This window comes from Helicoverpa armigera, chromosome 1 (genome assembly GCF_030705265.1).
Source record: "Helicoverpa armigera isolate CAAS_96S chromosome 1, ASM3070526v1, whole genome shotgun sequence".
In the NCBI taxonomy this organism is placed as follows: Eukaryota; Metazoa; Arthropoda; class Insecta; order Lepidoptera; family Noctuidae; genus Helicoverpa; species Helicoverpa armigera.
The window spans coordinates 16,070,928-16,215,106 of record NC_087120.1 but is presented as its reverse complement, the minus strand read 5'-3'; the positions used below and the strand labels follow the sequence as shown (position 1 = coordinate 16,215,106).

The window sequence follows — 144,179 nt, the reverse complement described above, 5'->3', positions numbered from 1 at the left end:
GACTGAGGAAGCTTGCCGCCAGTTCCTGTATGTACCAGCAGTCCTTGACGGTCACCAGGATCTGGTTGTGAACGTATTTCAAAGCGTTAGCTGATACTGTGCCACTGCCGGCATTACGATCAATAAGACGCGCTACTGTCTCCCTTGCTTTTATAAGGACGTCATAGATTTGGGAAATGTTGGTGCCTCGAAAAACCTTAAAATTTAAAGCAAAAGAAAATAATATTTCTGTAGTACGCAGGGTGGCCTGCAGACGCCTCAGCAAAATTTTAGTGAAAGGTCTAGATGTGTAAAAGCCAGTCCAATACGCGGGGCTTCCATTAGCGATATCAGCATAATTTAAAAAGTCTCCTTTAAGACTATGAAAGTTTTTATACTTTTCTTTTACACTATCAAAATAGTCTTTCACTGTTCCGAATTCTATTGTGGCTTTATAAATATCTTTATTGGCTGTAATAAAATCAGCAATTTTCTGATAATTATTGTACTGAAAATCGAATTCTGATTGCGTTTCGTAATGATATGCTCCTCCTAGGGGTGCTATTATATTATTGTGTGGTGAAATTGTTCCTGTTTTAGAATATTGTTCTAGAAGGAGCTCTGCTTTCTCTTTTACATTGTACGCACTTATGTCAAGGTTTTTGTGGTTTGTAGCAAAATTATATTCTGAGACACAGAGAGCGGAGTTTGGTCCGCACGCTTTAAACCCAGCGGAGTTGAACTGTAGATAGTGAGCTAAGACTGCATGCTTCGGGTACCGCTCACTTCCCATCCTGCCTAACTCATCATTCAGACTCGAAGGAAAAGTTTTATCATCATCCCAATTTTGAAGCCAAACAAAGTCACTGTATTGATACTCCGCTAGATATTGTTCCCATGCGTAATGAACATTTGTGAAGACCATTTGGTTGATGTTCGACGAGGCGAGGAGGTATACCATGGTTGGACTGTGGGTCACACTGTTGGTGAGCCAGCCTACCTTTGGGGTATAATTTAAATGTTGCTTCAGCCATTGATGCCCTGAAAATTAATGAGCTGTTGTAGTTACGACTTTTGTTTACTATGTTAGTAGTGATGTGTTTGTGTTGTCTTTGTTAGTAAATCAAAGACAATCACCTTCAATCATTTGATGAACAAGTCCGAATACATGAGACGTCGCTTCGTCAGGTTCGACCCACCCTCCCGTTGTTATTTCAAGTCTTCCTTGTCTCAGTAATTTTCTAAACGCCTGTATAAAATAAATTAATGTTATCAACGTTTTTGACAGTATCTTAGACTTGGAAGTTATATGTTTTTCTTACCGCTCGATTCCTGTGTGTAGTGGTTCTCCACCAGTAACTTAAGTGAGAAACTTCGTTCCAGCTAAATGTTAAGTTACTGTAGAATTGCAGTTTCTTCACAATGTTCGACAGGATCTTACTTACGCTGTCTTTATGATATTGTTCAAATGTTCGCCTCCAAATTGTATCAATATGCGTGCGAGGTACTAGTATGACCTGAAAGATAGTATGTGTTATTGACGCTTATTTTAGCTTCACTTGTAACTAACTATGTAAAGAAAGCGTGGAGCGTTTTGTCCAAAAAGAGTTAAGATTACATAAACGCTCCAAGCTTTCTTTCATCAAACTAAATGTTCGCATTATTTTGCATTTTTAGTGCGAGCTAAAAGCGTGTTTTTTAATCTATAATTTTTCCATAACATTATGGTATCGAATTGGGAAAGTATTCACGAAATAGTCGAGCCAAAAATTAATACTGGCCTTATATAAGTAAGGTCTACATATCAACATGTAACGCAGATCCGGAAAAAAGTTTGTTTAGAATTATTTACCGAATCGATTTATTATTTTAAATGATGTTTTAAATATATACGTACTTTATTCCCAAAAAAAAAAAATAAGGAAATATTGTCAAATTAAACCTGTACGGTCAAAAAAAAAAAATGGACCGTAAGTCAAAGTAATAAAACATAAAATCGATAATTGCTTGTGCAACTGTATATGTTGATAACATTTATAAAAGAGATTTAAGCTGCATCCATGTCAAGTTGATTGATTAAAAGCACTTGCGCTGATGGCTAACAAGGCAAACCTATAAATGAGCGACAACGCCGGTCGCATCGTCCACAAACGAATTAAGTTCTTACTAATTTTATAACTAACAATGCATGTGAAATAAAAAAATCTGTATATGAATTACAACATTATATTCTAATTGGGTTTTTCAGGGTGTGCGTTAATTACTTTACATGTTGAATCAATCGCAGTTCGACAGTGCTTTTATGACAAAAAGAGTTCTATAAATACCTTGAGAGGGGGCCATTTAGAATTCCTCATCAGTGATTCGTAGCGACTGTCAAAAATGTGATTCCAAAAATGTCTCCTGGGTATCCAGAACGGCTGCAATTTGAATATAATTTGGCTTTAATGAATTGTAGAACAATGTTTACCTCACAGGTCTGTTAATCTTACCTCTATGTTTAAAGTAGAGAATTTCTCCTGTGCATCAATGTCGGTATATGTCGTCCTAATAATGGAACAAGTGTAGGGGTCTGTTGTCAAATTATAGCTGAACATTGTACTGTCCATAGGCAGACCTTCAATAAGGAAGTCAGCCTTTTCATTATCAGGATCAATTTCAATGATACTGTGTATCATTTCTCTTCGAACGACTGTATCTTCTACTGGTTCTTTAGCTTTTGTTTTTGGTATTAAAATACCTTTTACTTGTAAATCTTCTTTATCTTTAGTTGTTTCGCGGAAATCAGGGATGAGAACAGTGCTCTCTTTACTGGTTGTCTTTTGTTCCACGCTTTGTATATCATGTTCCTCAATTGGCGGGAAGAACCTGGACGGATTTGGTATCTGATAGTAGTTCTTAATAGACAACTTTAAGTTGTTCACGCTGCTCACGTTACGAGCTTCTGGTTTTCTCAGCTCACGTGTTTCTTTAGGTGGTTGAGCAGTAACGTTAGTTTCTGTCAAAGTATTTCTGGTCAGTCTAAGTTCATTTGGCATGTTGTCTGGCTTCGTTATCTTCATTTTCGAGTACGAAGCTTTGCCCTTATTTGTCTCTAAGGACGTCAGGATGGTTGATATCTTAGGCCTCTGCATATTGTGGAATACAGTCTTCATTTGTGCGATACCCGGGAACAGTAATGCTTGGTTGACATGCCCGAAGTGTGGATAACTCATATTCCTCCAAATAGTTTCTGGCCCAGAATTCTCACTGAACGGTCTTTGCACCATTTTCGATTGGTTACGAACGATTTTTCGCAGCGCTGGAAGTTGCAACCTTGGTTAATTTTAATATTATAATTAAAAATATTTTGTTAGTGCACTTTCATAAATAAACACTTTATTAGTTAAACTAGTGTAAGTTTGTCTTACTTTTCTCATAGCACGTGATTTTGGCGGTGAGAAGTAAAATGATCGCGAGTACGCACGACACTCGGACGACACTGGCCATTGCCTCGCCAGTGGACGACTGAAGCGCTCTACATCATCACGCTTGTTTGAAAAATATTCATTCAGCGATAGTTTACCTACAGTCTCATGTCACATTATACTTGTTTGCAAACATTTTTGGTTTCTACACTCACCGTTATATGTTTTGAAAAAGGTCGCAGTTCAACAGTAGGTAATTGTCAATGTTTTTGATAAATATATAAGCAATGCTTGACATACATTTTAATACCACGACTTTGTATTACGGATGGATATACTCAGTTACATCCGGTGGGACTGGAAGCCGATCCCTTAGTTGGAAAAAGGCTAGGCAGATGATAGATGTTTATAAGGAAGGTATGTATATAAGGATGATGATGTCCTCCTAGCCGATTATCGGCTACGGCGGCTGTTCTCATGTAAGGAGATTAGCCAACTACGCAGGACATATTATAGTGCACGAGCATTTGCGCAAACACAGGTGCACTCACTATTCCTTAACTCTCATAGCCCGATGGGACGGTAATCCGACACGACCGGAGAGAGATCAGGCGCAGGACCGACATTTACGTGCTCTCCGATGCACGGGTGTATCAATCACCAGCTTCCAGGCTCCGGGCTGCTTTGTGAAAGTCTTCTAAAACCCACAAAGCGATTTCGGCCCGACTCGGGAATCGAACCCGAGACCTCGTGCTCAGCAGCCGCACTTGCGACAGCTAGACCAACGAGGCAGTATATAAGGAAGCAACTTTCCAACGATAGTTTTGGGAATTGATGAAGTATTCATCATTCATGGTCTTAAATATCTTTATTTTGTAAACACTGAAACAGATAAGCGTTAAATGGAAAATTGTAGGTATGTGAATGGCTGGCAGTGCTATTTCCGACGATAATTCTATCGATAGGAGGATGAGAGGGTCTCTAAATAGAGTTACAAATTTAGGAATTGGCAGGCGATTCTAAATATATAAAATCAATAATATCTAAAACTGCTTAGACCTTTAAATTCCTAGGTCTAGACCAATTAATGTTAGCCTGGGAAATGTAGCAACTACATATTAAAACACATATTTTTTTGAAACAAACGAATCTATTGGTGTGTAAATTGTTTGTTTGTTTGTTTTTCCATAACCGTAACTATACTATTAAACGACAATAGGTATTTTAAGGTATACAGAAAAAACCATAAGATATTGTCGAATTTAAAACTGGCTTTATCTATCTAAAGTTTTTTCGTAAACTCAGTAGCAGGAACCAAAATGAAAGTACCTAGGTACCCAATTATTATGAAACTATTTTTGCGTATTCATCATCTTCCGAGCTTTTTCCCAACTGTGTTGGGGTCGGCTACCATTATTTTGACCGGTATTTTGGCGTATTGTCTTCGCAAAATAAATATACCGCACACGCATGCGCAGTAGAGAACAATGAAGTTAGAAACTAAAAAGCTAGCAACCCTTCAAAATGGGAGGTGTTTTATCGATTGGCCGCGACCCCTAAGCTAGGGGTGAAACGCCGGCTTCGCACAAACGTGACTGCCAAATATAAACACGATTCTATTATTATCTATGAAGTGATTTAAAGAAATGGTAAGTTATAAGTTTAAATGTGTCTTTTAAGATTATTTCTTATGGTTTTGTTAGTGATATATCAGCCTAATCAGTCTACAATAAGTAATCTAAACTGGGAATTGTTGATATGTTTGTATGAATTCAATATGAGCTCGTTACTTATTTTTGCAATGAATCGCAAAACATTATAAAAGAAGGTTCAATTCAAAGAAGGATTTAGTTGCACTTTTTAATACAATATCTGAAAATATGATATGAAAACATTGGTTTAAATCGTGTATTCAGTGTGTGTAGGAGTAATTGTGTTAACTAGGTGGGTTACGGGAAATTTGATTACGGGACAGCCTTTGACAATCTTTTGAAGAGCCATCGTTTACAAGCCAGTAAATTCTAGGTCACTATCTCCCTGGAATATCGGAAATCTATTACTGTGGACGGAGATAGATAATTAAATGGATGAGATAAAGTATTCTGAGAACTAAACGTTTGATTTGAGGGAAAATGTTGACTATTTATTTATTTATTTATTGGGAATCTTATTTAGGTTTCAATATTTTAAAGTACCTAAACATCTATGTAAGTAGTACTGTTGACGTCAGGATTTCCTTCAGGAACTAATCTGTTATTGTTGTTTAGTGATTTAAGAAGTTGTAATTAGTAACGCATCATCGTTTTTGAAATTATATTTGTAAATCCATTGTCTTTACTATCTAATGTACACAGATAGATCATCACACCTACTACCTATGTGACTTCATTATTATTAGCCTACTTTACCATTGCTAGGCAGACTTCCCTAGCTAGCTTGCTTCCTCACTTTCCGATCCTTTAATATAATCATTATTTTTTAATTCGTCGACGTTTATTATCGTAAGGATAAATGTACTTAGGTAGGTATATAATTAATGTATTGTACGATATGGTCGAAAACCGATCGAACCTACTTAAAGTTTACATTTGCTTGGTTCCTAGGATCCCAATGTGATGACCACGTCGGGACTCCTAGAGTGGGAGTTCTCCTTGCCATCCGACCAGATCATCTCCCACGGCTGGTACCACGGCGCCCTCAGCAGGACTGCTGCCGAGAGCCTACTCCAACAGGACCGCGAGTTCCTCGTCAGGGACTCTTCATCACAACCAGACAACTACGTCCTCAGCTGTCGCTCAAACGGACAACATTTGCATTTCGTTATACAACGGGTAAGTCAGTTACCACGCACTGTTTACCTTTCATTTATTTCACTGCCAAAATATTATGATGATTTGTGTGAACTGCTTTCTAGATTGTCGTACACCCTGACACTGTGTACGAACGACACCAATACCAGTTTGAAGATGAAGCTTATGATACGGTCGCTGATCTCATCACCTCTTATGTGGGCTCTGGGAAGCCGATATCAGCGGCGTCGGGAGCCAGGATACAGTATCCAGCCAATCGGGTGACCCCACTCACCAATTACATTCAGAGTGACGACATAAGCTCCGTCGTTTCACCCGTAGGAGATGGGTCGTACTGTAACCCATACAGTTTGTACAGTCATTTTGCAGCAAAACCAGGAATGCAGCTCAGAGTGCCTTTTAAGAAACAAAGATCTCACTCGCTTACCCCTATCGATATGGGTCAACATGTCACTCACGGGAAGAGCGCCAGCGCAGACGGCGTCATCCAGAGTCAAACCAGCATGCATGGCAAAAACTTCTGCAGTGACCCTAACTCTGGGTCTAACACCTGGGATGCCAACCTCCCCACTAGTCCTCCAGCAAAGCCAGCCAGGTACGATGGGCCCAAAGCTGATGAAAGGCGACTAGAACTCCAGCGCCTCTACCAAGTTTCAGGGTCAGATTCGGGCAATGGGTCCGGAGATTCTACTCAGAGTTCAGCTCATAGTGATCCGAATAAATCTAGAATGGAATCAGACTACAATCTGGTGACACCCACCATAAAGCAGCAATTTGACTACGAGCAAACTGAAGCAAGGTTACTACAGTCAGAGAATTTGGATTACGTGGTGGATTCCAGAATAAATCTAGAGAACTTCCAATCGCAAATTATACCCACTGGTCTAACAAAACCTCTGGAATCCGAAACATTGCATACAATTAAGCTGTTACTGCGCACATCGGGGCCCAGGATTTTAGCGAACCACATGACGAAAGTTGAATTGTTTTTCTTCTTTGACGATGCTATACAAATCGAGGGTCTGGACAAGACAGCATCGGGGTTGGAGCTATTATTTCTTCCACAAGGTCGACCACTCCGTTTAGATGTTATAGAAAGGTAAGGGAAACTGATGAGAATGAATCTTCACATACCTATAGAGGGTAGTATTATAGGTGATTTATGTTTTCAGGATCGAAACCTTCCGCTTGCTGATAGCAGTGACGATATTGACTTGCCAAACAGACAGGCAGCGAGCTGACACCATTAACGACTGGATCCTGCTGGCTGTTGAAACGAAGACCGCTTTGGGGAACCTGTACGGGTTCTCAGCTATCATGTTTGGACTTTGTATGCCTCAGGTAGTTATCAATTGAATGATAAAAAATATACCTACCGGCTGAATTGAGAACCTGCTCCTTTTTGGGAAGTCGGTTAAAAATATAATGTACCTTTATGAGGCTGCTGAAATGTATGCTTGTGTATGTATGTATTCAACTGATTGCCGAGTATTGTCATGCATTTCACGCGAATTTTTCACGCAATTTGTTTTTGTTTTGTCAATTCGGCAGATGAGTCTTTCCTTTGTTTTTAAATAACATTATTGTATAATTACTTTCTCAGGTGGAATGCTTAGAGAATGCGTGGAACATTTTAAGGCGGGTGTACACAGACAATGCGTTTATGTTTGAGGCGAAATTGAGGCCTTGCTTTAAGAGTATGAATGAAGGCACGAACCCACTGCCGCCGAACACCACCACGCCTTACATCCTCCCGCCAGTCCTGTGCTTCCATTTATTTGGTGAGTTTCTACTAAAGAGGTAGTTTACAGTGATGATAATAGGTACCTACTCTATTCATCATCATCTCCCGAGCCTTTTTCAGAACTATGTTGGGGTCGGCTTCCAGTAATAGGTACCTACTTTATTAATAACATCATCCTGTTTGGAGCCATTTCATAATATAATAGCAATTGACATACTTCTCTAATCAGGCTTTTGTTTCCCAGATGGCGAGGGTGGAGGATTAATGCAACCAGACGACACATTCCCCGCCAGCCTCATGAACAGCCTGGAGTTCGACTTCAACGCGACTGCAGCCCACCTCGACGCGGCTAGGCACTTCCCTAACCAACTAGACATGTTCAAACGCAACGCCAGAACAGTAGTACAAGAGATGTCTTCCTTAGGTCCAATGCTTGACCCCACACTCCTCGAGCTGTTCAGAACAGAGTTCCATATAAACTTTTTGTGGGGAGAGAGGGGGGCATTGACAACGCCAAACCAGAGATTCGCTCGACTTACCGATATTTTGACAGCTATGGCGACTAAATTAGCCAGTCAGCCGCCCGATGACGATGTTTAAGTAAATAGAAACGTTACCATATCACTGAAGTAGGTTATCTACGATACCATTCCCTATATTCTATCTATCCTTTGTTTCACTTACCGAAGATATGAATTTTATATTACATACTAGCTTGCGCCCGCGTATAGTTCGGTTGGTTATATCGCGTTTCCAAGAGAATTCTTCAAAAGTCCGGGATAAAAACTATCCTATGTTCTTTCTCAAGGTCAACTCTATCTCTGTACCAAATTTTATTAAATTCAGTTCAGTGGTTTAGACGTGAAAGCGTAACAGGCAGACAGAGTTACTTTCGCATTTATAATATTAGTAGGGATATGGGTAATGTTAAAATCCTATCTTTGGTAACCAAATCATTAGATAGATAAATTATTGGGAACGGTTTTTAATCAAAACGCCAATTTTGTAATAAGTATTGTTTGTTTATCGTGATGGTTTTGTTGTAGACATAACGCAGCGATGATAAATATTAGTACTAAGTATTACATATTGCGAATTCCATATAGTTGTGTACTAAGAACGTGAGATAATTTTACTGGCTTGTTGAATTTTTTGCAGGGAGATAGGTATACCTAGTTATCGGCACGGATATTGAGCCCTGACCTTCACCTGCGCAGAAGCGATTTATTGGTTTATTGCCTTATGTGTACAGTGCGCAAAGCGATCCCCACTCTTCCGCTGAGAGCTCAATATCCGTGCCGGTAACTTTATTTGATTCCCTGCCAACCCTTATGAATTTTATCTAGTAAACCAACAACCATTAGTTATTCATTTAGATCTAATGTATTTATTTATAGAATAGTTAATACGATAATGCCATATTACACTCTAATTAACTGTACTGCCATGTTTGTTATACATTTGTAAAACGTGATCATTATACCAATCTGAACATTAACTTATTTTTTTATTTCGCCCTATTTTCGCATAACTTTAAACCTCGGCGTTCAATGGTCCGTATGTTTAGAGCCTCATGAGGCTCACATTTCAAGTAATCCAACAGAAAACTGCAGTTCAAATGCAATTTGAATGCAGTTGACACGACTGAAAACCAGACATGCAGTCCGGTTACAGTTCAATTGCAGTCGGCGTGCAATCGTGTGAACTACTCATTCACGGTTGGGCTATTTATATTGGTAAAAACCGTTCAGTAGTTTTTGAGTTTGGCTCAAATAGGCAGACACGGCAGAGATCCTCTCTTATAAGCACTGTAGTGAATATATACGTACTGAATCTTTACGTAAGGATCCAAAGTTAAAGGGCTGAATCGAACTTAGTGGTACATAATTAGAAAAATTAATAAAACGACACTTGATTACGTAAACTATGTTTTATTTCAATCATTTTAATGATGAAAACATACAAAAATCAACTTAAACTAGGTAAAAAACCTATCTCGTACAAAAGTGAAGTTTTTTTTGATAAATTTAAATACCTTTAAACCATTGGTTACCCAGTACAAAAGCAATTTACATCTGCTAGAAACCAAATGTAAAACGGATAAGAAAAAAGGAAAATAAGAAAGTAAGAAACTAAAGTATTTTACATAAATAGCCAAAGCTAATTCCTGGAGTAGTAAACTTATGTCTTACACATTATGCTTCTACGTATTATTATTATAAGTTAAATATTAATTCGGTGACAGTAAAACTATTTATGTAAAAGTTCAAATATATAGTCATGTGGCAGATCGGTTATTACGAAGACGGATTTCATAAGTCATTGTAAACGATTATATTTCACCAGTTACACGATCTTTGCCAAAATTACTTACGATTATATGTAATGCATAAATAACGCTTGATAGCGGGCTTAGCACTAATCCAAGTTCGGCAACTTGCAAAATACATAGGAAGATCCACTTAATCCAAGTCAGAGACATTACCTTAATAATAGAACACCTAATACATGGCGGTGATAACTAGCATTGAAAAAGTCGTATAATCATTAGTTTCCATTAAATGACACCAGAGTAAAGTATATCGGAGCGAATCCATGATGCTTGCAATAAAACGGAACAAGAATCACCCAATACTACCAGGCCAGGTCAGTTTCAAACAAATGCACAACTCATCAAAAAAACATAAAATAAAAACAACAGTAAAGAAAAATCTGTAAATAAACTTTAAATCCTCAGTAAAAAAAAGCGACTTCGATTTTGAATTTTCCATAAAAGTAAAGAAAAAATAAAACAAAATATACATTTTTTTTGGAACGATCGAGAACAAAATACATAACCATTATGTTTTATGTTGACTACAGTAAAGGTTTATATTAAATTCATGGTATATTATATTAAGTCGTTAATATAGTCGACAGTCTGATGCTCAAAACTTGAGGGATTTGGCGAAAAGGGCCACAGTCGCTTGAGTCTTATCGCCGTTGAAGCGCCGAAGCTCCACAATAGCCTGAAATCAGAAAGGTTCTATTCAGTCACTGTAATTTACATTTTTATTTATTTATTAGGGTAATTACATATTTCGGGTTTCCTACAGCTTCTCTATGTAAAGCATAGGCTATACTATCTAATATAATGCCGAGAAAGCATTTTGTGACTATTTTTTATACTATATATGGTATATTATTTTTATTTAATACGTTTATGTACACACACAGAATACAGAGAAGAAGAAAAATAGAACAGACAGTACAAAGGCACAGCTTATTTCAATAGAAATCTCTTCCAGCTGGCCCGATTATCTATGGTTGGCTCCGAAACAACTGATTGGATTTTGAATATTAAACTCCCGGTCCTGGCTGCGATTTAACATTATGGGCAGTCGTTATGGGTTAGTCAGAAGTCAGTAAGTCTGACACCAGCCTTATCAAGGAGTACTACTGGGTTGCCCGGGTAACTGGGTTGAGGAAGTCAGATAGGCAGTAGCTCCTTGTAAAGCACTGGTACTTGGCTGCATCTGGTTAGACTGAGAGCCGACCCCAACATGGTTGGGAAAAGGGCTTGGAAATGAAGATGATGATGTAGATAAATGGTGCTACTCACTATAAAGTGTATTGGCCAGTTAACTTGTTTTGTTTGTTTAATTTATCAAGATAAAAACAATTAAATAAGTATTAACGTACCTGTTCCCTGGTGAAGCCCAGGGACATTATTTCCTCCACCTCCGGCTCACCGAAGTTGTCATTCGGCATGATAGTCTGGCTAGGATCTCCCAGAACTGAAAACCGAAAACATGTACATTAAGCTTTTTGCACAAAAAACTATAATTATAGGTAAATAAAATTGGGAAAAATATAAACTCACCAACAAAAACTTAAACATTCATCATTTTGACCAACTTTCAGTAAAGGGATTTGATTGATATAGGTATACATTTTATATATGATTGAATACATATATGAAATGTAACGTGATTTTTTGGCAACAGCGGCTTTCAGGGAATATGAGTAATTGCTGAACACAGACTTTGATAAACATTCATCTATATTGTAATGTTTATTGTGTAAAGGGACTTTTCTTCTGCACCACTTCTTCCCAGCAAAAACATATAGGAAGCAGTGAATGATGATCGTTTTAGGGTCTATCTTTTGTACATTTTATTTGTTTATTTAACTTTATTTTATTTAATGCCACAAGCATTCTCTCAGTCAACCCTTAACATTGAAAAACCGTTTATTCCAACTTGGCTGCAAAACAGTACTTTTTAAATGTCAGGAATTTACAAAAGACAGTCCCCAAAAGTTCAAAACTTCTTGTGTGTTTTTACTGGGAAGAAGAAGTGGCGCAAGAAACTCCCCAGAGAATATGATAGGTGCACTTTTGATGTTCAAAAAGTGCGGTTTTTGCACAAGTATGTAAATAAATCATTTAATAATCAACTTACCCATTCGATTGATCTGCACTTGTCCGCTAGTAGTGGGTCGAAGACCCAGGAGTCCGCCAGCCTCTGTGTAACGTACATTATGTTATTACATGTAGTATTTAATATTTATATAATCAAATTCAATACACACACAATACGTGAAAATAAAATAGGTCAGGCCCATGTTCACTAATAACATAAACATTACTGAAACTACTCTGTACTGTATGGAATTTTGTCGTTCAAGAAAACTATTGTTTTAAGAAAAACGTACGTTTATGTTATCAGTGAAATTAGGACTAAATATTACATTAATACAATGAAGACATGTTTCTGTATACTTAATTTACGCCTACCGTTTACTATGAATATACTCGACCGTATGCTAACATACACAATGATTCAATTATGATTTAAGAAATACAGTTACTAGGTAATATAACAACTTGTTACAGAAAGGGCTTCTGACATTTTCCTTGGAGTATGAGTAATTTTGACGTACATGAACATTCATAGAAGCCGCGGGTTATTTAATTTCTATTATTCCACGAACATTCATAGAAGTTAAAACAAAGGTGTTCAATTCGCATAGTGCATTTAAATTATTTATAAGCTACACAACAAAGAAAAAGTTAAGAAATTAACACATTCACCGTAAGGCCCGAATATTTAGTAACGTTTCAAAAATTAATCAATACAATGTCACAAACCCATTCTATCGTGCATATTTACTCGAAAAAGTGCAGTCAATGAAATCAAGAAAAATACTTAAAAATCAAGCAAACATACCGAAACAACTTGACACGTCCGTAGTACTAAAAAATCTTCAGAAAATATGAGTTTTTAATACAAATCAGTTGGATAAAGTCCCCTTTTCATAGTTTCTCAACGTTCGTTCCCATTCACTGACCCGACTTTCCCGACAAAAATGCGCGCGTATAACAACCTACCGCATGCAATCAACAACAGAAACAAACCACATTAGTTTTACGATTTTTATTGTTTTTAGAAAATAAAACGTTACTATTTTTTACGGTGCAAAAAAAGACATCGGCACAATTTGATTTGGTACGTTTTATTTGTTTTTTGGTCGCCCACCTTGTTTGGACTTCTCCATGGCTTCCTTGACCTGCCTTTCCTCGTGGTCTCGCATGGACTGGTTGACGATCTCGTCCTCGGAGTAGCCCGAGAGCCGGGCGCACTCGGGCAACTCGGACTCGGGCAGGAATGGGGTCTCGGTACCGGTCGTGCCGATACGGAGCACGTTGCGTTTTAAGTCAATGTTGCACTGTGTACAATGAGTCAAGTTAAGATTTGTGTTCTATTTAACACTAAGAAAGACTACGTTGGTCGTGACACATATAATAAAACATTTAAATATGTTACAAAATTCTGAAACAGTCTCACCGATTAGATGCTTAGAATTGTCGGGTAGTAAATATGAATAAAAAATTTCTTACTTACTTGGAATTATTCATTTGGAAAAATAGTTAACATCCTTCAAAAACCTGTAGGTATACTAGCTGTTCCCAGAGATTTTTGTGTCCTTTCTGTGGCTCAAAAAGTCTGTGTAATTTTATCTTAAACCTATTCAGTAGTTTAGCGTGAAAACCAGACAAACATACAGAATTACTAAGTAAAGATTAATTTATGTTCAAAATACACAATAATAACAATTCTAAAGACTTTGCAACACACACAGTTAAATATTAAATGGAGTCAGGCATTACTTTGTGAAAATCCGTGACATTAATATGACAAATCCAAGCCTTGATATATCAATAACTCAGACACCAATCTATTACGGGTAGTCAAGCCCGAAAGAAAGAAGCCAGTAAGTCTGACACCAGAACCAGTCTAACCATAGGTTCTGGGTTGCCCTGGTATCTGGGTTGAGGAGGTCAGATAGGCAGTCGCTCCTTCTAAAACACTGGTACTCAGCCACAACCGGTAAGACTGGAAGCCGACCCCAACATAGTTGTGAAAAGGCTCGAGATAAGGACATTTAAAGAGTTTGTAATTACCTGATGTCGTTTGAGCATGTCCAAACCGAGGAGCATATCCATCGGCTGTTCCTCGAGCACGGAGAACGATGTGGTGAGGAAGTCCTTCTCGATCCTCATCTGCACCATGTGGATACGCCCGATGATCCTCTGCACACCGACCCCTTTGGCTATACCTGCCCATCTGATGAAGAAGGGAAATCAGACATCAGAGATATGTCATATTTTTGTTTAATTTTTAGCGCGAAGCATCAGCTCGTCGTAGGCAGATAAAATTCCTTTTTATTTAACTCCAAAACGACATTTAGGGAAGTAAGTAGACAATCCACTTATAAACGCACATTTTCTTAAATATTTAATACTTAAAATACACACTTAAAATCTATATGTAATATGCAAATAAGTAAATCGAATTTACATGAACTTAAATAGATGGATTTTTTTATACCATTTACACACACACACTTCAAAACCACGCGAGCGACACCACAGCAAAAACGTAGTATTGTAAACGATAACGCATGCATAAATTGACCTGCCTTACAATTAACTGCAATAAAAACGTCAGACACACTCGTTGAGCACAGAAACTTATACTATGCGTACCACACGCTATCACAGATCCGAATACTGCGAATATATTAAGGGGGAAAACTTAGCTACTTTACCGCCAGTTGCAGAAAGATCCTTTAAAATTAAAGCTGCTTTAAATGTATTGGTAATTTTTCGTGCTTTTTATATTGAAGACAAAGAAAGAACTGACGGTATGTTTATAGTAATATAATAAACAGGAAAAAAAAATTGTTTGCTTCTTTGTACCCTCCTAAAGGCTCAGATACTAAACCGATTAGAAAGATTATTTCAGCGCAGAAAAGCTTCACACTTCCGAGTAAGGTGTACACTATATTTATAATGTCCTTCTGGCAGTCTTTCGACGGCTGTTCTCGAAGATCAGCCATTTTCCAACTGCTGGCAAATACTCATAGACTATTTTCTACCTGGGCACTCTTCTTGTCGTCTAAAAACATACCTACCTGATGTTGACTTTAATCGGCATAGGACATATATTATAGTGTAGTTTACGCCCAGACATGGATGTTATTTCAATTCATTTGTATATAGTTTAGAGGTTTTTTAATATATTTTCCGTCCATCAAATTAAACATAGATTGTCAATCCAGATGTATGCACATAAACAGGACTCACACTATTATTATTAAATCTATTGACTCTTATATTCTGCGGGCCCGGCAATCCGAAAAGAGCAGCGATCATTCTCACATTTACGTACTCTCCACTCTATTTGTTGCTTTGCGGAAGTTTCCTAAAATCCTACAAAGATTTCGGCCTGAATTGGGAATCGAACCCGAGGCCCACACTTAACCAACAGACTGCTATAGAAACAATGAACTTCAAAAGTTATTTTTTGTCTAAAATAAACACTCCATCTTTTCTCTGTATAAGTTGTCTCAAGTGTTATGTTTTCGACTTTATTTGGAACAATCTGAAAGCACTTGTTTACTGTGGGGCTAAATAAAAATACTCTATAAAATTTTCCTGTAGGAAGCATGGAAAAAAATACAAATTAATAACAACAACATAATAATCCTCTAAACAAACATGTTTTTCACAAGAAACAGATTTCTCGTGAAACTGAATACGGCGTCTCTAAATAGATTCTCAACAATACCTGTGTTGAAATCATAAGGGTGGCTTAATAAGTCCGTATAAGTGAACAGTAAGGCTGAAGCTACATTGCCTGCGAGAAATATCGTGTAATATACCCCGCACATAGAATATTACTAGCGATCATATATTTTACTTTCAAGTTAAACTGGATTATATCCAAAGAGCTGAAGCCTGTACACTATAAACTGGTGCCCGAGACTCAGGCTAGTTTGGGGCCACTGGGTACTGGAAAATGAACGATTTTGATATTTTTATCTTTTGAGCTTTAATTTCTTTACGTATTACGATCAATTACTGCAATCGGCTTCATTATATTATTCATTCATCTACATATTAGCGAAATGGAAGCGAAAATACGGCAGATTTTTGTCTATTACGTAGCCATAGCATGGTCATCGCTCCAATCGCTTCGCAAATCTCTAACTACTGTAGCCTCAGCCTTATATTGAGTAGTAAACAAAAGAACACCGGTGGGTGTTAAAACTGATATTAACGATGCTCCTACAAAAGTATTAATAAGCCAATATACGTAGGATTAAAGTCATAACAACATTGGAGTTCAATGCACGGACAAATTCTTTGTAATACGTTATGATGTGAAATTTCACCTTGAGAGATGACTGCCATCAAATAAATATAAGCTTTTTACTACATTAAATCGTAGCAAAAATTATAAAGCCGAAAATCATTCACAGTATCTATAAATTTTTCCATGGGGGACGTAGAAACAAGTCTATTTTTATCATGGTAGGTATATGTATCAATTCTTTCCCCCTGTTACGAAGCAGGGGAAAATTCGGGGAAAGTAAATGTTTCTAATTATATTTTTATGGGTTTTCTTTTTAATTGAATTCTTTTATATCAATACAAACCCACAAAATTATTCCCGACCCCATCAGGCTATTTCGAAATATTGTAATATCGATCACAAAATCATTTGGATACACAATTTTGAGATAACGGTGTAACAAACTGTTGCTTGTTTGTAGAATCTACAAATATAATACTATTGCTGAATAAAACATTTCAAATGTATTGAAATTCTAATTTCGTTGGTAACTCCACGCTAGGCCACAAGTTATACGTTCAAATATCTTTAACGATTTGTCTTTGAGCAGAGCCACTTTCGGGCTCTGCCCAAAGACAAATCAAAAAGTTTTTATTTCAAATGGATCATATTAGGTTATTGCTATAAGAAATCAGCCAGTAGTTACACGGTTCTAAAAACGTTAACCAAATGGAGATCATTATGAAGAATATATGGATACTCTTTCATGGATACTCTTTTCAATAATAATATTGTTCCCCTCTGTCTACTTCGCTTTCAAGGTAACTTTTTTATGTGATACGGGGGAAATAAGCAACTGGATCCTCACGGTCTTGATGGAAAGTGATTATTGTCTCTATTCGACACGTGCAACAAAGGTGTGCAAGGGCGTGGCCGGGCGGCATCGATATTTTGGAATACATGGGAAATTTACCGACGGGAGTTGGATATGTAATGGGAAAGCAAGGGGTTTTAAGAGGGGATAGATTGGGTGTCCGGTGCCCTCAATCACCTAACAAAATAATGAAACAACACCACTTCACGTCAGTGGTATGTAAGGCGTGGTTCCCCGCTCGAATTCAGTTTAACTTGAAATAAACGTGTATCTATTCCATTAAAGACATTAATACTACAATAAAACTGTGTAAATTAGACAATTTGACGATCTGTCATTCGATCAAATACACGAAAAGATAAAGTTTGCAGTGGCATCATAAATCGTGGTACATCGTTAAAGTGAAGCGAGCTTGCACTCGCCTGATTGAATATATTGCTTTGACATTTGATTTATTACAATGCCATCAATCAGTCTGCTATCGAATAATGATGTTTCAATTGAAAAACACGCAGAGCTCAAATGTTACATTAACTAAGCAAGAAAATTCATCAAATTCACACATTTTACAGACATCTATCAATACTTATCATTTACTGTTCATCAAATCAAACATTTCTTTCTACGCAATTAGTAACAATGCAATGCAATTATGATTTTCGCCTTGCTAGACACACGATCGCTATGAAATGATACTACAATAATAAGTATGATTTTAACGCTCAATCCTTCTCCGTGTGAGAGGAGGCCTGTGCCCAGCAGTGGGACGATAAAAGAGTATTATTTTAGATTACATACCTAGTATCCACCAGTCGCATAATGTTGCATCGCTCGGCGCAGGCTGCTGACATGATCGTGGTCTGAGCGCCGGAATCGATGAATGCCTTTACTGGGAATCTGGAACAATGTTACAGTGCTTGTAAATGATTATCACTGGGACACAATGGGAATGGGGAGTTTGTATCACCACTTCAACTTCTAATAACACTGGTACTGAGAAGTTTGTTCTTTCTAGCAGTAAAACAGTGGTGAAGGGTGATGCCCACTTTAAATAAAAGTTTTTGATACCCATTAATGGGAAAATAGAACTTTGGCGTCAAAGTGTCCTTCTAAGAACTAAAATTGTAAGGAAAATAATGTTTTAATAGTTATTGAAATGATCAGACATAAACGTAATTGATTAATACTTAATCAAAAAGGTGAACAAACTATCTCATGCAAATCAATGAATTTAAAAACAGCAGAATTAGCCTGATGTTTATTTGATATTGAAATGTAAATTCTAATTAACATTTAAAATGAAGGGGCCTGTCATAAAATTGTTTTATTCAGCTACTCGGTAGAAACGTGGACACTGAAAATGGTCAATAGACACTTTTATGTTGCCTTCATAATTTGATGTTAGAAGATGCTGTTATTTAAACAAATATACAGTAATTGCCAACACACATAAAATTTTTCATGTAAACCGCCAATTGGCTGTTGACGATTAGCTGTTAGCCTGTAAAACATCTTAGTTGCTGATGATGATGTGGTAAGCTAAGAAAATGATGACAGCAGCCCTATAAAACAGTCAAACATCAGAGCAACTGGAGCACCACAATAAAAAATGAAGACTTCACCAGTCACACTTGGGAATGAAGAACACGACATGAGGAGTGGGGAAGAAGTTGTTTAAAATAGCACTTACCCATTAACATGACAGTTGATGTACAGCATGACCACCGTGCCGAACGTTTCCGGGTTGTACTCCATGGCCGCCTCCATGTTAGCCTCGATGTTTTTCTGACGGATCTCCTCAGCAATCATTCGCTGCGCTTCTGTATCAAATGGATCTGAATTCATCATCCTGAAATAAGTCTAGCTTTAAGTAAAAGTCCCTATGAAACACCTATCTCAATCAATCCAATCTGAAATTTTTCACCTTATACGCTGTTGCTGGCGTTCCGTTCTAGCTAAGATTTGTTCACGAAGCACAGAAGCAAATGTATCTATGAAAAAGATTTACATTTACAATATTTATTTTTGTTAGGTTAATTTTGTTATTAATAATTACCGGCTGTTAGTTGCGTAGTTTTAACAAATTGCTTTGTTTTACTAAGATCTATTACCAGTTATTATTAATAATTTCTGCATACCCTTTGTTAAACCAATTGGGTGAATTTAGACTAATAGTTGTAGTTTGTGTCATTTTGTGGTCAGAGGTTAAGCCTGTTATGAGCTACATTGTTATCTATTTAGTCAGTTCCCTTCAGAAGATAATACTACATACTCGGACAGATAGAAAGGATAGAATAATTAAGTCCATATGCTAGAACTCCACTCAAGCATTACTAAAAAGACTTAACATAGTTTTGACTAATTTGAGAGCAATTGGCTCTTTCAAGTGAAACAAACACCAATGCTTGAATGTTGTTCTGAAATATAGACTTTCTTCTGCCTACACTTATCGCTATAATTAAAGCTATAAATCAATACTACATTTCTTAATTAAAACAGCAAAATAATATGAAAGCAATAAGAAACTAAAGAACTCAACTAAACAGGTATGCATTGGAAATAAGGAGAAGCACCGGTAATTATTAACATTGACAATAACATTAGCATAATCAAAACAACAGTAGTACGGACCTAAGTTGCCGCTGAGGAGCGCATCGGCTAATCTTGGGTTGTTCTGCTTGAGCAGAGCAAGCTGGTCCGGGTTGGCTAAAAACATCTCCCTGATGATGCGAGGGTCCTCCTCCACGGGTGGGTTCCTAGCCGCCATTGAGGTGCTTGCTGCGCCCGGAGGGACTCTGATGCCACTGAAGTCTAAGTTAGCTAACCCTGTAGGCAAAGCTACAAGGGAGATAACGTTTTAATTTATTTTACTAAAAAATTAACTCAACCTCTAAAAGATCAAAAAATATGCAGTCAAATTGGCATTAAATGTCATGATTATTTTTTATATGAAGGTGAAATATTTCTCTTTGTTTTCATACTGGCTGCCAGGTATAAAAAAGTCAAAAATACCCTCTGTCATCAGTGACAATAAGCATGACAATGCAATTTTAAATGCACAGTGAAAATACGTAAAGTGCGTTATCAACACGTACCTTGGCTGGAATCAGTCTGGTTGAGGTTGGAGGCTGTCTGCATCATATGCAGAAGCACGATCACGTCTCCATCGCGGACGCCGTGCTCTTTCAGAGATTTCTTATCTTCCAGAAGCGGCTTGCCGTTGTAATTCAATATAAAATCTTTCGCAGGGAACCCGGACTCAATCTCACAAAACGCTTTAAAATTTTCCAACTCCAAATCTTCCGAAACGTCTAAAACGAAGATTTCGTCGTTTAGGGTTGTAATCGTGACTTTCATTGTGAAATTAGGATGATGCGGCTACAGCGAATGGGCTGCGTTCACTAAGGTAAGTAAATACGTGCTATTTGATTTACACTCCGGGGATGACTGGCCAATTCATTTTAAATCTTGTTTGACCCCCTTGAGTACACTTTTTTGTGTCCACTTACTAACACAAGCACAAATAAACTCTTGGAACTGTTCCCTGCGATAAATAAAATTACAAAGGCATTCACTAAGGTGGACTCAGCTAGGGATGTGTGTTTTGCTGGCTTCCTCTCTACGCTTTGTGTCTTGATAACGGTCTTTTTATTTTAACACCCATGTTTTCAATTTAATGACACAAATTAATTTTTAATTTCAAATAGGTATGTTTCCGATATTTTTGCAGTTTATATAATTGACATATCTTATTTTTTTTCTTATATTTTTTAAATATATCGGTTTTCAAATCTATGACATACTTCTTCATGCTCTGTGTCAAATCGGTTTTGAGTATCTGTGGTAGCGGCCATCACTATTTTAAAAAGATTCATTTTGTACATAGTCGAAGAGAAAACTCGGTGGGGAAACCAGTGGAAACGAGTCCTTTGTTAGTTGCAGCTATATTTTCTTTTTACGTAGGTAGTCGCGAGTGCGGACTGTTGGTTTTGCTGGCTATTTACATTACTAAAAAAACAATGCGTTTGTTTTAGAAGCGGACATATTCGTGATTCTTGATTAAAAGCTAAAAGTGATCTGGATTTAATAAATTTACAATGTGAAATCGACACATGACGTAGAATGGTAAGATTTTTTGTTACACACTTATTTACTTATATTTCTTGTTGATACATTAACTGGATGCTGGTCAATGGAACTGTATTCTTTGTTCGTTTTTACCTTGTCATAGATTTTTTCTACAGCGAAAGCGTGTTGACGAAACTAAGTGAAGTAGTCGATGTCTGAATAGATCATGTTTTTGTTATTGACTAATTTGGGGCCATTTCTTGCCCTTTGGTGGTGGTTCTAATATGATTCTAATTAAGAAATAAAGTGTTCTATGACGGCTGCAGGGAAATAATCATGATCCAACGTTCTAGCCAGCCAATTCCCTCGAGTGTCTGTCTACTTACGAATTTATCATGAATTTGAGCCTTTTGTAAAATATAACCATTTCTTTAATTTCGTAATTCATGCATAAATTAGTAATCGACTTAATGCCTAATTAGAATTACTCATAGGTCTTTGCTTTAAAATATTTAACAAATGTTCTTTGAAATATCTCAAAGAACCTACTCATTTATTCATTTCTTTGGTTTCTGAGAAACTGATTCAGTAAGTATATTTTTAAAGTAAATACTAAGAAAATTCATATCAAAAAATATTTTTGCTATGATTATTCATAGCCAAATATTTATTCAGAATCAAACAAAAAATATTTTATGTACTATACATAAATTTCTAAAGTAGTTTTCAGAAGATATGATTATTTACTCCTTATTCAGGTTGTTTAAAGTAGGCATTAGAGTATTATAAACTTCTATGTATGTGAAACTCATTTCTGAAACACACACTCTAGATGAGGTGCTACATTGGGCCATACTACCACTTAACTGTGGGATATTTTTCCCACTAAACAAAATATCTAAGGGTTCATGCTTGACTATTTCATTTCTATGGAAAGTTTAGACTTTCCACTGCATTATTCAAGTCAGGTGCAGTTTCCAAGTAGATAGAACACCATTACAATATAAAGCATCCAGTAACAACAGTAGCTCCTAAATTTTCCTATCTGAAGACTATCTGACTCTCATTCTCTGGCACTGTTGAACTGGCTACCTCTCTTCTATTTTGCTGTGCCCATCAGGGTCCATAATTGTAACTATCATTTTATATTTTCCACCTAATGTACATTATGGAATGCAATAAACAATATGATATGGCTATCTAGGCTTCATTGTCACAGTGTTAAAACATTCACTGATGGACAAAGGCCACCCTTAAGTTGGGGGTATTTGTCCAAACTCACGGAGCTGGGCATGGGTGTTAGTGAGCATAGTGTGGGATTTTCGCTTTGGAGATGTTCCAGACTTTATTTAATAAGTATAATATAGGGATTATAGTCTAAAAAGCATGAATACATAATACAATAAACCAAAGAATATCAAAGATAAACCACAAAGTTCATAGACAAGGTTTAAATTGCTCAAACTTTGGTAAAAAAGAGGTTTGAAGTTTGTAAGTCAGCTGTGTTCTTAGGTAGCTAACAGGTTCAGTAATTACATACATGACAACACAAAGAAAAAAATATGTTTTGCCATTATCGTTACAAAAACTGTTATTATATTTAGTAATAGTGGTCATAATAATTGCTGACCAGATGAAACACAAATATAACAAGTTATTTGGCTGATACTATGAAATAGGATTTAATTTAACAATAAAGTTTTTTTTAATAATAATGTTTAAAAGGAAAGAGTGATACAAAATGCAGAATAGAAGGAAAATTGCATAAATGTTGCATCAATTATGCATTCCTTGCCATGGTTTACTCATAATTCTTATCTTGCATATGATGTGTCAGACCTTATGGCCCTTATAAACAATAACTAATGTAATTTGTTATATTTGAATCTTAGAAACTAAATACAAAATAAACTGTCTTTTCCTTTTTGTAAGGTTTCTCCTCCATAGTATGTCATTTACAGCCCCTTAGTACTCTCAATACCTTGTAAAATGAAATAGTCTCTCAGAAAATTGTATCTCAAAATATGTATTTTCCGAGAATTCAGGGAACTAGGGAGCTCATACTGCAATTCATTAAAGCAGTATTTTCATTAATTAAACTGTAATAATGTTGTTGAGTATTTCAATTTCCTAACATCATTAAAACACTGTGAGAGTTACTATAAAATAGATATCTCTTAGGTTATAATGAAATAACATTCATTTCCCATAATTGAACCACGGCCAAAGGAGTATGTATCTGTTTTCCTTCAATCTGTTTACAATGCTATTTACTTCACCACCATTTAAAACAAACAGATCTCAAGGTTCCGAATAATTTTGCAACATACATGAATATAGATCCATTGATTGAAACCAGTGGCTCAAAATTATCAGAATTGAGCTTCTCAAGTACGTATACGCGACTTCGTAAACTCGAAAATATTAATGTAGTTCCATACCGATGAAAGAAAACTTCTTGTGGAAACCAGAGTTGATACGAAAGTTATGAATTCGCGTATTCGTCTTGAGCTAGTCTTGTATGCTGCCCACCAAAATGAAATTTATATTTGCTCAAAGATGTCAGTCTTATGATCTGTGCGAGTGTGTGTAAATGCACTTGCACGTTGTCTTTGTATGAATCGGCGACTATAGAGCGTACCTGAGCTTACGTATACAAAGAGAATCAGACGGGTGAGACACACAAGTATAGTTATCCCGTTTTCGTCAGATACAAAAGTTATGCCAATATTTCGTATTTATATTGTAATTTTCTTTTTAGAACTCCATCTTACTCCAGTCAATTAAAAGTATTTAACTATCAGCGAGTTGTAAACATGTCATCAGTGGGACAGTTGGTCCCCCAAGTGACTCGGAGCCCCCCCAACATGACGATCAAGTTCCCCGGCCCCCACGTCGAGGGGTCATTCTGCACATCCATCGATTACAACTATGACCCCATCATCAGCGTGCTCTGCGCTATGTACATCGCATTCGGGATTGTTTACACATTGTTCGGTGAGTTTGTCATGAATGTATTATAAGTTGCAGTCATCTTGCACAATACCGATGGGAAATAACAGGGTGGACGCATTCTGTCGATCCGTACCATACAGCGATAGAAGCCATAGCTTTCAATACCATACAAACTTGTATTGAAATAGCTACTCGGCTTCGGCTCTGCAAATATGCAATTTAAAAGCAAAGTAATTTTTCAATATAAACATTATTCTGATATAAAAATTCTATAGAGAATTTGAAAAAGAGATTGATCAGCTCTCAAAGGTTGTACTAAAGATTTGGCTATTGATTTTAAAGTCTTCAGTTTTCGCGAGATTACTCTGTTATTAAATTCCAATACCGTCTCTTAAAATATAAGTAGTTTGTATATTTGCATAGCCATCAGATAAAATAAACCTGTTTCAGTATGTTGTATGTATGATACAACAAATAGGCGAAATTATTCCGCGAACGGCCCGCGGTTTGTTTGCTATCATATTATAACGAAAACATTTCATCAGAATGATGAATATATTATATTAAATTAATGAGGCCCCAATCGTTTTAGAATTAAGTTTTATTTTGGCTTACAACGTTTTCAGTACAGATTATGCTTACACGCGCTATCTTTGGAACGGAAATGATCTCTTTAAAAAAGTATTTTATTATTTTTGTTTTTAAAATACTGTAAAGTACGGGAGATAAAAAACGATACTAATTAAAACCTCCTCACATTAGTTACGTTCTAAAAACGTTGCAGTACATTGAATGGTGCATGCGTTCGCGCATGTAACTGACATCCCGCTGTTATTTATGAGATCAATCTGTGTTAATGGTTACTCTTTGTTAAATTGAGCATTTTTGTTAATTTGGCTATTGTTATCTAGCACACCCAACAAAAAAATATTTTAATGTTATTTTTTTCGTAGTTTCAAACGATACCCGTTTGAACTTTTAGAGTGGACATAGACTTTTTATTTTTCGACAGTTCTATGAAATGTTTAGGCGCTCATAGTGTTCTAATTATGAGTTAAACTCTATCACTGACCACTGGCAATGGTGAAGAGTTTTAGGGGCAGACTTTCGTGAATTATTGACGTTCAAAAAGTGCCGTTTTACAGCTAAGTTTGAATAAATGATTTTGTGTTTTGAGTTAAAAGATAAAAAATATAATAATTAAAAAGTACGTACAGTTGCATAGTCTATTAAAACTTTTTACACATTTTTAATACTTAGCACGTGTTTCAGGATACCGATGTTTCAAAGCGAGTATGTTTCTGACGGGATTCACGTTCGGATCGGCCATCGTTTATCTAATTTGCCTCCAGGAATACCTGATGCCTCCGTATGGCAATGTGGGTGAGTAATTAGCTTATTAATCAAGGGGATTTAGTTACATTGAAACTGGAGCACAAATTTTCCTGTACCGGGTAATCAATTATTGTTGTTTTGTTCATGAAATATTGATAGCTTTTAGGAGAACTCTAACCGTCTTACCACAAAAACTTTTAAACGTCAGTTTATGCCTTGTCTAAAAAAATGTCAAATTATGACGTTGACATATGGTTCATTTTGCAGCCAAAATTTTATTAGACAAGTGTAAAACAGGGTTTAAAGTTTTTGTAGTAAGGCCACTAGTTTCTAGTACTTAGACATATCGTCAAATTATTTGTGACTTAATAGAGTGCAAAAGTGCCTGTAAAGTGATGGTATTTTGTAATGAAAAATATTTGAATTTAACGAAATGGTGAGGTCGCTATCATTCTTTTTCCCAGAAACTATAATACACTTAGGAACTAAGGAAGTTGCGAAGAGTGCACTCTTAGTGGAACTTTTTTGTCTACGATTTTAAATGATAGCATGTCATTCACCCATTTTTTCATCCTCATGCGTCAATACGAACTAAACAAAGTAACGTGTGGGCTAACAAGCTGACTACCGTTTAAGGTGCAATGCACTAATGCTTTCTATTTTCATAAAATCAATACGCTAAGTAATGAAGAAAATCTATCTATGTCGCTGCCATCAGTTAATGAAGTGTTGTGTGTTTAGGCGTGGCGTTGTGTGCCGGCCTGCTGTTTGGCCTCATCACCATGCTGATACAATACGTCGGCCTCTTCATGACGGGTTTCCATACTGGGGTTCTGCTGGCGATCGCTGGCCTCGCCATCTACGATCATTTCCTGGACTCCCGCCCCGCTACTGTAAGTATTTACATATCTGTCTGTGTGTGTGTGTGTGTGTGTTTCTAGAATATTCTGTGCGTGATCATATCGCAGCCATGCTTATTTGGGTCGCGATCGCAGTGAATGGCAATGACTTGTATGCGATTGATGGATAACATTGTCTTTTATTTTGTTTGTTTGGTTTACAGTTAGGTTTTACATAATTATCTATTTAGGTTCCTAGACTACGAAAAAGTACAATTTCTTTCGTACCGTTTACACTGGGGAAACGCAACATACCACCGGAGCATTTCATTTATAACTTATTCGAATTCGTCATAAAATAAACTAAATTACATTTTAAATGCATATTTTTGAAGAATTTTCAGTATTTGTCGTCCTTACACGTCATGGAACCTATTGATTCAGTGTAAATGATTCATTGTTATCTCGCGTCAGTCGCTTGACACACATTTGATTTCGCAAAACTTCGTTCATCCAAAATAAATATGGCGAGCTGAGTCATACAGGACATTGCTTAAATTATTATAACTAGCAGTTTCCAATGGTTTCACCCGCGGATAAAATGTAGCCCATGTCACCCGGGATTTAAGTAGCTTCCCAACAGTTAAGAATTTTTCAAATTAGTCCAGTATTTTCGATGCCCTTACCTGTACAAACTAACTAACAAATCCTCTTTTGAATATTTTTTAATACGGAGGAACTTCTGCCCGTATCCGGATCAAAAATAATAAGTATAGAGAAACAGTGAAAGGATTTTTAAAAAAAATCGGTTCAGTAGTTTCAGAGCCTCTATAAACAAACATATCCTCTTTATTATATTAAAATATTTATTGATAATCCTTTCACGTGGTTGATTGAGCGCTTTTTATCGTGCGTGCTCGCATTCGATTCCATATTTGTTTGTACTGCAGACAATGGTAACGGGTTGTTTTGTTTCCGAATACGATGTTTGTTTATTAACGCACCTATTATACCGGAAAATACCCAGTATTTGGTAATCGTCCGTTTTATAACATCATATCCGCGTAGCACCAAAAATGCAATGCAAAAATGGTATGGTGGAGTCATCTATTTGCTTTAAAGATATCGAATTACATGTTATGCGGAAATCGTCTTTGCGGTTAGTGTTATGTTAGCGAAGTCAAGTACGATTCACGCTATAATTTCATTTCAAAAGTACTGGGTAAATTATAAAAATATTCTTTAAAAACCTCTGATGCCATCACCCAGTTTGAAAAGAGTCGTAATGCCCTAATATCCTGGCAGACGGACGTATCTGAAAAGAGTGTCGTTAAAAATGTTTGCGAATTTCTTTCAGGTCGCTAAAAGCAATGTCTCGTTCCAGAGCATTTCTTTTTCTGCAGTAATTTACACTTTTAACTTCCTTTGACGTTCCGATGATAAATGGTAGCTACTTCTCCCGGTAGAGTAATTCCACAGGTACGGTCTGACCTGATTTTGTGCAAAAAGTGTCCTATGTCCTAGGTACTGGCTTGTCCCGGAAACGTGAACGGTTCCTACGGGAACGCGGGTGCAACAGCGGGGAAAAGCTAGCGATTAAATTAATAGGATGCGTCGGAGCCGTAGTTGCATCTAACAAATGTGACCTCAATTGCATGCTCCGATGTGTTTCACTCTCAGATGGACGGCACACCGCTACGCTCTTCCACTATTTATTTTATACCAGTTACCTATTTTCTGAATACAAACATGACCGAATTTCTTAAGTACTATTGCTTAAATAAATGCTTTGTACGAAAATAAAGAGTATTACGTGTGCCCGTTCGTTTCGGCCGTTGTTACTTTCCCACAAGAAAGTATGTATGTAAATGATAACCTGTTAGGTTAATTGTTTGTTCTAACAATAGGCCCTGAGAAGAAATGCCAATATTTAACTGAATTTAATAGTCGCTAAAAGAAACTTGCCCTTTTTCGCTCTCAATGTCAAGATGTTTTTATCAATAGCTTTATTAAGTTGGCAACATGATTCTCAGGTTTTCTCTCTTGGCAACCTTTGAGCAAAAAGTCTGAAAGAATTGAACAGTCTTTTTGTAGGGCATCGCACGTGACCGTTATTTTTGGCATAGGGTAACACCAAGGTTTACGTGTTTATGACAATGACCTTTTTCTGTCAGTCAATGAAACTATAAAATAAAACCGGCCAAGTGTGAGCTGGACTCGCGAATAAAGGGTCTCGTACCATTATACTGAAAGACAAGCAAAAAAAATCACGTTGGTTGTATGGGAGCACACAAAAATTTTATCTTACTCAGTATTTTTTGTTATTAAAATTTCAACTGTTTAACTATCACGGTTCAAGAGATACGGCCTGGTAATTGACAGATGAACAGCGAAGTTCGTAAAAGGGCCCTGAGTTACACTTTTGGACACAGAACCCTAAAAAGCACTCTTTTTAAATACATTTAAGGTTTGTTTCGAAACCAGTTTCATTCGTACAGAATAAAGCAATGTGACTTTATTGTGTCTCCAATTCAATAAGACTTCATTTTACATTGTAATGGATTCTCCAATAGTGAATGCATGATTCAATGTACGTATAAATACGTAATTGCTATAGATTAACATTGCTGCTAATTAACTAATTAGCGAAAGTATTGTAATCGGTATTATATACAATCGAATCGTAATTGTTAAAACAATCGATTAGTTCATGTAGATAGGTGTAATGATCGATTTAGATTTAGTAAGTCATTGTAATTTCTTCAAACAAAAGTTAAATATTGAAATAACGATATATTATGTAGCTGCGATTTATATGTCTAATGATACATGCTTATGGTGTAATACTGAAAATACACCAAAAATCCATAGGTTTTGTGATTATATATATTCCACTAACCATTTTCCCGCGGTTTCACCCTCGTCCCTTGGGAACTACTGTTCGTGCAGGAATAAAATATATCCTATGTTACTCGGGAAGGACTGTAGCTTTCTAATGGTGAAATGATTTTTGAAATCGGTCCAGTAGTTTCGGAGTTTATCAATTACAAACTAAAATATATATTTTTCCTTTATAGAGGTAATATTAGTAAAGATTGAATTATTGGAATTTTCATATTGTCGTATCAGATACATCTTTAAAGTATAAAATAAACGTTGTAAAGTAAGATGTCAAGGGCTCATAAAATGCAGTCTTCCTTAAGTAAAATGATATAGCCAGTAATTGAGTTGTGAAGATCGGATAGACGGTCACGGAATGAAATAAAAATCCGTTGCAACGAGGCAAGCAAGGTGACCCCGAGTACATGAGAAACTTAGATAATAATGTTATGTTGTTACAAGATTGAGAAGATAATCTATTTTAATATTATGGAGCTGAAGAGTTTGTTTGTGTCCTTATTGGCTTGAATGCGCTAATCTGACTAACAGTAAGACGAGTTTGAACAAATACTTCAGGCTTTAGACAGACAGACTGCATTTCAACTGCAATCCAACTGCAATTTGCAGATCAAGGGCAGTTTGAATGCAGTTGACACGACTGCAAATCAACTTCAGAACACGATTGCACGCCGACTGCATCCCAACTGCAATCGGACTGCACGTTTGATTTGCAGTTCTATTGCAGTCGTGTCAACTGCATTCAAACTGCACTTGAACTGCAAATTGCAGTTGGATTGCAGTTGAATATCAGTTCATTTGTATAGAGCCTTAGGCGTATACATACAACCCATTTGAGAAGCATGCACTCTTTTGTATGAACACTATACCTGCCCACTTTTGAAAATTGCTCTATCTATAGTGATGGTATCTATATGAAAGCTCTTAATGAGCACTTTATTTTAATATGCACACAGGCACCTTCGAATCCAGCGCGAACATGGTGTTTTCCATCAGTTACTTGTTGCTCGTTGTAAAAGTGAAATAATATAATTATGTTTTAAATCGAACTCCATATTCGCGTTAAATTTGCACTTTACTGCTACAGGATAAAATAAAGTGCTTATTAAGAGCTTTTATATAACGTAGGTTTCATCACTGAGTAATGTTAAAAATTGCTACAAATTGACGCATGGTTCTTTATCGAGGAAAGGACAATGCTCATGAAGTATGGAAAAAAAACCCAGGCCCGGCGCAAACGAAATGTAACTCAAAATATAGGTAAAAATAAGTAATTAAATATTACATAGGGGGCATCATCGAAATCAATATTGGTTTTTTTTGAGCATTGTCCTTTATAAGATACTTTTATCCCGGTACTTGCACGGGACGTGGGTGAAATCGCTGGCAGAAGCTAGGTAGTTAGTCACTACATAGTATAAAACAAAGTCGCTTTTTCTGTGCCTATGTCCCGTTGTCCCTTTGTACGCTTAAATCTTTAAAACTACGCAACCAATTTTCATGCGGTTTTTTTAAAATAGATACTTAGAGTGATTAAAGAGGGAGGGAGGTTTGTATGTTTAAAAACATACATTAAATAGTGGGGAAATGCTGCTATCCCGTGCAAAGTCGGAGCGGGTCGCTATTACATAAAGGGCAAAATAAAAAATATTCCTTTTTACCCGTATTTTAAAAGATTTTCTGCCTACCTGAGATCTAGACTAAAAATAGAGTCTTACGCTGGAAATGAAACGCTGATGAGTCAGTAATGGCGTCACTGCTGACTGCTTCTGAGTGATAATCACGACAATTAGTAGGCATAGGTGAGGGAAAAGATGGTAATCTATAGACGGTGCTGAGAGCTGAATCGAATTAGCGGCCGGTTTCAATAAGCTATCTGTTGTTTTTCTCACTAGAGATAGGAAGACATGTAAAATGTTCCACCGGTGTCTCTAGGGAAAAGCTCGCCGCAATGTGGTAAAAAAATCTAAGTCTTTATTCCAAATACTTCGTGAAAGCGAGACAGACAGACAGAGTTACATTCACATTTACCTATTATAATAGTAAAGATTGATCAAGATCTCGCTGATATTATTAATATAGCAACTATTACTTAATGTAATTAATTACATATACATCATAGACCTATGCTACAGTAACCCGTATTGTTCCCTACATTGTACGGTATGTTTTCCTTCGAAGCCAACACAATAGATAGTGACAATTATACATTAGGTGAAACAATGTAGCCGATATATGCCACGCGCCATATACAAATACTATGTACATTACATACGTATATGGTGTTTGTTTACCCTAAAACCTGAATAGGGGTCATTGTACTCATTATGTTGTACTATTATGGAAGTAGGTATCGATGGAATTAGAAAAAAATATCGGATTTAGCGTACATTGTGTATCGAGTGTGATTACGCGAACTTGTATGTATACCTCTAATGTGGGACCACCGTCATAAAACTCGTCGTATTATAAAGTCACTATTTTTTTGAAATAATGCTAATTTCATTGGCTTAGTTTATTATTAGTTTTTCACGTCAAATTATACATTGGCTACCACAATCAAAAACCACAGTTGGCTGGCTATGGCTGGAAAGAAGAAACGGTGATAAACAAACTTCCCAGCAACACAGCTAGCTGTCTATTACAATGAAAGTGTTAATTACCAAGAGATCTGTTTTAAAAAGAGTAACCATGGAGTTTCTTGCCGGCTCTTCTCCATAGGAAGCGACTTTTGGAATGGGCAACTAGAATCAAACCTATTCATAATCTTTGACGTTAATAAGTGCTTGTAAAGGCCTAAATGAAATAAATGATTTGACTTTCACTTTGAGATTTGTATGTCTATTGCGTGCGATAAACAATAGTTAAACTCGAATAATACAAGCCTAATGCAGCGAAGAAGAAAACAAATATTTCCCAGAGTATATTTTAAAATTGTTATGATTTTACAAAGGTTTCTAGAAAGGTTCCGTTTACAGTCTATTTAAGTGTACAATATTCATGAGTGTGTCTTTGTAAGTCTTTCAAGGCAAGACACTTACTCGATAGTGTTTAAAAATTAAACGTTTAGGAAGTTCCTGAATGTTGCTCGGGGAAATGTTTTGAAGCCTGTCAAATGTAGAGTTATGATGTTATAGATAGTCACCAAACCTCGTGGTTTGGAGAAACAGTTATCTGGCCATGTCTTCGTTATAATTTATAAATGACTGGTTTTTTCGTGCGGTTTCATCCTTTTTGCGACCTTCTTCTAGTGCCTTGATATATGTAGCCATATGTCACCAGTGGATAATGTAGATTCCCCTTGATAAAAATATATTTTTTAAAGTCTTTATAATACATATTAGTAGGTACAGAATATCCGTCTTAAGATACAAAAGTTACGAGCTATTAAAATAGAGCATACTTACATAAATTATCTCTATGAATTAAATTTTATTCTTTGATGCTTTTTCAAATAGTAAATTCAATTTTAACTAGGTTTACAGAGTATGTTTGACAACCGTGCAATGGCAGACGTATTCAATGACAAGTGTTTGCTCATTGCTTCGTTGCTTCGTCTCTGCACGTGTCTGTTTATCTACCTCGGTACCGTGTGTAATGTTGTTAGCCTTTTCTATTTACATGCCAGGTCTACTCGTTTGCAGAGCTCTGTGGTATATTTGATTTAATTCTCTTGGCGCTGGGTTGTAGAAGACAAACTTATACCCCCTTACTTCAAACACATAAACATCTGTTGAACACTTGTCTAAAAAGTGTGGCTGCAAAACGAACCTTATTTCAACGTCATCATTTGACATTTTTTTGAGAAGTGTTCAACGGACGTTTAAATGGTTTTTGTAGTAAGGCTGTCTGTCTTTCGTTTTACTAACCAAATTAATAACAAATAATTGGAATTTGTCATTTTTGTATAGGCTAATGCCAAAATTCTATAGCTATTGCAACAAAGATCAATATAATATACCGAGTGTAAATAAATTATAATCAGGAAATTAAGTAGATATTTGTCAATAATGAGGATATACACGTATTTTCTTTTTACGAATACAGGCAACTTAACATCCGTTCTATTTATATTATGGCACACGTTTCAATATTGATAAATAGGGTGAGATCATACCACTATTACACAGAAGTTGTATATTGTATTGCGAATTTCATGTACAGTTTTTGATGCTTGGCGAATGAAAATATAAACATTTTTTTGTTTTTATAAACATGCTAGCTCTTGGTACAGTCAACACCGGAAGTCTTTGGGCACAAGACTTGTCTGATGTCCGACTATAGTTATTTAGCGAAGATGGATGTTCGTTTTTTGTAATTTTGATACTGTTCAAGCACTTTTGTGGGTGATTGTACCTATACTTATAATGATTACCAGTTTACATTGCGGATGCAATCTTAGACAAATAATTACGTACTACAAATTATATGTTAATAAAAATATCTGCAAAAATGTTCCACTACAGTTTTTGCTTTGTTTTTGTTAAATCATATCGTCCTTGGAAATCAGATTACGATTCTAATTAGTACCGGTTATATTTTGGGTTCGATCCCCGAATTAGGCCAAGTTGTTGAATTTTTCCTTACGGAATTTTCCAGAATTTTTTAAGTATTATGACTGGAAAATTATCTGTGTTGTTGATGAGATTTTTTTATAGACATATTTTTGCCTGAAGGCATGTTATAAAGTTAATGTATAAACTTGATAGAGATTTATCAATCTAGCTAGTGAAAGTAGCGATGAGGATAGTGAAATCAACTTAATGATTTATTTAACGAGCACGTGTTAGCTACGTACACGAATATGGAAGCGAAAGTAAACATTATAATCAATATTTATAAAATGCTGTTGCGATTTGCTATTAACAACTGTCACTCATCTTTACTTATATGTTATCTATGCTTTAATCCTTACTGAATTTATTAATGCGAAAGTAACTCCGTATGTCTGTTGCGCTTTCACGCCATAACTACCAATTTCATGCCATAATATTAATTTTGAAAGATAGTTTAGAGTCTGCGTAGTGATATATCGGGTGTGTCGTAAAACAGAGATAAAGTTAGGAGTATTGAATGTTTTGACCAGTTGACAGCTGTCAGTTTTCAAGGGAGAATATCCGTTGCTTGTAATGACTGACTCTTATATATGGTGTTCTAATTCTCGCACATTTTTATTCTATTTACTTTGTTAGAAAATTTTTATTTTTTATTTTTACGTGTATTATTTTTTGCCTTGTGCTAATAGACATATAATAACCAGTATATTAACGTATTTAATTTAATGTGATTAGGTACGACACACTCGATATGCTACTTTTTCCTCGGTTTTCCCGGGACTGTGTAATACAGTGGGGAACAACTAGTGTGGTTACAATTACATATGTATAAATGCGAAAGGGAAGCGTGTTTGTTACGCTTTCACGGTAAAACGGTTGGATCGATTGAATATGCGGGCGTACAAAGCAGAGATCCTGGTTATTTGGTATTTAGTTCTATTTGGAGTGCGGGTGAAACCGCAGGATACAACTAGCTCGTACATAGCATTGCTTTAACCTCTGGAAGCGTCAATATTGTTACATTTGAAAGCCCATTCCTTAGGAGCCTAAGATACACTCTAAGTGCACTTAGAGTACTGCATACTGTTAGAGGGTAAAGCCATGGTCGGATAAAACAGAAGCTATGTGTATTGACCTGTATTTACCCCTGTGTACATACATTTATATACTAAATTTTGAAATGGGTATTAACCACCTGTATGTGTAAATCCATTTGCAAATACCACTACAATAATGGATGTGTGTATTAGTGCATAAGGCTTAGATTCCATCGAACGGAGTGGTCTGTCTAGTGGAGTATTTCTATTGGTTGTTTTAAACCTCCTCCGGTCTGATGCGCATTGGCAGTCTAGGCCTAAGTGAGTAATCGGCTTTAGTTATGAAAATAGATTTTGGATATATTTTAATTCTGAGAAATATGGGGCTTAGTACGCATGTACTAATCCTTACTTAAAATGTTATAAAACTTAAGTAACTCGTGTCTGTCAGCTTTCACACCAGGACTATCGAACCGATTTAGTCGTGATGCATAGATAGTTAAGATAGACAGATCTTCTAGATCCTGAGAAAGGTACGTAGGCTACTTCAAGCCTGAAAAAGTACATAGAGATGCGAGCACTAGTTCCCCGGAGTGCGGTTGGAACCTCGAAGAGCTAGTATAAAAACTAAATTATAAAAGAGATTTTTTAAGGGTTTAGTGACAGATTTTTATTATAATCGATCCGTCGATAATCGCTTTCCATTAACTGATACTTACATCTTTACGTCTGCCTAGAGATCAAAGCTGATTTTATTAGAATTATTAAAGTCCCTACTTCCCTAGGGAACCTGAAATAGCTACGTCTATTTAAAAAATATAGCTTCGTGTACTCCCAACAGATCGTTTAGGTCACTTGCTCAGCTAAATCTCTTAACCTGATTGACTTTAAAGCAATTACGTGGATTGCAGTGTGTCACCGTACGGTGGCCTGCAATCAAATGCAATTTTGCAATTCAATGATACGCCTCAGAACGGCGGGCTGTTAATGTCATTTAGTAACTGATCCGAAAATTGAGCGACGGTTTGTGTTGCTGGTCGAGACGGAATAAAAATAACTGTCTGTCTGTCTGTCTGTTTGTCTGTTAGGGTTCGAGTTTGTGGTGTAATGGCTAGCTTTTGATGATGTCTGAACTCTATGGATATTGTTATTGTTGTTAAGGTTTCTACGTTTGGTTTTAAGTAGGCACTAGGCACCGAGTTAGAAGTAAAGCTATAAATAATTAAGCTAAACGTAATTATGTAAATAATTTATACCAATTAGGTACTTCGTACGAGTGCAACTTGAATAACAATTAGCTGCCAGATAAAACATGAAACATGATTCTATTTTATGACTTGACAATCAATCACACTTTCATTGAAGTAGTATTCAATAACAATTGACACTGAAGTGCATTGTTTTCCAAAAAAACAGTCACAACTCATGAATACGGAAATTGTAGCAGCATTGAATTATGCACAATTTGACGGCACGCATACAATGACGTCAGGATATTGTTACAAACCGATGTTTCCGTTTGTACGTTAGTCAAAAATCTATATGTATACAAATTAATGCCACTTTTGGTTAATTTTATAACTCAAGAATGGTCTCACCTATCCAAACCAAGTGTTTAGGCTTTGTTCGGACTATTTAGTAGATGGTTTATGTGAAGTTTGCAGAAAATCGGTCGAACGGTTCTTCATCTATTACATTTTTTTAAACAAAATGGTGGACTTTATAGCACGGGCGACTAGTAACTTGTAAAACTCATTATATTGTGACTGTCCATTTTGTTCCATGTGGGCCGGTAATTGTGGCGCGTAGTGTACCTACAACTATTGTGGGCTCAAAATAATGCTTCCTGTTTCTATGATTGCGATGCCAATGCGAAAGTAAGCGTTTGTTTTTCAAACTAAATTTTAATATGTGAAATTCGTTTTATGAGTGCATTTCTATGGAACAAATTCATGTGAATTAATTGGATTTTATTGCGCTAGCGGAAATGGGAGTTAGTCAGAATTTTATCATACAATATTTCTGTGTGTTTATTCGAATATTCGAGAGTTCTGTTTATCACACAGAACAGTTCTGTGTAGTTTCATATATATTTAGTTCCTGTGAATTTTAATATTTGAATTGCCATTCATTTTGTCTCTCTGAAATTGAAGTATTAATTCATAGTTAAGCCTATAGTGGTGTGCGCCGGCTTACTCAATACATTTCGAAATGATGTTCAATGGTTAATACTCCTGTCCATTATGGAAATACTGAATAGGTTATGTAAGTAATCAGCTTATCAGCCGTATGTGCTGTTCAATGCCCCAGCTCTCCTTTGTTTCGAAGCGAATGTACTAAAAGGCAATGTACGAACAATCTGTTCAAACCCACCTCAATCTGTCAAATTTCTTCAAAACATTTTCAACCTTATCACAATTGTAGAAGGTTAGTGTTAGATTGGTAAAATTTGACAGATTTGGGTAAGTTGACCTGCTGGCGTTTGTATTATTTTTAGTTCTGTTAGGTACTAGTTTTCGCAGCGAATGAAGTATAACACTTTTTTTTTACTTTTTCATGTAACTTGTAACTTTGATTACTTAATTACTTGAGGTAACATGTTGTTGCTATGCAACACTTTTGAATTCAGTTCGTCGTAACTGCATTCGTTATGCTAGTGTTGTTCGGAGCTCTTAATTCATTAAACAAGGGAAAGGGTCGATCGATACGTTGAAATGTCGAGCGGATACAGGATAATAGCATGTATGTACTAGGTGTGAACTGCGGTTTCACCCTTCCCCTAGTCTCGGCGTACTCAGTTGCATCGAGCACATGTAGTTTAGGATATTGTTTTCGGCTCCTAAGAGTCCTACCGTGATGATATAAAGCTAGATGACATTTTCAATGAACCCGGTTAATTGACGTTCTATAAAATCGACTTTTAGTTGCAAATACGACTGGCAGTTTTAGAGATTAATGCCTTCAAACTTACTCCAGTTTTATTCATTAGTAGATACTGATCAGGCGTTGATATTTTCTTCTTATAACTGTCTTTTGAACCGTAACAAAGCTACTGACCACAACCTGACATTAAGTTTGACGTCACGACGCCACTCAACTTATAAACATCTTAAATGCCATAGACTGACTTTAAAAATATCCCAAAGGTTCCATGACTATATTTGAAAATAAACGTTTGATAAAAATAGCTTGTTTTGTACACATGTATATGTGTTATTTTGTGTTGTGTTTCGGAAGGCACTTTAAACTGTAGGTACCGGCTGTCATTTGAATATCTTTGGCAGTCGTTATAGGTAGTCAAAAGCTAGAACGAGTAGTCTTACCTAGGGGTATTGGGTTGCCCGGGTAACTGGGTTGAAGAGAACATATAGGCAGTCGCCCCTTGTAAAACACTGGTACTCAGCTGCGTCCAGTTACACTGGAAGCCGACCCCAACATTTTGGCAAAAAGGCTAGGCAGATGATGATGTTACATTGTTATATTAGGTACGTGTACCAGTTTCCCTTCGGTTATTCGGGTCAAATGAAGATGAGATCCAGAATATGTGCACTAATTGATGCATTGCTGTACCGAATACATTAACGGTTCATTAAAGCCGGAATTATGAGATAACCAGCGGTTTTCACGCATTTGTACTCGCGTGCAGAGGCAACTATTTACCGCTCTCGGATAAATTGTACCCTACGAATATTTCGATCTGATGAACTTTACTGACCAGTATTTTCATAAACAAGCTTTTTGCATATGGAAGTAGCTTCTATAATATTAGTGTGTGATATCTTAATCAGATGTAGTTAATTTTCAAAATTGGTTCACTCGTTTTTAATATGATTGATGCATACGTACGTGCATATAAATCTGACTTTTTCGCAATATGTATTTTTTTACCGATTTTTAAAAGGAGAAGGTTCTCAATTCGACCGTATTTTTTTTGTATTGATCCTATACTGTTCCACTGCTGGATAAAGACCTGCCCATAGCATACATTTGCAATAATAGTTTAAGTAAATGCTACTGCAGACTTAAGTAAATAAGTGTTATAATGAAGTTAAGTAAATATATGTTATTCTATTTGTTTCAGTACTGGCTGTGCGTAGTCGTGTTGCTCTGTTCAGGCATATTCTTCGCCGTCATCAACTTGTATTGGAAGAAAGGTAAGGCCGCTATCTTATCTAGCAGATAACAGTCTGATAGTGCTTGCATTTTATACCTATTCGTAATGTCTGTAAGCGGGCAATAAGAGATAGTTATACGGTAAAATTGTTTTTTGATAGTCGCTTATGTTTTTCTAAAAAAGGATACTAGGATTGCTGTCTCTTAAATAGGCCTATCGCTTTGACAACCGTTTGATGACTTACGTAAGCGCATTTGTGACCAACGTAAGAGCGGCAAAGTTATATGATGCGTGTTTATGATACGCGGTTTTACCCCTGCCCCGAAGGAACTACTTTCCGGCACCTTTATAGAAAATAGTCTACATCCTTTCTCAGGCTCTGGACGGTGTACCAAATTGTATTTAAATCGTTTTGGCGTGAGAACGCGACAGATTCTTGATAAGAGAAAGGGACATAATTACACCACAGTTTTAATATAGTTTAAAGTCCAATGTTAGCATATTCTCGACCACAATATAATTACTAGATTCCTAATATTTGGTGCCGCCAACCTCTATATTGGAGTATACTTCTAATAAGTTAACTTGCTCTGTAAATACTGTATTCAATCTACTAATGTCTTGTCCGAGTTTCCTGAGATTACTTTTGACTTTCAGTAGTTTGCAGAGGGAACTAACGGATAGCATAGACTTAATAAATTAATAGTTTAAAGGACACTAGAAAACTACCATTATAAATGCATGTTAAAATCCTATGTCCAAACAAAACTATGAGTATTCAATAATTAAATTCCAGTTCATTTATATTTCGGCTACATCATCAGATCAGTTCGACAGTACCATATTATTGTATTGTCATCAGAACTACATTCAAATACCAATTTTCATGACACTACGATCCTTGGAAGATGATTAAATAAGTAACCTTTAGATTCCATTACATAGTTGCATACAGGTCGACCTAATAAATAAAAAATCTGATAACCAGCCTTACCTAGGGGCATTGGGTTGCCCAGGTAACTGAGTTGAGGAGGTCAGATAGGCAGTCGCTCCTTGTAAAACATGGGTACTCAGATGCGTCCGGTAAGACTGGAAGGCGACCCCAACATAGTTGTGAAAAAGGCTTTCGATATGATGTTACTGTTCGACCTAATAAAAGCGTTTACAAACCGGACCAATAGGACCGCATAATTTGTGTAGTGTCTGCGGTAACAAATACTTTGAATATTAACTTAATTATGTTTCTATAATTAGTGGAAATGTAATATAATACTTCACATTCAGTTTAGAGGACAATAGGAATTCGCGTATTTGGTATTTCCAATTATCAATATATTTTGCGGAATTACTGAAAAGCCCTTCATCATTGCATTGAGGTTTACATATAATTGTTAATTTGGATATCATCGGTTCGTGATAATACCTTTACAAAGGGTAGTGAGGTAAATAACTAGTTCCGTGAAATTATTTTTATTAGTAATATTGAAATTTTATAATCGAATATTTAAAAATATAAATAATAAGTTGTAAGATAAATAAATGACAAGAAAATTTAAATTATATCTTTTCAAAAAACTGTATTCTGGCTCAATAGAGTAATCCTAGAGAGAGGATGATTTACTTGTTTTTGTTATGTTCCTGGTCATTTATAATAAAAAATAAATAATAGTTTAAAAAAAACTAAAAAACACGCTTTTTATAGAAAAACGAACTAAAAATTAGAAAATAAATTTTAATGGATTTAAATTAAGAAAACAGTGTTAAAAATTTCAATGAATATAAATTAATAATAGTGTGAATACAAAAAAAAAATATTTAAAAAAAGCGGGGTGCATGGTGTCAATAGTTCTAAATATTTTATTGGCAGATATGAGTACAGTGATTTTCATTTCGATAATATCTTAAAAAGCACCCCACGCTTTTTTTAACACTGTTTTCTTAATTTAAATCCATTAAAATTTATTTTCTAATTTTTAGTTCGTTTTTCTATAAAAAGCGTGTTTTTTAGTTTTTTTTAAACTATTATTTATTTTCTACTTTTTAGTTTGTTTCAAAACTATTATTTGTTTTGTAGAATTAAAATTCTCTTTAGTATACAAAAATTTGTCAATATTAGAGAAAACGGCTAAAGATAATTATTGGAAATAAAAATTAACATCGAGTCCTGCCTTATCGACTGTAGAGAAAAATTCTAGAAAATTTTAATTAATTTTCTTACCTTATCGACTATAGATGAAAATTATATAAATTAACAAAAATCATATTTTGCAAATTGAAAAGCCTAGAAGTCGGTGTCTAATGGATGTTACTAAGTTAATTTTGCCACCGACTTCTAGGCCGGTGCACCTAAAATTAGTTTTTTTTTTTGCTTTTTAGTGTTTTGGGAAGTCGGTTTATTTTTTTTGTAAAAAGGTTATTTATTTAAAGCTTTTCAGTGATACGAATAGTTGTCACTATCCATACAAGTGGGAAGTTCTCATCAATACAAAGAATATAAGTCCAAACGAGGTATTTTACATGTTCAGTTGTCGAGTTCCCTCGACTTTCTCTGGTCTTCATCATCAGGTCAGATCCAAACCTTCACTGTTGCATAGGTCTTGTCAATACGAATAATCTAAGCCCAAACACGAGGTAGTTTACATATTCAGTTGTCGAGTTCCCTCGACTTTCTCTGGTCTCCATCATCAGGTCAGCTCCAAACCTTCACTGTTGCATAGGTCTTGTCAATACGAATAATCTAAGCCCAAACACGAGGTAGTTTACATATTCAGTTGTCGAGTTCCTCGACCTCTCTGGTCTCCATCATCAGGTCAGCTCCAAATCTTCACAGTTGAATAGTGCTTTTAGGCGTACACCTGAGTGTCAAGTTTTTACCCTATGTATGCCTACAACTTTTGAAGGTTGCCCTCGATTTCTCAGGGTTTCCATCATCAGATCCTGACCTGATGACTATGGGACCAGCTGCCAGTTATTCCGAGTCGAACAAAAAAAGAATTACGTAAATCGGTCTATAAACCTCGGAGTAATCGATGTGTATGTGTAACCTCCTCCTTTTTGGGAAGTCGGTTAAAAATTGAATAATTTTATCAAATTAGTGTATTGTCATCGGTCCTCAATAAATCTACAAAGTTTGAACGAAATCTGGCCGTTTAAAGTGGGTCAAAATCGCGCCCAAAGAAGTCGGTTACAAACAAACATACAGGTGAAGCTAATAAAAAGCGTGTAACAACCGCGCTTAAACTTATACTTATACTTTTGTTTTTCGAAGTCTATGGCGGGTCATAGGCGCTGTTTTTTTTTTAACATCTAATGATAGTAAGCGGTAAATAACAGTACATATATAAATAATCATGAGTTATGAGTGAAAACATAACCCTTTTTTGAAGTCGGCTAAAAAATTACATTCGATACTGTAAAATGCTGTTAATATCCGCAAAGTATGTATTAACACCAATTTTCCCAGAACTTATTATTAAAAATACTTCATAGCAAGCCTGTGTAATTATCGCTCCGCTCGCTCTCAATTAATTAATATCTGCGGTTTGAGTGATTTTCATTTATTTATTGGCCATGATGCCTCGTAATGTAGTGGGTATTATTGTTGATATTAAAATCAATCATGTTGTCGTGCGGGCCTAGTGGGTAAAGAACCAACCTCTCAAGTATGAGTTTGGGTTCGTTTCCAGGTCAGGACAGTATCAACTTTTCTAAGTTTGTATGTACTTTCTAAGTATATCTTGGATACCAGAGACCGTGTTTCGGACAGCTCGGTAAACTGTAGGTCCCGGCTGTCATTTGAACATCTTTAGCAGTTGTTACGGGTAGAAATCAGTAAGTCTGACAGCTAGTCTTCCCGATTGCTATTGGGTTGCTCGGGTAACTGTCGCTTTTTGTAAAACACTGATACCCAGCTGCATCCGATTAGGCTGGATGCCGTCTACAACATTCCAGTTTGAAAAAGGCTAGGCAGATATGATGATTAAAATTAATCACGCTCTATAAAGTTCTAGAAATAAGTACCTAATTATAAGTTGAAGTTTTTCTTTGCAAAACTTTATTATGGAATAGTAATTGAAAAACTAGAGATTGCATTGAAAGTTGTTCGAGTACCTATATAGGTCCTTTACAGATCCATTGATTTTGCACCGTTTGTTTGTTCGAAAACGAATTAAAAGTTTTGCAAAATTTCAATACGATTCTGTCAAAGTTTGCGTGAACACTAAATATTGTGGTTACTAGTAGTTATTGGAAACGAATTTTCATTTTAATTTCTATTACAAGTACAGCCAAGTTATGTTAGCACAAATTAGTGTTAAATGCAGTGTTTATAGTTTGGAATGGTTTCTGTGAACCAGTGTTATTTGGAATTAGTGTTTGTTCGTCGGAATAGTAATGAGATGGTCACAGGAATTCTGTGCGGTTGATGAATTCTGTTTAAAGGTATGCCTTTGACTATTGGTTTGTTTTGTGCAGTAGTAATTTCGGTAAATGTTGGATACAGAGGTATTTCGCAGCGTATTATGAAAATTTCGAATGTGCTGCTCCTAAATTTTGCTAAAAAGGGTGTAATAAGTTTGATTTCTTTGTGAGTCTTTGGTATATACAGTTGTTCTTAAATTAGTTAACTGATTTGAATGTTTTTTTACATGAAAGCTGGTTTCCAGCGGTGGTTCTAAAAACATTTTTAGTCAACATTATTTCATTAAGGTTACTACAATACTTTAATATCATACTACTTTACTCTACATTTAAGAAAAATATAAAGCTAGGTTTTATACACATGATCGAAAAACATTCTCACAAGTTTTCACGCAATAAATAAACGATTAGGTTAGAAAGAATTGGCGCTGAAATCCAATACATTTGTACTTGAGTTGGTTACATTATCTAATTCCAGAGAGACTATACATACCTAATATGCTAATACTAATTGATAAAGTTCTAAAGCTTAGTTTAGACCTTGCTAGGTATTGAAAAGGTTAATTTCAGAAGAACAGTGTTATAAGTTTAAAATAGCTTTAATGTCACCTATATTTAGCGGCTACACCTTTTAAACAAATATACTAATGTCAACTGAAATCAGCCTATACTGTCAAATAGATGAAAAGTTTGTTTGCTTGAAAGCGCTTATCTCAGGAACTAGCAGGTCCGATTTGAAACAATATTTTAAGGAAGACTTTATCGGGGTGCGTGAAGTATTTTCCAATGGACATATGATATGTTCATACTCATAAGTTATCATTCGTACTTAAGACCATAGTTTCAAAACTTACCTTTAATTAAACCTCGTGAATATTAAAAGCCTGTTCCATCTGTTTCAGTTCTGACAATCTTCGGCACGAGTGTATATGGGGGCGCTGTTATCGCTACGTCACTTGACTACTTCTTCGAGCGAATGATGATGCTTAAGTGGGTTAGTACCTTCCTACTTTGTGGCTTTGCTTGTGCTAAAAAAAATAACCTGCTTTTAGACTTCCAAAAACAATGTATAGCTCTAGATAACTCTAGAGATCTCATGGTCATAAAGGAATAGGATCGTGAACAAAATTAACAAAAACAAAAGATTGCGACGAATTGACAATCTCTTCCTTTCTGGAAGGTCAGTTAAAAAATAAAAAATATGACATTCTTCAAAGGTGAAGATAAAGGTTACAAAGATATTTTAGAAAATAACTTTATCTCACCTTTGGTTGTCGGTATAAATATCCTGTTGACCCACATCAGGATCAAAATAGACATGCCTATTATTGATTGACTTCTAAGGCTTTCCAGGCCTTTTCTAGGAAGTTGGGAAGGACTTAATTATTCAATAGTTATGTAACAGACGGCCTAGTTAACTTACTCTAGTTAGAAATTATCTAATGGATGAATTTTTGATTGAAAGGGAATTCTTAATGAGTTCTATCTTATTTTACTTAATTAGCGAAATTAGTGAGTGTTTTTTCATCGAGCGTGGGTTTGAAATTAACTACAATTTTTTTTTTATAAATTGTTAATCACCAAGGAGGGCTTTAACCTTTTATTTCGAATGGCCTTTCAATACTAAGAACTCTAAAGGTTCATCTACACGGTGCATGTAGCTGAAGCAAGTTAACATGCGCAAGTGACAATGACAAGAGCACGCGGGTGGGATTTTGCTTTGGTACATGCGCGAGTCGCTGGACCCGCACGTTTTTCAAATGCATGTAACCTGTGCATGTTCCCCAACATGCGCAAGCTACATGCACCCTGTAGACGCACTCTAAGTAAAAACTTCTGTCTCCACAGCTATGGGAACGCGCGAAACTAGAGCCCGTAGTGGCGCCGCCGTGCCGCCTGTCGTGGCTGACGCTGGCCGCGTGGCCCGCTGCCGCCATCGTCGGCCTGACCGCGCAGTGTGCTCTCACTGCTACCGGCATCTATCATGAGCAGAGTGAGTATTACATGTCCCCTCAGCTACACAGAGCCCGTGGTGGCGCCGCCGTGCCGCCTGTCGTGGCTGACGCTAGCGGCGTGGCCCGCTGCCGCCATCGTCGGCCTGACCGCGCAGTGTGCTCTCACTGCCACCGGCATCTATCATGAGCAGAGTGAGTATTACTTGTGTCCCAGACCTATGGGCACTAGAGCCCGTGGTGGCGCCGCCGTGCCGCCTGTCGTGGCTGACGCTGGCGGCGTGGCCCGCTGCCGCCATCGTCGGCCTGACCGCGCAGTGTGCTCACACTGCCACCGGCATCTATCATGAGCAGAGAGTATTACATGTCCCCTCAGCTACAGAGCCCGTGGTGGCGCCGCCGTGCCGCCTGTCGTGGCTGACGCTGGCGGCGTGGCCCGCTGCCGCCATCGTCGGCCTGACCGCGCAGTGTGCTCTCACTGCCACCGGCATCTATCATGAGCAGAGTGAGTATTACATGTCCCCTCAGCTACACAGAGCCCGTGGTGGCGCCGCCGTGCCGCCTGTCGTGGCTGACGCTAGCGGCGTGGCCCGCTGCCGCCATCGTCGGCCTGACCGCGCAGTGCTCTCACTGCCACCGGCATCTATCATGAGCAGAGTGAGTATTACTTGTGTCCCAGACCTATGGGCACTAGAGCCCGTGGTGGCGCCGCCGTGCCGCCTGTCGTGGCTGACGCTGGCGGCGTGGCCCGCTGCCGCCATCGTCGGCCTGACCGCGCAGTGTGCTCTCACTGCCACCGGCATCTATCATGAGCAGAGTGAGTATTACATGTCCCCTCAGCTACACAGAGCCCGTGGTGGCGCCGCCGTGCCGCCTGTCGTGGCTGACGCTAGCGGCGTGGCCCGCTGCCGCCATCGTCGGCCTGACCGCGCAGTGTGCTCTCACTGCCACCGGCATCTATCATGAGCAGAGTGAGTATTACATGTCCCCTCTCACACAGAGCCCGTGGTGGCGCCGCCGTGCCGCCTGTCGTGGCTGACGCTAGCGGCGTGGCCCGCTGCCGCCATCGTCGGCCTGACCGCGCAGTGTGCTCTCACCGCTACCGGCATCTATCATGAGCAGAGTGAGTATTACTTGTGTCCCACAGCTGCACAGAGCCCGTGGTGGCGCCGCCGTGCCACCTGTCGTGGCTGACGCTAGCCGCGTGGCCCGCTGCCGCCATCGTCGGCCTGACCGCGCAGTGTGCTCTCACTGCTACCGGCATCTATCATGAGCAGAGTGAGTATTACTTGTGTCCCACAGCTGCACAGAGCCCGTGGTGGCGCCGCCGTGCCACCTGTCGTGGCTGACGCTAGCCGCGTGGCCCGCTGCCGCCATCGTCGGCCTGACCGCGCAGTGTGCTCTCACTGCTACCGGCATCTATCATGAGCAGAGTGAGTATTACTTGTGTCCCACAGCTGCACAGAGCCCGTGGTGGCGCCGCCGTGCCGCCTGCCGCCACCGAACTTGCAATATGCAAGAAATGACCCCCCATTTACACAAAGTAACGTGACATAGATAACAGATACTCTTATAACAACTATCAGCATTTCAGCATTTTCATTTCATAACAACACACGAAGACTACGAAAGAATCTTCATCTAAAACTTAACACTTATTGTATCACCGACTTTGTTGTATTGTAATTGGTGTACATAATAAAGAGTATATTTATCTTGTTCCCCAGGCATAAGCGCGCAGAAGCGTCACTTGAAAGTGCAAGCGACGCGGCCGATCACTCGCGAGCAGCGCGCCGAGATGAAACAGCGCAAGTACCGGTACCTGTACCAAGTGAGGACTGCGCATGGCGATGTTATATCACAGGTAAACTTACTGAAATATAGAATTGTAAAAAATACATATCATCATCATCATCATCTCAGCCATAGGACGTCCACTGCTGAACATAGGCCTCCCCCCTTTGATCTCCACAAATACCTGTTGGAAGCGACCTGCATCCAGCGTCTTCCGGCGACCTTTATAATAATAAATATACATATGATAGGTGCAAAATAATGGAGGTCAGATAGGCAGTCGCTCCTTGTAAAAAACTACTCAGCCGCATCCTAACCTGTCTGGAAGCCGACCCCAACATCTCACGTCTCACTTATGTGTTCACCAACACGCATTCTCATTGCGAGTTTGCCCCGTTTACGCACCCACTTTCCGGTCTTCGATTAGGATGAAATTTTGGACATGCTCTGAGTTCTGATGACAATACATGACTGGCAAAAAAACGTCATTACAAATCCAAGATGGCGGCCTATAATCAAAATCAAAAGCGTGTTTTTAGTTTTTTTTTGTTTAAAGGTTTTTTAACGAATGTTCCTCCATTTCTCCAGTCATACGTGCAAGCTCTTCAGAAGAAGGCCCAGTGCGGCAACTGGAGCGGCAGCGGCGGCGGCGAGTGTAGCACGCTGCAGAGCGACTCGACGCACCTCACCGTGCTGGCGGGCTCCGAGCACGCGCCCCCCACCGACTCCGATGATGACCTCAACCAGATCCGCGCCGCGCACTAGACAGGTAACTAGCTCCTGCTGTTGGCTTGTTCGAAAGAGTTACCGCGGCCCTGGTACACAAAAGGTCTATGACGGAACACGGCGGTTTTTAGTCAGTAAGAATCTGACACTCCCTCACCACTGCTTACCCACAGCAGGATGGGTCTTTTGATGATTTTTGCCAGCGCTGAAAAAACAAGGGCTTCCATGCCACAGTTGTCGTTGATCGTTGACAGTTAGTTGTTCTGTGTTTTCGAATGACCGGGCCCAGTGGATGCCTAAAAAGACATCAGGCTCGGCCGGGTACGGTTTACAATCTCTAGTGAGAGTAACAGGTAGAGCATACTTTCCATCTGTTTCTAGTATTCTTTTTATCTGTTGACTTACTAAAGATAGAACGGCCGGTAATCTAGGTCTCCAATATCTAAAATTTTCCAATAATGCGCTGAATGGCGAGTTCGCAATTCGCATGTCTATTGCGGGAGAAAGAGAAGAGAGCACAGTTATAAAATGTTGCAATCAACATTAATTGATTGTGTGTTTTTTTGTTGTTTTCAGAATGTAAGGTGCACGAAGGCAGGTAACAAGGTTGGCTGATTCAGTTTATTATAATTGTGTACCCAGTATTATTGTAAGCGAAATCCACTCATATTATATTACAGTAGTGTCTACCATTACTCGTATATTTGTATTTAATGTGAATTTATTGTTGTATTATCATTAAAATTGAATTTAGTGTGTTAGAGACGGGGTTCAAGGCCTAAGTTTATTTATTGCCAAATATAAGTTAGGATTAAGTATTTTATGTCAATTTTTGAAAGATTTTTAACGTTATAAAACCGTGGATTTTATATTGAAAGAACACAGAACATTCCAAAGTTTGCATAAGTTTAGTACTAAGATTTTATTAGAGTTTATTTTGAAGAGATATAATGCGGGTTTTTATAGTCCGTATAAAAATCACTGCCATCTTAAAACTGTCCTGAAAATTGTGAATGGTCTTGAACTCCTTGCGATATGGTTGTATTATGTTTGTCTATTCTGATTTTTTTTTTTGTATCAAAGTACTGACTACTCATAACGACGGCTTCGTAAGTTTAGACGAATTTTTTATATGACTAGAATTATTTATTATGCATTTATTGATTAATTCCTCATATTGTAGACTTGAATTTATTTTTCTGTTTCACCAGACATATTTATTTGTAAATGACATTATCTATAACTCGGACTTCAAAACAGTTATCTCCGTACAATGATAACAGTTTATTGAACCCTGTTCTATTTAATGATATATCAGTCATCACAGTATGATATAGTTGATCATCACAATGCGTAACTTTGTGACATGAAGCCGTCGTAAACACATCACCCTGTGATAACCAGTCGTATGTGAAGTGAGCCTATGGAAACACGGTCTTGGAAAAGTATTCGTAATGTGGTATAACGTGGAAAGTTGGGGTTTATTAGCGTATCTGAGATATTTAATTGACAAAAATAATGTGTGTCATATAAGGAAAATAGGTACATTTTAATTTTAAATTCAAAAAAAATCAAGTTTACATCATCATTGACTTGTAATGCGTTCAACTTTGATAAAAATTCTTAAGATGCGCTTGTTTAGAAAGTTTTGGATAATATTATTCTTGGGGGAAAGTGTATCTTTTATTAAGAGAGAATCATAAATGTGAGCGATTTGAAATGACTAAGTACGTTATGAATGCTTTTTCCAAACGACGTCAGCCAGGCTCACAGACATCTTTTTATATTTTCTTGCCAAAAATATGTGTCTCCACGGGAGTATGGATCTGTCCGACTCTTGAGTGTTTAATACATTTCTATGTGAGTACTGTAGAGCACAATGCGATTTGGATGTGATGAACGGGTAAACTCTTCTGAAGAGTGTAGGTTAAGCTTAGATTTACTGATTATTAACTAAAAGTGTATAAGTAGAGATCGAATTTCTTATAAATATCTTTGTATGTACTATTAGTTGTTTTGCTCATTCGTTGTTCGGCTCACCGCCAATGCAAAGCATACTTTTTGATCAAACTAAAGATTTATTTTTGTGTTTAACGAACTTGATCGTTTGAGCGTAAACGCAGAATATTCTAGAATTGATTACAGGAACAAGTTATGCTCAAAGCGATCGCGCAATCATTAGATCTGCTCAAATGATCAGTTGTCGATATCGTACATTCTACGCACAGTGTGATAATTTAATTAATTATTTGGCCAAAGTTTATTTTAGTTGTTACACGGCTTAAAGCGTAAGTTTATTTTTTATCTTGAATGTTATTTTTGTCGTATATACGCGTATTATTGTTAAAAACAGGTATTTAATATTAAATTGTCGAGATAAACGTAAACTTTGTAATGATTAATGACTGTGTTGAAGAGAAATGTATAAGATTTGTAATTAATGAGGACAGGCGTAATGATTTGTAAGTAAATATTGTGCGTGACCACGGGGTTCGAAAACTATGTTCATTTCCTTTCGAAATTAACTGACGACGTCTGTATGGACAACGAGAATTTATTGTATCGTCGTTTTTGAGTCGTGATTTCAAAAAATATAAGCAAATTGGCAGCTATGGCGAAATTGATACATTTGTAAATACCTTCAAAGGGTTAGTTATTTGTTCTAAATTATGTAAAACATTGTTTTCCGACCTCAAAGTCACAGCCAGTTCGAAAGGGACACATGTATATATTGTAGGCATAAAGTAGGGTTTATATTATTAGCTTAGGAAATACGTGGCGCGTTTAAGAGATGACTTTATTCTTTGTCCCCTTCTCTATAAACATAGTCCACTTGAACGCTCAATTTCTAGTCTTTATTATATATTTTTTCCACATCTATTCCATTGTTATCAACCTACATTATTTTGAGATTGTTTACACTAAATATCTTTGTTTAGTTTTAATAATTGCATAATTTATCGACTTCCTAATTTGTATTTTGTAAGACTCCTAATTTATTCCACTTATATCGATGCAAATTATTATTTCTGTTATTGTTTTTTTTTCTAATATAATTTTGTAATCGACATTCTTTGATTTATTTTTGTTGTTTTTTTTCTTCCCATCCCATACTACTCTTAATACAACGTACATATAAAAAATATTAATATTGCCCTGTAAAATATCGCAAATACTTAGCGCTCTGAGGTCCAAGCCTGGCGACACAATAATTCAACTCGGCGACTAGGGCGCTAGGATGAGACAATGTAGTCGCCAGGTTTGTAATAGGGGCGCTACACTAATAAACTCAAACACAATTGAGGAACTTCCACACTACTCTTTTGACCGCTACACTCATTTTGTGATGACACCAAAATCATTATAAAATGAAAATGTCTCATAACAAAATAAGCAGTATAAGTAAATGTTATTATGTAGTAGATGAGTGAACATTCAGCTTTTGTGTAGTAGTGGGCCGATGTTGTCAATGTTTTATAACTATACTATGTAGCGGTCAAAAGATGTATTAGACATACTTCGAAATAGTCACTTTTACGTCGATACCTAAGATTAACATAAGAAATACCTTCTTGCCTTCAATGTGCGTCCGCCCTTGGCGGTTCATTCTAGTAGAAAAACTCATACCTTAACTGTGCACTGTGCAGTCATATACATATAAACAATACCTGTAATCTTTCTGTCGCTATAGTCTTAATGGTAGTTTCTGACTCATGAATGCCTCTCGACGTTTCATCCAACGCCTGTATTAATAAGAAGCTGAGACATTACTGGTAACGAACACTGCCCAATATAAACTGACGAATAAAAAGTAGATCAAACGAGGCACGAACTAGACTGAGTTAGACATGCACATAGGTTTAAATACCACAGTTTTATTAAATGTATTAGTTGATAAAATAATGTTTATTCTGCCTCCCTTGGGAATACATTTAAGTGAAAATAACCTATGCTGGAAAAAATCCTACCCCTAAGATTAATAATTAAGAACAGGAATATTTAATGATAGACAACGGGCCTTTGACACAAAATGATTGATTTTAATTATCTTTGTTTAACTTAATTTATATATGTATACTTGTATAGGATAAGGGCCTAGCCCCCGAAAACATCCTCTGAAATCCGTTCTTCAAAAATAAAGAGCCCGATATTTAGAACTTGGCATTTTGTTTGAATTAATCGGCTAGGACGCTAGGTTAAGCTATGTAGGTAAGGTACATAGGAGAGTTTGGTGGTTGTCGTTTCAACTAGATATACCAGTTTAAAGGTTTAGCGTACAATGAATAGGGTCGCTAAGATAGGGTCCACGACACGGCGTAGTTTTGGGCACGAAATTATTAGGACATTGTGTAAGTATGACTCGGGCGTCTCCTTATTTTTATTACTTTGAAGATTTGTCTAGCATGAAGCAATATATTTATTGTTTAAAATAATTTATCTTGTCAGATTTATTTTAAGTAATCGAAACACCAAATTCTACCGGTAACAGATTGGGCATTGTACAAAAGGGCGCCGAAATAATAAAGTCGCCATGTTGGCAAGGTCGCTGAAATAAGTATGGTTTAGTTTAGCTTTCATAAATATTATCGGTAATTTGTTTTGAGATGTCCGAGTGGAGCCTGTTGCTCACACTAAGCTCATTGCTGGACTTAATCATAGAATTAAACACGTAATGCTATTTTTGTACATAGGAAAGATAACGTACTAAAATTATATTTTCGAATAAAATTGGGCAACAATGCGAATTAGGTCCACGAAACATTGAAATTTTCAATAGAATATGAAGGTATTGTACCTACTAATTAATTATTAAAAATTAATTCGATGGCATTTTTATTAAAATACGAGTTCGAGATTCAAATATCATCCCTGAGAATAAGAATCTTACGTTTCACAAAAAAGTACCTACTCAGCGACATATACCAAAAAATACAGCATACATAAAATTACAGTTAATAAAGATACTGTAAATGAAATAAAACCCACCGATTGAAGAACTCAAATGTTTTTTTATACATATTATAACAGAAAAAACACTGTACTTTTTGCAAAATTAAAAATATTTGAGGTATAAATGTAGCTTATAATACAAACAGGTCCAGCCCAAATACCGTCTGGATTAATTTTGATTTGTATAAGTAGTAGATAGGTGTCGTAGTATTCAAATGTTTGTAAAAATACTGTATCTGGCTCAAGCCGCTATTGTAAGCAAATGTAGATATAACAAAATAACTCTCAAACGGAATTGTGGTTTATTTATTTTGATGTAGATCTTTCAAGATTTTCTGCTTCTCTTTGTTCCAATAGTAAATGAATTCATCATCGTTTTACTTTCACGGTTTTAAAAAGAGATTCCTTTGGATACGAACAATAAAGCTAGTGATTGACTTGGTACAGCCGAAGAATTTTTCTTATATTTAAGTGACTAGTTATTCTTGACCTATAACGATGATGGATTCAATAGTTTTTTGCCAATAATTATAAAATTCAAACCATGACAACTTTTCAGTTTACTCAAATGCCACTATAATCCTATTCACATGGCGTTATATTACCCAATATTATTTATTTAAAGGCAAGAATGTCTCGTGGAGCAAAGAATTTGGAACAAAATTAGGAATGTAAAATTGTGTCGTCGCACATATTATTGTAAGTATCTTAGTAAGATAAAGAATTGTGGTGCGTTTCGTGTTTCAGGATAACTTTGTGAAGATGTCTTACTGACGTTCCCATACTCTATCTACTCGTTGCAAACTGGAGATAAAATTTTGATATTAGCCCCATGAAAGTAATGTTAAATTCCTATCTCTGGTAAGCAAAACAAAAGATGGATTAAATATTGGGTATGGCCGTCATACAAGGGCGGATGAATTGAGTTATAACTGTTTGACGAGATACGAAGGTGTACGTCTTGATAAAGTTATTCTGTAAACATGAATATGAATGAAAGTAATGGTCTATTTGGTCTCATGGAACATGTCTGACGATAATAAAGATTAGTGTAACAAGGAGTAAGTAAATATGTTTGGACTAGCGTCCCTTCTTGCCAAAACTTTAATGTAAGAACGTTATTTTAATAAATAATTTGTTGTCATCTCACGAGATTTGCGTTTCATTTTTATATAATAACATGCCCCTTCACACACACAGCACAGTCGCTCCTTGTAAAGCAATGGTACTCAGCTTAATCCGGTTAGACTGGAAGCCGACCCCAACATAGTTGGGAAAAAGGCTCAGAGGATGATGACAATAACATGCCCCTTTTTTGCCCATATCGATGGGACTTTTCGTAAATAAATACACAAATATAATTCTTAAACAATTTATTTGTATAACAACACTTTGGTTTAATTTTATATACTTATATCATAATAATTTACATGTTCAGTGTATATGTTATAGCGACTTCCTCGACTTATATATTAATTTAACTTATCATACATTTCATAAACTCCAACACTTTACATTTTATAATACTTATTAGTCTAGATATTCTTTCGTGTCTTATGAATAGATAAATATCACTTATTTTCAATATTCGTGTAGGTAATTTTCATAAATACACAGTGCTCACTACTGTTATTATGATGACATTTCTGGTCAAAAAATAAAATCAATGTTGGTCTAAGCAGTGATTTCTCAGGGCGCCAGACCGCTTTGAACATAGGTCGCCGAAAAAATAAATTGCCCGGGCGCCAGGGTGGATAAAACCGTTACTAGCAGTGGTTACTTATTCCCATCAAATCGTCGTTGCTTTAGAATTGTTTTCATATCTATTGAAATGCATTTATATTAGGTATCATATCGCATTGCTCAATCATTATGTCACAAAAAAATGTATTTAATAATTAAAAATAATTTTATGACAGTTGATGTTTCTTTAGCTTCCAAAGCCTTCTACATGCCGTAAGTAGGTTATAAATCTTTGGACTCTACTCACATATAAACATACAAAGTATCTACATAACTCTACCTACATATTTTATAGAGTCCAATGAATTCAATTTACAACATTTTTTATACAAATTGAACTAATATTCTTACACGGTTTGCGCGATTTTCTTTCTAATCAATTTTAAACAGTAGTAGATAGAATATTATTCATGATATTTCTAATAATTATGTAGCAACAAATAACGTTTCACGCAATCTTTTTATTATTTTGGCACTTCTTTTAAACATGACATTAAAATGAATCCAAAATTAATTTACAAAATGACTGCGTAAACTACAGATTTTTCAAGAATTTTCATCGTTTATAAAAAACATTATTAAATATTTTTTCTCTAGCAATTACTGTTCAACAGTCAATGGACCTTCGAGTAAGTTTACACATTTAAGCAGCTCGAACTACTGTTGACAGCATAATTCCGGTTTGTACCAGTCTAGTCCGGATATGTCCAGTTCTATATACAGGTGGTGATCTCCTCGACATATGATGAAGGGAAGATACCGTAGATACCGTTCAGGTCTCCACTCCACCAGCCGTCGTCTTGCTTCTCGTGGATGTTTATTATGTCTCCTGAAAGTTTTTGTAATTAGATATTCTGGTAATTAAGAAAGAGAAATATTGAGCTAGCATAATCATGACGAATGGGAGGTACGATGAGAGGTAGGTAAGTCTCATTGATCTTTTGAATTGTTGTTTTAATTAAATAAAATGTTGTCTCGCTTGCAATGTACCACGTCAGGGCAGGGTTTGGATATCAAAGTTAATAGCAAAAGTTCCTACGTTGTATTTCTTTGACATCGAAATTTTTTTACCAACAGCGTTTTCACATCCGCCGATTTTCCGAACGACACCGCTCGTACTGTTTTAACGTTATTTTTGTACCGGCAGTTGTTAACGGTTTTCCCGCGGATAATCCGCCAGTGTGAAAATGCTGTTTTAGAAAAGTATACAGAAAATCGCTGAGCAGTAGGTAAATAAGATGCGCACAGAAAGAAATATAATATCTACACATGCACTAATTTCAATATAAAAAGGTCAAAAATACAAATTCTTTTTAAATTCAAACGGCAACATTAAGTAGGTATTTATAGCAAATGTTTTTCATTACATAATGTCTAATATATGTGTAAAAAGGTAGGCAACAATAGGGATAAAACTATATAAAATGAAGCCTTTAGGAAGCTACACTATAGCAGTTCACTCACAATATGAATATTAGATATTAAATTAAAGCCCAAGTTCACCGATTACATAAACGTCCGTTTTTTTTCATAGTAAACAGTGATTTTGTTTTCGGCCAACTTGGGCCTTAATTTCATATCTAATATTTTAAGTACTATACTACTATAGACTAAATAAAGATAAATTACCTGGCGTCAAATTAAGTTCATCGTTCAGTCTTGCCTCGTACGTATAGAGGGCTCTGCATTTGCCTAGCGACGGCGTCGGTGGTACCGCGTCACCGTTCTCATTCTTTATTATATCAGTCAGATCCGTCGAGCTATCACTCTGCGATGAGAATTCATCTGAAAATGTACAAATAATATAAGATCAAAATATTCATAATCATCTATAATGGCCTACAAGGCCACGGCGGCTGTTCTCATATAGGTAAAGAGATCAGCCAGCTGCGCAGGACATAATTATAGTGCACGAGCATTTGCGCAGACACAAGTGCACTCACTATTCCTTCACTCTCTGCGCTCAATGGGACAGCAATCCTACACCACCGGAGACAGACCAGATAAGTTATAATCTTGTATACTAAGCTGAAGATTTCGGTCCTTTGCTCCAACGCCTTAATCTTAAAAACTACCGGTCCGTTTAAAAAAATCACCTGTAGGTAGCTTATTCATGAGGAAAGCTATATAGGCTTATTTTTATCGCGGCATGGGAAGAAGATCTCTTGAGAAGCGGGTGAAATCGATGGCGAGCGATAATGTTGTAATTTATAATATCTCTTATGATTTTTTACAGATATTTCGTGACCAAAACTGATTGGCATAATTCCCTCAAAAGGCATGTACTAACAGCTAACAAAGGACGTAAATGCCTTTGTTGTTTGTATCATAATTTTATTTTGTTCAGCATGACTGGCTAGTGGTTCGAGGTGCTTGACCTACACCGCTTAACTGCATACGTTCGACCATTTTGTTTGCTGTTGCGTTATTGAGTATTTTATTGTTTGTTGGTATTTATTTTTATTGCTCTTTCTTGGTTTGTTTGTGTAGTGTTAGTACTTATTGTAAAGATGCATTAACTGCGAAATAACTAACACAATTTGTTATTGGGCTTTTTGCATTTATCTTTAGTTTGGACTTTCAGTTTCTTTTTCTTTTAAGGTTAAACAGCTGGTTCAATTTCGATGAAATTGCCTACACATAAGAACCTATCCAATTCGAGTTTTCATCCTATCCTATCTGTCAGGAAGCAAATGTCATGAACAAAAGTGTAATGAATAACCCAGTCTTACCAAAGTCACTATCCTGTTGATTAGACAGTCCATCACCAGCTCCACGTTCGCTCCAATCCAGAGGACTCTCAGGCGGATGAGGAGCATCCAGGGTCTGCGTCTGCAACGTCGGCGTGGGGAGGTCTACCACAGGAGTGACTGGTGCACTCTTGTTATCAGCATTTCTTCTGAAGGAGAGGTGTTCTATCCTCAACTTGCTGGAGGCTCGGCTCATGATGGAGTCCCTTCGCTCCCTCTCTTCGCCTCCGTTCACGCTCTTCGTTAAGGCTGTGTAGTTCGGAGTGAGGTTCTTGTTGACTTCGCTTTGGTAGTCCGCTTGGAGCCATGGGGGTACCTGGGAGGAAAAATTGGAAATTAGTTGCAGTAAGAGAATAAATAGTCTTTATCTTCAAAATCCAATCACATTTTGATGAAACTTTGGTAGATCCTTCTGTTTTGTAGATTGTCCTGCAGAGGTTCCTGACTCAAAGCATACTTTTGCGACATCTTCACCAAGAATCGCCAGTTCGTTGAGGGAAATAAAGTGCCCGTAAACCTATACTTTTACTGAGGCCCAAGTTCCCCAACAACATAATATAAACGTCCATTTTTCTTTAAACAACTGTTTACTTTCAACATGAAAATGTATAATAAACAATTGTTTTAAGAGAACCGTGTTGTTTTTAGGTATGACAGTGTTATCGGTCAACTCAAGCATTCTTTATTAATGTCAAGTGAAGCCTACATCAGTATGTAGTCAGAAATGATTACTCACTTTAAGAATACTCTGCTGCAGTCCCTGCTTGTCTCGTATGATCTGTATGTGTGCTGCGAGGGGGTGCTGCGCGGGCGGCCGGTTGTCCAGCTCGTTGAGGCTCGCCGTGATCTTGTACCGGACTGCTTCTAGGTATGTTAGCATACTCCTCATCTGAAATGGGTAAAATAACGTATAGAAGTCAAGTCTTTGTTCCAGATAGGTACGCTTTTGCAGGTCGAAGGAGCACCGTTCCAAAGCTATCCTATAAGGAAGAACCGTGAAGGAAATGCTGTTCCATTCTTTTAACTTAGCCTGTTACATTCCTTTAGACTTAGGTCTCTCTTTTTCCAATCAATCCATGTTTATACATTCTTTTCCAATTCAATTTAGTCCAATATTTAATATTTGTTGAAATCTTCAGCATTGAAAAAGTAGCTTGAGTACTGTTGGTTGTCCCATGGTTACACCTCCGTCCCGGACAGGAGGAACTACTTTCCACTACCAAATATTAGGTACCCAAATGCTTTCTCAGGCTCTAGGCTAGTAGGCTTTTAAGTACCTCATTAACATCGGTTCAGTCATTTTGTGGTGAAAGCCCGATACACAGTCAGATTCGAGGTTCTTTCACATTTATAATTTTAGTTCTCAAAGGGTTATTTTATAATAATGTTGTTCATACTCACATGGTATAGTTTATCAGCGACATTTTGTTGCGAGTCATCGTTACCGAAGGTGGGGGTTTGCTTGATGGCCATCGATAGCTTCTCCAGACCTTGCTTAGATTTACGCTCTCTTTCAATGTCTTGTTTCACTAGTTGGAGAATCTTTAGCAGCGCCTGCAAATGAAATGGTTATTGATGAACAAATACTTAATGTAAGAAAAACTTCGACTTCCAACTCAACTCGAGCTTTGGAGTGCTTCAGAGGGTTATGAAAGACAGATAAGGTGTAATATTGTACGTAGACCGTACATTTGTTTAGTGGGGTTTGCTCTACTAATAAGAAGAAGAAGAGGTAGTTTTAAATCGTTTAAATATATGTATTTTGAGAAAAAATGCCCTCCTCTAATATCATAGTCAAAACTGCCATTCAATAATTTTTCCATTTTAAACTATACCACAGCCGGGCTCACTAGATAAACTGGATTTTTTCTCATATATCAGACATAATCTTTCAACAAACTGGCATTTATTCACATCCTAATACATTTTAGACTCCAATCCTCACATATATGTACCTGTTTACGTCGTTCCCTATTCATGGCCAGCGTGGTGTGCTCGCAGTAGAAGTCGGGCAGCAGCTGCTCACTGGCTCCCGTCTGGGCGGAGCGCACGCCGCGAACCGCTCGCATGTCTGTTGTCGCGTTCGCGTTCTTTATCGGGTTCAGGAGTATGTTTGTGGCCTGGGAAAGTCAGGAAAAGAGGAAAGATAAAATAGATTTCTTCAAATTAGGCTTGGTAATTTCTTGAACAACCATTTATCATGATCATCATCTGAGATAAGAAAGCAGGAGGTTGATGAACTGTATATTTGTCAACAGTTGTTTTAAGAAAAACGTCTGTTTATGTCGGTGAACTTGTGCCTTAGACAGATACTTAAATGACTTTTTGGTTAAATTCTATGGAAGTGTGGCACTACGGCACAATGTGTTATTAGTATAAATGTTTCTTTTAAGTTACCTAGACGTTTTGGTGGGATTTCAACTTTTTGATTTAAGTTTTCAAATTATTATATTGAGTCGCCGTTCTTTAGTCTCCCAAAGAGTCCAGTCCTTAGTTCATTTACTAGTTGATAATGATAGCTACGTTTTAGTTAACGTATTAGTTATTAACCAATAGATAGCAATAGACTGATGTCACCAATCATCACTACAAAACAAAAGACGCACAACACAAACAAGGAACCAAAACAAACAACATATTAGCTCATACTACAACTACTAATCACCTCCGCTAATTGTGCTGGCACGGCGGCCGTGAGCCGCAGGTAGCAATCGGCTGCGGTCTTCAACTGTGCCAGTCTTTCCTCCTCGAGAGACTCCAGCATACCAGCACCCTTCACCACGCTTGTCTCCCATTCCAATCTGGAAAGGTGGAATTGCAGTTGTAGGTCTTGTGGTCAAAAAAAAATATAGTTAAAAAAACTAAAAAAGACGCTTTTAACACGAATCAAAACTTTTGGATGTTAGGACGTTTCTTAGGTAGGCATTCATTGTCATCAGAACTCAGAGCGTGTGCAAAATTTCATCCTAATCGTAGTCGGGGAAGTGGGTCAAATTAAGATTCCATGATTTTCTTACACAATTAGTCACAAGTGAAGCTAATATAAGCGTATTCAAATCTTAAAATTTCGAGTAAGATGCCCCAAATCTCAATCACGTTTAAGACCAACAAAAAATTGTAGCAGCATAAAACAATTTGATCTTTTGACTTCCTAGCGCTAAAGCATTATTACTTGTTTACCTAGCTCGTTCCGCATGCACGCACACATTGTAGTATTCCACTTCAGTTTTCTTGACGGCATCTTCCGTCTTCCTCTTCTTCACCTGAAGCTTAGCTGCGTCCTTCTCACTCGTCGCGTTGGGCAGTCGCTCCGCCCGCGCGGCACTCAGGATCGAATGCGCATGAGGTATGTGGCCAACACTCGAACTTCGCGAAAGTCGGCTGCAAAGAAAATGGGAGCTAGTAACATATCCCCAACTCCCTAAAACACGCACACAGAACAAAAAACTCGCCAGGCCATTCGCAATCGCAAAACGAAGGATCCTTCTAATGACTTGACAGATGTAATGTCCTTTCAAACTACTATTTCAATTAAAACACAGGCCATTAACATCGCCAAGTGTATCGCAATAGGCAGACCTCATGTCCAGCGTGGCGTCCTGTAACTTTTCGTTTTCTCGCGCCGCGGTGTGAGAGTGTTTCTTTGACTTTGCCTCCGCTGTTCTCCAGTCACTCAGAGATCGCGTGGTCTTGTCAACGTTGCCTTCGATCTGAAATTGTTTTAACATCAGTGATTAAAGATTCACCAAGATGCTCTGGTTTTTTATCCGTCTCGCCACTATTGGGTAACTCACCTTCTTCCGAAGCTTCAGCTGATTGTCGATTACATGTTTCATTGGCTTCACTAGTTCGTCAGACAAAGCGCTTGAGTAATTTCTGAAATAGATCAATTTGCAGCGTTACTAATGCTATCATTTTTGTGAAATAAGCGGCTGTTTAATCGTTGATGCTTAGCTACCTGTGTATTTCTGCCCGTTTCTCCATCTCGAGCGCGACATGTTTCCAGGCCTCTGCGCAGGAGCCGACGCTCTCCTTGCAGGCTTTGGTCAGCTTCGTGCCCAGCTTGGCTAGGCATTTTGAGTAGTATATCTCAGCTTCAATTCTACAAAGAACAAATCATACAAAGTTAATGGTATCTGCAGTTTCACAATCTGTGACGGAAGCGAACGTTCGTAGGAAATAATCGCAGTGGCGTAACGATTTGTTTTTACGCTCGTCTTTGTGGTTGTGTAAAAGCAGTGATAATGCATTCTCGGCCAATGGGAGGATTTAAATTTTTAGAGCGCGCGTTATTTATGGCGGGCGTCTTGGCCCACTTGGCGGAACCTCGCGACGAGCTATTTTTGATTTTGTGGCCATTGCCGTGCCCTTACTTTCGTATGCAACAATATTTAACGACGTGCTCGATATCTGTGTATCGCGGGGAAAGCTATGCATGTGAACAATGTAATATCAATTATACAGCATGACGAGAACTTTCGGATTGTCCCTGCGCCTGCGTTGTCTCGAATAACGCAGGATTGCTAGAGCGATTTGCTCGTAAACAATAAGGTATTGTTTTATAGCAATGTCTGGAAAGTTAACGTTTCGAAGAAAGGCCGATAAGATAGGTAATCTGGTGCGTGCACGACTTGCGCTCAGGCAGCCGTCCGGCGACCGAATCATGCGCGACCATTTACCAGTTATTAAAAAAGTTATAAAACAGTTATGAAGATTGTTACGGTGCTTACACGTTATTATGTGGCTTTCTTGTCGTGATGGATTTGTTGTTTATTTTGCGGCTGAAGGTTGAAACAACGTAGTGAGTACATTGTAAAAGCGGTCTGGGAGTATGACATCATGAAATTCCAATAGTGTATAAACAAACAATGGTAGGTGTAAATACCTCTCTTGTAATATGGATGAGAGTTCTTTGCTGAAGTCGCTTCCTTGCTTCACGTAGCGACGGAGCTCGTCGAAACCGTTTTGGGCCTGAAATGGAAAAAAACACGCACATTAGTTAATTTATCAGCAGCCTGGTTATATTTTATTTTAATAACTCTTTTGAGATACACCTTCATAGCACACTAAGACTTCGTAATTATTACACCAGTAAAAAAGATTCTACCCGTCTCTAAGGAACTATTTCCCGCATCGGGATTAAAAGCTAACCTATACGTACCCAACGACCAAACAAAAATGATTCGCAAATCAATATTTCGTACCTAACTCGACATTAAGCTCTCCCTTTGTCAAGCTCCAGTAATTATCACCTAGCTTATACGTCATGTCGCAGGCTTTAGAATATCTGGGTTCATATTTAAATCTATTCAGTACTAGAATAACATGTAAGTAAGCACTGAATAAATAAAAAAATCTTATTAAGAAACGTACAAGACATTTTTGCACAAGAACATTTCTTCTTAACTGGCAGTTCTTTAAGATAAAGGTTTAAGAGACGATAAACATATTCAAGTCCTACAACAGAGCACGTCATGGTGACACCACAATTCTGAGAGACAAGCAACTACGTACTAGTAATTGTATTTCTTATGACACAATTACAGTTTTTATACTACTTGTAATATGAGAATAATAAAACATTGTGTGAACCGTCTAGGTTAGATTACCAATTTAGTAGTCTTATAATGACTTTATGCTGTACTAGCTGGGTATCTCAACCCGCGTCCCGAGAACGTAACTCCTCACACCTGGATAAAAAGTTGCCTCGTACCCTTTTTCTGTGTACCAAATTTCACTTAAATCGTTCCAGAAGTTTTAGTGTGAAGACGTTTAGACATACAGTGAAGTGGAATCTCTCCTTAACACAGATAAAATGGAGACAGTCAGTTTACAGTAGGTATCTACAGTTGCATCATTTAACTGTCGTCATCTGCCTTTTCCCTAATTATGTTGGGGTCGGCTTCCAGTCTAACCGGAGGCAGCTCACATAGCCAGCAGTACCTACCTACCTATACTTGCCGCCCGATCAAAACGGCGATTCGACAACTGAAAATGGTTCGGTTATCGTTATAGTTAGACCATAAGATTTCATCTCATTATTAGCAAAGTAGGTATTTTAGCATTGTCTAAATACAATAGCGAGTGGTAACAAGTTGGTATCAAATTATCCTTAATTACGTTGTCATGGTAACCCGTCATCTAGATGTGGTTTTCTTAGAGCAAAGAGCATCATGTTATTTTTTCTATAGATCTAAGACGTAACAATGTGTTTTGTGCTTGTTTTTTCCCATAATTATATAGATGTAGTACAAGATGTTATGTGGAATAGGAACCATGGTAATTGCCATGGATTTCAGATGGAAAGTACAAATAAGATAGGCGTTTAACTAAAGTTAGGTTTCCGCAAAGTGAAAATGTTAATAAACTCTAAAACAAAGTGAGACGATATCGAGTTTGATAGAAGTTATCGGTGTTGAATTTCATTATTTAAAAAGGGCAATGCAAACTTAATGTAAATTAATAAATTAACAACGTAAACTTCGCAAAACACTCCTGGGTACTTTAAGTTAGCACAATATAAAGGTAATCTATGGTGATCTTAGGTAACTATTAAGGTATGGTTAGTAATAGTTTCATTTGAGAGTTTGAAACCGAGCAAAAACAAAAGAACGGGACATAAACAAACTCATCACACACGGCAAGAAAAAGCCATTTAAAATCAAACACAGATCTAAAATGATCCAACGGTTGTCAGTGTCCCCAATGACGATTCTATGAAAGTAAGATGACTGAGCTGACATGGAGTAAGAAAAGATGAGCGGAGATGCCATAGCTAGATACAGGAAGGTCAGGCGCCAGTTTCTAGGTCAAAGGAGATGTTTGAAAATATATGGAGCCCCGGCTCACTCTTTGTACACCATTGTACAACAGGGAACAAAATGGGGAAACATATTTAAAACAGTCTTCAATGATCCCTCGATTCCATCGATTTTTCTGGATTTTTCGAGGTACTGTACATTAGTCCTACATATAGTACGCCAAATTTTAAACATGTCCTTTGTAAAGTACCTAAACGACCAGTTATGAGTGAAATAACGAGGCGATCGGGTCTTTGAGCCATCTGTGAACGAAAAAATTGATCGGGTTCAAACGTGGGCGTATACGAAAACAGTAACGATCCTCGTCCCGCTCATCCGCATTTTGGGCGCCACTTTCTTAGGCGATTTTCCGTTATGGCACCTCCACTAGATTTTGTTCTCCATGTGCGCAGATGATAATGTAGACTTCCATTGAGACCAAGATCTTCGGTTAGCTAGCCAAGTAAAAAGTGATACATCGGCGACAACACTGGCAATTAACTTTGCCGTCATCATTCATTGTATGTACAGTCACCATCAATGACAGTCGCGGATAATAATGGTTAACTACTTTCGTACCTTTTGTAGTTACATATTATATTTGAGAGATACTTGTCAGATGCTTGTATGCTAAGAAGTTTATCTATACTAATGTAAAAAAGATTTTTTGTGCCCTAAAGGCTCCGAAATTGTACAGAACCGATTTGAAAACCTTTCAGTGCTGGGAAGCTAGACTATCATGGATAACACAATATAGGAGACAAAATACAGTTTGCATTGTAACCTATAGGGTACGGGAGTAAGTTCCCCTCGGAACCGGGTAAAACCTCTTGAAAGCAGCTAGTCAAAGATAAATCTATAAGTTTATTTAGGTTTTTTTTGTTAAACATTTATTTTTTGCAACCGATTACATTACACGACTCAGAAGCGAAGTGGCAAATGGCACAACTATTAACGTTCGCGACTGTACCTACACGTGTTTTTCTTCCTTCCAGCTGTTACACAAACCACAACAAATTAAACAATTACCAATTCTAAATCCTAAGTTATAAAGTTGAGATTGCAATGGCACAGTACAAGATGTCGTGAGTTAGACTGATAATGATAGCTACAAGTCATTATTACTATAGAATATAACTAAGTGTATTGAAATTAATACCTTGGCATGTACTAGAAGTTAATTATTGACTTCCTAAGGATTCTTTTGTACCTATCTATAAATGTATTTACTTTGCAAATTTTATCAACTTTGTTAAGTTTCGGTTATCAATTTCTCTGGGGTCTGTATATAAACGTGTCATCTGCCTAGCCTTTTCCCAACTATGTTGAGGTCGGCTTCTAGTCTAACAGCATGCAGCTGAGTACCAGTGCTTCACAAGGAGCGACTGCCTATCTGATCTCTTCAACTCAGTTATCCGGGCAACGCTGGTTGTCAGACTTAGGTACTGGCTTCTGACTACCCGTAACGACTGCCAAATATGTTCAATGACAGCCTACAGTTATTGTGCCTTCCGAGACACTGTATATTATGAACGTGTAAAGAAAGTAATAGATATGGGAATAATTATTTCGGACTTGTGTCTATTCTAGCTTATGCCTTATATGTCAATATACTATATTGTAGCTTTACCACAGGTGTTCGTCAAAGAAACGCAGACATCGTAACTTTCTGAATTCTCCGACAGTTTCTTCATTGATTGTTATTTAAGATGAATACTACTTTTTCCTCGTTAACATTACAAGACAAATAATAAAACCCATAATCATGAAATGGCTAGTTTATAAATCTGAAAAGGCAATAGTTTCCATAGATGTTCTATTGTGTTTTATATCTTATAGGAAGGAAAATATTGTTTTTCGGATGGCACGTGAAACATCCTTGGCAGTTGTTACGGGTAGTCAGAAGCCAGTAAGTCTGACACCAATCTTACCAAGGGGTATGGTCGGATAGGCAGTCGCTTCTTGTGAAGCACTACTAGGTACTCAGCTACATCCGGTTAGACTGGAAGCCGACCCCAACATAGTTGGGAAAATGGCTCGGAGGATGATGAGGAAGCAAAATATTTATCCGCTGTAGCCCTTACAACATAAATTGTACTGTTTGTTATCTACAACATAAAATTTGTAGTAACCAATAATTTTCAACCAGTAAGGAAGGAAGTTCGGAATAATTAGGACTATCAGCTAAATCGGGTTGTTTTGAACAATTAGTAGCGTGCGCTAATTAATATGAACTTCAGTTTACAATGTCTAGGTTAGCGGTCAGTTCCTGATCTCTTGAAATAGATCGATTTATTTACCAATATTTAAATTTAGCTGAAATTTGGAAAACAATATACGTTAACGTTTTACACTTACTTATTGCCATTTGCAACATTTAACTACATATATTCACTGAAAGGGTCTTAAATAACTCCTATTTTCGCTTCTGTCAAACGAAATGTTGCTTGGCAATTAAGGATTTCCTAATATACGACATAATAACAACTCTTTTTATTTTATTCAATTCTTTTGAGTGTTTACTTTCGTTAAAAATATTTGGGTAGGTTACCTCAAAATCAATTTCTTATATAGATACATAATTAATTTTTCTGTTTGTTTTGTCAGTTCTGTCTGCCTGACTTTCAATGCGAACTACTTTTAATTCGATTTGGAAATACATATTATGTCTTTTCTTTGTATATGTTTAATGAAGATTTTTGTCTGCTCGAATCGAATTGTGAAATCGAGATTGTAAAATTGCTCATCCAGGGGTCGAAAATTTGGGCTGCGAGATTTACCGCCGGCCGAAAGAGTTACCGCGGTCCTGGTACATAAAGGGCTTAAGAAGGAACATGGTGGGTTTTAGTCAGTAAAAGCCTTACGGCGTGTAATCTCCTCACGCTGTACCCACAGCGGGAGGAGTCATTTGATGATGATTTCCCATCAAAAATGGGTCATCGATATTGCATAGCCCAGTATACGAAAATAAATATTACTATATATAAATAAAGCACATATATTTACGAATGATTTCTCGCGGCGGGGTGTGTAAATAATGATGATTTGCCAACACATTACCGACGTGTATTTCCTTCAATTAAATCCTGCTTTCGCGGAAAGATAACGAGGTGATGCATTGCAGTTGCGTTCCGTTTTCCGCAGCTGTCGTACTTTTGAAAAGGATTTATTTGACTAGCCTGTGTAACGAAAAAATAATACGGATTTAGGCAGTATTTTTATAGCATTTTCTGCAATATTAGTACGTTAAGGAAATATTGGTTATTAAACGAGTGGAACCTCTTTTAGCGTGTTGACTTTTTTATAGCCGCCAGTATTAAAGAGAGTTCAAACCACCATCTTTCTAAGCTTAACTTGCGCTACGTGAGAAGTATTAAAACATTACTGTTACTTAACCACCGAAGCTATATAAGTGAAAATATTATGCTTATTTATTCATCAACCACCTCCACACATTACTACCAGAATTTCTATCAGCTGTCGTAATGAAAAGTTTACACCGTCGAGCCATCGTTCACAAACAAATCGTTCCTTTATGAACAAGTCACGCGCCTCAGTGGTTTACATCAATGAATTAAATTATACCTACACATACATTACTAAACACACAATAACTTTCTTTACAGTGCTTTCACTACGATCAAAAACATACCCTAACTCCTCGTCACAAGGTTCATTTTAGTTTAGAGTGTTGTGGTATCGATTTCAATATGGCTGGTGCGCCTGATTTGAATGTGGAACTGCGCACACGCTTCCGCTAGCCCCGGGAAGTGCGCGCATTATAAAATGGAAACGGACCGAACCCGAATTAGGTGAATTATGGTCACTAAACTATGTTTTATTGTTATAGATATAAATTGGAGGGATGTCACTGGGTTCTGTATAAATAAGAACCATTTTAAACGAGCCTGTTGCAGTCAAAATACTACAGGTCATTAACCTATATTTTAAAGTGCTGAACCTTAACTAAACAAACTTTTCTGTGGACTGTGAAGCATCAAGGAACCAAGAAGGGAGTGGACTCAAGAAGGAATAAGCTAAAACAACACTATGCTTACTTTCCGAAAAAAAAAGTATAAAAATCCTATGTTTGTGTTTACATACAATATTTTAATCGCTCCATCAAAATGCAATAAATACTCAGCTATCCATGGTGGTACTTACACTTTCACATAGTTTTTCTGATAATCAAGTAAAAAACTTCACTTTTTCTATTACCCCAATTACCTAGAGTGATTTCACTTTCATCAAGTCAGAGTCGAATTGTGGTCAAAGACATTCAACTGTAATAATCATGGAGTTTGGTAACTCATTTATTTTGTCTATGGTCATGGATAAAAAGGCGGCAAACGGACTGTCAAATTGTTTACTGTTTAACGGAACTGGTTGAAGTCTTTTATTTTCGTTAATTATTGATTACGTTTCAGTCAATTATATCTAGATATTTAGATTTTGCAAATTAATCTGTTTTTCGAACATTCGAAGTTTCTGCTCAAGATTAAAAGGAGTGGAAAATCACGTAAGTACATGAATGAAAACCAACGTTCTAAATATACAAAATTCCTGTCCAAAAAAAAAGATCTATATTCTTACCGTAATAGCTATACAATTAATGATTATTTGTTAAAAGTCGTACAGTTACTATAAGACTGCAAACTTTTAGTCCGCTGACATTTGAAGATTATTCAGATTCTTATAACAGTTTTTAGATTTTTAGTCTGTCTGATACCGGCTCGCTAATGCCTTTGTCCATCTACATATTATAATTTATGAGCCCAAACTAACTATCGGCCGACTAAAAGTTTGCACTGTGATTTTGACTACTCAATAGCAATTTGGACAAACTGCAATCGGTTGCCATAGCAACCCGTGAAGCATGCAGTTGTTACGTACAGACAGACAATGATTGCACGCTGTTACGAGCACGCTATTACAGAAATTACGTATTACATACATTTGGACATGTCTTCAATTTGGTTTGTTATATTTTTCTGTAGTCATCATTCGCAGTTTTTTTGTTTTATGTGCATACATAGAATTGAATTGATAATTGAATCTGTCTTCAAGTTTTTTAGTTTTTGTTTGCTTTTCTCAACATTTGCGATCTCAAGATGCTACCTATATAAGTCATTTAATATTATTATATCTGTAATTATGTGGTGTGCCAATAGTGTACATTTTATTACGTAATAAAAAACAGGTTTTATTACTGTTCGTTCTCGGTCTAACAGTCAAAGGTTGCAAAGGATTTTTACAAACTTTTAAACACCTACATTTGAATCAATAAAGCGACAAACCACAGTTAGCCATGTTTAAATATGACTTAATTAAAATTAGGTAATGACGTATATAACTTTAATATTTTACGTCAATACTATGTTCAGCTATACGTTATTTTTCCTCAGGTTTTCCGGGATGACGAACAAAACACACTTTACCTACATAGCGTGAAGATGCCATAGTTTTCACTTTCTGCTAAAGTTCCCATGCTCCAGATATAATCTAAGGTAAACGTGACATTGACCTTGAATTATTGACCTCTGAGGTCAAGTCAAGTGTTTAACCTCTTGAGTCGATGATATCTGTGTTTGTTTACTCACTTTTTTATGCACGCAAGTTTATTGGCGAACTTTAAGAACAGTTTACGGCCGTTTCTAATACCTATTTATTTGTTGAATTGCTTACCAGATGCATAATCAAAATCAAATGTTTTTGTTTCAAATAGGCCTTTCCTGGCTCTTATGAATCACACTAGTTGCACGTTTCCAAAAAGTGGAGAAGAGCCGGCAAGAAATTCCATGGACATTTTTTTAAAGAAGGCAATAAGTCCACAGAGACTCGGTTACATAATAATATTTTTACATTACTTGTATAGGGGCAAATGACAAAATTCTATCTCTATTAATCAAAATAAAGATAGATATTTTATTGAAACCACCGTAGTTAGCAAACTGACAATCCGGAGTTCAGACCTATGCATCATCGTGGTATAATTATATTTTTTTCCTGTTTCTGTGTCATCAAAAAGCTGTTTATAAGTCAGTGAATGAATCAAAGTTTTTTTATATGTTTATATAAGTGTGTAAATCGAAGATTTGAATGGTATAAGAGCGAAAGTACCTTATAGATACGTTAACTGCAAGTCAGGCATACTCAACACGTTTTGCAAGAAGGCAGACGAAATTAGTGATGAATGGATTACCCGAAGAATAATTTGAATGACAAAGATATGAACAATAATTATCACTGCTCAAGAAAGAGCTGTTCCTGGGACCCCTAGATCTTACTTAGCAATATTAATTTCGCGAAACTTAGTAAAAAAGTAACTTAGTACCTATGTTTTTTTTAAATGTTGCCCATTTTTGCCACAAACTTTTGAATGGATTATTATGAAGCTTCCCAGTGGTAAAGCTAACGTATCAGTGTAACATATAGGCTACATTTTATCCAGATGCACGAAGTTGTTCCCTCAGGACGAAAATAAACCGCAGGTGGAACTAATGCTATACACCTGAAGAGTTTGTTTGTTTGAACGCGCTAATCTCAAGAATAACTGGTCCGATTTGAAAAAAAATCTGTGTTAGATAGCCCATTTATCGAAGAAGGCTATAGAGTACTTTTTATCCGGGTTCGTGAGGTTCCCACGGGATGCGGGTGAAATCGCTGGCAGAAGCTAGTATGTAATATAAGAAAACTTACCCAATAATAGTCCTTAAAGACGGTATTATTAGAAGACCGAAGGTTGATCATGTCTTCCAAGGTGTTCTGCCACCGGTCCATGCCGGCAGCTATCTTGTTGGAGACGTTCTCCCGGTTCATGGTACCCTCGGCTTCTTCGTCTTGAGGAGATGCATCACTGCTGGTGGCCTGGCTGCTAGAAGACGGTTCCTTGTCGCGGCCTATTGCACTGAACGTTCTGGAATAGAAGAAAGATGACGGTAAGCCATTTGGATCGAAATACTTTGAATTTTTTAGAACTGTCGTTGAAAAAGGGATGTTGTGAGTTTGACTGTTATGGATGTCTGCATGTGTCATCGCAGCTCTTAAACAGAAGCACCGATTTGGATGCAGTTTTTGTAACATGATACCCAGCTGGTTTCCAGCGGTGGTTTTTGTACAAAGAAGGAACCGTGGTGACAAATTATCATGTTCAGGCTTTATAAGTCCAGTTTTCCTCACGATGTTTTTCCTTCACAATTAATCAATGGGATCCAAAATATTTTATGAAGTATTACTTTATAAAGTTACATAGGCACCTGGTTTTGCACAAAAACACTTAAGAAGCGATGTTTACCGCTACCAAACAAAACAATCAATTGTTGACAAAAACACCGTTTAATGAGCACTCAAATAATCTTAATTGACGCACATTTATGAATGAATTCTTATCAACTACTAACAATCACTTGTCTTCGGCAATTAATTAATCGAGTCTATTTTACACGGCACTTAAATGGTTTAACTATAACTAGTAATGTTCCGTCAAACGCGTCCGTAGTCAGTTAGGCACTCAAGATGTGTGAGTCACTTCCTATTGTGGACGCGTAACATTCTTACTCACCGTTTCCTATAATTATGAGCATTTGTGCGAATTGAGAGAACGTATTAACGTATTGGATTTCATTGATGTTTGTTAAGTGATTTTCAATTGAAAAGCGGACGTTTGCGATTTTCAGTTCATAAATATTTTTGAGTTTCCGCACGAATAGAAATGTTTTTAGCCCTGACTATTTATGGTTAGTTCCTTAGTCTGTACTTGTACGAATGTTACAAATAGGACATTCCTTTGCCTTCGTATCCTGAAGGATCCGAAAAAGCTGAAGGAACCGTTTTTAAAAATGACTCCACTGTTTGGAAGCTACCCTAGGTACATGATTTACTTTCCATAGGACTCAGGTGAACCCCGTGGCTGCGGGATGGTTCGAAACAGTTACACCGGCCCTGGTACGTAAAAGGTTTGCGATGGTTTTTAGTCAGTAAGAATCTGACACTCCCTCACCGCTCCTAATCTACAGCGGGAGGGTCATTTGATGATTTTTGACGTCGTTAAAAATACTAATAATAACTCTAAAGTAAAACAACTACTTACTATAGAGCTACTTACACATTAAGTAAGTCAAAACAATCAGAGACGCTACAATAGATAAAAATAAACAAAGCCAAAATTACGCTTCAAAACTAAGACGCTACCAAAACGGTATTGTTCAGTCATAACATTAGTAAGTAAATGAATATAAGTTAAGTAATAGAATGACGTAAGTATAACACGCCGCGGCTTCGTGAGTCAACGGCAACTTAAGTGAATTAATCAAAATACAGGTTTTCTAGTGATTACTGCAATTTAAGCTAGTGTGATAAAGGTGCAATCGAGAGATCGAGTCTTTCTGCAAAATACATTGATGTGCTTCTGTTTAATTTTATTCGTACACTTTCTTAAGTTAAATACTCTTTATTCATGTCAAAAATATTTATATAGATTTACCTATATCCTTTTTTATGGGAAATCATCAGATCACCCCTAACGCTGTAGGTGCAGCGTGTGGGAGTGTCAGACTATTACTGACTAAAATCCACCATGTTCATTCCTTAGCCCTTTATGCATCAGGGCCGGGATAACTCTTTCGAACAATACCACAGCCCTAGATATACGAGAATCTAGAGATATTATTTTGCCATACTTTTTTTAATAAGCAGTGTTGCTAAAGTCCTCTACCCAGTGCAGCTATTGACAGCTATACTTTTATAAGTTGTTAAATAATTCAGAGAGGTGAGCAGCATTTTTTTGAATATTAATTACAACGTATGGCTTGTTATATTAAAACTATTTATAAGCAGTTTAAGTATATTATAATTATCTAAGTTGTATGCACTAAATGCAAATGAATATTTTATTAATACTAATATTTGCAAATGCAGATTTTATAGATAACAAGATTTTCTACACTAAAGAAAGTAGGTATAATTAATGATTAAAATAGCGCAAAAATTAAATGTTTATGCAAGTTATTCATGCGTAATATATACTAATGATCGTGGACTCGCTGACAATTTTTCTTTCTCAGATATTTTATACACTTTCGCTGTACCGCGGATGATGAGAATCAACAGTGAGCTGTCTTCATACACGCTAATTTAAACTGTAAATTAATTAGCTTAAAGGTCATATTTGCGTGTGTACAAAGGCTATAAAAATAGGATTCGTACCAAAGTGTACTACGTGTGTGGTGTTAATTTTAGTTTCAAAATTCAGATCTAATACGAGAATCGATTTGAATTCGGTAATTTTCTTAAAAAGTGATGTTAGCTGGATAAAGATTATAAAAGTGAAAGCAACATAACTTTTTGGACTCTTATTTCATTCTGGCAACAATTCAAACTTTCAGACGGATTAATGAGTAGTTAGGAACCCATTCGATAACACTAAATAATGATCACAGTGATCACTCTTTATTCGATTAAATCGTTCGCATGCACTCAATTGGGTATTCAATCGACTTTATAACAAACTCGATTAAATACTTAACCGATATGAAAATGATTATGTCTTACACTATGTAATGCAATTTACAAAAAAGCATCGATAAAAACGTGCTACCGTGATGTCCCATACTCGTACTCGATTGCCGGTGAACTCGCTATCGTTCGAATAACTCGAATACTACGTAAGCAATAGAAACAGGTTGAAGTACTCGATTTCGTAACGTCCAGACACGCGACCTCTTAATGATAAATAATAGCACTATACTAGCACTTAGCACAGATGTTCAGATGATCATCTATAACAACACTCTAACATTTACGAACCTGTGAAGGTCGGAGACCATTATCTTTGTTATAATTCATATAATCATAAAACTTAATCGATTATTTTAATTATAGACTCCGATTTTGGAGCGATTTCATCTGGCGAGAAGATAAAAAGTAGGTAGGTACCTTTATTTTTATACTCTTGACATTAGTAACGCAATACAATAATGAAATATCAATTTATCTAAAATTATACTGCAGCCCGGAAATAAATCTTGCAGTTATTACTTTTGATAATGACAATGGATTAAAATATTTTAATACAGTTGGCATTAAAATTCAATATCAGATTTTAACGGGCAAAAACTTTGTGATATAAAAACTAGTTTTAGTTGGACCTTTTCAGTCAAGCCTTTATTTTCCTGTTAAGGTATTCGAGTTAAAAACATAAAGTTAGTTAAGTATGAAAGTTACCATGACCCTAATTATAGTAGCGAAACTGATAGACAATTGTTATGACTTCGAGTAAAACGTTTTTAGTGATGGGAGTTTATCGATAGTCAGTTTAACGATAGGTAAGTTCCTAAATCTTCAGCTGGATTCTAGTGCATGCATTTAGGCAAAGCAATCTCAGGTAAATTATCCAATTTATATTCGTAACAAGGTATTTATCTATTTAATGTAATCGTAACTTAATGCTTCGGTATGAATCGCTATACACTATCTATAAGTTTGTTGTATGTAATATTGTAACCATTGAGTTATCGTCTTGTAACAACTTTTTTGTTTAGCAAACAAAACAAAACGTAGCGAAATGATTTGTAAAGATTTGACCTTCTTCCTACGTGTGTTTGTTTCGTAATATGTTGTGTTTACCTACTTGCATCTTCCCATGAGGTTTTGTAATAAAATATAATTTTACGGTTTGCTAAACATCTAAGATTTATCGTATTTTGAAGGTGATGGGACCTACCTTAAAACAGATTTGCGATAATAATTTCAAATCGATTAAATCATTTTCACATATTATTTAATTTTACATACATTGACTATCGAAATTAGATATCGATAAAATATATTTTTTCCGTTATCCCCCATCCCTAGAGACCAAAGATTCCACACATTTTTAAAAGCAAATTTTCACAATTTTGAACGATAGACGCTACGATTTGGAAACAATGACGTGTATTCAGCCTTTCCAGTGAATGCACACTTTGTGTCCTGGCTTTTCATTTGGTACGGAAGCAACTATTATGCTGTGAAGGTGATAGGTTACGGAGCCAGTTCATTTGGAACGGTGGCACCGTTTGTGGTGTTGCGTCTGAGTTCTAAGTGATGCAGTTAGAAGACAGATTCGAATGCCATTCTCTATGAAAGCTGTAGATACTAAATTCACAACTTATGACTACATTTTTCCAGGTTTGATAGGTCAATTACTTTGTTAAGTTCTAGTGTTGTGATGAGTCTCAAAGGGCCTTGAAAGAGCATGTTTTAAAGCGACGTGAAAGGTTTGTCTGGATATTTTTCTATCGGAATTGCCTAAATATGATTGTTTGTAAACACTACCAGTGTACACCTAATTAACTGAACTAATGACTTTAACTATAGCACAAACTCTGAAAAAAAATCTAGGTCAACTTTAACCTTGGTTCTCATTACAAAACTTACTTGACTTTCAGGAAACTGCAGTACACATTACAAATTCCTCATTACCTTCTCCGATTCCTTAGTTACCACACTTTAGCCTACAGCGAAGAGTTGCTATTGCTCATATATTTCGCAGCAGGCCGTTACATAACTGCCGCGACCGATGGCAACACTACGTCACTGCCCACTATTAACCATTTGAACTTAGGGTTGCCAACGACAAAAAATGCCAATGATTAATGGTATGACGATAAACTTTTTGCTACTTTTTTATTTGTCTTCTTATAATTATAATAACACTGTATTAAATGTTTTACGTTCATTGATGATGATGTTTCTAAGTAGTGTTTTACAGATTACGTTTAAAAATGATTTTGTTGTTGCAATATAATGATTGCACTCAAATGCCGTAGTGAATTGGTAATGAAAAGTAATTTGTTGGTTAATTAATTTTAAGCTTGAAACATTGTATTTTTGCTGCCTTATGACTTATGTTAGTTGGGGCTTAAAGGCTAAATGTCAGACTGAAGCCAATGTTAGGTACAGCATTTTTATATTCAAAACAATAGCCAGGTATTTATACTAACGACATTACCTCAGTAAGATTTCAAGATAATTTACTAAGTAAATACTTGAATACTGTTCTTATATTGTTTGCGTAAACACGAAAATCTTAGGAACTAAGGGCCTGATTTGTTTTTTTTTTTCAGTGGTAGATAGCCCATGTATCAAGGTTGTCTATTGACTATTTTGTCTCCATACAATATGTAGTTCTCACAGGAAGAGAGCGAAACCGCAGGCAAAGCTAGTACCTACTCAATAAACTGGAATCACAAAGTACCTACTTAATATTCGCGTCAGCCCTAAGCCCGTACCTATATCATCGAATCATTCTATTTGACTTTCATCACAACTCTGTGATATTTAAAACCTGTATTTGGTTTAAATAAGCATAATATCGTATGTCCATTAAACCCTGAAACGATGCAAAATATATTTAGCAGGTTCGGCTCTTAAGATTATCGGCTGTTTTAATGTCACCTAGGGCTATACATATGTATTTAAGGAATATCAGGTGCCCTAAATACCATTGAAGTATCGATTTATTTTGAGTAAACATTTTTAAGGCTCTATGAAATACTAGTTTCATCCGAGTCCCGGGAAAATTTCTTCCCGTACCCGGGTAAAACACAGTCCATATTCAGCGCAGATAATGTAGCTTCCTAAGAGTTAGAGGTAGAATTATTCAAATCGGTTCAATAGTTCGAAACCTATTCGATTCAAACAATCTAATCTTTCACGTTTATAGGTAACATGTCAAGTTTCTTCGAATCATTATCAATTTACATCAGAAAAGAAGATGTCGACCTTCGGAAATAGATACTTGTAAGGTAATAAAATAAATACCTAACCATAATTAACATTATACTACTAAGTAGGTAATTGGGGACAGCCGGGACGGGACGCCCGTCCCGGGTGACTTTCCGGCTTCCGACTACCCATAGATGTTGACAAACTAGAGCCGGGATGGCCGTCTCGGCTGTTTGGGAACCTCTTACCAGGGAAGTCTTACCAGGGGGTATCGGGTTACCCGGGTGACTGAGTTGAGGAAACTAAATTATCTGTACTTTTCCTTTTATCTTTATGATATAATTAATTTACAAAAATATGCTAAATACAGAGTTATGAGAACGAAAACCTACGTCATATAATTCGTTATGCAGTGTTATTTTGTGGGCAAAAATATACTTACTTTCACTAAAAGCGAGCATCTTAATTAAAAGTATAATGATACTGTTTTTATTAAAATATAAATAAACTAGGTCAACAAAAATAAAAGTCTAACGTGTATTATGACGTTTGTAACTTAATTTGATATTGAAATTGGATACTCCAAAATAACAAACTATCCAGCTTTATAATATAGAAGCTAAGTACAAGGAGCTATGAAAATTATTGCCTGACTTAGAATCAATTCGTATCAGGTATCTAATTTATATCAGGACTTTTTTTGTAAATGCCTTCTCCAACGCGGGGAAGTGTAAGTTAGTGTTAGCTTTACTGATCCCTTTGTGTATTAGGGCTGCGGTAACTCTTTAGTCCAAGCCCGCAGTCAGATTACTTAATCCCAATAATATGATCGTTCGATATATGATCGCACGGCGGCTGTTCTCATTTATGGACGATCAGCCAGCTGCGCAGGACATACATATTATAGTGCACGAGCATTTGCACAGACACAGGTGCACTCCCTATTCCTTCACTCCCATAACCCGATGGGACGGCAATCCGACACGACCGGAAAGAGATCAAATAAATATAATGCACAATAATATGCAATCAAAGCCAAAATCATTATCCCTTCTTACTGCACCACGGTTGTGAAAAAGCATCCTTCTACGGGAAGAATTAAGTATCTAAATATCCATTAACTAAAGTGTTAACCATTTACCTTAACAAACCGTTGGATACTTCGGCGAAATGGATTGCCTAGGAGCCTAGGAGTTAGGCGAGACTCCGTAGGCGAATGTAGGCAGACAACTAGTCACTGGTAATGCAATGCAATTGCTTTGTTACAACACATCTTTAGGTACTAATATTACCTAGGTTTTGTTCTTGCTTATTCGGATTTTTTTTTAGGATTGAAGTTCTACTTAATAAGCCTTATAAGTACATGCTAACATAAACTGAAAGTTCTCTCCCTTAATTAGTATGTCTCTTCCAGAGCTCGGGACTATAGAGTCCCGAATTTTTTAAAGGCGAACGTGGGGCCGAAGCCAACACGCTGAAGCCCTTTTGAGACAACTTTAATGAAATGGTGACACACTCTCGCTCTTATTATTATTAATCATATTTATTATTTCTGTATGAGTTCGACTACATAACTCATACAGAAGGACTTTTGGTTTCGAATATAGGAAAATAAGTAGCTTTTCCCTAAGGTTCGGTCCTCATCATTAGGGAACTAATTCCCGCAACCGAATATAAAGCATGTCTATGTCCTAACTCTGGTTTTGGACTTTCAGTACACCTTTTAAGTACCTATAATTCAAATTGGGCCAGTAGTTATGGCTTCAAAGCTGAACATACAGACAGACAGTTGAGTAGAAATATGTAGAGCACATATCGAGTGAGTTAGTTCATCTGTGAACTATTAGTTAAGTATGGACCTATATGAATGGTGTACTTTGTAAATAGTACGATCTAAAGAGGACACCACAATAACCATCTGTGCAAATATTACTACTTTAACAACGACTGCACTAGATCTAACAAATGTTGGAAATACGATCCCGCTGCGAATAAACTTCTAAATATACACTTTTTTATATTACACACATGCTACAACCCATGCAAATTAGATCCTTATATCTTTAAGCATAAAGTCCAATATGTAATAAAACAATGAATGCATTTACAAACTTGTTGAGATCAGTTTCGTAAGACGAATGGCATTATTGACTTTTTTCGATTTTGTAAAGCTAAGATTGGCAATCTTGTACTGCGATCGTATTTGTGGCTTGTGGTATCAATTATACTTTAACAATGAAGATTTCAATAGTTAATCAGTATTTGTGTAGGTAGTTAAACATCGTTGTAAGATAAAGGTACTTAAATGTAGAGCTTTATGAAATTACAACCAAGATACAAAATCTTATTAAGACGCAACTAAAATACTCTCCGTTACACTATACAAACTATTCTGCCAAACATACATTCAAGCGATAGCTATCGACTACCGAGCCGTTGTGACATCACACCAACGTAACTCACACCAGAATATATTAATTTCTTAATAGACAACCAACAAGAAATGTGAGACGTCCAAATTTACGCAACCAGGCGCCCGCGCCGGCCATTATGATACCACATTAACTAACTTTGTAATACTCTACCTTATTCACAACCTTGCTTCAAAACAATTAAAACGTATCTATAATTATGACATTGTGAGTTCCTTCCTATGGAATGCCGGTACACAATAAAACATGCAAGCATGTAAGACTTTTTTTAACCAACCCAACAAGACCTCTTACTTAGATAGGGAGCTGAACACAAGTAGGTCTGAGCTATCTGGTCCGATCTAGCTGAGGGAAATCGGTCGTGAGGATCGGCCTCCGAATGACAATCGATTTACTGCGACGAAAGTGTTGCAGATTGATGCCTCCACAGCGTCGATTTGGAGACTTTCACTAAGTGCCAGTGACCGGTGTGACGTGACGAGACGTCATCTCGAGACACTGATCGATCGTACGTAGCCGAGTATCGATACTCGATACCACACCGTACCGCCATCACTATACACATTCCAAATTCAATAATCGTAATATATTCACGTCATTTGTCAACAGTAAATAGACATTTTGTCATAGACAACAGTAAACCGCTTTCTTCAGTTTATCGATGAGCATGCAATCGAACGATCGTTACAAAATCGATTCGAAAATCGTTCGATGGTCACGTTGTGAATGCTTTAGTTAAATTAAAGCCTTGAATTATTTTATTGTATTTGACATACTGATTACTGATTCTGATAATTCGACTGTTATTGACATGCGTTACTAACTAAAGACTTATCGATATTGAAGATCGATTGTAGCGATCTTTAATTATGCGACCCTAGATTCATCGATACAGGTTTCATTTTAAAGGTTGTAAGTTTCTATTGACTTAATAATTCAAAGGAGCATGATATGTAAATTACATCTACTTAATAAAAGATATCTTAAACTGGTAACAATTACGACTTTATTACAGGAAAACGCGTCTTAATCAAATCATTGCATAAAATTACTTTAAATGCATAACAATTAAGTTTGAGCGAAAATCTATAGCCTTGATTGGTCACGCAATATATTTTTGGATTTAATTAAAAACAAGAAGTACCTAGGTCCGTACAGTTACAAAATTGTTCGAGTCAATGGCATATTAACTTCTTGTCAAATTGACATAGGACCTTAGAATTAATTAATATGAAATCGAAAGTTAAATCTATGATTTTATTAAAGAGATACATATTTCTGTTTATCGGAGCACCAGTTATACGAGTTTGGCCTTTGACAGTTTCAATGATTAAATTAAAGAAATAATATCAGTAGTCTTTATAATATAAAAATGGAACAGACATGCATGCATAATAGAATAATATTTATTATGCATTATGCAAAAGTGAGAACTCGATTTTGACTCTTTTATTAAGAAAAATCGCAGTATCTATGAATTGATATATTACGTATACATGATCGTTTCGGATTACCACGTCATATATGCAACTGAAAGTGTTAAACACATCAAATCAAAGAAACAAATGAATAACAAACTTCCCGACACTTACCACTTCCTATAAAACAGTACAAAAGACAATTGAACACGCATAATTAAAAAGACCGAACGACGTTAACCAATTTAAGTTGAACTCTCGATATCCAAAGAGTCACATAGATTATCTTAAGGTTCAATGTGTCATTGTAATCTGGTAAGATAATAATTGCATTCAACCGTCACCATTTTATCCGGCGAGCGCACTTACAGAGATTGTCAGACCATTTCCCACGACTTCTGCACTTTCAAAATAAATGGCCGCTTTAGACATTTTCTTCTCAACAGTTTGTAATGTGACAAACGAGCAAAGACCGCTGCAGTTACCCGCACAGTACAAACTTTTAGTAAGCCGACAGTATGTTAAGACTCATAAATCAGTATGGAAATGTATGGTAGTACGCACATATTAGGTAAGTATTTGTCCGATAACAGACCGACTAAAATCTTCGATTGAATTTTGTCACGAAAAAATTACAATTGACGGCCGACTATATCGGGTGTGTTGTTCACAATCACATTAAATCATATCGCATATACTTTATGATATTCTATGGCGAATTGTAAAAAAATAACCTAATCCATTCAGTGGTTTAACCACAGGAGTCTTTTTTCGTTTTTATAATTTACAACATCATGTGTAAAGCAGAGATAAAGTTATAAGTATCGTATGTTTTGATCAGTTGACAGCTGTCAGTTTTCAAGGGAGAATTTCAGTTGTTTGTAATGACTGACTTTCATATGGTGTTCTAATTTTTGTACATTTTTATTCCATTTACTTTGTTTGAAAAAATCATTATTTTTTTTACGTATTTTTCTTCTATCTTTGTGTTAATCGACATATATTAACCAGTATATTCACGCATTTCATTTAATGTGATTATGAACGACACACCCGATATAATCTGTCTCACTTACTGGCTCTTATTTCTTTAACGTACCATTGGACAATACCAAGAATGTCATTCATTGTTATAAGGTATACTCTCGCCGACTTCCTCGAAATTGGCACCTCTGAGTGTCCGACAATTCAACGAAAGCCTAATCCCTGTCAAGATCTTTAATGAAAGAAATTAATTGTAGTGCAAATATCGACCTACAAACTGACAGAAGTGGGTATTAGAATCGCGTGACGGCTAAGGGTCGCCCGCGCGACACAGATCTTCAGAACAATACCACATTAAAACGATCACAGCGATTCGATCTATTGGAGTCATGGAGAACTAAATGATTGGCGGAGATGCCTTAACGGAAAATCTCTTAAGAAATAGAACCACCAAAATGCGGGTGTTTGGGGGACAGGGTAAGTTACTGTGTCCGCCCTTTCATAATAGGTACCAAAAATCTTATGCCTCTAAGATCCCGAATACCTCGTTAGTTCCGTAACTGATCATTTTGGTTATCCCCACCGTACATATTTGACCTAGTAGAAAGCGTCTGACTGATCAGCATTATGGTATCTCCGCTCATCTTTTCTTAATCTATGTCCAGAGTATTTCTGTGTGCCGATCTTTAAGTCGTAGACAAGAGTTACAGAGTTAAAGAGATTCTTATTGGCATAGATGTGTCTTCGTAACGTTTTAAGCCTGACTACTTGATTAGCACTTCGATTTTAGCTGGCGAGTTGTGAGTATACACGTTTGAATCGGGACTTAGAGATAACCTTGGGTTTTTCAGAATACCTAGTTATTTAGAGTGTATTATTTGATCTGTTTTGCAGAATGAAATTATGTCTCCATATTGACTGACATCATCTTTTGTTGTTGTCCACCTGCAGACCTCTACTCCTCACATAAAGAAGGAATGAGAGTAATGAGCAAATTGAGTCCCATTTATGTAGACCAGATTATTATATCAATGAAATCTTATAGCTTCACGCGATTGCATCAACAGGCCAGTTCATAAAAGAAGAATGAAAGGTTGAACTCTATAAAAATCCCAGCTAAGGTCACTACAATCCTTACATTGACCAATCTTTAAACACTAATTTAAAGAGCCTTTAATTCATGAGTCATAAAGGGCAGTACCTATATTTGGAAACTTGGTGAAGTATGATTTTAAAACCATAGGTGCGTCATAGTGTTGTAAGACCAGTAGACTCATTAAGGAAGTTTGTGGTGACATGATACCTGGAGATGGCTACGTGGAAACTGGAAGCTGCAATCTCGATAATAGTCTCTTGATAGACTAGTTTTTGTGCGGAGAGAAACGCTGGGTTGTTAACCGGATTACAGATATTTAACTGTTGCGTTTGATGTGGCAACTCTTAATGGCGGCAAATGATGATGATATTCTATTACTTAAGTGAAAACATTGGTTAAATTGTTTTAGGAACCTGTTCGTATGAAAAAGTGTTTTAACATTTACTGGTAGTTACAATTACTAACCACGGATTTCTAAAACTTATATATCCAAGAGACTGAACATAACTTATTGTATGCACGGAACTATGCCAAATCTAAATCTCTCAAACACGGATAGATTAGATATAGAAATTTACCTCCAGAGGTTTAGATGTGATTTCCCATTCTCAAGATTTTTGGTGGGTCTACTTTACCAAATATCAGACCACAAAGTTATAACAAGGTGAAGAAGATCAACCTCTTAACAATCCATTTCGCAAACAAAAAAGTTTAAATTATAATATCTTTAATCGGAATCAATGAGTTGATTAGTTAGCTAAGATGGTCCATTATGTTGCATGCATCGACTGATTGGATTAGACGTTGTGAAACCGCAATTCATTATAAGAGCGCAGTTGCACACCTCTGTTTTGTTAGTTTAGACTCAGATTTATAAATGCATGAAGAAAATTGTTAAGTATTTGTTTTATTTGGTCAAAATCTAAGCTCTAGAAAAGTAAGACTCACTTTTCTTCGTCTCGTTTGGTTTTTTAAATTGTGCCATTACGGAAAGACATGTATTTTTTGTTTTACTTCAGATCCTCTAGCAGCTAGAGTCTAGCCATTAGGTTATAGCAACTGGAATTTATTGCAGGACCATACCATGTCCATAACATGACATCGTTTTAAGTCTATTGGCCCCTGGACTATCATTATACTAAAAATTATAATCGTATTACCTAGAAGTTTTTACACGAGCTAGAATTACTTTCGCGTTTATAATATTAATAAAGATACCTATAACAATCTAGATTATTTATAGATAGCACTCTATTACGTACGTACTGTATGTCTCAATGTCTATCAGCATGAACGCTGGGTGTTCCGTACTGGGTATCGGAGCAGAACCGACCGCTACCGGAACCGGCCGTCCAGCACGATGCACTGTCACTATATCATTTATTTATGACTAGTAACGCCTCGTAGCTTCGCTTGTTTCATACATTCTCAAAGGATTATATGTTTTGTAAAGAAAATACTTGGATATCGGGGTATTCCTCTCAAAATAGTAGGAGCTCGTTGCAATTGCTGAATTTTTTCAGTGTAGGAAGGAATCAGCAAAATCGGTGACCTATCCATCAAAGTTGGTTTTCAGTTTTGGAGATACATACCTGAAACAAATAGAAAAACAAAAATTAAAATCACAAAACTAATTTGTAAAGTAGCTATTGTAAATAGGACAGATTTGATTGATTGTTTATTTGACGTGAATAAGCTCCAAAACCTGACCTATTTGAAACATTACTTAACAGTTGGGAAGCTACACTCTTCCCGAGTAACATAGACTATATTCTCTCCAGGTAGAGGCAGTAGTTCCCTTGGGACGCGGATGAAAACGGCTAGTGATATATACTTTATATCAACGACGTAACCAAAAGCTATAATTTTGACATTACCAACAGATACTTAACTTATATGTACCAATATGATTTTATTTATATTTATTTATTTTTAGCCCATACTGTCCCACTGCTGGGCAAAGGCCTCCCCATCTTGCTTCCACACTTCTCGATCTTTCGACCGAGCCCACCAGTCTCGACAATAGTCGTCAAGGTCGTCACGCCATCTCTTCCGGGGCCTACCCCGCCTGCGGTGTCCATCCTGGGGTGTCCACTGAGCGACGATAGTGGCCCATCTTTCCGGATGCATTCGGCTGACGTGTCCGGCCCAGTTCCACTTTAATATTGCCGACTTTCGGCCCACATCAGCGACTCCCGTTTTGGAACGTATGTCGGTATTTCGTACACGATCAGTTCGTCTAATACCTAAAAGGCTACGTTCCATCGCTCTTTGGCAAACCTTGAGCCTGGACTTCTGACACTCGGTGAGGGACCAGGTTTGCGCACCATAGGTTAGGACGGGCAAGATACACATGTCGACTAACTTTCGTTTGAGTGAAAGGGGTAGGTCCCCTTTCATGTAGTGCTTCATGGACCAGTAGCTCTTCCAGGCGTTCTCGATGCGGCGATCGATTTCTTTCTCTTGCCTGTTATCGAAGGAAACTAACTGGCCCAAGTAGATGTACTCGTCGACATAGTGTAGAGCTTGCCCATCTACCTCAACATTACCTTTCGTGCTGTTGGTCATCGTATGTGTCTTGCTCATGTTCATTTGAAGTCCAACCTCTCGGCTTGCCCTGCTCAGGTCTTGGAGCATTTCTTGGAGCTCTGCTGATGTAGACGCAAAAAGAACGATATCGTCAGCAAACCGCAAATTTGTCAGCCTTTTGTTACCGATGACGATGCCTTTAGATGTCCAGGGCACGGTGAGCTTCCTGAAGACCAATATGATGACAGTCCATATTACTGGACAGTTCGGTAATGTCCCACTAGAGTTAGTTAGACTGTGACGTTACATAAGGCGTTGTCATGCTTGGTGATGCGAGCTTATGATTTGAAGACATGGTGGTTTGAGTGCTATATTTATGTCATGTGCAATATTGGTATATTATGTGTCTGTCAATAGCTGTTTGCTAGCTTTCAATAAGTGGGTATTACGTACAGTACAATATCGGTAAGGCTGACACTAGTCCAACCAAGGGGTATCGGGTTGCCCGGGTAACTGGGTTGAGGTGGTCAGATAGGCAGTCGCTTCTTGTAAAGCACTGGTACTCAGCTGAATCCGGTTAGACTGGAAGCCGACCCCAACATAGTTGGGAAAAAGGCTCGGAGGATGATGATGCATATCGGTAGTCTTGGTAAAAAATCATGTTCATTTGGCAAGTAAGTAATATGTTACTTATACGACGTTTTAAGTTTTTGAATAAAATATGTATCATGAGAAAAATTTTGTTTCTGTAGAAGAAAATAAGCTCGTCATATATTTATAAACACTTGTATGTTAGATATTTGTGAGATGATGTCAAATAGAAAAGTGTGGAAGTAGAAGGGATGTGGTTCCGAATCCAGATAAAATGTAATGTAGAACACTGATCATTACCAGTGAGAGACAACTTAGACAAACTTAAAGCTTTTGGTGTTTACTGACCCTTAAAAAATAATATTATTTAGGTACAAGATCACTAGATTTCATTAATAATGCTACTAATAAAATCATTACATCAATTAAACATTCTCATAACACCACAAAAAATCTATTACGTTGAAACTCAAACATGTTTTCGGATGCACGGTCAGAAAAAAAAAACTAGGGCCATGTGCATCCAAGTCTGTGTCAATGTCAAGCGGGGCAGTGACGTCATATCCTGTACCAACCGTAGTCAGGAACGACTTGTCTGCGCATACGCAATTGTCTATGGAAGGTGTTGGGAAGTGTTCTAAGTTAAATGTAGAAGGAAAAATAGAAAGGCTCTGTTTAATGGTTTACAGATAAAGTGTCAGTTAGTTATCTGCTAGTTAATGCTATCTATCAGATAGGCTAACAGAGAGTTAATCGGTACCCGTTGAAAATTGACATAAGTAATTTTTGCGAAAAGAATTACGTATAAAGAAACAAAAAAATACATAGAATCAAAAAGGGTCCACCATATTCGACTTTATACACTAACTTATACAAATACTGATTGATAATTATCTCCAGCAATCTCATTTTCCCACGATACGATAAACTTAACATTAAGTACGCAAGTAATTTCGAAATAATTTATTAATATTTTGTTATAAGCAGCAGTTATTACAAGCATTTAAATTGTTTAGCTACGTGTAAACTGTCGTGCTAATGTTCATACATTTTCATTGCTTTTCAACAAGAATGTAACCTAAATGTTTCATACATATTTATTGGAAACTAGCTTTTGCCCGCGGCTTCGCTCCCGTCAACTGACTTCTCTACTTTACCCTATTTTTTTTTTTCATAAGAAACTGCTCCTGACAAACACAATAAAAAAAGAATTAGCCAAATCGGTCCAGGCGTTGTTGAGTTATGCGTTTACCAACACATTTTGCGATTCATTTTTATATTATAGATGTAGGTAAATACCTATTGCTCAATTTTGAGGTATACATTCATAGAATATTTTTGGTCAGGAAAAGCTAATTCGGAATTCTCCATATTGCATTTATTTTGTTTGTGAACACTAGTGTACAGAAGCAAAATGAATTTAAACAAATTAAAATATTGAGGATAAACACACCCGAGTTAGTCTTTTCAATAAAGTCTTAAATTTTCTTAAAATTATTCCCATAAAACCTACAACAATGCCTTTTTCCCCAGTTAAAATGAAAATAAAAATAACTCCTTTTCATTCAAGCTCAGTGACCGTTTTCTCCCTCGCTTACGATAATATTATCGACCTATAGATTAAACAAATAATTTATAAAATTAAATATTAGTATATAGTTCAATCGTGCTGTACATTTGTTTATATACAATAGTAGTGGCTTAGTTACTTCTTCCGACTTGTTTTAATAACAGAGCGTGCCGTATCGTAAACTTTGAAGATAGCTTACTAACATACAGACAGTCATTGATATAATTTTTTATTAATTTTTACTAATGTTTTGAAAAATACTACTAACTCAAACTTACCAAGATTTGATAAGGGGTACTGAGTTAAACATACAGCTAGGACAAATTGTTTTATTTTAAAAATTTAATAAAGACAAAATAGTCATAAGTCTGAAATGATGAGTCAAAAGTCTTGAAACGAAAAACCATTTTAAATGGTCACAATTTTTTTTAAATTTTGTGAAAATTAAAAAACCTATCACACAAAATCTTCCAAATATTTTGAAGTATGAAAGTGTTCTTTAAGTGTATGTATATTTATCTAAGGGAAGGGGTCTTTGCCCTTTATTTATAGAATTACATATAGCTTGTTTAATTAACATGTTTAGCATGTTTCCTATCTGTTATTGAAAACAAGGTGTTCGTTGTGTTATAAGTAACAATAACCTATAACACAAGTATATTTATTTATCCTTACAATAACCGACTGTATAATATTATCAAACAAAACGTTTGATATCAACGTCTAACCTATAAGTCAATCGGGGACCATTCAATAGGAACCTTATTTAATTGCCTAACTATGTACCTGTATGCCTTATTTTATCCATGTGCGGAAAGTAGTCCACCCGGGATTCAGGTGAACCCACAAATGGAAGCTGGTGGTTCATATGTGATGATGATGTCCTCCTAGCTTGTCAGCCACGGTAGCTGTCCTCATATAAGGAGATCAGCCAGCCGCGCAGGGCATATTATAGTGCACGAGCATTTGCGCAGACTCAGGTGCACTCACTATTCCATCACTCTCATAGCCCGATGGGACGGCAATTCGACACGACCAGATAGACATCAGACGCAGTACATATGTAGTACTTATTTAAATATGATTTTGTAAGAACCATCATTATGATTCCGCTGAAATATTTTGAAACATTTTGTAAATGGCTACCTAAAATAACCAGACAGCTGAATTAGGGTCGATGTTAAGTTTGCTATTTCAAAACATTCATGTAAAACGAAGTGAAATAAAAATAACTGTGATATTTCATAGAAAATAGGTCATTTGATAGACAGAGTACGTTGTGATAAGAGATTGTGCAACGCTATTGACAGTCTACTGAAGCTGAGCCAATCTGCTCGAGTCAGATAAATTAATCGTAAATCATCTATGGGACTTGTTAAAGATAGAGAATATCGCTTTATTTTTTGTATTTAATTATTATGTTGATCTTCTTGCCTTTTATTTATTTCAAAGTCAAAGTCATTCCTTATTACCAATGGGCCAACATCTGCTCTTTCTAAACGTCAAGCTAGTTGAACGGTTCCAAAGAGTGGGTCTCATGGAGAAGAAGCGGCAAGATATTCCATATAGATATTATTAAAATTAAAAGACAAGAGTTTTGAAGCTTGCTTTTCGCTCCTTTTATCGGGCCCTAGACTATGTTCAGTCGCTTCTGAAGATGTCGAAGATCGTGACAGACAGACAACGCTATTGTCACCTGTATAATTTTTTAAAGAAAGGATTTATCCCTGTCCCTGATACATCACCTCGTTATAAATGTCTCCAACAATGTAGCCCAGATATATTATTAGTCCATTCATCGAAATCTATACTTACAGAGCAACCTTCCATACTCGGTTAAGCAACTCGAAAACTCGCTCGTTCCGAAGGTCGATTTTAAATCGATACAATCATGAAAATTCTCGATACCTACATACGAATATCGAGTGTACCGTGTAATTGACAGTCAAGTATGCGATAACAACATTGTATTGGCTAAGATACTGGTTAAAAATGCATTGAAAGCTGATCAATTAGTGATTAAGATGTTATCTGCTTAATTTTATTTGGTGGTTTATTTTTTAGTTAAACTTATTTGGGGCAAGCTAAGATTTAGAAGAAATGATCAGTGATAGAGCAAGATATGACCTCTGTATTAACCATGACCGCTTGATAATTCAGCAAAACTTTTTCTACCATCACGATATGGATTTTAGGAGCCAAACAGAAACAAGAAAAGTGAACGCCACATATTATTATGTGCATCCAGGATTTGGAACCTAATAATATTGGATCAACAAGCATTTGAATAGCCTTTTCCCAACTATATTATATTATGGTCGGCTTCCAGTCTGAGTTCGTGCAGCTGAGTACCAGTGTTTTTGTGCTTAGAACCCAGCTACCCCTTGGTAAAACTGAAACCCTTGGTGAAACTAACTGGCTTCTGACTACCAGTAACGACTGCCGAAGATGTTCAACTGTCAGCAATCAAATTGAAAAATCGTTTGCAGATTCACGATCAAAATCGATATTGACCGACCTGTATCGATAATTCCTCATATCGATTTACCAATACTTTATTACAATAATATAAAGTATGTTATTAGATACATCAGATGAAGTTCAGTAATTTCTCACGATGTGTCTGATAACACGTTATTGACATGTGCAAGCGATGTGTGATTAATGTAATTAAATCAATTTTTGTGAATATTGTTTGACAGTTAAGTTGTGATGTGACCTTGCCTTTGGTGTTTTTGCGGTGAATTTCTATATGCGATCTATCCGATAATTTGTGATTAGAGATTATGCATAATATGTATGGAGCTTGTGTCAAAATTCGATTTATGTATTCTATCTAATAAAGTTTTCTGCGAGAGATACTTTTAAGCAGAAGTTATAGTTGTGTTTGAGTGTTTCGAAGAAAAGTTTAATTGAGTTTGAAAAATATGCTTTTCAGGACGTTGAACTTGGAAAATAGAGCATACTTTATTGCAATGACTCGCAGTTTAAATAAGAGCATTGTCATGTTTCGCTGTTCGGTCTTCCGTCATTTAAATAACGCAATGAAATAAGTGAATTTGTCATTACTGTTTCCTTACATAATTAGCAATACTTACTTTCAAATTACCGATATTTCCAGTCATTCAGTTTTATAGGTGTTAACGACATAAATAAAACATTTTTAGAAATCGCGATTACGTAAGCATTTCCTTATTTATTCTTTACCAACTTCCGCCCGCGGTTTCACCCGCGTCCCGAGATAACTGCTTTCCGTACCCGGATGGTGACAAAATCCCTCGTCCTTCTCCCGGGTCTAAGCTACTTCCCCTTTAATTTTCAGCTTAAACAGTTCAGCTATTCTTGAGTTACAGTGTTGTAACTGACACTACTTTATTTTGTTTTTATAGATGTGTGTAATTTACAACAATAATTACAAAATTAATCGGAAGCCATAATTTATTCGTTTTAAGTGGATATTACAAATCGAGTGGGTTGTTTTAAAGGCTGTGCAACCAAGGAACTGAACCTATAATGCAACGTGAAAGTCCGAATTGCACATTTTATTTTTATCCCCGACTCAAGGGCGGCTGGCGTTTCGACACACTGTGAAGGGATATGTATGTAAAAATAAATATTATTGCTACAGTTCTGTATTTCGTAAACTTCTTCTTACTGAAATAATGTAATTAATTAGTGTATGTTTGTGTGTATTTTGGGAAAGAATATTGCAAATCGACCGACTTATAGTTCTTGTTGCGATACGTTTGTGATGTAATTTTATCCTTATTGTTACTTACTTAATTTATATGTTTCTCTATAAACGATAATTTACAAGTTTTATGATAGAGGAAGGTACTTATAAGTTTATCTTCCCCCAGATTACTCAATACCCTCGCTGACTACCTGGCTGGAATATTTAATAAAATAATTATAATCTTGTACCTACTACTTCCTAGATATGATTAGGAAATTATTTCTAACCAAGGAAACTGGCAGTTTACTGCTTTATTACATTTCCGGATTTTTCCTATTTAAATTAATTGATTTTTAATTTTAATGATATTCCTATTTGAATTATCTCGCGAACCTGAATAAAGAGTAGCATATATACTTTCTCAAGAAATAGGCTTCTTAATACTGAAAGAATTTATAATCAGTCCATAGTTCCTGAGATAAGCGCATTCAAGTAAATAAACAAACTATTGTGCTTTAAGTATAAGGATATAAAAGGCTAAGCCTTAAGTAAGCTACTGGAGAACTCATCCAGATTTATCCAAATGATTATTGTGTATCGCATTAATCATCTTTTTAGCAATTGTTCCATCTTTAGTTTATCTTTTATTCTCTTTCCAATTACTTCATTACCTACCAGCTCCAAAAACCCTAGTCATTAAGTATTACAATCTCCATAGAAGCACAAATAAACCGACCATCGCGTAAGGCTGTCTCATCACACACACAATGATTGTCAATGGCACATTGTGAGATGACGTCATCGGACGCCGTGTTTACAGCTGCGCCGGCGCATCAATTGTCTCTATGATAATTACAACTCACAAAAACCGCGTAAGTATTTCAAAAAGTGAGTGTGTTTTGTTTTTATCCGTTCTCGAACAATCAATGAGACGGTTTTAAACTTTCAATTGTTTTTTTTTCTTAGTTAGGATGAGTTGCACCATTTTAGTATGACAATAACCAAATCATAAACAGCCTTTTTCCCAACTATGTTGGGGTCGGTTTCCAATCTAACTGGATGCAGCTGAGTACTAGTGTTTTACAAGAAACGACTGCCTATCTGATCTCCTCAACCCAGTTACCCAGGCAACTCAATACCTCTTTGTAAGACTGAAAATACCCAGCCGTGTACTTTTCGACAATAAATGGTCAAATTGGCGATTTGACAACAGTAAATGGTTCGGTTATCGTTATAGTTAAATGGTGCAACTCACCGTAAGAAGCGAAGGTAAACCTTGTTAAATGAAATTTCGATTTTTGTAGTAATATTTAGAATATATTTAAAGGTCACTCTGTTATATTGTAGCGTGCGTGCACTATACAAATTGGACAAAATAAGTGTTGTAACAATATTTTAGTGAAGGCAGTGCGTGTCAGGTAGTATGAACTATGACAATGCAAAAAAGGGTTATAAGTTCACGTTTGAATTGTTAAAGATTATTGGCATATAACGAATTATATCGATAAAAAATAATTTATTTCAAAATTAGCTTCCGCCCGCGGTTTCACCCACGTCCCGAGGAAATTACTAGTACCTAACCTGTACATGGGCTATATTACGGCCAAGTTTCATCAAAATCTGCCCAGTAGCTTTTACGTGAAAAACATACATAGGTACGGTAGACCGCACATCAGTGGTAACTGTCATGCACCTTAACTTAATAGTAATAAGTACGATTTTCCTATAAAACTGCTACCACTGACCTGAAGTTGACTGTACCTACCTGCTAAGTAGCTTCACGTTTACAATATTAGAGAGACAGTAACATTCCTTATTTACACCAAATTCATATGCTTTCATATTTTACCTTCTTAAAATACCTTCTTATACCTACGTATAGGTGCATGCCTAGGCACTAATGGTACAAAGCAATGACAGAGAAATTGAAGGCAGTGGAAATAACCATCCGTTTGTTTGATCATAATATATCTCTCTAGTATCTTATCAAAAGATCAGCGAGTGATATGTCTCACATTTGAAGTAAATATCTGCTTGCCAACAGTACCACTTCAAGATGAATTGTAATAAGTAAACTAATGTTAAAAACCTGAAGAGTTTGTTTGAATGCGCTAATTTCAGTAATAGGTCCGATTTGAAAAATTCTTGCAGTGTTAGACAGCCGAATTATCGAGGTAGGCTGTTGCAACTTTTTATCCCAGTGCTGGAAGTAGGTCCCACGGTTTAAAGACAGAAGCTAGTACCTTGTAGATTTATTAGACCAACGCACCGAAAGATTAGTAGATTAGAAGATTTTGTATTAGACTAGCTGATTTCCCGCGGTTTCACCCGCGTCCCATAGGAAGTACTGACCGCATCCGGACAAACTATAGTCTATATTACCCAAGAAGAGTTTAGCTTTCCAACAGTAAAAGAATTTATCAAATCAGTTCAGTAGTTTCCGAGTCTTTGGTGTACAAAACGAAAAACGAAAAAGAAAAGATTTTTCTTTTTATTATTTTAGTAAAGATATTCCACATTACAGTTTTAAATATATTCATTCTATAAAACAGTCTAGACTCGGAAATGTGAGTTATTAAATATGTAAATCGATATGTGAATAAGCAGTAAGAAGGTGAGGAAGCCCTTGAACAGAATTAAAAACCTAGTGACGTAGGCGTCTCGAATTTCCTTTTACAAATAACACTTAAATGTGAAAGGTTGTGGTTGTTGTAAATGGCTGTATTTTGTATGAAAATGAGAATATTGCTATCTAAATACTTACTTATTGTTTCCAAAGAGAAGATGTTAGTTCATATAACCTATTTGCAAATAAGATGGGACGTTGCTACATAGATCTTAATTCAAAAGACAAGCTGTTTTATTCCCTACGGTTCGTACGTGTTCTTTCTCAACGTCTTGACTATAGGTTTACCGAATTACATTAAAATCGGGTCTTTAGTTTTTTGTGAAAGCATTACACAAATAGTTACTTTTGAATTTACTATATTAATAAGAAATTCGACGAGGATTTTTAATCATCAAATTCGAAGACTCTACTTTTATCTCCTTTATTTAATCGTCTCTCTGACTGACTGTCAATATTACTGTAGGTATCTATATAGGATTGATTTGATAGTACCTACTAAGACATGGTCGTGAACAAGTTTTGATCAGTCACAAAAACACTTCCGTTTATCGATATGTACCTTTGATTCAATTTCCAATTAAAGATAGCAATTCAAATATACATTATCTACGCTTTAGAGTTGCACAAAAAAAAAACATTTTAATTTGTTGAAAAAAACAGCCGTGACAATACGAAATATAGATGGAAATTGTGCAGTTGTAATAAGTAAGGATAGATATTAATAAAAAAATGTAAGGTGAACTCAATCATTGATCGTTGTATAATTGTGAAGGTCATTATATTGCCTTGTTCGTCTGTTCGTTTGCCTGTGAAATTCTTTTAAGTTTTTAGCCTGATTTGTGACTAAATCTCAATATCATCTCTTAGGGCACCTATAGTAAAAGATATGTATGTACTTACAACAATTTTAATATAAATAGATTAAAAATGTATATTTTAAAGTGCCTTCAGTCTTTTGACAATCATTTATGACCATTCCTTTCGAAAATTAAGTAGAAACAATATTCACAAAACTAAAATAATTATTTTTAAAGTTGGCATGGAGTGTACTTAACATACTTTTTAAAAGTCCCCTGAGAACGCTAAGATTTAATTTTGTAAATGCATATAGGTACAATAGAGATTTATAATTATTAATTAATTCAATTATTATCTTTTTCAAATTAATTATTATCTCCATTGCCAATAACAACAGGAAGTATGTGACACAAATCTTTTAATCAAAATTTTCTATTATACCCGTTAGAACACGTTGAGGTCATTTCATAAGCGAGTTCAGGGCAACAGCTTATAGCGAACTACTTCCTTGTGAATTGCTGAGTAAGTGGTGATATGCGAGAGAATTTTGTCATGTAAAACTGTATTAATATTGTAAAGCTAAAGTGTATGTTTGGTTGAACCCGTTAACATCGGGAAAATAGTGTCCCTTTTCATAAAAATACTGAAAAAAGAGTTAGGCTACTCATTTATTGAGGAAGGTATTGGCTTCTTCTATTCCTATTGGAAGCAACGGCGTTCAAAATGTGAGGTGAGGTGAAATGGAGGATGAAAGGCAAAGAAATCTAGAAAAAGATCTAAGACAGTTTAATAATTTTTTTAAAGTAGTTTGTCCTCTTCGGGTACTGTGAAGAAGCGAGAATGCGAGAAACCACTAAAGTTATTCACAAGCACACCAAAGTAGTATAAATATCTGATAAGAACTCCGTCTAAAAATCGTGAAACTACTTCGTAGTCAAAATAACATTTTTGTAGTCACGTTATGTCACTTGTCTGCACGTTGTGTGTTCGTTGAAAATACATTCATAACAACATGTCAATTGTAAAATGTTTGTCTAGAAGCTGTTCGCACGTTTGTTATTTTCTTTTCTTTGGTACATGTTGATAAAAACGAATACGATAACCATAGGAATCGTAGTCTTTTTTAATGGTTTTGAATATTGCGACTGCATGATTCAGCTAGTTTCTAGAATGATGTGTTAATGATTATTTCGCCATAAGTTTGACCCGCGTTCTGTGAAAACCACCCGTCTAGTGCAACCAGTTAAACGTATAGGCTTCTTCGATAAATAGGTTATTTTACACTGAAATATTAAGACTTCCCCTTCCAGATATTCATTAGGCATAAGTGTATTCAACTCTTCAGCTTTACATATAACATCAGTATACATAACTTTGTAAAATATGGCCAGCTGTGGTTGTCTCATTTCCTTGGCAAGAACTCCCAAAGCCAATATAAAACAAGTAAGATAAAAGGAAGAACACACCGCGGCATCTGCCTCGCTTGTGGTTGTGACCGCAACAACATATCCCTAGGGAATTGTATGACGTCATGAAATAAGATGAAAGTTCCTGAGCCTTATATGGCACTTATTTCCTATAGATACATATTTTTTCATAACGGTTTAGTTTGTACTGAAGGATACATCTACATTTACGCACTTGAAGTCACAAAAATGCACATTCAGGGATGATATTCCGTATATACAACTAATACAACTTATATACGGAATTAATTCTGTATGACTGTCTATCTGTATCGCGCTTTAATGCGAAAACTACAGAATCATTTTGAAAGGCTCAAAGATAGTCTAGAACTTGAGAAAGAGAGTCTAGGACACAGGCTACTATTTATGCGGAATATAGAGTTATCTCGGGACACGAGTGAATGGTATCATAAAAAGTCCACTCAAGATTTTCAACACTGAAATCTCAGGCTCAATAAACTTTTGACCAACAAACCGTCAACTTCCCGTGAGTAATCTGATATCAAGAACAAAGCCTCAAATTAAAACCCTGACCATTTAAAAAGTCTTTCACCTCCACAGTAAAGCCAGCATTAAACCGCACACTACAACCGTCAATGTAACCCACACTTTTAATCTACCGTCAAATTAAGGGCACTGTAACACGGCCACTCGCTCTCAATACATGGAACCTTCGGGAGTTAACAATATATTCATTTGTACCGGTTTTTAATGTGGTACAACTAGGTTTTTCCTTTCCGTTAATTGTGGTCTGTCAGCTATTGTTGTGGCGCTCAGGGACAGAACACCACAACCTCGTTTGATGAGGTGGTTGACACTTTGGCTATAGCGGGGTTTATGCTTGACAAGGTATATTAATAATTGCTTGAGTTCCTTACCGATACCTTGTTCTCAAATAGGTAGGCGCTCTAGTAAAACACTGTTACTCAGCTAGACTGGAAGCCGATCCCAACATACTAAGAAAAAGGCTCGGGATATGTTGATGATGCTTGATTTCCTTACCGTTTTTACCCGACTGCTAAGAGTGGCTATAAATATAATAGAATAGGTCTTTATATTTTTTAAGTTTGTGTCGTAAATGCCTGAAGTCTTATCTTTCTGAATAATTTTGAGCAGAGCTAATCTTTGTCTCTATATAAGAGTGTTTAGATCACGTAAATAACTAACTCCCAATCTAAGATTTGACATTTAAAAGAAACCTGTGTTGGCCATAGAAAATTGGACAACAAATCGTATTTGGGCGCCACCCACTGGGAATGGTAAAAACAACTGCCCACGTGATGAAGCGACCTTGACAGTTGCAAGAATTCAATGAGAAAACAGAAATTGTATCGGCACACGTATTGGTCTGGCCTCCGTTTTGTATTAAAGCTACTGGTCGTTTCCCTCGGTTTCACTCTCAACGTAAGAGCACACTGCACTTTTTGCTGGGGAATTTGTTCCATTGCTTCTTCTTCCCAGCAAAAACACATAGGAAGTGGTGAATGGCGGGCGTTTTGGGGGCTGTTTTTTGTTTTGCCCTTCAAAAAGTGCTGATTTTCAGCCCACTTTTTATATTTATCTTATATTAAAAAAAAAAACGTGAATTCTACAAAAGGTTCTAGTCCATCTGATACCGGCAAGAACGTTGTTGATTCCTGAGCCCAAACAAACTATCGGCCGATTTATTTGTAGTGGGGTAAATATTTCACGTCATCCTATAAAATAAAGTCTGAAAACATGACATTTACAGTTATTTTAATAATCATAACTGTTCTATGTAGTTTAAAGTGTCGACGTATCATTTTAGTGGTAATTCCGAGTGGTATTAACATATCACGTATTAACATTATGAGTATTATGACACGATGACTAACATTAAGTGTAGTTTTATGGATTAATGTAAAATCTTGTTTTGGGCATTTTCCTCCTCTCCTTTTATGATATATGTATATTACGTCACTATATGAGTAACGCAAGTAATGGATATTTTCTATTTCCTTAAAATAATGCAGATTTATCACCATTAAATTACGTCAAAACTGACATAATTGTCAAAATACTTTTATAAAAAGATGATATAAGGGAAAACCTAAAATATAAGGATATTTTTATATGAAAAAACAATGTTAATTAGGATATACATATTACATATATCAATTAGGTAGGTACATGTCCAGTTGGCTATGGGTACAACGTGAGTGTCAGACTCTTACTGACTAAAACCCACCATGTTCCTTCTTTAGCTCTTTATGTACCAGGGCCGTGGTGACTTTCTGACAATCCCGAAGCCCCGGAAATAATCAACTCAGCCATCTGCTTCAATTATTAAGATAGATCATATTTCTGACCTGAACACATCATTGGTTTAAACTACTTAAAACTACCACCTGCTGGTAGCAACTACATATAAAATGTATAGTATAAGATACCCGTAACAATCTCAACCAATTTAAGTTATTAAGTGATGACACTTAAGCTAGATTAAGTAACCATGGAATTTCTTGCCCGTTCTTCTCCATAGGAAGCTACTTTTGAAATGGGCGTCTAGAATTAGACTTATTTATATTTTTGACGTTCATAAGTGCTTGTAAAGGCCTAAATGAAATAAATGATTTTAACTTAGACTATTTTAAAGCACCCGTTTTATAAATGAAACGTTTCTTTAATTCCAAGACCAGTCAGATGTCTTGTGAAGTAACTGGGTGAAACTGAAAGTGAATTTTGATCGTAATACGAATATAATTCTACTACGAATCGAGTTTTCGGTTTTATTATGACTAACGGTTATTTTGTTACTCTCGATTTTAACGCATTCAGTCTAACGTCTTTTATTAGTGAAGATAGGGTTACCGCGATTGGTTTAAGGTAATAGAGGTACCAACTTTTACGCAAAAACAAAACAGATTTTTAGGAAACTTTACAGTATTATGGCGAATATACGTAGGTACCTACATCAAAATTTAATGTAAGGTCCATTTATCAGAATATCACATAGGTTACTTTTTATTCGGATGCGGGAAGCTGGTCCCTGCAGGTCTAGCAAAACCCATATAGAGAGCCGGTCATTTACAGTTACAATTTCACAGAAATCGATCGACGTGTGAAAACAGGAAAGAATAACAGCGTAATTACGTTTCAGACACAAATACTAGGAAATACATTACGTCTGTGGATTCTAAATATATTTCTTTGAGGTGAAATATCACGATTTCGTATGCGGTTTCCTATTTAGTCTGTGGTCGCCTCAACGGCAGTCTGATGATCAGTGTTCGCGGCACCGGGTTCACTTCCGACCTTATGTAACTTGCCTGTAATTTCAGTTCACCATTTTGCATGCTATTAAAACGAGTTAGATTCATATTACCCGTTATTACGATTAGATGTTTAGTAGATTACCACTGCTTCCCTCTTACTGTAGTAGTTATGTAGATAGCGCAAAATTAAGCCGAACAATCAAGAGTAAAAAGCAACAAATCTCTATTTTCGTGAGGGCAATAAACCAAATATGCTTTCACTATTGTTATTGTAACCCCCACCACTGCATTATCTCTCTCATTATGAAACCTCAATAATACCTGTGTTAGGGGAAAGTATTTTAATGCCAAGTTAATTGGGTGGCCGACGACGGTCTATAATTATTGTGCTGTTAGACTAGAGCACGGCTCGGCTATGCTACACGTGCCTACGTCAAATTGAATAATTCAAGCGCCTTTATGTAAGATTCGTGATTAATAGCAGCTACAGAGATGATCACAGCGAACAATCGAATGCTCGGAGCCTTTTGTGTTCCTAATCACCTGCAAATTGGTGTAATGAGCGCTGACGACATTGTGTCACACGCAGCACCAGATCAGCTCATTTCACAATAAAACTAAAACACACAGATGTAATAAAGCCACATTGCGATGGACAATTGACTCCAATAGAAAGGTCGCGGTAATTACATTAGCGTCGCTCTCTTAATGTGTAACACTGACCCGCAGTACCGACGGTAGACGGAGAAAGGTGATTTACTAGTACCCCATTAAAAATAGAACAGACTGTTTGTAGATTATAGCGATTTTCAAAGTTTATCGAGTCGGGGACAGAAAATATAGTGCACAGAGAAAATAGCACCAATTTCGTTAGTGGAAAGTTGTTTAGGCGTATCATTGTATCGAGTCTGGTCTACATCGGGTTTCGATTCCTCTACAATGTACATACCTGTACTGGTTGACTGATGGAGACGCTAATGCTAGGAACTGGGTCACTAGAGTCACTACTTGAGCAAACACAAATGTGTTACTATTAGGGCACGTTGCTATACTTGTCAACTTACTATTGTTTTAATTTAATATATTGCCGCAACTGGTTTTAACGAGGTGTAAAACGCAATTTAGAAAGGTGTCGGCTATGATATGATGGTGTTTTTTGCTAAGTTCAAAGAGGCGTGCGAATGCCAGCCAATGGACACGGGTTTCCTGTGTAGAACACAATGAAAATGTTAGACAATGAGGGGTTTGTGAGATTGTGTTTACAAAACAGACAGCAACCTTGCTGCTTGGTTGACGGTTGATAACTTATCTTTTATTGTTTTGTTTAAAGATTTTGTTTTTTATAATTTGTTAGTATGATAGGCTTTATAAGATGAAAATGAACATTTATTGGTAATTTTTTATTTTTCATCTTAGGTACCTCTTCAGGCTCTTAAGGTTATAATATGTGATAAAAACTTTTTTTGATAATTTCATCATCAAGGAATAGTGCAGAGTGCAGTCAGCTTAGAACCCGAAGATTTTTTATACTTGACCTTGTAAAATAGGTAAATATACGGTACTGCAATTATGTACTTCTAAATGATCTCCCATTTAGAACAATTTGGATGGCACATGAGAACTTGCAAAAATACAGTTATCGACATTAATGAACTCTTGAGAAGCGGGTCGTCTTATATCTTAGTTTAAAGAAAAGAGGTGTGTGATAGCCTTGATGAGGTACCTATACATACATATAGAGGTATTACTCATTCATTATACCAAAGACTAATTTTAAAAATAAACTTTGAAGAACTAGCTACTAGTAACTTCAATAAACCCCAAAGTTATTTTGACAATAAGTACTATAAGTTGATAATGTCTCGTCTATGTTGTAAACTGTCTAAAATATAGGCAGGTGCCACATATTTTTACAATAATTTATCTTAGCCAGACTTTTAAATATTTATTTTTAATTGTATTTTGTATTTTATTGAATAGCTTTAGCATTTTATCTTTGCTATGGCTTCCAAAAAATTCAAACAAATCTCATTACCAGTTAGTAACGCAGTAAGTTTAACAGAACAAAAAAAAATACTTTCGCATTCATAAACGCAAAGGCTTAATTTACACATCACTCTTATAAGGCCTGTATTACATGTATGAATACCTATTACCTATGTATGTTTGTCTTTCTACCGTAATAAATCATGTATCATTCATATTGTGTTTTTCCAAACGCCCAACCTTATAGGCCCTAGTTCATTAACAACAAAAACAATTTTCCTAAAACAACGTTGAACGTAACGTATTTCTTTAACGAAAACTGACGTTTAAGCTGTTAACTTGGTCCTAAGACCAGTTAAGTAAGATTATATTATCTGTGGATCACCTGTCGTTGTCAACTTATGCGGATAGGAATGTCAAGGGCGACCGAATCTTAAAATGGACACCCATTGAGCTTGCCGAGCGTGGTAACGCCTACAGAGTTTTAATTGTTTTATTATTAAGTAATGGATGAATTGAAACTGAGGATAGATAGGTATTGTTCTAACAGTTTGGAGTTTGTTTGTCAGAAAATAATTTTAGGTGTAACTAGCCGTCTTCGTGTGGTTTCAACCGTATCCCGTGAGAACTACTGCCCGTACCGTGATAAAATAAGGCCTATGTTACTCGTATAGTTGTTTTCCAATTGTGATTCTTTCAAATCGGTTCACTACGAAATAGGTTCTTGGCACATTTGAAATCGATAATAAGCGTAATATTTACACATAGCTTTTGATTGAATAATAAATGTAAGTATCATAAAATGAAATGTTACAAAATATGATTGACATAATACGCAGTAAAATATGTCTATGTATATGATTTATAGGTTTCATACCTATAAATAATATTAATATACTATGTATAGCTACTAACACAAGAAAGGGGAAAAATGGTTTGTTTGTTTGTACCCTTAAGGCTCCAAAGCTACTGAACCGATTTGAAGATTCCTTCACTGCTGGAAAGCTACAATCTTATCAAGTAACATTAGTTATATTTTATCCCGGTAACAACAGCGCGTTTTTTTTAATATTTTTTATTTAACTATTCAATGAAACTGGTGGTATATCTATATTAGGGTGTCCCAAGACATAAGGGGGATTTTTTTTTTCTCGAATTCAAATACGCATACCCTCTAATTTTTTTCGGTTTGACCTCATTATCTCCTATAATGAATATTATCTCGATCAGACAGTGGTAACCCGTGCCGACTTAATGCCAAAGTGTTCACATGAAAAGTACTGACTTACTATGGAGAAAAGATCTTAATTATTTTTACTAAAAATAAACCTCGAATGCATCCAAATAATGTTTTATCTTCTCATATACAGTGAAAAATAATATCATTGTAAAAATTTTCATTTTAAAGTAGTTTTTTTTAACCCCCGACGCAAAAACGACGGGGTGTTATAAGTTTGACGTGTCTGTGTGTGTGTGTGTGTGTGTGTGTATGTGGCATCGTAGCTCCCAAACGGATGATCCGATTGTAATGCGGTTTTTTTTGTTTAAAAGGTATGTCAGTCGGGAGTGTTCTTAGCTATGTTTGGTGGAAATCGGTTCAGGTCTTCAAGGTCATCAGCTCGTTTGCTAGATGTGATAGGAATGTTACACGCTCAGTTTACTTGCAAGTATATGTGGGATCTGAAATTTGAAACACTAATGTCTTTTGGAACCACTGAGCTGGTCTGCTGTTAGGGCACGAAGGTAGGAGACGTAACCCTGAACTGCCTTTTAGTAAACCCATCGAGTTTGGGCTCGTTGAATTTGTCTTGACGAGTTCTCTTCATGTTTCTGATTGACGAGAACCTGATGCTGGAAATGGGATGTGGTGGATGAAACCCTGGAATGCCGGAATGAAACGGATAAACCGATTTATATTTTTGCTGAAAATCTAAAATGTCCAAAGGTTAATCTTTATTGTTTCTCAATCTGTGCAATTCTCCCAGAGCCAGTTTGTCATGAGGATTGTTAAACAGCTTCCTTTGGCCGAGATCGCATATAGCGACCCCATATTAAGATAAAATAAATTAAATGAAAGAACGAAAAATTAAGGACTCCTTTAAAAAGCATGAAATAAAATTAAATTATAAATTTAAAAAAACCCCCGACCCAAAAGTACGCAATAATTATGACAAAGGTTAAAACGCTAAACCCTATAAAAAGCAAAAAATAACTTTTAACACTACGTAAACTAAATTTTGACGTGTCGGGGGACCAACATTCGTTTAAAAAAAAACACGTATCTAAAGTAATGAATTAGAGCGGTCCCCCGACACGACAAAATTTAGTTTACGTAGTGTTAAAAGTTATTTTTTGCTTTTTATAGGGTTTAGCGTTTTTAACCTTTTGTCATAATTATTGCGTACTTTTTTGGGTCGGGGGTTTTTTTAAATTTATAATTTTTTTAGAGTCAGGATGAATTTTCCGATGTTCTAGGACGGTACCTAACAATAATTGTTTTTGTTCCTCATCTACTGTGATTAATCAATAAAAGTCTTGCATGAACTTCACCGATCTTTCGGCCACATCGTTCACTAACTCTCAGTGCTGAAACTTTGGCTTCTTGATACGAAGCATTATTTGACTAGAAGGTAGGACACATTCATGTAGAAAACTGTCATTAATTTTAAGGCGATCGATCAAAGAACTCGATTTTTACTGAAATGAAGTTAGAGGTGATTTTGCCATACAACGTACCGTAAAGATCTTCTTTTGAAAAAAAAATTTAACCAAAGACAAAATAACCCCTGAAAAACGATACATCCAATCGTTTTTCAAGAGTTATTTCCTCTTCGCTCCTCTGAGGCGCGTGCTTTCTGTAACTCGCGCTAACTGTAGGCCGGCTGCTCTCCTGGCTGTCATTTAACATCTTGGACAGTCGTTTCGGGTAGTCAGAAGCCAATAAGTCTGACACTAGTCTTATCAAAGGGGTATTGGGTAGCTGGGTAACTGGGTTGAGAAGTCAGATAGGCAATCGCTCCTTGTAAAACTCTAGTACTCAGCTGAATCCGGCAAGACTGGAAGCCGACCCCAACATAGTTGGGAAAAGGCTCGGGACATGATGATTTATTTTGATTGATGATCTATCTAAGTTGCTGAAAAAGTCGTGATGGCGTTGCTTAAAAACGTCTTTGTGTCTTTTGTCCCTCCAAACTTGATACAAGGTGACGAGTTTCGTCACACAATTAGGCAAAGATTGGAATACGCGCCTTTTCCCAGTAGATAATGCATTCGCGAATAGTAAGATTTACGTTTTCATTCACAATTAAATTAATTTCCCGAATATCACTACATAGGTAGTATACAACAAAGTCGCTTTTTCTGTCCCCGTGTCCCGTGTTGTAAGCTTACCTAATTCTTCAAAACTACGCAACCGATTTTCATGCACTTTTCTCTAATAGATAGAGTGATTAAAGAGGAAGGTTTACATGTATAATACTGTTATTCCGTGCGAAGCCGGAGCGGGTTGCTAGTTGTACAATGAAACTGCCAGAACTTGTCCATTAGACGGAAGTTTTGAGCCCGTCATTTGATGCTTTAGATCCCCTAATTGAAAATATACCCTTTTTATAACTGCGTAAGTCTAGTGACATGTTGGCTGTTTGAAAACAATGATTCGATCACTAAATAACAAGAAATCACAAGCACATCGACGAGTTAGATCGCGTTAGTCTTAGAGAGCAAGTATGACATACATTCAAATGTAAGTCGGCACGGGTTACCGTGGTCCTACCATCATAAAATTTTATTTATAATAGTTTTGGACCAAAAGGAAAAAAATAGGAGGGTATGCGTTAAAAAAAAATGATTTTGATTTTTTTGGGACACCCTAATCTATATGTATCTACTTAGGTGTAAAATATATTGGTGACTAGTAGTACATTCGAGTTTAAGTATCTGATAAATAAATCTTAATAAAGATAAATTAAATGAGATAATTCTAGCGACACGCCCAGAGGCCTATGAATGGAAAGTGGAGAGAAACCAACTGGTACGATATTTTTGTGATAAACATTCGAGTTATATCGAGAAATTGGTCCAATATGGGTTTGATTCTATATGATTAACTAGATACTCCAGCTTATATAAATCGATGGTCCTTATTTGAAAGCAGATTTAATTAATGATGATAATAAAATATGGATTCATATGGACCTCTATTCTTATGAATCTTTACAACTTTTCTTGTTGTTGAATTCTTGAAAAATCATGATTGATCTATTACCTATTTTTATTTGAGGACAAAACAGTCAATCTTAAATAATTTCTAAGCCTGGCGTCCTCTCAATACCTACCACATAACTTTCCACCATTTCAAAAGTAAATAAATATTATATTTTTCTATTTCAAATGAGCACTCCAAGTCGTCTCCTACTACAAAAACACTGAACAAAAATTGTAATAGACTTTCATAATATAAAAACGTATGCGCGAGAGCATCAAGCCATACGGGAAGCTATCCAGCATCCGCTATCATTATAAACGGCTTTACGGAGCGGAAAGTAATTATTTGCACACATCCTTATATCTTAGGCAACGCTTGCTTTTACAGAGGTGTTTGACGAATGCATGCGACGAGCAAATGGTACGTTCAATAGTCAAATGTGTATGTACAGTTCTCTTCAAAAGTTTTCCCCTCTGAAGTCAATCATTTAGACGTTTAGTTCGTACATTTTGACTAGCGTAAAGCCTGTTGTACTTCAGAGATGCAAGACGCATTTTGTTCAAGACTAAAGAAATCTTCAACTAAGTGCAGTGTACTTGAAAATTCATTGTAAACAGTTGTTTTAAGAAATCTAACGTTTATGTTGTCGGTTAACTTGGTCCTTGGTCTTAAGTCTAAATTACTTACCATCTGCCTAGCTTTCAATTGAATATGTTGGCATCGGCTTACAGAGAGACCAGTTGCAGCTGAATACCAGTGGTTTACATGAAGCAACTGTCTATCTAACAAGTCACAACTTAGCTACCGGGTAACCCGACACTGCTTGCCTAAATCTATTATGACTTTCCGGCTTCGAACTACAATGAACGACTTTCAAAAAAGCTATTGACGTTACAATAAAACCAATATTATATCATGTTTCAGAATTTTAATATAAGACTTATTTCTGAATTTTATCTCTAGACACATTATTCACTGCAATATATTTATATTGGCTACTGCATTAGCAAATATCTCGTCTAGGCCAGACGATGACCTGTCTAGAAGCACTGAATATATTTATAGACTGTTTTTATACAGTCCAGCTCTAAATATTTTGCGTTTTTATTTTAAAACTGCGCTCAAGCTTACTAAATACACATTTATATAGTACACCTAGAAATTCATACATGTAATAATTCATCAAGAAACATTCTAAATCCACATTAAAATATCATCGCAATCGGTTCAGCAGATTTCTTTTTTTCGAAAAACAATAACTTTTGTTTTTAGCAAAAGCTGATAAAACATCCATTTTTGAGAGCTTTAGTTATATTTACCTCAGCTATGAATTCAGTATTCAAAAAAGTATCTAACATTAAAAATCACGTAACACTAGAGTAACATAATGTATGAAAATTATACAGACACATGTAATTACACGTATGCAAATAATTAAAACATAAAAGTCACGTCATTCGTCGCCATACTTTGTATCTTTATGACTTTAGAAACAATTAGTATGACGCGGTGACCAGCCAGTCAGAATACCGCGGATATTACACAGAGTTATTTTAACTCAGTAAACATTGCTAAAGAAAGATAACGCGTGAAATTCATTATCATGTAAAATTAGTCATATGAGGTTTGGTAAAAACCTCTTCGTAGATAAGACCGCCAATTTTAAGTCCTCCTTTTGCACAATTCTTTGTAATATTTACTAAAACCATCATCATCTGTCTAGCTTTTTCCCAACTATGTTGGGGTCGGCTTCCAGTCTAACTGGGTGCAGCTGACCAGTGTTTTACAAGGAGCGACTGTCTATCTGACCTCCTCAGCCCAGTTACCCAGGCAACCTAGTACCCCTTGGTAAGACTGGTTGTCAGACTTACTGGCCTCTGACTACTCATAACGAGTGCCAAAGATATTCAAATGAATTCTTTAGAAAAAGCTATCAACGTATTAATAAAAATAAGACATAACAAGTAAATGACAAGCTACCATAAATAAAATAAAAAACACACATTTAAATAATACTTAAATGTGAAGGAAAATCACCAAACTTGTTCCTAACACAATGATTTATTCCGCCAATCATTATTTAACACGACATTTGCATTTTATCATTACGAAACATCTATCATAGAGCAGAAATTTTACTTTTTTGTTACAATAATCTAGCGTTTTGTGACAGCAGATTATTTTGACGTTACATAATTGACGTAATCGGAGGCCAGTAGGACAGGTCGGCTCTTCGCTAAATTGATTGTCACCCTCGCTTTCTGCAGTCGGATTATAGGGCACGTTAACTTCTTTACCTAGTTTTTATGTTATTGGACTAGAGAACTCTGTCTAGTGTTCTGTTTAAAGGCTTGCTAGGTAGAGTTTATTTTTCATACTAATACAATAAAGGATAAAGTATGTGGCTGTATACTTGTTACTTCTTCAGGATTCGATGAAAATTTACTTTTGCTTAAGTATAAGCTTGTTCAGATCAACATTTAGGCTGCTTTCTACCTCTTTGCTGGAAGAATTTCCCTCTGGATTCGTGTTAATTTTCACACAGGAGCTACCTAAGAATACTGTCTACAGTACCTACCTACCTCATTTAATTCAAAATGTCCAAACTATAACATATTTTGCTAAAAATATAATCTACAAGTTATAAAACTTATAATGATGGCACAGTTTAACCATGACAACAGCATTTCTTTCATTTGCATATTGCATATGCCGTTGCAACCCATAGCTGCTGGTCAGTTATTCTCAGTTATAACTGTTAGACTTCTAAGTAAGTAGTGGCATGCATTTTATATTATCATATCATCGTCAACCGCATTATGATATTACACTACCTATGTTTGTAGTTTCAAAAATGTTAATCTTATAAGGTCTCTCTCACTTTAGGGTGGGAAAACACCAAATGACACCATCGGCTGTCGATGCAGCAAGATTGTCAGACTTTTACCACTTTATTATAAAACGTGATTTAAAAAAGAGCCTTACTTAGACGATAGTTTTTACCTAGTACTAAAGCCGGAACTTTTTAGGACCACGTTTTATATGAAGGTACTGACTAAAACCCATCTTTATTCATTCGGGAGCCCTTAACGTACCAGGGCCGCGATAACTCTTTCAACCAGTCCCAGAGCCCAGAAAGTCTCTCCCATAAAATCTATATAATATATCAAATAGTTCTCAGGTTGATGCATTGAAACTCTTTGGAAAAATCCCGTGGTTCTACTTAAGTAGGTATCTTTCTTTCGTCACCCAAAATGTCATAAAGTCCTTAATTTGATGCATGCGATTGTCTTTTGTCATAATTTGTCAGAACCACAAACTACTGGCCCCTGTCATGGTTGAATAACTATTTTTATTGCGCCGATCGTATAATGGTCGAATCGATTAGGAGTGTAATCGAGTCTAATATCGAGTATTTCGCAAACATCAGACTGATTTAAGGAATTTGACATGGAGCTGCCTGATTTCTTCAATTGATTTGTAAATATGTGACAGACACAGAATAATAGATTGAGTAATTGATAATAGAAATGCGAAGTCTTATCAAATATCTAGTTTACTTTTAGATACAACGTTGGAAGGAGATGAAAACCTGCGAAATCACATTGGACAGTTTCAGATTGGTTTTCAATTGATTGATGGATTTAGCTGACTTCTTTCAAATATTATACCTAAACGTTACTTTCAATTGTGGTAGTATAATATTTTAGATCTAAGCAGTCCTTAAAATGGAGTTTCCTTTAAGAATTCGGCAGCTAATTTTATTTATTTTAAAGTGATCATCAAACCTCACCTATTTATAGACTATTGACCGATTAGGAATCCACGGCCAGACGGCCGACGGTAAGCGAGGCTTAAGGGTGACTATTGGCTATTAAGCCGAAATAAAGCCGCTTGGCTTATATAAAACCTGTGAAGGACATCAATTGGGGAGTTAACAATTTTATTGAAGCTGCTCAAATGAAGTCACACTTTACAATGGCTAAAATAATATGGTTTTTTAAACGTGAATAACGTGGCAAGCTTGGAGAAAAACCAGCCAGTGCGAGATGTAAAACGGCTAAAAAGTCATGTGTTTGCATTTGGTGTTTGAGAGCCTAAAATATTTATCGCGTATTCTTTTTCAGCATTTTGCTGTTTTAGCAGTAGGTAGAAGAAATGCACCATCTGCCAAAATGTAGACAATATAACTGTCACGGTTCACGAGATACAGTCTGATGACAGACGGATAGCGATGTCTTAGCAAAAGGTTCCGTTTTACCCTCTGAGTACGGAAACCTCACCGGTAACTGACTTTAAAGACATTATTTACTAGAAACTTCCATCTCTTTTGCAAATTAAAAGATTATCTTCATGCAGATTTTTGGAGCGTAGATCCAGCACATAGATAAGTAACGGTGTCTATGAATACTGTATGTAACGACATGTGAGGCATTTACCACGGTCCACCAGATTGCAACTATCTGCCCCATCATGGTCCACCGCTCCGATAAGTGGAACAAGAGATGCAAGCAGTTTCTATTCAAATTGCATTGTAATATCTAAGTCATGTCATTTGGGGTATCGGAAATCGTTGCAAGTTTGTAAATGGTTTAAATGTGGAGGAGAACTTACTGATTGTATAAAAGATATTTTTCTAAATGAACCTTGAATTAGTCTCAATTATCGGTTTATGAATAGGAATAATCATTTTTCAGGCAAATATTTGGCAAATAAATAATAAATAATTATCAAAATCAAAAAGAAACTGCAGTCTATTCCACCCGCATCACCAGAAACTAATTTCTGCGCCAGGTTAAAAAGTAATCTACATATTATGTTTTGTTTCAGAATCTAGACTATCTACGTACCGAATTTCATTTTAATTGATTCTGTAATTTTGCTGTGTAAGCGCGTCACAGAGACAGAGTTACTTTCGCGTTTGTAATACTAGGAAACAATATAGTTAGTAGATAAAATAATAGAGGTACTGGGTAAGTGAATGAACAAGACTTATTTAAAAAGTATACTCACAACTGACAGACAGATATGGAGGCTACAGTACGCCTAGCCAAGCAAGATCGGGTCAACGAAATTTACACAAGTGTGCCCTTTTCAAACTAAAACCTATTGTCTTACTACCGGCACTGGCTTACGTAATATTTGGTTTACAAATTCTTTAGCTTATTTGTATAGGTATTTACTATTAGGTAACTATTGTTTTAGATATCAACTTATCTAATGGACTATTCATTTTTTGAAGTTTTGATTGTCAATTGTTTTTTTCGTTCTTTTTTTGTGTGTTGGGTGATATAAGTCATGTTTTTTCTATAGATACTAATACAATAAAGATGATTTTTTTTGTAGGTTTGTTTTAGCTCCAGGACTTCGAAATCACTGAACTGACCAGACAAATTCTTTCAGTGTTGTGAAGCTGCGTTTTCCCTGAGTAACATCGGTAGTATATTTAGGATTTAGGATTTATATAAGAGTAGGTATATTAATATTTTTTTAGTGTGGGCAGTAGTTCCCACGGGACACAAGTGAAACCACGGACTCTCCATACATTTAGACATTAAATAGAAAGCTATTTTATTGCCATAAATTGCAATTATCGTATTGAGATGAATAAGTAATATAAAATCATAGAAATACGAATTAATTATAGCGAATAATATCTAAAGTTAATAAAGCTTGTCATAAAATTGTAAGCCACGTTAGTGTAAGAAACTTGAAGAATAAGTATAGTACCGTTACAAAGACATGAGTGTAAGACACTGCAGATTAAACAGTCGGCCAACAATTGATGGTTGGCAATTGTTTTTTAAAGAAAATCTTGCTAAACACATATACTGTCGTACCACAAAAACTTTTAAACGTCTGTTGATCATCACTTGTCAAAAAAAAGATATCTATTATGACGTTGAAATACGGTCCGTTTTACAGCCACACTTTTTAGACAAGTGTTCGAAAGATGTTTAAGTTTTTGTAGTAAGGCTGATACTGTCGTACCACAAAAACTTTTAAACGTCTGTTGATCACTTGTCAAAAAAATGACAGATTATGACGTTGAAATAAGGTCTGTTTTGCAGCCACACTTTTTTAGACAAGTGTTCAAAAGATGTTTAAGTTTTTGTAGTAAGGCTGCTGATCTTTGTAATGCGCGTACTACTTACTTATCATTCATCTTCATACTGATTTATGAGTCCAAACAAACTATCGGCCGAAGTTAACTGTATTCGTTGTAATAAAGTAAGCAGCAATGGTTTGTAACAAAATACTTTGTCGGTGAAAGCAATGTGTTATTACGTAAGTCAGTTCTCATCGGATTTTAACTCTAGTTGTTAAACGCGGTTTTGCTCGTAACCCTGAAAGAAAGAATAAGAAGCTAAGCCACGGGTATTCGCAGGAACACTTGCTAAGAGCTGGTTTGATGTGGTTCGATAATTATAATATGTTTTTGTTTGTATTTTGAATAAATGTCGTGTTACGTTTTTATTGTTTGGTTTAAGCACACAAGCTAGGTATTAATATAGTTTAAGTGTTTTTTGTAAAACTGTTTGTTTTCCGAATAAAATAAAAAAAGTATCCCATAACCTTCCCATAGCTTTAAGCTATCTGTGCACAAATTTCATCTAAACAGTGGCAGCCATTTTTCTTTAAAAAAGCTGAAGAGTTTGTTTGTTGGCTTGAACGCATTAATCGCGGGAACTACTACTGGTCCGATGTGCGAAGTTAAGTGTAATTTAGCCCATTTACCGCGGAAGGCTACAGGCTACTTTTTATTCGAGTTCGTGTGGACGTTCCCACGGGACGCGGCTGAAACCGCTAACAGAAAGGTTTGAAATATATGACTGAGTACCTTTTTCAAGTTGTCTTAATCATTTTCAAATAAACATACCCATATTAAATTCGAATAAACAAACAAACAGAGTAACTAAAGAACATTAACATTACTTAGGGCTTGAAACAAACATTTCGATATACACTGAACTGTTTCAGAGTGATGTTGCAACGGCAGTGCAATGGTCATCAGCTTGCATCGTGCACTTAACGAGATCATATTTTGAAATTGTTAATTATTTTGGCTGTGAACACATATCGTGGGGATATACTGAGTTTTGCGAGTGTGTTTATTCAAGGTAAAAACGGCTGAAGTGATTAAGATTTTGGTCTGGAACTACATAAGTCTGGACATATTATCAGGATAAATGGAAATCTTCTGCAGAAAATAGTATATAGTTTAAAAAGCTGTCTAGATTTAGCTAAGAAAAATACTACTTAAAATGCTACTTAAGTATACTAATAAGTATTTTATTTTATTAATGTTTAAAGTCCAAACGACAGGATATAATTCACACAAGTTTAGCAATTGACGCTTATAAATAAATACGTATTTATTTATTATGCACGTACATTTTATTGTAGGTAATAGCGTAATAAATTCAAATAATAATTTCGGGTAAGTAATGAGTGAAGCAATTTCCTCGTAAATCGTACCCAAGGTTAGCGCCCAATTAAGTAAGGATTAAGCATCGGAGAATAATTAAATTTAAGCAGTACCTGTACATGCCGTCTTATGTGTTTATAGTTCGGTCCAAATATCACTCAACCACCTTGCAAGTTATAGAGCGACTGACGAATCTTGATACTCGTCGCAAGAGGCGCATAGCTTGCACTAAGTCTTACGAAGTTTGTTTTAGCTTTATCGGTACATACTTTTAGTCAATTCTGTTTTTAATACTTCTACTGTGTAAATAAATGGTTAAATAAATAAATAATGTTGGGACACCTTTTATACTTGCCGTCCATTGGTCTAGACAAGCTAAGATACATTATTCGGACTGTATATTATATTATATTATCTCCTGAACCAGCCACTCTGACGACCAGTCGTACCAAGGGGAATTGGGTTGCGGAAGCCACATAGGCAGTAGCTCCTTGTAAACACTAGAACTTATATGCATCCGTTTAGACTGGAAGACGACCCCAACATAGTTAAGAAAAAGGCTTGGGAGATGCTGATGATAATATAATATCTACCCAGTCTGTGGCACGATTGTCCGAATAAGTATCAAGAACACTGGTCTCACTACACTCACAATAAGCAACTTGATATTACGGCGCTGGACGAAAGGCGACATAAACTATGTCGTCAATATATTTTGTAACCATTTGACATAATTGAAAGACGTTTAAAAGGCATTTTAGTACAAATTGGTTGTTGAAACATGTAAGTAGGTAGGTATGTGGTGTGGGTTTTTATTGGGTACGTAAGTGTTAATTATGTTATAAATGTAATAAACTGTGGCAAATAAGAATAGTATACCTAACTTAAATAGCTTACTCCAGCGGTTCCACACGCGTCCCGTGTATGCTACTTCGCGCACCCGGATAAAATAGACCTTTTTTTTAACGACATCAAAAATCATCAAATGACCCCTACCGCTGTGGGTTAGCCGCGGTGAGGGAGTGTCAGACTCTTACTGACTAAACAAATGTAGTCTTCTAAAGGAATTAAATCGGACCAGTAGTTCCTAAGAACAGCACGTTTCACAACAAAAAAGTAAAGAAAAACATATACTTACACCGATATGTACCGAAAAGTCTAAATTAAAAAGTAGGCATGTCTAGTAGTCTCCATAAATGGTCTTAAAACGTCACGAAACCCCTAACATTGAAAGCAATTAACATGTTTTATGAATATTTTAGAACATTTAGAAATAATTACGTAACCTGGACCTTAGCGTTTACTTTCAACGTTTCACTTTGGAGAAACTTATCATATAAATAAAATTATTACATACAGCATAAAAACTTAATTAGTTATTCTAAGATATGCATGAAGCTTACCTACTCAGCTAGGGTTGCTAAAAAATCTTTGAAGATTATTTTTTTCACAACATAAACTCTATACTTATAAATATTGGGTATATAATATAGTGATTTTCCTGTGATTTCACACAGATATTTTGCTTAGGCTAAGTATGCGAAAATCAGGTAAGCAGTTTTTGCACCTGCCTACCAACTTTTTGCACCCTCGTGTCACTCTACGCGAAAACTATCCGGAACGAACCGGTTACAATGAAATGTTGTTGATCCTAAAATCTGAAAAACCGGCCAAGTGCGAGTCGGACTCGTGCACGAAGGGTTCCGTAAATTACAGTTAAATCAACCTATCTCAAAAACTATAAGAGATACTTTGATCAAACCAAAAATCGTTGAAAGAGTTAATTAGCATGCATCACCTCTATTTTTTTTAGAATTTTATACCCCGTAGTTATAAAAATAGAGGGGGGGGACATACTTTTTACGACTTTGAGAGCTGATATCTCAAAAACCGTTCACTTTAAGAAAAATGTTTTTTAGAAAACTTTATATCATTTTAAAAGACCTTTCCATTGATACCCCACACGGGTATGTACATCGAAAAAAAAAATTTCATCCCTCAGTTACATGTATGGGGGGCCCCACCCCCAATTCTTTTTTTTACTATTTAGTGTCATATTTTTGTAGCGGTTCATACAACACATATTCCCATCAAATTTCATCACTGTAGTACTTATAGTTTCCGAGTAAATCGGCTGTGACAGACGGACAGACGGACAGACGGACAGACGGACATGACGAAACTATAAGGGTTCCGTTTTTGCCATTTTGGCTACGGAACCCTAAAAACGACCTTTGTAAGCTTCTTTTTATCCAGATGCTAGAAGAAGTTTCCTTTTTGAATCGCAGATAGTTACCGATACAAAGTTACATAAATACATCAAAATAGGCTGATTAAATTTTGACAGCCCTAATCATTGGGCCATACTATAACCTCCACGAAGGTAAGTAAGTTTTGCAATTAATTAGTAAGTGTTATTTATTTAGTATGGCATGATATTTATACGTCTGGTTGCCCACGCGAGGCAGATGCGTGTGATCGACGGGTTTAAATAGCATTGCCGTGGACATTTACGGTTATTTTTAACGTTTTTATTGGAGCTTTCGGGTTTATTTTCAGTGGGGTATCAATGGGAGGACATAATAATGTTCGTCTGTTTTTTCTTAAATTTATTATTTCACGAACATTTGCTGAAGATACCTACTAGTACTCGTAAAAGATTACAAAAGGTAAGTATTGCAAGAAGGATGTGTGGAAAAGTACTAATTTGTACGAAAAAACTTGCGCTCTCTTATCATCAAGGTTGACAATAATATTTGAGATCGTCCTTAGCTCTATATATTTATTTTGTAGGTTGCAGCTTATTATTGTAAACTCCAAAATTGCATAATGCCGCGCATAGACCATTTCCATTTTAAAAAGTTTGAGTAAAACCTCTATGTATGAGAAAAATTGTCTATGGTTTGAAAATATTTGAATATTATCACGTGTATCAGTGTATAGGTCACTAGGAAACCCACGAGTGCATATAAAACGAACATTAAAACATAATATTCAACAACTAGTTTAACTCCATTTTTAATGTAAATGGCAGGCGATGCTAATTTGTATCTCATGCAGTTTAAACAAGTTTTGAAAATCAATAAAATACTGCATCGTGATTGGTCAAATTTATTTAACGTTATACTTGAAAATGTTTAAGTTTAATTGCTGCGTTTTTTAATGATTTATTGGTTTATGAGACTTTAAGGAACGACTAAGCGAGGTAGGATTTTTTTCAGTTGATCTATGTATGTGGTCTTGGGTGTGGAAGGTTGGTCCATTTACTTCTTGAACCTTAGCCCGACTTAACATCATTCAAAAAATCGGTGTAGGTAATATTACATCAATAATAATAATTTTATAAACAGGTCAAAGCCAGAACTCCTCATTCAAAGCGGATCTATCCACTTATCTAGCCACAACTTTGTGAAAAAAGTGTAGACCGATGATACAATTATTACAACTTGATTTAGCGAAAACGTCTCTACAGAAGGTCACACATGATTAATGTATCCAAAAAAAGTAAAACACATACCTTTTTAACAAATTCGCCATGGCCACTCGCGTAAAAAAACTTCAAACATCAAATATTTGCTGAAAATTAACACTAAGTACACACAATCCGTCCTTAGTCCATTGCTAACGTATACTATCTAAGAGAAGGTGTTATCATGACAGATCGGGGTATTCTTAACGTTTATCAGATATATAATCTTGAAACAACATGTCAATCATTCAGACACCGTACTTATCTTGCTCTCTTCGTAATATCACTATGAAACATATAGAAAGAAGGTCAGTCTACATTGACACGCACTTTTTGCGAAATTGTCTCTGGTTTCACATTTTTATTTTAAATTCAAATGTTCGGATTTGAATTTGGAATCTATTGACACGAACACAGATAAATAAAAATATAATATTTATGGCGCGAAAAAGTGAGTTATATTTTCCCGTATTTTTCAATATCTTTTCAGTAAATACGTCTACACAGTATGTAGTCTATCGCTGTAATAAATAGTCCTTTTGTTATTTACTGCGTTATATCACGCGGCGGTGGAATATAATACATTTTCATTGTCACCAGTTGTGGCTGAAAGTATACATGCAAATGCATATTGCCATGATATCATGTGTACGCAAAACAATGCATTCAGTTGTCATCATGATTTTATGACGAAAACTCGGTGTTTTTTTTTATTATTTGAGTAATCGGATTCATATGATATTACGTAGTAGTTTAATCTGTATCTGAAGTGTAAAAAATTGTTCGAGTAGTTTTTATTAAGCTCATATTTTTTGTAAGGATTTATTATCGAACGAATCCGAACGACTGAAAACTATATAATCGAAAGAAATAACTTCGGAAAATTAGGCTTTTGAGATAGTTGGATAAATGAGTAATTACAGGCAGTTGCTATTTTGTTTTAATGGCATACGAGGTGTCTTAAGGGCTTAAGTAAAAATCTATTTATTTGTCTTCATAGAATTTGGAAATTGAACTTCATAATAAAACCTTATTCCATACACTACAAAGACAAGGAATTGTAACCAAACACCTGATCAATATGATATTTTATAACATACTTAGCTGCGTAGACACAGAAAATACGTAAGTGTCTATAGTAACAAACTAGCCGTTTTCCCGCGGTTTCACCCGCGTCCCGTGGGAGCTACTGCCGCACCGGGATAAAACACAGCCTATGTTACTCGCAGATAATATAGCTTTCTAATGGTGAAAGAATATTTAAAATCGGTCCAGTAGTTTTTGAGTTTATCCATTACTTACAAACAAACAAAGTTTTCCTCTTTATAATATTAGTATAGATATAGTATAGATAAGTAATTCAACCGATATAATTGTTTATTGAATTTATAATTACTGCACATTACAAAGCTATTTCCCTAATATTTTGAATAGCTATGCAACAAATAAGACATTTTTTAATCGTAAGTCCCTTCAAAGCGACCGTGAAGGAACTTTTGTAAGGCCACGCTCTGTTATCTGGTTAATATTTAACTTGTATTAAAAGGTAGGTAATTGTAGTTTTTGTGTACTTTTGGTGAGTTTTATTTATTTTCGTTGGGCAGGTTATGGAAGGGGGGGCCAGTTGAAGACGAAATTACTGCTAGGAATTCAGAAAGGTCAGGAAGACGTGTTGATGAAGTGACTACCTATTAAAATAAGATTAAAAAACAAACACAACTCTTTAAAAAAATGGTATGGATAAGGTATGGTAAATGCAGCCATTTTCTTTGGCAGTCATCATCATTTTGATCCTCCTGCTCGGCGCAGCATGTTTTCTTCTTCCATACTCTACTATTTGCCGTCATCTCATAAGTAACATTCTTTGTCAGTCAATGAACTATCAGTAAATTAATAGAATTGATTTATTTCGTTACTACAGGAAATTTGGAAACGTAAACTAGGCTATCTAGATATAGTTATCTTCGTTAAATCCAGCTGTATTTCAAACAAGAGTAAAAGGAGGATATGTTTAGATAATCCCACTAAATATATTAGAATTATTTAGTATTTGAAATGGTCTGAAACTAGGTGAGTCTACATCGATAAATCTACGGCGTTCTATAAATTATTAGGAGGTATGGCGCCGAGCGAACATTCAGAAGCCAGTAGCTAATGAATCAAACTAAATACTAAAGGATATAGATATAGTTATCTACTTTAATTCATCATTCAATTAAACCCAGTCCATCGGATTACAAATGCTGCGTAATAAATTGTGCAAATTAGTGGACAAAAGTAGCTGTAGGAACTGATTTTAAAATAAATGTTTAGACTAATGTATCCCTGTCATAAATCAGGAAATATTAAAATTATCAGTTTTCCCTTTTCCCTGATCGTGGTTTTATTGTTGCCTGATTATACTAAAATCACTCTCTCTCTCTCTCTCTCTCTCTTCCTGTTATATATCATATATATGGGGTCAGCTAATTATAATATATCGTAAAAATTTGAGATTTTTGAGATTTTTAAAATTTGACAATTGGTTTGAGTGCTGAGAAGGTTTAATTTCTTACTACCCACATAAGTTAGTTAAATTAAGTGCCTTTTGCTTCCATATAAATCCTCTAAGAAAATATTTACTAACGCTAGAATTCGTTGAAAGTAAATATTAAGAACTACAAGTCCGATTTGAAAGAGTCGAAAAGGTCCATTTAAAAGACTTGTTTAGTCAAATATGTTAATTTCGGTGCACGAAATAATTCTTATTTTATTCTTTCGGACGAAACTTCTGCCACAGAACAATCTGCGTCTATCTCGTCATAGATATGAAACATTTCATGAAATTTTGCATTTGTCTTTTCGTCTATCGGTATGATCACAATTTTTCAGCAATTCACAATTCCACAATGAATTCGTGTCAACGTTATTGAATAACAGGTATTCTAGTTTCAGTTTTTCCTCCACAACTACTTTATATAATGAATGACGTTCATTCGTCATTGATGATACAACTACTGACTAACTTTCAGAACAATAGCTGTAGTAATTCATCGTTATAGAAATGCAATATCAATAAATGAATTATCTTATTTCGTCTATAAACTATTCTTTAAGATATCTCATGATTTGGAAATACACTTTTTAGAGGAACGAGAATTTTATTTGTACATTATAAGATAATATTTTCAAATTATAAGTAGTATCGTCGTGTCAGCCGGAATACGTTTACTGCTGGGCCTTCACAAATAATCGCAATTTTGTAATTTGAGGGGGACCCAAGTTCTGTCTGGTCCTGAATATATAACATCAGATTTCAAAATCATTTCAACAATTGATATTTCTAACGGTCAGATGACGATGAAGCCAGTTAATGATGATAACAAGTTATATCCACAAGGTCATATCGACCACAGAGGTACAGGATTTTAGCATTTACCCTTCTGATCATAAGGTTGATTTTCACGTAGCTAGTTCAGTAAACTATCGACGGTAGGATAAGTAGACAGCTATGGGAAATAAGTCAATGATGCTAAAGTCATTCGTAAGTCATTTCATTGAACAATCAGAACACTGGAGTCATTAGTATCTGCCATTTAGGATTTCTTGCAGTATTTATTTGTGGCAATTGAGATCACTCTTAGATGTCAATATCCAGCTACCTATATGGGCAATATCTAGAGGCAATTTGTGATAGGACCAGCTTCGGCCAACGGTATCACCCGCGTCCTGAGAGAACTACTCTACACACCAGGATAAAAAAGTAGCCTAAAGACTTTCTCGATCAAAAGGCTATCTAACACAGAAAGAATTTTACAAATCGGTAGGTACCTACAATAGTTACTGAGATTAGCACGTTCAAGCAGAGAAACAAACTCTTCTTCTTCTGATAATATTAGTACAGATTAGCCATGTCCCCAGACTTTTATGTTAAGTGATTTTTTTTCAGTTCTTTTTCACGAGAATAGCAAGCCTTAGCGAACTTACCCAGTAGTACTTATCCAATTAGGTACATGCATGTAATGCTACATATAGTGTTTACTCTTTAGCCCAAGTACTTGAAGTCAAGAGTATGTATTTTAGAAGCATCCATCTAAATGTTGATCCTAAGATTATTCGGCTAGTAACCCCTTCAGTATGGCTTCTGTAAGCCAAACTATTTATATGCTCGCTTCATAACTGAACTATTTATTTATGATAGCTAAATGTGGCTAAATGGTAGTCAGACGAAATTATTTATGGGACTTCAAAGATGTGGTATTTATATCGTCATCATCTGACTAGCCTTTTCCAACTATGTTGGGGTCGGCTTCCAGTCTAACTGGATGCAGCTGAGTACCAGTGTTTTACAGGGAGCGACTGCCTATCTGACCTCCTCAACCCAGTTAGTTACTCGGACAACGCAGTACTTAGGCTTCAGGCTATTTAAGGAAATAAAATAGAGTTTGTGAAACAGATTGATCTCACATTTATCATTAATTGAATTCTCAGATTTCTCCAGTTCTAATTGAGTAATAAACGAGAAAGTTCAACAGAACTTAAGTAATGTCATGTCCTGATTACTTTAGTCAAAGTTGTTGTTTCTCAGGCACTATGTAGCCGTAGTTTAAATAATAAAGTTATGCAACTATTTCTTGGTGATTGCTCCAATAAAATACTGGTTAACTCAATGATCGTTAACTAACGAGTGTTGGTTTAAATGGCTTATTATGACATGGTAAATTAAGCATTATTTGTATTAAGTAATAGTTGATTCTGTTTTGAGTTCTTTACTTATCGGGATTTCTGTCCAAGCTATCATTTTCATTGGTTCTTCTTCCACAAAGCAGTCTCAAAATGATCACCTCGTTGGCCCAAGGCAGTTTGGCTTAATTTACAACTTTTTTAACTCCACATTTCCTCAATTATTTTAACTTATAAAAGTGTTTATATTTATTAAAATTTAACATAAACAGCAGCGCATGCGGCCTTAATTTGTTATATTTACATAACTTTTTAATTAATTAGAATTTTCGAATGCATAACCTCGATATAATGAATGGAGACCAACAATTTGCAACTTAGTAAGGCGATGGGCTAAAGTACCGGTTATTTTATTAATTTATTTAGTCAAGTTTGAACTGTGGTTATTACTTTACCAGCTGATTTCTGTGTTTAGCAGCTAGATACTTAAGTTCCTAAATAGGACAAGATAATCGTCATCAGTATCCAAACTATCTTCATGGCAAACTTGATCTAAGTCGGTTGAAGCTTCATCTGTCTAATGGTCATTCTCAATATTCGATCTATCTGTTATTTTGCTAACTAGAGATAGGACTTTGACGTTACTTATTTTTATGAGGCTAGTGTCAAAATTCTATTATAGTAAACAAGACAGTAAATGTAACAAACACACTAAGTAACATTCGCAATTAAAAATTAGTCAGGAAGTTTATTAACAAGTACAATTAGGCTTTTGTTCTGGTCGCTGTAGTAATTGCTACCTTCGAAAGTCCCAGATTGGATCTCCAAACCGTGCAGAGATATTGTCTCTTATAAGTTTACTTCCTTACAGTTACATGAAACTTTCGACACAGGAGATGTATGATAATAATGTGATATATATGTATACAGATCACACGTCACTTCCTATCAGCCTATGCCTCAGGGGAATGCCAGTGTAATGATACCTTATGATAAAATACCTTGAATTTTACGTAACACAGCAATTAGCTATGATAGCCTAAGAGCAGGTGTGTAGTGTGTATGTTGCATACACAACACATCGTTTTCCATTACACAGCACTGTGTAAGACTTATGTAGGTAAATAATGACACATATTTACACAGTTTTACAGTTCTGCGCACTTGTTACCGTGTCAATATTTATGACAAATTAAGGAAATTACATGACGAGTGTCTCATTTATTTGGTCATGTGGAATGAGTACTTAGTAATACTAATTCCGTCCCCCCTTCCCCCTCTTTGGTTCTGTCATTAGAGCCGCAATTGCTATAATGTTGTTAATTAGGACTATCATGTTATTTGTTGTCTAAATTCTAGTTCAAATAAGTGAACGTACTAAACTGTATGAGCTTACCTATATGCTACAAGTTAATATGCGTTTTTCTTAATTAGATGTAAAGAGTAAACAAACAGATAAACAAGGAATTATTGTTGTTCTATGACTTCGTACAGTCGCAGCAAGTAATATGATTAACTTATATCTAATAAAGCAGTCTGTGGCATTTGCCGCTCGCAGCATTTCCATTATCATAGCTACGTAACAATGTCAACAAAACAAACGTTTGGCCGCGATTTGAGGAAAATCTTATGCAGGCAACACTCACCGGTGGGAAGATACAGCTGTTTACGTTCCACTAGCGACAAATCCACACACAACTGTCCACTGACGCGATATAATTGTTTTATTTCACTTGGTTTTCTCGAGGGGAAAACTAATGAAGTACGTTGTACACGAACTGCGCGCGTGTGTGCGACACACGACCTCACTCCGCGGGCGTGGTGATGCGACTGACGCGCCGGAGTGAGCGCGGCGTGCCCGTCCGTTGGTCCCACCACTCTCGGATATATTCAGCCGAAGCTGCGCCCGCGCCGGCTGACCGATTCGCCTCGCCAGCTGTTGGACACTCAAAACAATAAGATGACACTAAATACTGTAATTTTTACCAATTTCAATAACAACAGAGACTTTTTGTACTTACATCAAACCTCTTTTCAATTTATGAGAAAAAAATATAGGTAAATATCAAAAAGTGACAATGTCATTTATCAAAGTTTCATTTGAAAAGTCTAATTTCTCATCTTGTCTAATTTATTCCCTTGTTGAATTAGAATAAAACATGGCATCACCCAACGGAGAATTAAATCCGGATCCCGCGCCAACTGAAAGAGAGTCCTTCACACTCACAACATGTGAAGAAGAACAGAGTAAAGAATCTGTGAGGGCCAAAAAATCCGACAGCCCTGATAAATCACCCCCTAAGAGTGATAAACCATCTGTGTTTAGAAGTAAGAAGACTTGGAAGGAATTGCGACAGAGGGAGCCATCTATGGAGTCTTCTCACACGAAGTTTTACAAGAAAGATAGGATTGACAAGGAGTATAAACAAGTGACGAGGAAGCAGTATCTGAGCATCTCGGATTCCATGTCAGGGTCATCAGATACCTTCCAGTGTCTGCATGGCCCAGAAGGAAAGGAGTACACAGAAAAGGCATTGCTGAAGAGGAATATAGTTAAGAATTTAGACCCTATTCGTCTTGGTAAATATCCATTTAAGTATTATTTACCTGTGAGAAATCGAAGAGGATTTTATTACTATGTTCAGGCTGTAAAATAAAACTGATAAGTGCTACAATCCTGAATTCAAAATTCTAGATTATTTCAAATTCGTACGTACTTAAAAAATATACCGATCTAACCAAACGTTGCAATCCCACGATTTTTTTTCTTGGGTCGGGACTCTTTTCAGTCTACAGTTTAGTTTAGAAATCTTATAGGACAAACACAAATTAAGACTAACATGCAAATGTCTGAAACTTAATAAAATGTTCTTTCATAAAAATAAATAAAACTAAAGCATAACTTATCAGTGTCCTTTCCTTGAATATACATAGTTGTTACTGGGAGATAGTTTACACTGCCATATACGCGACACCCGCATAAGTCAAACTATTTTAGTGGCGATGTCTCCAAATAGCGAACGGCACAGTATTTATGAAAGTGCAACAAAACATATAGGCCAATCGTCCTTTTATTTATTGAAGTACGCTTTCCCTCACCTAGTTACCCTTATAATCAGCTATCATAATAATTTCTCGGCTTGACCTGGAATATGTACTATTGTCTCTTGAGTGACGTTTTGTATGTATATCTTGGACACCAATGGCCGTGTTTCGGAGAGACGATAAACTGTAGGTCTCGGCTGTCATTTGAACATCTTTGGCAGTCGTTACGGGTATTTAGAAGCTATTATGTCTGGGAAACCCGGGTAACTGGGTTGAGGAGGTCAAATAGGCAGTCGATTCTTGTACAACATTGGTACTAAGCTGTATTCTGTAGGACTGGAAGCAGACCCCAACATAGTTAGGAAAAAGGCTAGGCAGAAAATGTCTCTTGAGTAACATTTTTATTTACTACTTTAATTCCATATTAAACCTTTTGCTTGAAGACTTCTTTAGGTACTTCGGTATTTGCACGGTTATTAGACAGATTGTGCATTACAAAGTAATGTTAATTAGTTAAAACGGCAGCCATTCAGAGCAATAAAGTATGCATCGCGACTAATCACGAGTATATTCAACTGTCATTCACTGCAGTCGCGCATACCATTAGACTCTGAACAGCTACATAAATTATGCTCTCGTTTTAACTATGTAATTTATTTGGAATCTAATTTACTATTTTAAAACTGTTTTTTCTAACGTCTTCTGGTTTTTGATAGACCACTTTGTGGTACATGTTTTTGATGTCTCCACGATTCTCAAAAATAGAAGTCTATTTTCGAATATTGGCTTGGAAAAACCATGGAGTGATTATTATGTTTAATTTAAGTATCTTTGTCTGTCTACTAACAATACTATCTTATCTACTGAGGCTGTATAATTATTCAGATTTCTTCTCCTGTCGAGGACACGACATTTAAACAATTATGCCGATAGTTAAAACTAGACGGAATTACTATAGCATGTTTATAGTTTACGATATCGTGACTAACGTAATAAAAATAATGGTTCATCTCTAGTTTTCTTTTTTATGAACACAATTTCTTTTAATCAATGAAAGCGTTACATTAGTTGTGGAGATTTTTTAATTTCAACAACATTTTGTGTTAATATTGATATCGCTAAGGCTGTATTAATTAGTACTGAAAAGTCTTCTGAAAGTCCTATTTCCCTGACGAGGGATAACAGTATTTTATCATTATCATAATCAACAACAAATTCACAGATAATTTCTAAATCTTTGATGGGACTAGAAAACACTGAAACACCAAAACTGAAGTGAACATTTTTGACTTAATGGCTGTTCATTTCTTTCTCTTTCTAGATCCGAAATTGCGTGAAGAATGCCCCTCGACCTTCAAATGGGAGATGGCGGAGAAACTGGCCTACATGGTGCAGAGTCCGACTGTAGTTGTTCAGATGGAGCGCTTGAAGTCACATCTTAGAGACTTCGCCAAGACCAGCAGTGAGGGATATGTATCCTTTTCTATAATCTTTACTTTATACTCTTCTTTATGTAAAAAGGATGAGGATGATGATGAGAAAGGAAAGATTTGGTTGTTTGTTTGAATCGAGAGACTCCGCAACTACTGAACCGATTTGAATAATTTTATCACTGTTAGGAAGGTACGCTACGTGCCCTTAACAAGGGCTAAGTTTTATCCTGGTAGGGGAAGTCTTTTTGCCCGGGACACGGGTGAAACCGCATGGTACAGCTAGTATGAAATAAGTGTGACATTGCCTGGTTTTTGTCTGTACCCAGATTTGTTTTATCATTTTTCGCAATTATATTGCCAACATAATGTAATAGCAATTTTATTAATTAGATTATTTCATACATCATTGAAAATTAACCATACAGCCCTTAACTCTGCCTGCAGCGAGTTGACACACTGAAGAGTTTCTGCATCATAATAGACTACCTGATGGAAGAAGGATACCATAATCCCACCCTAAAAGAGGAACGCACCATGCTGCTCGAGAATTTGAAGAAACCCATTATCCTTACAGCTTCGGCTGACGTTTGGAAGTATTTTGAAATGATCATGGATTTTTTGGGCTACATAGGTAAGCTATATACACACTATTCACTAATTAACTTTACTTGTATGTTTTTCACTCTGAATTCTTACCAGCTGTTAAATAGCCTACTTTTCAGTCGTTGTTTCAGCCGAAAGGTAAGGTCACTTCGATAAATCTTCAGCAGTCCATGTCCACTGCTTAAATACATCATGCTTTTCGGGAGTGACTAGATATAACATTTTTCAGGGGAAAAATATGTCTTCAGGTGACACAAACCTTTTCATGATATTCAATATTATTGTTTCTCAATTTATAAAAGACTGAATGTAGAATACCTAAGAAATAAAATATTGTAAAAAAATTGTCACATTTTATCACCAAAAGAAACTCAGTACACAATATCGCGATAATGAATTGAAACCGAACTACTATTACGTAGACTGTCGTGTTCGTAATATTAACAGCATTGGGGTCAAGTCGATATCGCCACGCCACTTCGCGGCAGCCGGTAAAGAGGACAATGTCACCGTCACTCCAGGGAACTTTACTCCTTTCGAGGAGTTGTGACTTATGGAGCAGGCGCGTGATTCACATACAAATGTGTCGACGTTGGTAGGTGAAGAATCGTCTGTTTGTAGGTCGAATAAACATTATGGTTTTGCGTAAAAAATGTTAATATGTCACGATACGTGAAAATTAGCCAATGGAGTGAGAGATATTTCTGTGAAGCTACCAAACAAAATCATATTTTCCAAATGCTAAGTTTAGGAAGATTCAAGATTGCCCCCAAACTACGCACGCCAGTATCTTGTATGACATTTTATTATTTTATTAGCAGCCTGGAGTCCTGGAAGTGATATCCATGCATCGAAGAACACGAAGTATTAGTCCTGAACTCTGTCCTGATCGCACAATGAGTGTAAAAACATATTACTTTATAACTATAATACGTCAGCTGATCTCATTTGAGAACAGTTGCCATGACCGACAATTGATCTAGATGCCATTATCAATTGTTCCGACACACTCTAAATCAGATGTTTTCCTAGCCACATGAAGATATTCTTTGTCTAGTTTTTTTTTTGGGAGTTCGATGAATCAATCAATGAATAGACGTTCTAATTTCCTCAATTATGCTTTGCTAGACTCATGAGCCGTTTTTGTTTTGTTTTCTTTCTTTTTTCTTTCTCTCAAATGTTTATTATCATTCAAAGTGAAAACTGCTGACACTAGCTGATGTCAGTTTAATGATTTTTTATTAATATGCAAGGCCGTATGATTTATGTCCCAATATGTGCATGATATTTATGCGTTGTTGGTATCTTATAAGGCAGTAGGCTAAAGAAGGTAAGGTACTTAATAAGCTGATGATACCTAATGATAAAGTATCAAATAGATATAAATAATGTTCGTAACAAAATGTCTAGGATAATTTTCAACACACAGACAAAGTTATTTTCACTGTTCAGTATAGTGTCACTTATGTTATTATCAGTTAACGTTCTCTCTGCCGACTTCAAATATTGAGTATTGTGTTCCTTCCTCCATTCATAGTAGGTAGATGCCAACAAAACAAGGAACATACACTACAACCGGTGCAACTTAGCAAGTACAAAGTTAACCAGTGTACCAGATTAACTGCGCAATTTTGTTACAAATGATCTGTGCAATCAAACTACTACTAACTTGACAATTGCGATGATAGATCTTCATCCTTATTGTAAAATTGGTTCAATTGAAAAGCCAGCCGAAGAACAATTAAATATCAACATTTATTGTTGATCTCCTTTAACCTGTCAGTCATTCAACCAGCCCACAATAAAATGGAATTTTCATATTTTATTAGGCAGAGGCACGTAATATAAAACCGCGAACAATTTCAGGGTGTTAGGTCCCTTTCTCTCAGCTAAAGGTGATTATAATGTACAGTAGGATCGCGGCTACACTTATCTGAAATGCGATACTGTAGCCACGAAGTATTGACTTAGGGCCGGCGAAGACCAGGGGCAGTACGTGCTTTAAATTGAACATTTCTGGAGCATACTGTCGAAACTATACCTAGGATCGGTAACGTTGAATGACTTATTGTAGGATCAGCTGAATTTTGATGCCTGGTCGAAACTAAAAACTGGCACTCATTGCTTGCATATACGTTAAAACCTTTTGAATAACTTGAAACGTTACCGCCTGAAACCAACGCATTGCAATAATCAAAACAGCAGTTACCTGCGTGTTTACTTATAATTAACAATTAGTCTTTGGATCCATATGGAGCCTATTTTGCACAACCTTTTTTTATTGTGATTTTATTGTTATTTTTTTATTAACATTTCTTGTGTCAATAAATGATTTTGTTTTGTTTTTTTTCTTTTATTATAATGGCGTCCAGATGAACTGATTGTCTCTATCATTTGTTCTCTATAGAAAGATATAATCCAGCTGGTGACGACAATATAAACAAGCATTTGTTCAGAGACAGGTGCTCTCGCGGAGAGGGATCAAGCACAAGATACATGGGTGTATCAATAGCCAAGTTCTAGACTTTGGCATAGTTTCAAAAGAACCTTGCTTTTTCATGATTGTGGCAGCCCTGACTCAAACCGTCGCTTCGTATCTTCAGCTTAGCTTGAAAGTTTGGGATCCAGTTACAGCTATTGTCTTGTTGTTGTTTATTTTAATTACTTCGTTATTTACTGTTAACCTAGTACCTAGTGATCTTCGCCTTTAATGGGTTAGTTATTGATTAAAACCTGCTTTATTATCATCTGTTTGTACTCGCCGTTGTCTTATTAAGCGGATGGGACTGTTTTTTTTTCACATTATATTCGAAAGGAAATGACTTCTTTATGTGGGTATTGGAGGAGGTAAATATTCTTTAGCACGAAAATATAGGCTGGTCTGATAAAAATAACTTTCGTGTGTAATAAGCAGAATTTTGATATGCGCTTACCAAGCGTGCCAATGGTTTATCTACACAACTACATATATAGTTTTTAAACAAGTCCATTATCTTTTAAGACCCATAACTCCAATACATAGTAACTCTCCAATTTCATTACAGGCTACCTCCTAATAAAGATTGAAGACGACAAGCTCTTCGACGTGGTCTCCAAAGCCATTATATGGCACCTATCCGCCCCGGACGATCTCCGGGGGCCCGGGACGGTAGCTCTGCGGTATTCTTTGCTTGCGGGGGCCCCGGTGCTACGGGAGACCACGGTCAGAATGCTCGCTGTGGCTTCTTCACATAGATTCCCGACCTTCTTGGAGATTGCTTTGTTGCTGGCCTGTGATACTGTTGAGAATTGTAAGTATTAATATCAATAAATGGCTACTTGGGGCAAAAGTTAAAAATAACAGATGCTCGTTCTTGACTAAGACTTGGCTTGTTGGCGAGTAAAAAGGGTTGCAGCATCATTTTATTGTTTTTGTGTTACTTCATAACAATTAAATATAAATTGAATATTTTTAATAACTTCCTACTACCTTATTTACCCGTTGCATTAACTTAATATCTATAGCGTCATCATTTATATTGTATCTTCTTTATGTCTTCTGAAAAAATCTCCATCCATGATTTCGAAATAGAACATCATTAACACAAAAAGTTATTTATTAAATTAGGCTGTAAATCAGCACTTTTTCAACAGTAGTCTTAGAAACGAGATCTTAACATTTACTTTGTCAAATCAGTCCTTGGCTACATCAATTGCCTGTACCGTCATTTCAATGTCACAAACTGAGCCATTTTCTTCACGTCCAGATAATATATTAAAGCCAATTATAGCTGGTTACAATAGCAGCTCCGACGATGATAAACGTCCAACAGTCCTGTTTTTGATCGGCCTCCTATTATTAAAACTTTCTATTATATACTTTATGGTATAGATTTCTGGGTTACAACTTGAAACGGGTTGACTTTGTAGTGACAATGCCGTGGTATTAAATAGCTACTTAAATATACTAATAAGGACAGTTTCATTCATATAAAAACTACCTTTCATTCATACCTACGATATAAAAGTTTCATGCTGAAAAAAATTCATAAAAATAGTCCCGACTGTCGTTTACAAGTAATTATGTAATCGGTCAAACGGAAATCCTTTTGAAAACCTAGATGGAAATTGAGACTCGTACTTATTGTAATTTCTCTCAAAACCCATGTGATTTGGTTTATCTGATCTTCACCTTTTCAGGCATAGAAATGATGAAAGAAAATATAATAGAAAACATTTTCTATCGGTTCAATCCCTACTTTCCTGAAAAGGATCTGCCAAATTACGATATTAATCCTTGGGATTGTCAGGACCCTAACCTTAAATTAGGTAAGTTCACATTGTCTTAACATCATCCTGTTCATCCATGATCCAAGTTAGATGAGGCAACTGCCGATTTAACTGCCACAAGCTTATTTGCTTTAACTCCGTGTTATACCTACTTTTAACAAAGATTTACAAATTACGTTCAACATTGTTATCAATGAGTAGACCAACCCTAATCGGTTTCAGGAGGCAGCTTAACCTTGATTTAAAGATCCGTGTAGTTACTTACGGCCGTTCCAAAAATCTATCTCTGTTGGCACGCTTAATAGAGACGGATCCCAAAATTCTATCTTCCTAGGTATTGGTACGCTTACAAGAGATAGAGTTTTGATATTAGCACCATACGAGCAATAACAAATCCCTATCTTTAGTAATCAAAACAAGCTATAGACAGAATATTGGATACGATCGCTAGTCGTCTCGATACTCCTTAAGTTACCATTTCTAAACCAAAATACTACTAAGACCGCTTGTTGCAATCCCATTCCGAATCAATTAGCTTAAATTAAGTTAATTAAAGCCGAGACCTTATAGTTGTAATATTACATGCTTGTAGGAGACAGCAGTGTCAACATGACGACGACGCTGTCACTTCTACTAGTCCTCGTGAAAACTACCAAACAATATCTGGATGAAAATCCTAGCTTTAGAAAGGTGTTGCCTTATCCTGACTGTTATGCTCAAAGGTACTATAACTTGTTTAACATTGTAGTTATAGCTACACTAGCAGCGGTGTCATTCGCGTCTTTTGGAACCACTTCGCATTAAAAGTAGCCTATATGTAGACTATCATGGGCTATCTATAACTAAATAATGTTTTTAATTGGTTCAGTAGTTCTTGTGATTTGCGAGTTCAAGCAAACAAACGTTTACGTAGGTACTTTTAATTTGTATAAGGTTATTAGCTAACTAACATGCTTGTCTATTTTAGTCAGTTTTTTTTTGGGAGTACTAGCCTTCGACTTGTTTGCTAATTAAACATTGTTAGTCACGTATAAGTATGTTGCAAAAGGACGATATAAAAGACAATTTCTTTTCTCAAACTTCAGAGATAGTTAATATGAAACATTTGTATATTATAGGTAGCCTTTTCCATGTCCCTTCAGGTGTTTCATATGGGCATACCGTTACGAATGTCGCACGCGGGAACATCGCCACGAGCGAACTACGCTGACAGTCATAGCGGCTGTGCTGACCAAGTGCTTCGGAGATAAACTGCGTCTGTTCTCTTCTATTTTGATGCCAGGTCAGCTACTGTATTTTAGTATACACACTGAAAATATAATTATCCTTTCAGCCCTTTAAATGGTCTGTCTGTATGCCTCATCTCATACAACGAGGAATGAGCGTTAGGTAATTAGTATCGAAGTTTCTTCAGGATGTGTTCTTTTACTTTTTCTTAGCCAATAGAACGTATAACACAGAAAAGTTCTATTGTTACTTCCCTGACTTGGAATCGAACGTCCACTCATACTTTAGAGTCTATTGCTTTAACCACTGCGCTATAGGGATGGACGAACCTCAACGAACCTCAAATAAGATCGGTTTGTCAAAGTCCACAATTATGGTCTTCATTAAAACTAATGAGATGCTAATACTACTATTGATCTCGGTAATTGGAGAAAATAAGTACCTAAATAATATTGCATTATCGTCGTATTCCTGATTGTCGCCTTATGTGTCCGACCGGCTGCCTCATAAATTGCCACCGACAATTTATTCGGACAGTTCCAAAAACAAAACATAAACAATAACGTTATTATATCAATGGGGATATTGAATTCGGAACCGCTCCATTTGCGGGTAGTCGCCATAATTTGAACACTTTCACTTCCGTCGGATGTAATGGCGTGGCCTGAAGAATGGGCCGCGTTCAACCGTGTCCCGTCGACACTGACGAATCTGACGAATTCGGTTCATCCAGAATTGCGTCACAAGTATTAGATGAATCAGTTAAGAATAATATAATCTTTTTTTCGTAAATCCAGCCAGAACTTTCTTAAAATATTTTGGAAAGAGCTGTGGACAAGGTCCGTCAATAGGCTCTTGCTTAATAAGTTTGTGGATTTAAACATGTAATAAAGCGTGAGATCTACATTAGGTAATGACGGTAGGTTGGGTGGGTCAAAATCGGTGTAAAGTTCTGTCAAAATGGGTTCAACCATTTCAGCGATTATAGATAGTTCAACTCAGATTTGCGCGCGGCCCTATGTGTGCGTCGGCTTGTAAATATACAACTTTCATTCGTGTGACAGTGACGTCGTCCGAGCATGACGTGTTCTTATCGCTTTTTGTTATGGGTACAGTCGTTTACGAAAATACTAGTTATTCGCGGAGAAATTATTAAGGAGTCAGATAAAGCGTTTCAAAAAATAAAACGACATTCAAAGCTTTTTATTATTAAATATAGTTTTTCATTATTTTTTCATACGTCTTTTCAAATTGACATTGACAGTATCTAAGAATTGAATACTCCTTAAGTACATATTTTCTAGCTCGGGGTACGTGGACAATAAATAAAAGTGTGGACTAAGAATGTAAAAAGAGGTATAATCTAGTATAATAATGTAAACAAAATGTGTGGGGAATTTCAAAAAGTTATATTGCTTCGCATAATGTCGACCAAAATAACAAAATAATGAAACTCATAAATGAACGTTTAAGTCAAATTGATGAAGGGATGTGGCGTAATACTTGTCGACATGTAGAAAAGAAAAAAGAAGAATACTATAGACATTTTGACATTGGAGTCAGAATTTATAATTCTCCTTGGAGAGTAGCGAATCCGAAAATTCATCATTTGATTTTTCAAATAGCGATTCATAATCATTATAAATAAATAAACATTAAATTACGTAATAACTGTTTTTCTTTAAACCCCCGTATACAACCCCTAAATAACTGTATTGTACCCGACTGTACCTCTTGTCACGCACACAAAGTTACTGTATATGTACAAGGGTTACCCACACATAAGGCCGCGCGCACAACTGAGTTGAACTTACTATAGCTAGGTCAAACATTCAGACAGATTTTTTTCCTTTTTTTAGAGTTACAAACAGGCACTCCAATTTCATTTATCTGTACAGATATATTATCATTATGGTGTGTGTCCACAGACGTGATGTCACTATCAGTCCTGACGGAGCTACCTCCGAGAGACGACTGGACGGCCACTATCAACTTCAACACCTTCCAACAAGATGTTCAGTTCAAGAAAGTACTCATTTACTTCGTCGTAGATCTCCTTAAAGCGTTCCCTTATAATAAATTCGTAAGTGCACCTCATATTTTCATCTTTACCTAAATCCCTGAAGTATGTATTAAATGTAATTTATTGTAAACATGAGAAAATCTTCTCCATTGCCTTTATTTGCGAGTCTTTCAAAATAGCTGCTTTTGAATATTGAGGAACTGAAATATTGTTTCCAAAATCACAAAATAGGTTCACAGGTACGCATTAAAGATGAGCTGAGCTTAAAAGTTTTAAACAATTGATAGAATTTATCCACTGAGGAATACTACTGAATATGTGAAGATAAGATGTTTCGAATTCCATTGGTTTCTTAGGAATCCCCACTCCGCTCTGTTGGAGTCTGAACCTTCCCTGAAGAAAGCCATATTTTTCCATGACCTTTCAGATTAAGGCGGCCAACCGTCCCGCATTCTGCGGGACCGTCCCGCAATGCTTGACGAAATCCCGCTTTGAAATTAATAGTAAAATAGTCCCGCAAAACGTTGTATGCGTCCCGCATGTCCCGCATCCCTATTTTTCTACCACACTTCTACACAACACCCACCTGCGCGCACGCTCAACAGTGCAGGAACACAGATTACCTATAATATAATCTCGTTCTCTTTATTTCTACTGAACTCGTGAGGCCTAATGATTTTGAAAATAAGACATTAGTGCACGCTGTGACACGATATTGATAGGTTAAATTATAGCTTTTTGCTTACGGTTTTTATTTTATCAGTTCCGTCCGATCATTTTTCAATGCCCCCCCCCTTTCACGAAAGGTTAAGTCCCGCATTCAGTTTTCGGAAAGTTGGCCGCCTTATTTCAGATGGTAGTATCCCAGCACTGGTTGCTAGGCATCATGTACTTGCTAGACCCTGGACTCTGCAGCCTCAGGTCGCGGTGGTCACCGCCACTGTTCGCAGAGTTGCGCAAAACTGCTCTCCAAGCCCTGGTTTGCACAATACCGTTGTGTGATCGAAAGTTGGTGAAGCAGTATGGATTGATTAGAAGGTAATCAAAGAATTTGGTCAAGGATTTTTCTTTGTGATATTTATATGGAATTACGATAACGGTCCGATAGAGGAGTTTTGTCAGTGGGTCAGAGATGAAGTATTTATTTAAGGGTAGAACACAACTTTGACCTTATCAATAGCTGGCATGCTATGATCTCAGTTATATAAAGTCTGAGATTTTTCCATCTCCACTTCTCCCACATAGCGAGAAGTCCATTGCATTGCTAAAGAAGGCTCAGTCTTATTTTCACTTGATTTTCACAACATTTGTAAAACAATTTGCTAACTTCCTCACTTTACGGGAATCCAGTAAGTCTGACACCAGTCTAACCAAGGGGTATTGGGTTGCCCGGGAACTGGGTTGAGGATATCAGATAGTCAGTCGATTTTTGTAAAACACTGATACTCAGCTGCATGTGGTTAGACTGGAAGCCGACCCCAACATAGTTGGGAAAAGGCTCGGAAGATTATGAACTTCATCACTTTGCTAAGGAAAATACTTTCCAGGTTAATGTGGTACATCGAATGGTATTCAGAGAAGCCGTACGAGCTCCCCGTGTTGTACTGGTGCGTGCGTCTACTGCAGGTAGCCACGCTGCACAGCCGCGACCCTGAGAGGCGGGTCGTCATGCAGGACCTCTTCAATACGCATGGCATTATTATATTGATACGTAAGTGGTTCGTGGTTCAGATACAGCCTAACGGGTTCATGGATCATAATGGTTATGCGATGATCGACGCGGTTGGTGCTTGGCGTAGATAGGTGACCATCTTGTCATGACGAGTTCCCCCGTGTTTGGTAGAATATTTCAGTGGGTCGAATGTCGTTTGAAGTCGTAAGTCAAAAATTTTGACTACTAGTAAGACTGGTTTGACCGGGCAGGGGTTTCAGTTTGCCCGGGTAACTAAGCAAAGGCAAAAACTAAGTAAAGGTCAAGATAAGCAGTCGCTCCTTGTAAAACACTGGTACTTATCTGAATCAGATTGGATTGGACACATCTTCCAGACAACGTGTAGGAACTTATGACTTTTTTACATGAATTATACTTACTTCAATTCAACTTTTATTTTCTTTTCTGTCTCACAATCTTTAACCGCACTCCTATCTGCCTTCCTTATATTAATTTCTTCCTGCAGACCTCTGTTACACCCTCATGGAACAGAAACTCCCCCCAGTAGAGAGAAGTCAGGCTGTCATAGCGCTTGCCTTACGGTTGCTGACCAGCGGGGTGATAGCTAACAAGAAGGTCTCTTGCTGCGTGTACCCGAATATCAAGTGGCCTAAATCTGCGAATGCCTTAGCTAAGAAGATGTTGGAAGTCGTGCTGTATTCGCTGGATAAGCACTTTATTGTTAGTGACAGGTAAGTTTGAAAGAAGCATTTTGTCTGGTAGATCATCGACAGAAATCGATAGAAGGTTTCAAAGAACACCACCTACTGGATGCCTGTTTTAGAAAACCATAATACAAGTTTGAACGGTGTGTATGACTGTTTTTTTATATTTGTATGTGGGTTTGTCACGGGCAAGGAAGCTCTCAAACAGATGAACCGATTTGGATGCGATACCAATAAGATATTATTGTCTTTAGAAGAGTGATATTGTGAGATTTCTAATAAGTTTAGATTGTTCATTTATTTATTATTGTTCAGCTATTGTATTATCTAAGACTCGCATATTCAAAGCAAATGAGAAATCATTAGATAAAAATATCTAATATTATGTTTTCTAAAGATCATTGTAAAATTAATATTCTTCATAAAATTGTAGATGGTTAATATCGCTTTTGAACTTCATTTGGGAGGCAATCGTCTGGAGGCCAGAGTATCGAGCGCAGTTTGTTGCTAACGATGGTATTTACAAACTACTGGACATGATTACGGTAAGAAAAAATATTATTTAATTATTTAAACTATGTATATCTGTAGACTTTTATTATGGTTTCTACCTCCCCTACCCAAAAACTTGTTGTTATAAGTTCAACGTGTCTGTGTATCGTAGCTCCTTAGCGGATGAATGGATTGCCTATTTTATCTTAGCCATGTTTTATAATAATCGGATCAGCCGTATTAATTGGCTTTTTTATATATTCGTGGGGCAGTTATCTATGTCGTATTTGGGTCCGATCCGATACGTAAAATGTTAAAACAAGAGTGGATTCAATTCAATTTCAAAATTATGCTTCTATCAATCTTTAATTTCATTGTAACATGAACCTCTCCTTTCTCACGTGAATAAATTGTAATTAAATAAATTAACCACCGTCAGTACCTCAATAGAAGGTTCAGCACTTTCTCAGCGTGGTTGATTTATGCAGTAACTAATATCAGTTCTCAATATCTTGTAATTACGGGATGCAATCACTTGCGAGTCTGGACGAGGGCTACTTGTGGCTAGGTTAGGCTGAGAGCTCGAGACCGTTTGAGTTAGGTTAGTTTTAAGCTGGTTTTCGTGCATCGTTATTCTTATAGTGGCTCAGATGCTTCTGGGTAGCCGAAAAGGCTACGATTATGATTACATGATATTATTATAGTAGATATAAACGACTGATTACGTTAAATGATGATGATGATGGCTTTGAAAGATATAGAAACGAAACCATATTTAACCGACTTTATGTATCAACCACCACCAATTATTTGCTCAGCAATTCAGGAGTACGAGTAGGTACATTAATATAGAACTAACCTGACGTTGCAGCCTGGAGTGTCTTCTCATGAGGGAACTCCTCTACGATTATTAGCATTAGTAAATACGAAACTTTGCAAGTTATTCATTTCTGTTGATACACTAATATGTAACGAATTAGACCATAAAACGCCCGCTTTAATTACATAATAACTTTTTTATATTCAACTAGCTGATCTTCGTACTTCGTATCGTTTAAACCTTCCCTGCACCTTTACAAACATTTTAAAACCAAAATAAGCTAAATCGGTCCAGTCAATGTCGAGTTTTAGTCGGACTAACGAACAGCAATTCATTTTTATCATCATCTGCCTAGCCTTTTCCCAACTACGTTGGGGTCGGCTTCCAGTCTAACCGGATGCAGCTGAGTACCAGGGTTTTACAAGGAGCGACTGCCTATCTGACCTCCTCAACCCAGTTACCTGGGCAACCCAATACCCCTTGGTAAGACTGGTTGTCAGACTTTCTGGCTTCTGACTACCCGTAACGACTACCAAATATGTTTAAATGGCAGCCGGGACCTACAGTTTATCGTGCCATCCGAAACACGGAAGAACTCATTATGACAAGATGGTCACCCATCCACGGACCGACCGCGCCAAGCGTTGCTTAACCTTATGATCGATCGGTCCGCGCGGCTTTGACTTAGCCACGAGCTCTTCTTCAATTCATTTTTATATATAAGATTATTCTACATAATATGGAAGGAATACCTAGAGCATTTCAAAAGCCTGCTTAAACAAAATATATCTACTTTTCTTTCAATATGAAATGTTACTGAAGCAAATCCGGCTACGGGCTCTCAAACCACTAGTTCAGTACAAACGGACAGTGCTATTAATATCGTGAAAGAGTGGTACATTGGCTATTGGCTAGGGGGATCGTGACTTCCTACTGAGACTATTCAATTGAGCTAAACGTTGTGGCGACCGTTTCTTTTGCTGGCTACGGCTGTGGTTCTCAATGTCTGAAAGGCTGTCTTGTAAAGTAAAAAAAAAACATATCTTGACACGATATCTGTTTTTTTTTTACTTTAGTGACCTTTTTCTAAATAATGAAGATTATATAAGTATTTTAGATAAATTTTTACGTGCCAAAAATATCAGTGTTTCCAAACCTGTCATACAATTCATCTCGCAATTTAGCTTAGCTATTAGCTCCATGTTTTTTACCTGTTCAACCATGATTAGGAAAAAAGCACGGCAATAGAGTGGTAGGTTATACCTAATATGTATACAATTATCCCCGATTATCCTGTGCCTCTAATGCTTTGAGATTCTCTGGATTTCAACGGTTGTGTCCAAATAGCTCAATCTCGGGAGGAAGCCCGAAAACATTTTGAACGGAAGAACAAATACACGTATCACTTATTTCTAACGGACAGACTGTCCTCATTGCGATTTTTAATAGAGACAAAAATTGAGGAAAGAAAACTCCACACTACAATTAAATTTTTCATGCTTTATTTTGATTTTGAGTTTGATTTTGATTTTGATTTTGTAACATTTAGGAAAACTGTCTGAATAATTTATCTTCTTTTTCTAGTAATTGATACATTACATCTGCCAATTCGCATTTTTCTCTACGATTCTCAAACAACCATATCCTCTTTATATTATTTCTCTTCCTATTTCTATAAGTTAGTAGTAACTAGATTCTAGTTACTAGTGTACCTACATAATATTCGTTTCAGATGACCCGGCCCCCAGTCCAGTGTATCGCACTAGCACTGGTCTGCGACATCACCCGCGCCGGCGACGCGGTCGGTCAGCTTGTGTCATGGCGAGCGCATCTTGGTGCTTCCAACGCGGTAAGTGCCTCTTAATAGTTGATGGATGACGTAGGTACTTACTGGCTTTAAGGCTGCATATACACGGTGCAGGTAGCTCGCGCATGCGCAGGTTACATGTATTTTAAAAACGTGCGTGGCTACTCGCGCATGTACCGCGCGGTCTTGTCACTTGCGCATGTTAACTTGCTCCAGCCACATGCACCGTGTAGACGCACCCTAACTGGCCATGATATCGCTGCGTCCAGCAGAATCTATGATTGTTCCTAGCTATAAGGTGATTTAAAGTACTTACTGGTGTTTTAATTTGATTCTTGTTAGTAGACACATCAGGGTTATCCTTAGGTGCCAACTTGAAATGCCAAAGCGTTGAAGGCGAAAATCGCCCAACACTAGGTGACCCGTCTTCTCGTTTGCTGCATAATATTCGTGGTTACAATAACTTAAAAGTACCCGTCAGACTGAACGAAAAACTATTTATTTTCAGTCTTTTCTAGAAGTTTTTTCACTCGGTTTTCATTCTAGAATCCTACTGTGGTGAAGCGTGGTGCTACAATAGCGAGCCTTTTAGCCGCAGTGTTCCGCGAGAGCTGTCGGTCCTCAGGAGTGAAATTGAACGAGTATGGAGTCATACAAGGTCTTTGAATTTAATATTTCCTTACCTATGATGAATTTTGGTTCAGTCCGTCTGAATAAAGGGTGCATGTAGCTTGCGCATTTGCCTCGATATGCGCAAGCCAATTGCACCGTGTAGATGCACCTGAGCTGTAAGTCTGAAATCGCCAATCCACCTTAATCATTACTATTTGTAATGATTAAAGTCGCTCACTCCTACGTTTTATGAGAGGCCTGTGTCCTATAGTGGAACAATATATAGGCTGATGATGAAATAAGCCGATTGACACAACTTTACATAACATCGTGTAAATGAAAAATCTAGTTTTATGCCAAGTAATTTTGACCATTTTAAACCGAAGTCCCAAATGGGAGGAGGTTACAAATACACGTATGTTTGTATTAACATGTTGTTAAAGACTTGGAATGTCCCATCGTCTCGCTGGAGGCTCGAAACGCCGTCGGTAAGATCGACGAACTGATGCGCTCTCACTCCACACCCGAGTGTCCTGCAGCCGCCGATATGGCTGGCTCTTGTATGCCGAAGGTAAGTTTCCTGATCATCTCAACTGTCTAGCTTTTTCCTACTTATAGAGGTCGGCTTCCAGTCTAAGCGGAGGCAGCCGAGTACCAGTGTTTTACGTGGAGCGACTATGCTTATCTGTGCTCCTCAACCTAGTTACCCGGGCAACCCAACTGATATGACTATCTATGAGCACAAGTTTTTGGTTGTTTGCTTTTGAAGAGTTTTGCTTTTTGATTTGCAATATTATTTTAGGGTAATTGTGGAGGCCACATGGTGACGTAGAAAAGTGGGAATTATATCATATTTTGAAAGAAAACAGTTCCGTATATTTCGTACCCGTATAACCCATTAGCAGTTTTTGATTCTGATACAAGTACAATTCCAAAAATCAGCTTTCACAATCTCTCTTCATTAGATTGTTATCTTATATTCAAATATAAATACATATACAACATGTAACTTAATTAACGCACATCCTGAAACTAGTTTGTTCAGAATCGTTTACTGAATCGATTTATATCATTTTTAATATAGGTATTTTTTTTTCCCAAAAAATAATTAAAACTACGGAAATTATTGTCATATTAACCCTGTACAGTCAAAACAAATTCAAATAGACCGTAACTCAAAGTAATAAGACTTCGTGTATTGTCGGCTTTTTCCGTAGTTTTGTTATGTTGTGTCGAGTCGAACGGCGCGCGGCGCGATATTTGCGTGCGTAGTAGTATGACCAAAAAGTTCTCCAAGAATTGGTATAACTACTTTAGTAAATAACAATGCATATACATGTTAAATTAAAAATTCAGTGTATGTATTATGATTATAACATAATATTCTAATTGGGGTGTCTGAGGGTGTGCGTTAATTACGTTACATGTTGTATATGTTTTTTATAATGATAACAGGCTTTTGCAATATTACACATGCTGTCGGAAGATTTGGAACACAGAGTTGCTCTGGCCGATGAGGCGTACAATCTATATGAGAACATCAAATTGGCCATGGAGGACGAGGTTTGCTATTTTTTGTACGACATTATAACTTATTAATTAGGCTATTTATTGTTGTTAAATTGATAACTTTCCAAAGGGAATGTGTGTTAACTGTTTGTATTTGTACTTTGCTATAGTTTGGTAGGCATCCAGGCTAACCAATGCAGCTGAGTACAAGTGTTTTACAAGGAACGACTGCCTGTCTAACCTCCGCAACCCAGTTACTTGGGAACATGTTTGTTACCGTTTTGTTAGACTTATTGTCAGACTAACTGGTTTGACTGCCTGGAAATAATAGTAAGGATCCAAAGATACCATAATCATAAGGCCACGTCATATAGGTACAGTCAGGTAGGTACAGGTATTTTCACCATGATTAAGAGAGATATAATATAGGTACTATTCTTCCAGGTGATTTTAGTCCTCGTTTCCCACTATCTTACGTTGAAACTAGCCGAAGTTTGGCGGGAGACCAAACTCCAGAGTGTCGAAATATTTGCCAAGGATGACATACTTCTCGACGACTTTTTAGCTGTTGGCAGGTAAGTTTTTTACAAATATTCTGAATCTGAAGGGATTGAAAGTTGAGGAGGCTGAAAAACTGATATAGGTATTGACAATAATTATTTCAGAGGTTGGGCCAAAGAAATAAAACGACAGCAAGAAGATGTCTTCGCGCGAGATAAGAAAAAGGTAAATAATTTACAGTAAATCTAACCCAACGGGAACATTTTTAACGGCCGCAGTATTTAAATAAAACTACTTTTACGGATTTTATCGCGGTTATATTAATATTATTTAATCCCGACGTTTCGGATCCTTTACAGCATCCATGGTCACGGGCAATATTCGCGTAAGTGTCAGAAATCAATAGTCCGCAGTATTTTTAATACTCACAGCTATGCATCGTAAATCCCTACTAATATTATAAATGCGAAAGTAACTCTGTCTGTCTTTCTTCACGTCTAAACCACTGAACTGGTTTTAATAAAATTTGGTACAGAGATAGAGTTAACCTTGAGAAAGAACGTAGGGTAATTTTTATCCCGAACTTTTGAACAGTTCTCTTGGAAACGCGATATAACCGAACTCAACGCGGTCGAAGCCGCGAGCGAAAGCTAGTAGAATATATCGCTGATAGGAGATATACACTACAAAGCGTCTTCCAATGACTCCAATCTCCTTTTTCCACCAGGAACGCGAAGAAGAATGTTCTCTCTATTCCTTCCTCGGGCGCATTCGGCTGAACATAGCGCTCGACGCGTTACGCGCCGTGCGTTGCGTATCGCGTTCTACGGACCGACACCGCGTAACGCACGCCTTGATACACGACGCAGTGTTCGCTCATCATCGGCGTAGCGTGTTCGCGAAGAAAACTAATACTTCGCTGTTAAGGACTTTTAATCCGCCTTTGGATGATCAGGTTCGTAGACGTTTGTTGATAGGGTTAATAATAAAGTAAAATTGGCGATGAACGTCGTAATGAAAGGTAATAAACTACGAGTTCTTATGCCTATTGCATGGATGCTTACCGATTTTAGAGCAATTTTGCTAAAATATCAAGTGCCATCATTTATCAAATATCCCCAAATAGTGTTGTGTAAAAGATGGGAAAGACTACCTCTACGACTCCTTCAACAGTTTTGTCACTTTCTTCTGCTTACAGAATATAACTGGACAGAACGTGAAGATAAGAAGCATACATCCCCCGAACGTTCCGAAAGCTCTCGTCCACGGCTCTTCAACTGGGTCACAGGCTAGCGAATAGACCGTGTAATGAATAATAGACCAGTCTTTATGATGCGTCAGTTTTTCAAGAGGAGTACTAATTTACATTATTTTATCATCACGTTTTTATAGGTTGACCTATAATGTTAATGTATAATGGGATTTAAGGTAGCTAATTTAACTATCTTCCAAGGATCGTAGCTTCAGGTGGCAGCTGTATGTAGCTGTACGAGCCGGAAGATACAAATTGTAACTTCATGATGGAACATCGTATCATAGATGTTTTGGAACTACTTAGAATAATCTTGTAGTGAACTTTGATCACAATTAGCGTGCATTTATAAAAGCGTATTTTTCTACTACTAATTCATTTGAGGTCGGCACGTTCTATACTATACTTCTGTCTGACGTCGTAGAATATTATAATAATATTCCAGATATAACATTTTTCGGACAACATCCATCTTTTCTAGTGCCGTTTCTCTATATTAATTATCGCGTTCGTGCTAATTGACTTTATTGTAGGACTACGAAATATTCTATACTTGACGAGAAGGCAATCTTCTATAACATAATTTAATACCAAACTTATGTGATGAGTAAAATGCAATAATATTAGAGCATTTTTGTCATTTGTTTGTTAATATTTCTTTTACTTGTTGGAGATTAAGCAATAATTATGTAATGCTTGTAAAATTCGTTTGACAACGAACGAAATAAAACGTTTTTCTTTGTAAAACATCTGTATTTTATTTCAGAAGCCGTTAATGACAATGTGTGAACATTTAGTTACAAACGTAATTAAATGAAGCTTGTTTTATGCAACAAAACACAGAAATGGTGTTTGCAACACTGATTTAATTATAATGAGAATGACACAACTTATCTAATAGGTATACAAACCGCTACAGGTGGTACATAGAGTTTAAGATTTTTACATTAAATACCTAC

General features: G+C 36.5%; 6 protein-coding genes and 1 long non-coding RNA gene across 10 annotated transcripts in view; 3 read left to right on the top strand and 4 right to left on the bottom strand.

Annotated features, from left to right (window-relative positions):
- Positions 1 to 3,468, bottom strand: part of LOC135117583 (alpha-mannosidase 2-like) — a 5,432-nt gene extending 1,964 nt beyond the window's left edge. Inside the window, exons 1-6 of the mRNA XM_064037010.1 lie at positions 3,390 to 3,468; positions 2,472 to 3,280; positions 2,307 to 2,399; positions 1,302 to 1,496; positions 1,117 to 1,228; positions 1 to 1,020 (exon numbers count right to left, since the gene is read on the bottom strand). The exon at positions 1 to 1,020 is cut by the window's left edge and continues 1,964 nt beyond it. Coding sequence (XP_063893080.1) covers positions 1 to 1,020; positions 1,117 to 1,228; positions 1,302 to 1,496; positions 2,307 to 2,399; positions 2,472 to 3,280; positions 3,390 to 3,468 — 2,308 coding nt within the window. The remainder of the gene's footprint in view (positions 1,021 to 1,116; positions 1,229 to 1,301; positions 1,497 to 2,306; positions 2,400 to 2,471; positions 3,281 to 3,389) is intronic.
- A 1,427-nt stretch (positions 3,469 to 4,895) lies between these two features.
- LOC135117330 (breast cancer anti-estrogen resistance protein 3 homolog) lies at positions 4,896 to 8,671 on the top strand. Its single transcript, XM_064036357.1, has 6 exons — positions 4,896 to 5,035; positions 5,990 to 6,217; positions 6,301 to 7,295; positions 7,369 to 7,537; positions 7,800 to 7,977; positions 8,185 to 8,671. Exons 1-6 carry the CDS (start codon positions 5,033 to 5,035, stop codon positions 8,538 to 8,540), a joined length of 1,929 nt encoding a protein of 642 aa, XP_063892427.1. The 5' UTR covers positions 4,896 to 5,032; the 3' UTR covers positions 8,541 to 8,671.
- Positions 8,672 to 9,855: 1,184 nt separating this feature from the next.
- On the bottom strand, positions 9,856 to 11,740 carry LOC135117327 (uncharacterized). Its single transcript, XR_010276808.1, has 2 exons — positions 11,622 to 11,740; positions 9,856 to 10,948 (listed from the first exon to the last, which is right to left on the bottom strand). It is a non-coding gene; the product is annotated as an uncharacterized LOC135117327 (long non-coding RNA).
- Positions 11,741 to 13,342: 1,602 nt separating this feature from the next.
- Positions 13,343 to 21,090, bottom strand: LOC135117323 (protein DDI1 homolog 2-like). The gene is made up of 7 exons (XM_064036343.1): positions 20,531 to 21,090; positions 20,067 to 20,273; positions 19,360 to 19,426; positions 19,126 to 19,284; positions 18,234 to 18,332; positions 14,386 to 14,548; positions 13,343 to 13,649 (listed from the first exon to the last, which is right to left on the bottom strand). The coding sequence occupies exons 1-7, from the start codon at positions 20,790 to 20,792 to the stop codon at positions 13,437 to 13,439; spliced, it is 1,170 nt and encodes a 389-aa protein (XP_063892413.1). The 5' UTR covers positions 20,793 to 21,090; the 3' UTR covers positions 13,343 to 13,436.
- A 150-nt stretch (positions 21,091 to 21,240) lies between these two features.
- LOC110372464 (transmembrane protein 198) lies at positions 21,241 to 51,210 on the top strand. 3 transcript variants are annotated; one of them, XM_064036352.1, is made up of 10 exons: positions 21,285 to 21,560; positions 24,265 to 24,500; positions 25,731 to 25,841; positions 26,535 to 26,686; positions 39,205 to 39,277; positions 44,559 to 44,650; positions 45,505 to 45,649; positions 47,336 to 47,472; positions 47,991 to 48,171; positions 48,705 to 51,210. In XM_064036352.1, the coding sequence occupies exons 2-9, from the start codon at positions 24,320 to 24,322 to the stop codon at positions 48,165 to 48,167; spliced, it is 1,068 nt and encodes a 355-aa protein (XP_063892422.1). In that variant the 5' UTR covers positions 21,285 to 21,560; positions 24,265 to 24,319; the 3' UTR covers positions 48,168 to 48,171; positions 48,705 to 51,210. The 3 variants fall into 3 exon arrangements, with proteins under 3 accessions (XP_063892421.1, XP_063892419.1, XP_063892422.1); XM_064036351.1 differs by lacking the exons at positions 47,336 to 47,472; positions 47,991 to 48,171; positions 48,705 to 51,210 and having other exon boundaries at positions 21,241 to 21,366; positions 21,470 to 21,560; positions 45,505 to 45,813; XM_064036349.1 differs by lacking the exons at positions 47,336 to 47,472; positions 47,991 to 48,171; positions 48,705 to 51,210 and having other exon boundaries at positions 21,254 to 21,394; positions 21,470 to 21,560; positions 45,505 to 45,813.
- A 3,226-nt stretch (positions 51,211 to 54,436) lies between these two features.
- On the bottom strand, positions 54,437 to 123,094 carry LOC135117321 (nostrin-like). Of its 2 annotated transcripts, none has more exons than XM_064036334.1 (14): positions 122,898 to 123,094; positions 71,071 to 71,287; positions 62,457 to 62,542; positions 61,530 to 61,673; positions 61,366 to 61,447; positions 61,151 to 61,281; positions 60,752 to 60,952; positions 60,237 to 60,372; positions 59,527 to 59,691; positions 58,973 to 59,125; positions 58,308 to 58,460; positions 57,554 to 57,887; positions 56,451 to 56,606; positions 54,437 to 55,650 (listed from the first exon to the last, which is right to left on the bottom strand). In XM_064036334.1, exons 2-14 carry the CDS (start codon positions 71,188 to 71,190, stop codon positions 55,535 to 55,537), a joined length of 1,977 nt encoding a protein of 658 aa, XP_063892404.1. In that variant the 5' UTR covers positions 71,191 to 71,287; positions 122,898 to 123,094; the 3' UTR covers positions 54,437 to 55,534. The 2 variants fall into 2 exon arrangements, with proteins under 2 accessions (XP_063892404.1, XP_063892403.1); XM_064036333.1 differs by lacking the exon at positions 122,898 to 123,094 and adding an exon at positions 116,638 to 117,128.
- A 300-nt stretch (positions 123,095 to 123,394) lies between these two features.
- Positions 123,395 to 143,604, top strand: LOC110372469 (uncharacterized). The gene is made up of 20 exons (XM_064036331.1): positions 123,395 to 123,831; positions 125,618 to 125,769; positions 126,174 to 126,360; positions 129,377 to 129,622; positions 130,512 to 130,640; positions 131,194 to 131,323; positions 131,744 to 131,883; positions 133,757 to 133,911; positions 134,705 to 134,889; positions 135,399 to 135,562; positions 136,029 to 136,254; positions 136,661 to 136,772; positions 139,272 to 139,388; positions 139,893 to 140,004; positions 140,402 to 140,529; positions 141,414 to 141,521; positions 141,912 to 142,042; positions 142,133 to 142,193; positions 142,696 to 142,923; positions 143,167 to 143,604. The coding sequence occupies exons 1-20, from the start codon at positions 123,411 to 123,413 to the stop codon at positions 143,266 to 143,268; spliced, it is 3,234 nt and encodes a 1,077-aa protein (XP_063892401.1). The 5' UTR covers positions 123,395 to 123,410; the 3' UTR covers positions 143,269 to 143,604.
- The last annotated feature ends 575 nt before the right edge of the window (positions 143,605 to 144,179 follow it).

Bases quoted from the DNA above. Each gene is read 5' to 3' on its own strand.
- LOC135117330 (XM_064036357.1), top strand. The intron at 7,296-7,368 runs GTAAGGGAAACT...TTATGTTTTCAG, and splicing joins CGTTTAGATGTTATAGAAAG to GATCGAAACCTTCCGCTTGC. The intron at 7,538-7,799 runs GTAGTTATCAAT...TTACTTTCTCAG, and splicing joins TTGGACTTTGTATGCCTCAG to GTGGAATGCTTAGAGAATGC.
- LOC135117323 (XM_064036343.1), bottom strand. From the start codon at position 20,792: ATGAAAGTCACGATTACAACCCTAAACGACGAAATCTTCGTTTTAGAC. The intron at 19,285-19,359 runs GTGAAAAATTTC...GACTTATTTCAG, and splicing joins CGCCAGCAACAGCGTATAAG to GATGATGAATTCAGATCCAT. The intron at 13,650-14,385 runs GTAATTACAAAC...CATTGTACACAG, and splicing joins ACATGCTCAAACGACATCAG to TGCAACATTGACTTAAAACG.
- LOC110372464 (XM_064036352.1), top strand. From the start codon at position 24,320: ATGTCATCAGTGGGACAGTTGGTCCCCCAAGTGACTCGGAGCCCCCCC. The intron at 26,687-39,204 runs GTAAGTATTTAC...TATTTGTTTCAG, and splicing joins TGGACTCCCGCCCCGCTACT to TACTGGCTGTGCGTAGTCGT. The intron at 47,473-47,990 runs GTAAACTTACTG...CCATTTCTCCAG, and splicing joins ATGGCGATGTTATATCACAG to TCATACGTGCAAGCTCTTCA.
- LOC135117321 (XM_064036333.1), bottom strand. From the start codon at position 116,657: ATGGCGAATTTGTTAAAAAG. The intron at 61,674-62,456 runs GTATTTACACCT...TGTTCTTTGTAG, and splicing joins TCATCCATATTACAAGAGAG to AATTGAAGCTGAGATATACT. The intron at 58,461-58,972 runs GTGAGTATGAAC...TACCCATTTCAG, and splicing joins TCGCTGATAAACTATACCAT to ATGAGGAGTATGCTAACATA.
- LOC110372469 (XM_064036331.1), top strand. From the start codon at position 123,411: ATGGCATCACCCAACGGAGAATTAAATCCGGATCCCGCGCCAACTGAA. The intron at 123,832-125,617 runs GTAAATATCCAT...TTCTCTTTCTAG, and splicing joins TTTAGACCCTATTCGTCTTG to ATCCGAAATTGCGTGAAGAA. The intron at 130,641-131,193 runs GTAAGTTCACAT...ACATGCTTGTAG, and splicing joins GGACCCTAACCTTAAATTAG to GAGACAGCAGTGTCAACATG.